The sequence below is a fragment of the Leucopleurus acutus genome (assembly GCF_964270905.1).
Source record: "Leucopleurus acutus genome assembly, chromosome: 5".
In the NCBI taxonomy this organism is placed as follows: Eukaryota; Metazoa; Chordata; class Mammalia; order Artiodactyla; family Delphinidae; genus Leucopleurus; species Leucopleurus acutus.
This window is the reverse complement of record NC_139147.1, coordinates 134,511,493-134,618,882: the sequence shown is the minus strand read 5'-3', so window position 1 is coordinate 134,618,882 and position 107,390 is coordinate 134,511,493. Positions and strand designations below refer to the sequence as shown.

The 107,390-nt window shown below is 42.3% G+C and overlaps 2 protein-coding genes across 3 annotated transcripts; one reads left to right on the top strand and one right to left on the bottom strand.

The window, feature by feature from the left end:
• Nucleotides 1-8,219: 8,219 nt before the first annotated feature.
• On the bottom strand, nt 8,220-64,007 carry OXNAD1 (oxidoreductase NAD binding domain containing 1). Of its 2 annotated transcripts, XM_082839139.1 has the most exons (9): nt 63,659-64,007; nt 53,684-53,840; nt 51,797-51,914; nt 51,422-51,485; nt 36,292-36,398; nt 24,401-24,542; nt 10,743-10,985; nt 9,888-9,996; nt 8,220-9,214 (listed from the first exon to the last, which is right to left on the bottom strand). In XM_082839139.1, the coding sequence occupies exons 3-9, from the start codon at nt 51,904-51,906 to the stop codon at nt 9,060-9,062; spliced, it is 930 nt and encodes a 309-aa protein (XP_082695265.1). In that variant the 5' UTR covers nt 51,907-51,914; nt 53,684-53,840; nt 63,659-64,007; the 3' UTR covers nt 8,220-9,059. The 2 variants fall into 2 exon arrangements, with proteins under 2 accessions (XP_082695265.1, XP_082695266.1); XM_082839140.1 differs by lacking the exon at nt 53,684-53,840.
• Nucleotides 64,008-64,343: 336 nt separating this feature from the next.
• Nucleotides 64,344-69,289, top strand: DPH3 (diphthamide biosynthesis 3). The gene is made up of 3 exons (XM_082839689.1): nt 64,344-64,482; nt 64,994-65,068; nt 66,813-69,289. Exons 1-3 carry the CDS (start codon nt 64,375-64,377, stop codon nt 66,876-66,878), a joined length of 249 nt encoding a protein of 82 aa, XP_082695815.1. The 5' UTR covers nt 64,344-64,374; the 3' UTR covers nt 66,879-69,289.
• The last annotated feature ends 38,101 nt before the right edge of the window (nt 69,290-107,390 follow it).

The window sequence follows — 107,390 nt, the reverse complement described above, 5'->3', positions numbered from 1 at the left end:
TGCTTCACAGAAATGTTGTAATTCACTGAGACAAAACAAACTACTTGTCAAATGCCAAGTACTTCTGTAGTGTTCAGTTGATACTGGAGCGCCCACCAAAATCCAGACCACCATAGAATTCAGGTTAACCCCAGAGCTTCTACTCCCCGTCACTCCCCCTTTATAACTTTACCTGTGAAACTGAAGTTATATTGCTATGGATAAAACCTATTTGTGTTTAAATAACCTGAAGATGAAAAAGATGTGGTAAAGAAATGACACAGCTTGAGTAATGAAAACAGTGTGATTTCAGAGCAGGAACAAATAAGTAGACTTAGGAAACAGTAGTGAGGGGACTCAGTATGTGATAAAGGAGGCATTTCAAATCAAGGGGAAAAGTGTGATGAATGGTGCTGAGCAACTGGAGAGCCACATGGAAAAAATCGGACCCCATCCCTCATCCAGCACAAAATTAATTCCCAGTGGATTCAAGACCTGCAAAAGTATCAGAAGAAAGTATATCCACAAAAACCAAGGGAAAAGACTGACATATTTGATTATATATAAATTTAAAATTCTGGTATACATTATAAAAAACAGAATTCAGGGACAAGTCATAGACTGGGAAAAATATCTGCAATACATGTAACAAAGGATTAACATTCATTCTATAAGGAGTTACAAATCAGATATCAAGATGGACAGAAAACGTGAACACACCATTCTCCAAAGAAGAAAGAGAGGTAGCTAAAACACTCAAGGAAAAAAAAAATGCTAGAGAGCAATCAGGAAATAAGTTTAAAAAAAAAGCAACTTTCACCCAACTGACTAGGAAAAACAGTTTAAAGACTTAGAATATCTAGTATTAGCCAGAAGGTAGGGGAATGGGTACTTTCATACTCCATTAGACTATAAATCGATTAGGAATTTTATAAAGCAGTTTGAACATACCAGTCAACTTTTGATCCAGAAATGACAATTCTAGCAATTGTACAGGATTATGTGCATAAAAACCAAATGAACAAGTTTGTTCACTGCAAATTGTAACAGCCCCAAACTGGGAACAATCTAGATGTCGTTCATAGACATATGGTAAAGTACATTCTGATATATATCCATAATTTGAAGTGTGTTAAAAGAATGAAATCCACAAGCACACATATTTCATATGTATTCCATGTTAATGCACTGTACACTGTCTAAAAGAATACCCAGCAAGATTTTTACACAGAAGTTCGTTCTAGGTGAGGGAGTGGCATGGGGAGGTGGTGGTGGGGACTTCAGCTTTTTATTTTACATGCTTTTGTATTATTTGATTTTTCACAATCATATTGATTAAAAAGAAATGGACAGAATCTTGGTACACTCGAGCACAGCAAAATGAGACACGGGGATGAGATGGAAGAGACCAGCTTAGGCTAACGGGCCCCTGCAGGGTTTGTAAGAGCTCAGATTGGATCAAGCTACTCAACATCCAGGACAGTCTGGGTTCCTAAGCACAAAGCATTTTAAAATGCACGCCTTGATTTGATGGTGGGTTAGGAGGTATCTTTAAATGTCATCTCCATGCTTGCTGCATATGTGCATATTAGGAAAGGGTAATATTAAAGACAAGACATCTCACTACTTCTCTAAGATGAGAGCAGTATACTTCCTTGAGTTTCATTTAAAATAAAATGAAATAACAGCTCTCAGGCTGAATTATCAGGATATGATCATCCACAATAAGCAGGAATGAAGGAAATTGCTGTTCTCCATTCAGAAAGTTAAAAATAATCTCAGACGGAGGCACGTGAGACTGGATGCTGTTTGACAATCAGTGCATGTGTCCACACACTGGTACCTGCACACGCACATGTACCCACTTGCAGCTCTGCATCCCGTAGTAAAAATTCTCCAGAGCACTGTCACCAGAATGGGTACAACCTTCCCCACTGCCCCCTCCCATCTCCTCATCACTCCAGTGATTCATGCAGTCAGCCACATTCCACACCTCTCTTTCAAGCAGAGTTGCAAAAAAACATTTTTCCCCGAAGCGTTTCCACTTTCAATCATAAAAAAAGTTTCCCAAAGTATTAAACTTGCTCCTCAAAAGAGACTTTGTCATATACTTTCTTATCTTGAATTTCTAGACAGTGACTGCACATAGTAGGTGCTCAGAAAATAAGTTAACTAATTTAGCATCCTCTAGAAAAAGCTACCTGGACTCCCACTAAATGATTCTTTCAGAGTTTGGTTTAGTTAATAGTACTGTACCAATTTAACTGTGCTGTTGATTCCTTAGTTTTGATAAACATACCATGTATAGGTAAGATGCTGCCACTCGGGGAAGCTGGGAAAAGGTTGTATGGGAACTCTGTACTATCTTTGTAACTCTTCTATAAATCTAAACTTATTTCAAAATAAAGTTTAAAAAACAAGCATTAAAAAATGAGTAAATGTTCTTGGATTAGAAGAATTAATATTGTTAAAATGGCCATACTACCCAAAGCAATCTACAGGTTTAATGCAATCCCTATCAAATTACCCATGACATTTTTCACAAAACTAGGACAAATAATCCTAAAACTTATATGGAACCATTAAAGACCAGAATTGACAAAGCAATCCTGAAGATAAAGAACAAATCAGGAGGCACAACCTGATTTCAGACAACACTATAAAGCTACAGTAATCAAAACGGCACGGTATTGGCACAAAAACAGACGTATGGATCAATGGAACAAAATAGAGAGCCCAGAAATAAACTCACACACCAATATACAATGGGAAAAAGACAGTCCCTTTAGCAAGTGGTGTTGGGAAAGTAGGACAGCTGCATGTAAATCAATGAAGTTAGAACACACCTTCACACCATACACAAAAACTCAAAATGGCTTAAATGTAAGACATAACACCATAAAACTCCTAGAAGGAGAACATAAGCAAAACATTCTCTGACATAAATCGTACCAATGTTTTCTTAGGTCAGTCTCCCAAGGCAATAGAAATAAAAGCAAAAATAAACAAATGGGACCTAATTAAACTTAAAAGCTTTTGCACAGCAAAGGAAACCATAAAGAAAACAAAAAGACAACCTACAGACTGGGAGAAAAGATTTGCAAACGATGCTACCAACAAGGGATTAATTTCCAAATTACACAAACAGCTCATACATTTCAATAACAAAAACACAAACAATCCAATTGAAAAATGGGCAGAAGACATAAATAGACATTTCTCCAAAGAAGACATACAGATGGCAAATAGACACATGAAAAGACACTTGTCATTGCTAATCAAAACTACAATGAGGTACCATGTCACATTGGTCAGAATGGCCATCATTAAAAAGTCTACAAACAATAAATGCTGGAGAGGGTGTGGAGAAAAGGGAACCCTATTATTCTGTTGGTGGGAATGTAGATTGGTGCAGCCACTATGAAGAACAGTATGGAGGTTCCTCAAAAAACTAAAAACAGTTACCATATGATCCAGCAATCCCACTCCTGGGAATATATCCGGAGAAAACCATAATTCAAAAAGATACATACACCCCTATATTCATAGCAGCACTATTCACAATAGCCAAGACATGGAAACAACCTAAGTGTCCATCGACAGAGGAATGGATAAAGAAGATGTGGTACATATATACAATGGAATACTACTCAGCCATAAAAAAGAATGTTGTTTGCAGCAACATGGATGGACCTAGAGATTATTATACTAAGTGAAGTTGACAGGAAAAGACAAATATCGTATGATATCATTTATATGTGGAATCTAAAATACTACACAAATGAACACATCTACGAAACAGAAACACTCACAGACATAGAGAACAGACCTGTGGTTGCCAAGGGGGGGTGTGGGGGAGGGATGGATTGAGAGTTTGGGGTTAGCAGGTGCAAACTATTATATATAGGATGGATCCACAACGAGGTCCTACTGTACAGAACAGGGAACTATATTCAATATCCTGTGATAAGCCATAATGGAAAAGAATGTGAAAAAGAATACATATATGTATAACTGAATCAATTTGCTGTACGGCAGAAATTAATACAACATTGTAAATCAAGTATACTTCAATAAATTTTTTTTAATGAGTTTTAAAAAATGGAGTTCTCTTGACCCCATTTCCCTTTCCAGTTACCATCCCATCTTTTTCCTTCCCTTTACACTAACATTCTTTGAAACAATGATTCATACTCATTACAATTTCTTTCCTCCCAGTTGTTCCCACACCCACTCCAATGTTTCACTCTTGACATCCCTCTTATCAAGATCACCGGTGACCTTCCAGTTGCTACATCAATGGCTGCTCATGAGAACTTCTCTCCTGTTGCATCAAGAATGACCCAGCTGACCAGTCCGTCCTGCTTGAAACACTTTCTTCATGTGGGTTTCTGACAGCACACTCATCTCCTTTTCCTCTTTTCTGTTTATTCAAGCACTTTTTGCAACTCTAATAGCCCCAAACCTCATCAACACCCCACGACTCAGTGGGGGCCCCTAACACGGCCGGGGCATCCCCAAACAAGCCAACCATCGAAAGTTTGAACACAATGGATGCAAACAATCAAATGTACAAAAAGCCAAAGAGTTCATAATGATACTTAAAAAAAATAATGTCACTGGTCATCTTCGATCTTTGGAGGTTGCTCAGACACCAACTCTTAATAGGCTAATTGATGAATAAAAGGAATCAAGCACTGATTCTGTCTTTCCAATTCAGACTCATTTTAGGGCAAAGTCAATGAGGGAAAGTTCTTTTTAAAAGAGTCACAGGTAATAAATGCAGAAAAAATGATAGAGATGGGCGATTAATCCTTAATGAAATAGTAGGTATAGACAATGATCAACAGCTACTAAGATAATTAGGTGAAAGGCTGATAGAGAACTTTTCATTGGGGGGATCAGGCTGACAAAAGCTGAACCCACTGATCAATCTTAAAAACACTAGAAGTGGGACAGACATTAGGTGCCTCCTTGGGATGCAACAGAAATACATAACACCAGGCTTCCCTGGTGGCACAGTGGTTGAGAATCTGCCTGCTGATGCATGGGACACGGGTTCGAGCCCTGGTCTGGGAGGATCCCACATGCTGCGGAGCAACTAGGCCCGTGAGCCACAACTACTGAGCCTGCGCGCCTGGAGCCTGTGCTCCGCAACAAGAGAGGCTGCGATAGTGAGAGGGCCGCGCACTGCGATGAAGAGTGGCACCCGCTCGCCGCAACTAGAGAAAGCCCTTGCACAGAAACGAAGACCCAACACAGCAAAAATAAATTAATTAATAAACTCCTACCCTCAACATCTTCTTAAAAGAAAAAAAAAAAAACATAACACCACTTACGATGTAGTCCTGCAAAAGAAAAACAAAATCTTGAATCTAAATGAGCTCTAGATCTCCTTACCAGTTTATGTGACATACAGAGGATACAGGGTGATGTTCAATGACACCTTGAGGATACAGTAGGCTGGGTTTACAATGTGGGAAAGTCTGTAGGACAAATGCCCCAGTTTCTTCAATGAAATGTCTATGGATATGTGTGTGGGGTGGGGAGAGGGGACCGTGGATTGAAAGAAGCTCAAAGGACGTATCAACCAAATTGCAACACGTGGACTTTGAGGCAGTGGGGGGAAAAGAACTCAGGAAGGTTGTTTTGATGACATTAAGGAATCACTGTTACTTGTGCTGAGTGTGATGATGGCATGGTGGTCACATTGAGGTGACATGGCTGTTATACACTGAAGAATTTACAGGTGACATGATATGATTTCTAGGATTTACTTCAAAATACTCCTGAAACATCAAAACACAATGACGTTGAGGGCAGACAAAAATAAACAGCAGAATGTTGGTAATCAGTGAAGCTGGGTGATGGACGTATAATTCTACTGTCTTGTCTACTTTGGTGTATCTTTGATCATTTTCGTAAGACCTTTTTTTTTTTCTTTCAGAGTAGGGGCTACTGACCAGAAACAGGGTCCCAGGGAACATCCTTATCTCGGAGCTCCACGTCCACCTAAAGACACCCTGTGGATGAGGAAGTGCCCTGTGCCTCAGAGAAAGCCCCTTTAATGGCAGACTATTTGGGAAAAGCCAAGGTATTTGATCCATCTTCTGGTGAGCATTAGCGTTCATTCTAACACAAAATTTGAGAAAGTCTCACACATCAGCTTAACCTATCTTCTGAGTAGACTCTGAAAGGGTCTCATGTCTCAAGAAGAAACATCCTTTCACAAACTCATAAGGCCAGAAGGATCCTTAAGAATGCCTTTGAAACAGCCCATCAGCTCTGGGCAGGTCCTCTCACCCATGTAAGAAGTATCTACTAAGTACTTACCATGTGCCAAAATGAGCGCTGAACAAGACAGAGCCCTACCATGTGCAGGTTATAGGCAGGTGGACTAAACCCCCGCCATCCAGCCTCTTACACCCTTCCTGAATAGGATGAGGAAAAGCAAAGTACTAACACACTCACACTCATGCACTGCTCTACCGAGCACTTCATGTTTCATCACCTTTAATCCCCATGACAGCCCTACAAGGGAGGGGGTATTATTACCTCCGTTTCACATGCAGGGGCACGTTATGTGCCCACGTGTGTGTAATCACAAACTGAGGCATCACGCAGGTCAGTGACGTGCTCCAGGTCATCTAGCCAGTACGTGGCAGAGCTGAGATCTGAACCCAAGCAGCCTGGCTCACAGGCTCTCTCCAGTTGACATTCTCAGCCACCACACTATAAATTCCAGGTCACCCTGGCTGGACTTAATTTGAGGACCAAAGAGATTCTCACTGGCCCAGCAAGCAAGGGCAAAAGGACATCCTTGACCAGTGGACCAGATATACTGTTCAGCGCTCAGCACCAGAAAGAACAGAGCTGGAAGGAGCTACAGGCTAGGCAAAGGTCATGACCTGGCCCCTCAGCGATTTACAGATGGCGACAGTGTCTGGCAGGGTGGCGGGCAGAGCTGGGATCTCCAGGACGGGTGGCCCTCGCTCTATGACATAACACCGGGCACACAGGCCCCTGTCCCATGCCACACTGAAGCTACTCCCCGGCACCCCCACTCCCAACACAGAAAGGCCTGGGGCAGACTCCCTCTCGGTAGCTGGGTGTCCCCCCCCTACCAGCTGCCCTGGCCAGTGGGCAGAAGGGCCCTGCGGTGCTCTCACGCCCTTGAACCTCAGCATGCTCCACCCTCAAGGCCAGCCCTCAGCCTGGACACTTTGGGGCCAACGGATGACTCAGGCTCCTTAGGGAGGTCAGAGCTCCTCATGTTCCCCTCACCTCTGAAATGGTGACTATCATTGCCCTGAACGGACTCTGATGTTCTTGTCGGGTCAAGGGTCCCCCTCTCCTCCTACGGAATTCAAATCTGGGATTGAAACAGTTGACAAATGATCCCTGCTTAAAACAAAATTCAAAACAGGGCAGAGGCTAGAATGGTGATGCTAGCCGTCGCCAGACCCCATAAGTCAGTGATGTGTTTAAGTCCTGGAGTCCCCGTGAGACCTGCAACCCCAGAGAGGAGAAAGGGTCTCCTGCCCTCTCATCAGCTGGAGAACAGAATCCTCTCCATGGACCCCTGCATTCCGGCTCTGGTCTGCCCTTCTTCCCGGACCCCCCTTACCTCATGGGGTTCTCCAGGAAAGTGACCATGGTCCGAGACTGCCTGTCACAGAAAGGAGGGCCTGGCCTGAGCCCGGGGACTTATTTCAGGTATTTTAAACTCTAAACAGAGATAAGAAGTCAAGTCTGCTTTCTAGCAGTTCCACCACAGCAGCCTTGGGATGATGCTCTCCACTCTGTCCATGCATCCTGGGGACCACCTCCCAACCCCAGGCTTAGCAAGGGATTAAACGGTAGTTGCTTTCTTTTAGTCACTCAACAGGTATGTGAGAAGCTGCTGTGCCAGGAACAACCCTGGCAAAAGAATGAAATAAACGGCAGAGGAACAGGGTTTGGAATTGGCTCTGTACCCCCTCATCAATCCTAAGCACATTTCTATAGCCAGCCAGCTGAGCCACTAAAGGCAGATTCAACAGGGAACACGGCAGTCATCCTTGCCTTTGTCCCAAACAAGAAGCCGCCTCCCACGTGTAGCACTGAGGCAAGTGGCCAAAGACACAGACCCCAGGAAAGGTTTCATCTGAGAAGAAACTAACAATTAGGATACATACTGAGGTTGTTTATTAACATGAAGCAAATATGCTGGATGTTCAATTCCATAAAGCAGTTTTCCTAATAATTTTCTATTTCCAAATCCAACTATTGAAGAAGCAAGGCTGCAGGCAACAATAAGGTAAACTAAAACATTAAATTTTTATTTATTTATTTTTGGCTGCGTTGGGTCTTTGTTGCTGCGCGCGGGCTTTCTCTAGTTGAAGCAAGCAGGGGCTACTCTTCGTTGCAGTGCGCAGGTTTCTCACTGCAGTGGTTTCCCTTGTTGCAGAGCATGGGCTCTAGGCGCACACGCTTCAGCAGCTGTGGCACGCAGGCTCAGGAGTTGTGGCACGTGGGCTTAGTTGCTCCATGGCATGTGGGATCTTCCCGGACCAGGGCTTGAACCCGTGTCCCCTGCATTGACAGGCGGATTCTTAACCACTGTGCCACCAAGGAAGTCCCTAAGACACTAAATATAAAGCATTTCAAATTAAATTATGTTTAAATTTATTCAACATAAGATATATAGGTTGTTATCAAATAATTTAAAGATAGCCTACATTTCACACACAAAACCATATTTTCATATGACTGAATAAAAGTCTATGTCTTTTTTTCCCTTAAGGGGAAAGAAAATCCCTATTGACCAATTCGAGGTACATCATGAGATAATCAAGCAGTTATTCATAAAAGAAAGTCAACGTAGTGAAAATCAGTTTAATCAATGAAGTTTTTGCAACAAGTTTATCATTTAAGTCTGTCAGCTGGTTTTTCTTGTTTCTCCAACCGGTCACTGAGTTCACAGCCTTAAAAACTAAGACTGGGTAGAGGTAAATTCATCCACCACGAATCACAGAGTGTACTGTCTGTCCCTGTCCTCGTGGACCTCCATCCCACCCTTCTGCACCTGCGCCTGCCCCCTACCACCACTTCTCAAAGTAGATGTGCTCTTTGGGAACGTGGCTGCTCTCCAGTTCCTTGGAGAAGAAGTCTGTCATGGGAGGTGGGCCACAAATGTAGAACAAGGTCTCTCTTGAAATATGGTATCTTATCTCCTTCTCCGTTATTCTTCCTTCTACCAAAAAACAGAATAAACACCAATTTAAGCCAGACGTGTCTGTACTGAAAAGAGGAAGGACTAACCACAACTCGGCAACAGTGTTTATTTTCAGTAACTAAGCTCAGTGGGTCGCGTCCTGAGTCATCAGCATGCTGGCTCCTGCTGGTGTCCGGGCCGGACCCAAGCAGAGAGCGCGTCTCCAGGTTTCCTGAATCCACGGCAAGCAATGAGGGCAGCTGATCCTAATGCACTCACCAGACAGGGCCAGGGAGCATACTGATCTTTGGGAGAGATTCAAAACTGCCTTCAGCAAAGTAAATAAACTGCTTTGTGAGAACTCCTCCCAGGGAGGGGAAACCACGAGAAATTTAAATTACTATTAATGGCAAATGGAATTGATTCAGTCAAAGCCGGAGTATAATTCTTTGTATGCATACTACGGCGATGACGCAAAGGTCCCCTAAAAAATGCAGAAAATAAATTTTAATATGGGCAGCAGGAGATCTGTATATAATAAGTAAATCCAACTAACCTCTCCGTATTTTTCCATGATGAACCGTCTCTCAATTCCCCAAGTAGTGACATTCCCAGCCAGCAACTCCCAGCAAGAAAGCATCTACACTCAACCAACTGGCACATCCACAAAATAACGGTGTGGATACAGTCAAAACATCTTTAGGGGACTCACCCGTGATGTACGGCTTGAGGTCTGCACTGATTTGTGTAGTCTGTTTTGTAACATGCAAACTGCATGCAATCTTCTCAGGAAATTCATTTACTAAATCAAGGATATTTTTCTGGAATGTCAAACATATTTGGTCACACTACAATTTAAAAAAATCAAAACAGATGTGCACCCCCAGGGACACTGAACCTCCAATGCCATTCCACACACGTCTGCCCCTCTGCTCTCTACTTAGAGAGATATTGTTTGCAGCCGAGCAGACCAGAGCATTCAGAGTACAGAGGGCTATTTGGCTTTAATTGAAATCTGAATATGCTAACAAGCATATTACTAACTCTCCGGGAGTTTTTTCTTTTTCCTTTTTCTCAGGCGTGGGCAATTAAGCAGCAGTTTCACTGACCACAGTTGTGTCTTTTAACTGTTTCTGTTCTTTTGTTCATCCTTGCAGCTGCAAAGCAACCCAGAGTGAAACGCTTCTCCTGTCAAATGGACTTAGTTTCCACAGATGCAACCGCTGGGAGTTTCACATACCCAGCTGGGTCTCACCTACTCCTGTGCCATCTGAGCCCACCCGTAGTCCTCGTGATTCTCTGGGGAACCCCAGCGCCATGCTGACTTTCCTGCTCGTCCACCTCCTGATTCAAGCCCCCAGCCCTGCCCTCTCCTGTCACTGCACTGGGAGCCTCCTCAGCACTAGCTTTTTAAATTGTCCTGGGCCTCATTTGAACATGATTCAGCCTTTCCAGCTTCTGAACTATTGCAGAGAAGACAGAATAGAGACAAGAAAGGTCCGTGGACACTAATACCATGATGCGAGTCTGCTCACAGCAAGCTATGGGACACACACTCCTCCCTTACCTTGAACAGGAGCTCACTGGTGTTTTTTGCGCTGTAGAACAGTCTGATTGTTCCAATCTCATACCCACGTCCCTTGTTCGCCCGTTCTCTGTGGAGGTCTGCTGCATGCCGCAGGATGGAAAGCAGAGGGTTAATTCCAACTCCTCCCGCAATCAACACAAGGTTTCTAGAGGCATCTGCAGGCTGAGGGTCAAAGAAGAACTCTCCACCCACTCTCATGGCCACTTCCGAGTCCAGTGTACACTGAGCGGGGAGAGAAACGAGCCTTTAATGCTGTGTAGCAAAGGTCTTAAATCATGTTCTTCCTTCGGAAAGCAGAGGGCATCCACCTCCTATATTCTGGTGAGTTTTTAGGGCCATTTTTACAGCTTGCTCTCAGTTCTTGCAGGGCCGTGAACTGATCCCACCTGTGCCTCATACAGGCCATGTGCCCCTCCACCTTCATGATGCAGGCTGCACAGCCACTCTGGTGTTGAGAAACGGAGGCTCGCTTCAGGAATCCTGCCGTTTGTTAACTTCTCAGGTGCTGAACTAACTGGGTTGTGCAGAGAGGCACTGGGCCCAGGGGACAGCCCTGACGTATGAGTGTCCTTTTCTGAGCTGTGTGCCTGTGCTCTGATTAAAGCCTTGGAGCTGAGAGGCAGGATGGGGCTACCCTGGGCTCATCAGGGCTGAGGAGTGTGGGTCCCCAGGCTTCCTCCTGGCCGCCAGCAGGGAACAGCCAGGCTGCTCCACAGGCTGAGGCCAGCACTGCGGTCCTGCTCAGTGCTGTCAGCTTCTCCCTGGAGCAGAACAGGCAGCCAGAGGTTCCAGCCTAGGGGTTGAGTACCAATCACACCCACCCAGGTAAAGCAGCTACAACTGGGTGAGGTCACTTACACCAGAGATACCATCAGAGCTGAATGCACTGGTTCTCCATGGGGGCGGTACTGCCCCGAGGGAGGTGTTTTGGAAATCTGTGGTGACACTTTTTTCAGGTCATGATGACTTGGGGAATCCAACTGGCATTCAGAGGGCAGGGCCAGAGACACTAGATGTCCTGTGAAGTTAGTGGTGCCCAGAAGCTGGCTCCTGCTAAGCGGATGGTTAAATCTGCAGGAATTGTGTGGGCCAGTTTCTACTGGTAGTTTGATGCCAGCAACTGTGGGAGTATTTACAGCACAGAAATCAGCAAATGAGGCAAACGAGGGCTTTTAAGTCAGAGAGCTGGTGTGGCGGCACACCAGTCTCTGTGATGCACAGGGCTGCCCTGCACAGACTTCTAAAAGATCCATGGGACGTACATGCAGGTGAAAACTGGTTTGGAACGATCTGAGACTAGACCCTAAATCATTTTACAAAAAAACTCGACCACAGGGCAGACAGCAAAGCAAGAAGAACCACAATCCTGCAGCCTGTGGAACAAAAACCATTGACAGAAAGACAGACATGATGAAAAGGCAGAGGGCTATGTACCAGATGAAGGAACAAGATAAAACCCCAGAAAAACAACTAAATGAAGTGGAGATAGGCAACATTCCAGAAAGAGAATTCAGAATAATGATAGTAAAGATGATTCAGGACCTTGGAAAAAGAATGGAGGCAAAGATAGAGAAGATGCAAGAAATGTTTAACAAAGACCTAGAAGAACTAAAGAACAAACAAACAGAGATTAACAATACAATAACTGAAATGAAAACTACACTAGAAGGAATCAATAGCAGAATAACTAAGGCAGAAGAATGGATAAGTGACCTGGAAGACACAATGGTGGAACTCACTGCTATGGAACAGAATAAAGATAAAAGAATGAAAAGAAATGAAGACAGGATAAGAGACCTCTGGGACAACGTTAAACACAACAACATTCACATTACAGGGGTCTCAGAAGGAGAAGACAGAGAGAAAGGACCCAAGAAAATATTTGAAGAGATGATAGTCGAAAACTTCCCTAACATGGGAAAGGAAATAGCCACCCAAGTCCAGGAAGTGCAGAGAGTCCCATACAGGATAAACCCAGGAGAAACATGCCAAGACACACAGTAATCAAATTGGCAAAAATTAAAGACAAAGAAAAATCAGTGAAAGCAGCAAGGGAAAAATGACAAATATCAGACAAGGGAACTCCCATAAGGTTAACAGCTGATTTCTCAGCAGAAACTCTACAAGCCAGAAGGTAGTGGCATGACATATATAAAGTGATGAAAGGGAAGAACCTACAACCAAGATTACTCTACCCGGCAAGGATCTCATTCAGATTCAATGGAGAAATCAAAAGCTTTACAGACAAGCAAAAGCTAAGAGGATTCAGCACCACTAAACCAGCTCTACAGCAAATGCTAAAGGAACTTCTCTACGGGGGAAGCACAAGAGAAGAAAAGGACCCACAAAAACAAACCCAAAACAATTAAGAAAATGGTCATAGGAACATAACGCATCGATAATTACCTTAAACGTGAATGGATTAAATGCTCCAACCAAAAGACACAGGCTCGCTGAATGGATACAAAAACAAGACCCATATATATATGCTGTCTACAAGAGACCCACTTCAGACCTAGGGACACATACAGACTGAAAGCGAGGGGATGGAAAAAGATATTCCATGCAAATGGAAATCAAAAGAAAGCTGGAGTAGCAATACTCCTATCAGGTAAAATAGACTTTAAAATAAAGAACGTTACAAGAGACAAGGAAGGACACTACATAATGATCAAGGGATCAATCCAAGAAGAAATATAACAATTATAAATATATATGCACCCAACACAGGAGCACCTCAATACATAAGGCAACTGCTAACAGCTATAAAAGAGGAAATCGACAGTAACACAATAATACTTTAACACCTCACTTACACCAACGGACAGATCATCCAAACAGAAAATTAATAAGGAAACACAAGCTTTAAATGACACAAAAGACCAGATAGATTTGATATTTATAGGACATTCAATGCAAAAACAGCAGATTACACTTTCTTCTCAAGTGCGCACGGAACATTCTCCAGGACAGGTCACATCTTGGGTCACAAATCAAGTCTTAGTAAATTTAAGAATACTGAAATCATATCAAGCATCTTTTCTGACCACAATGCTATGAGATTAGAAATTACAGGGAAAAAAATGGTAAAAACCACAAACATATGCAGGCTAAACAATGTTACTAAATAACCAAGAGATCACTGAAGAAATCAAAGAGGAAATCAAAAAAATACCTAGAGACAAATGACAATGAAAACAGAATGATCCAAAACCTATGGGATGCAGCAAAAGCATTTCTAAGAGGTTAAGTTTATAGCAATACAAGCCTACCTCAAGAAACAAGAAAAATCTCAAATAAACAATCTAACCTTACACTTAAAAGAACGAGAGAAAGAAGAACAAACAAAACCCAAAGTTAGTAGAAGGAAAGAAATCATAAAGATCAGAGCAGAAATAAATGAAATAGAAACAAAGAAACAACAGCAAAGGTCAATAAAACTAAAAGCTGGTTCTTTGAGAAGATAAACAAAATTGATAAACCATTAGCCAGACTCATCAAGAAAACGAGAGAGAGGACTCAAATCAATAAAATTAGAAATGAAAAAGGAGAAGTTAGAACAGACACTTCAAAAATACAAAGCATCCTAAGAGACTACTACAAGCAACTCTATGCCAATAAAATTTTAGGACAACTTGGAAGAAATGGACAAATTCTTAGAAAGGTATAATTTTCCAAGACTGAACCAGGAAGAAATAGAAACTATAAGCAGACCAATCACAAGTAATGAAATTGAAACTGTGATTAAAAATCTTCCAACAAACAAAAATCCAGGACCAGATGGCTTCACAGGTGAATTCTACCAAACATTTAGAGAAGAGCTAACACCCATCCTTCTCAAACTCTTCCAAAACACTGCAGAGGAAGGAACACTCCCAAACTCATTCTATAAGACCACCATCACTCTGTTACCAAAACCAAAGATACGGGCTTCCCTGGTGGCGCAGTGATTGAGAGTACGCCTGCTGATGCAGGGGACACGGGTTCGTGCCCCGGTCCAGGAGGATCCCACATGCCGCAGAGCGGCTGGGCCCGTGAGCCATGGCCGCTGAGCCTGCACATCCGGAGCCTGTGCCCTGCAACGGGAGAGGCCACAACAGTGAGAGGCCCGCGTACCGCAAAAAAACAAAACAAAACCAAAGACACTAAAAAAACAGAAAATTACACACCTATATCACTGATGAATACAGATGCAAAAATCCTCAACAAAATACTAGCAAACAGAATCCAACAACACATTAAAAGGATCATACACCATGATCAAGTGGGATTTATCCCAGGGATGCAAGGATTCTTCAGTATATGCAAATCAATCAATGTGATACACCATATTAACAAATTGAAGAATAAAAACCATATGATCATCTCAATAGATGCAGAAAATGCTTTTGACAAAATTCAACACCCATTTATGATAAAAACTCTCCAGAAAGTATGCATAGAGGGAACCTTCCTCAACATAATAAAGGCCATACACAACAAGCCCACAGCAAACATCATTCTCAATGGCGAAAAACTGAAAGCATTTCTTCTAAGATCAGGAACAAGACAAAGATATCCACTCTCACCGCTATTATTCAACATAGTTGCAGGATACAAAATTAATGCACAGAAATCTCTGGCATTCCTATACATAAATGATGAAACATCTGAAAGAGAAATTAAGGAAATACTCCCATTTACCACTGCAACACAAAGAATAAAATACCTAGGAATAAACCTACCTAGGGAGACAAAAGACCTGTATGCAGAAAACTACAAGACACTGATGAAATAAATTAAAGATGACACCAACAGATGGAGAGATATACCATGTTCTTGGATTGGAAAAATCAATATTGTGAAAATGACTATACTTCCCAAGCAACCTACAGATTCAATGCAATCCCTATCAAATTACCAATGGCATTTTTTTTTACAAAACTAGAAAAAATCTTAACATTTGTATGGAGACACAAAAGAACCCGAATAGCCAAAGAAGTCTTGAGGGAAAAAAACGGAGCAGGAGGAATCAGACTCCCTGACTTCAGACTATACTACAAAGCTACAGTAATCAAGACAATATGGTACTGGCACAAAAACAGAAACATAGATCAATGGAACAGGATAGAAAGCCCAGAGATATACCCATGCACCTATGGTCAACTAATCTATGACAAAGGAGACAAGGATATACAAGAGAAAAAACACTCTCTTCAATAAGTGGTGCTGGGAAATCTGGACAGCTCCATGTAGAAGAATGAAATTAGAACACTCCCTAACACCATACACAAAAATAAACTCAAAATGGATTAGTGACCTAAATGTAAGACCATACACTATAAAACTCTTAGAGGAAAACACAGGAAGAACATTCTATGACATAAATCATAGCAATATCTTTTTTATCCACCTCCTAGAGTAATCGAAATAAAAACAAAAATAAACAAATGGGACCTAATGAAACTTAAAAGCTTTTGCAAAGCAAAGAAACTACAAACAAGACTAAAAGACAACCCTCAGAATGGGAGAAAATATTTGCAATCAAATCAACGGACACAGGATTAATCTCCAAAATATATAAACAGCTCATGCAGCTCAATATTAAAAAAACAAACATCCCAATCCAAAAATGGGCAGAAGACCTAAATAGACATTTCTCCAAAGAAGACATACAGATGGCCAAGAAGCACATGAAAAGCTGCTCAACATCACTAATTATTAGAGAAATGCAAATCAAAACTACAATGAGGTATCACCTCACACCAGTTAGAATGGACATCATGAGAAAATCTACAAACAACAAATGCTGGAGAGGGTGTGTAGAAAAGGGAACTCTCTTGCACTGTTGATGGGAATGTAAATTAATACAGCCACTATGGAAAACAGTATGGAGGTTCCTTAAAAAACTAAAATTAGAATTACCATATGACCCAGCAATCCCACTACTGGGCATATACCCAGAGAAAACCATAATTCAAAAAGACACATGTACACCAATGTTCACTGCAGCACTATTTACAATAGCCAGGACATGGAAGCAACCTAAATGTCCATCGACAGACAAACGGATAAAGAAGATGTGGTACATATATACGATGGAACATTACTCAGCCATAAAAAGGAACAAAACTGGGTCATTTGTAGAGACATGGTAAGATCTAGAGACTGTCATACAGAGTGAAGTAAGTCAGAAAGAGAAAAACAAATATAGCATATTAACGCATATATGTGGAACCTAGAAAGATGGTACAGATGAACCAGTTTGCAGGGCAGAAATTGAGACACACATGTAGAGAACAAACGTATGGACACCAAGGGGGGAAAGCAGCGGGGCTGGGGGGTGGTGGTGTGATGAATTGGGAGATTGGGATTGACATGTATACACTGACGTGTACAAAATGGATAACTAATAAGAACCTGCTGTATAAAAAACAAAAACAGAGGGCTTCCCTGGTGGCACAGTGGTTGAGAGTCCGCCTGCCGATGCAGGGAACACAGGTTCGTGCCCCGGTCCGGGAAGATCCCACATGCCACGGAGAGGCTGGGCCCGTGAGCCATGGCCACTGAGCCTGCGCATCCGGAGCCTGTGTTCCGCAATGGGAGAGGCCACAACAGTGAGAGGCCCACATACTGCCAAAAAAAACCCCAAAAAAAACCCAGAAACAAAAACAAGTCGAAGTATTGTTTGCCTGGATCTAACGTAGTCTGAATTTTCCAGAATGTCACTGCCATGTAGATTGTATGTTGTTATGTCCAGAAATTTACCAAACATGTTCACTATTCTGGAGAACCACATCCCAGTGTACAGCACGTATGTGTGGTCATTCTGTTGCCAGGAAACACCTGCACCACCTGCATCTGTATACGTGTATTCACGGTGATCCTACACTGAGGAACAGCAACCTGCCTACCTCATTCTACCTTCTAGTTTAGACATGTCCCACCATTTATACACTGAAATACAGTCTTTGATTATGGATCACTTTCCTTTATTTCTCCTTTGTATTGTATTTAGAGAATTGTGTTATATTTTAAATGTATTTATTTAATGTATGTACCTATGTATATATTAACTTTGAATTTCATTTCAGAAATGAAAGGGGGCATTGGATCCAGCAGTGTTGAGAACCCTTAATTTGGATAAAAACACACTGATCTAGGAGTCAGAAAGCTAACTTTTAATCACAGCCCCTATGAAATCCAGCAAGTCCCTTCGCTCCTCTCAGCCTCTGCTGCCGCACCTGGAAAATGGGTTCCAGCCCCTGTCCTGCTCACCCCCCAGGGCCATGGTGGGCATTGCATGACACTGTGGGGGAACCCCTGCTGGCAGCAAGCACTACATGGAGGGTATTTTGGTCATGTGGCTGTCACAGAAGAAAAAACATAGGGGGTGCCTGCTTCCTTCTTCCCTGTCACCAAAAAACAGAACTTAGGAATAAAGAAATCATTTATACTAGGAGCATTCTTGACACAAGTCAACTGAGTAGACTCCCTCAGTTCAGGCACTTTCTGAAGACCAATCCTGAGCGCTCACCTGGTGCCTTGCCTGACAGGTGCACAGTAAGTACTTTTTGATATGAATGTAATTTGGGGCTCTACAACTTAAAGAACTAAACTTAGAGAAAATCTAAGAAAAAATGAAAATTATGTGAATTCACAGAACAGGTCCTTTTTGGTCAAGAACTGTTAAATGAATGGAAATCCTTTCTCTGAGGGGGAAAAAAAACCCCGTCTGAACTATTTCAAAGATGCAGGAGATTTTTACATGAAGGATGGTACATGGGTTTTCATTTTTGACAGAAGAAATTAGCAGCAAGGGTGCATTCTTTTAGGAATAACTAAAATCTAGGAATTGCTACACTGTCTTCCAAAGTGCTTTAAAATGCTCTTCCCTTTCAAGTCTTGAAAACAGAAATCTGTGGAGGCTCTGTCTAATGATGACAGCAGAGTTAATCTCTCTCCCCTCCTCCTTGCCTGTACATTTCTCTTTATCTCTAAGAATCTAAGAGTAAAAGAGACTAAGAAACAAGACAGAAATAATTCCCTCCAATGGTCACCTTCAGAGTGCTTAGTAATGACACCAAACAAAACCTTTAGGTTACTGTTTTTAGAAACCAGAGCATTTTCAACCCTTAAGTTGTCAAGAAAATATGTCCCAGAGAAAGATAATAATCAAGAAGCCTGTCGTCTCCTTAGTGACAAAATAATCTTCAGTAGATCTATCTCCTAATTTGCTAGCATCTGGAAAGAATCAAAAGCCATCTTTGTCTTTTGTTGATCAATAAAAACTGCCAGGGTAGCATGAACACGAGACTCAAAGTGCTGTAGAGTATAAAATGGAAGCGAGTAAAGGGACATTACCTTCAATTACATGGCAATGTATCTAATTTGGATATAGATTTTCTACTTTTGAAATAAACAACTTTTCCACTGCAACTGGCGCCCAGCACACAATAGCTGTCTACAACCCTTTACCCTACCAGGAGCTTGAGCCAAAGCAGAGAAAATAAAGGAAGACATTTATGGCACTTTATTCCATGTCCCAACACAGCAGCCTGCTGCCACCGAGACACTCACGTGCCTCTATTGTCCACTCTATTAGCTTAATAAGACGAATCCTCAGGAGGAAAACAGACACCTGAGAATGGTTCCAAGAAAAATCTGACTTCATAAAGGCTGTTTGCAACTCCCACTGGGCAGAGTGGAGCAGGCAATACAATTAGGATGTGCACTCAAGCAATGCCACTTGGAGATTTTCTACAGCCTCTTGGAATAAGTTCCTTCACTGAAATGCCAATGAGCCATGAAACCAAGCAGGGAGCTATGGACCAGGAACAGGTCCAGGTCACGTAGGCGGCCAACAACTGGAGGGGGCACGTGGCACTAGGAGCCCAGATGGCTAAGCTCCTTTTAGCACTGAGCTCGGGGCACATGGACACCTTGCTGGTCCCACCCTCAGGGCATACTTTAACAACTCAGGATGCAACCTGGAGATAGTGATGGAGGAAAATCCAAAGAGAATATAAAAAGGAATGAGATAGCGGAGGCCACACCAAAGGAAGGACTCAGAAGGTCGCAGGGTAGAAATGTAACAGGATACATTTACAATGGAAATGCTAAGGCAAGCAGCTAGAAATGTGTGTAAACAGATACAACCTGACATGTAAACCATAGGAAGAATATTTTTTTATGCTGCTGTAGATTTAGAAATCTTTTATTTTTTACATTATCTTTACGGTAACAGTTTTTTGTTGTTGTACACTTCTATGAATTTTAACACAAACATAGAGAAGTGTAGCACCAAAATTGATACTGAACAGTTCCATCACCCCCCCCAAAACTCCCCTATGCTATCCCTTTCTGCTCACACCCTTCCCCACCCTATCCCTTGTCAACCACGTTTCCATCACTGTATTTCTGCCTTCCAGATTGTGGCATAAATGAGATGTATGGGACCTTTGAGACTGGCTTTTTTCACTCAACATAACACCCCTGAGATTCACCTGAGTTGTGTTGTACATCAACAGTTGATCTGTTTTTACTGCTTAATTAACAAATACAGGTGGACCTGGGAGATACTGCAGGTTGGATTCCAGAACACAGCAATAAAGAGAGTACTACAGTTAAGTGAGTCACAGCCATTGTTTGGTTGTTGTGCATATAACAGTTACATTTATAATGCATATAAAAGTTATGTTTACATTATACTTTAGTCTATTAAGTGTACAGTAGCATTATGTCTAAAAAAACCATGTACATACCTTAATTAAAAAATACTTTATACTACAAAGCTACAGTAATCAAAACAGTATGGTACTGGCACAAGACAGATCAATGGAACAGGAGAGAAAGCCCAGAAATAAACCCACACACTTATGGTCAATTAATCTATGACAAAGGAGGCAAGAATAGACAATGGAGAAAAGACAGTCTCTTCACTAAGTGGTACGGGGAAAACTGGACAGCTACATGTAAAAGAATAAAATTAGAACATTCTCTAACATCATGTAGAAAAACAAACTCAAAGTGGATTAAAGACCTAAATGTTAAGACCAGATACTATTAAACTCCTAGAGAAAAACATAGGCAGGACACTCTTTGACATAAATTTCAGCAATATTTTTTTTGGATCCATCTCCTAGAGTAATGGAAATAAAAACAAAAATAAACAAATGGGACCTAATTAAACTTAAAAGCTTTTGCACAACAAAGGAAACCATAAACAAAACGAAAAGACAACCTATGGACTGGGAGAAAATATTTGCAAACAATGCTACCAACAAGGGATTAACGCCCAAAATATACAAACAGCTCATACAGCTTAATATCAAAAAAACCCAATTAAAAATAAAAAATGGGTAGAAGACCTAAACAGACATTTCTCCAAAGAAGACATACAGATGGCCAAAAGGCATATGAAATGATGCTCAATGTCGTTAATTTTTAGAGAAATGCAAATCAAAACGACTATGAGGTACCACCTCACTCTAGTCAGAATGGCCATCATCAAAAAATCTACAAATAAATGGTGGACAGGGTGTGGGGAAAGGCAACCTTCCAAACTGTTGGTAGAAAGGTAAATTGGTGCAGCCACTATAAAGAACAGTACGGAGGCTCCTTAAAAAACTAAAAACAGACTTAGCATATGATCCATCAATCCCACTCCTGGGCATATATCTAGAGAAAACTCTAATTTGAAAAGATACATGCACCGCAAAGTTCATAGCAGACCTATTCACAATAGCCAAGACATGGAAACAACCTTATGTCCATCAACAGATGAATGGATAAAGAAGATGTGGTATATATATATGATGGAATAATACTCAGCCATAAAAAAGAATGAAATAATGCCATCTGAAGCTACATGGATAGACTTAGAGATTATCATACTAAGTGAAGTAAACGAGACAAAGACAAATATCATATACCACTTGTATGTGGAATCTAAAAAAATAATACAAAAAAACTTATTTACAAAACAGAAATAGACTCACAGGCATAGAAAACAAAATTACGGCCACCAAAGGGGAAAGCTGGGGAAGGGATAAATTAAGAATTTGGGATTAACATACATATACTACTGCTATATATAAGACAGATAAACAACAAGGACCTACTATATACTACAGGAAACTATATTCAATATCTTGTAATAACCTATAATGGGAAAGAATCTGAAAAAGAATATATATATGTACGTATGTATATATATATATATATACACATACACACACATACATATATATGAATAGCTGAGTCACTTTGCTGTACATCTGAAACTAACATAACATTGTAAATTAACTATACTTTTTTTTTTTTTTTTTTGCGGTATGTGGGCCTCTCACTGTTGTGGCCTCTCCTGTTGCAGAGCACAGGCTCCGGACGCGCAGGCTCAGTGGCCATGGTTCACGGGCCCAGCCGCTCCGCGACATGTGGGATCTTCCCGGACTGGGGCATGAACCCGTGTCCCCTGCATCGGCAGGTGGACTCTCAACCACTGCGCCACCAGGGAAGCCCAACTATACTTTAATTTAAAAAATTTCTTCATATAAAGAAAACCTTTATTGTTAAAAAAAAATGCTAACTATCATCTGACAAGGCAGGGTTGCCACAAACATTCAATTAGTAAAAGAACACAATTATTTGCAAAGTGCAGTAAAGTAAGGCGCAGTAAAACAAGGTCTGCCTGTATACTGTATGAATGTATTGATATCACAGTTTATCCGTTCACCTGCTGAGGGATGTTTTGGTTGTTTCTAGTTTTTGACAATTATTAATAGAACCACTATAGACATTCATGTACAGGTTTTTATATGGACAATTCTTTTGTTTCTCTAGGATGAATACCCTGGAGTAGTACTGCTGGGTATTATGGTAAGTGTATATTTAGTTTCATATGGAACTGCCAAAATATTTTCCAGGATGGCTGTAGTATCTTGCTTTCCTTCTAACAATATAAGCAATATAAGAGTTCCAGTTTCTCCACATCATTGGCAGCACTTGGTATTGTCGATCTTTTAAATTTTAGTCATTCTAATAGGTCTGTAGAGGTATCCCACTATATATGGTTTTAATCTGCATTTCCCTAATGGTTAATGATGCTGACCATTGTTTCATTGCTTATTTGCTATCCTTATGTCCTTTTTAGGGAAGCATCTGTTCAATCCTTTGCCCATTTAAAAATTATGTTTGTTTTATTTTTGCTGCCTTTTGCAAGTTCTTTATATATTCTGGATATGAGTCCTTTGTTGGATATCTAATTTGCAAATACTTTCTCCTAGGCTGTGGCTTCTTTTTGAAAATTCTGTTATAGCGTATTTTGCAGAAAAAAAATTTTAATTTTGATTAAGTCCGATATATAAATCTTTCCTCTTGGGAATCTTGCTTTTGGTGTCATGTCTAAGAACTATCTGCCTACCCTGATGTTCAGAATATATCCAGTGTTTTCTTCTAAAACCTTTACTTAGACCTACAATATATTTTGAGTTAACTCTGAATATAAAGTATGAGATTTAAGTCAATGTTCCTTTTTTCTGCATATGGATAGACAACTATTCCAGCACTGTTTGTTGAAAAGGTTATCCTTTCTCCATTGAATTTCTTTAGCACCTCTGTCAAAAATCAAAAGGCCGTATGTGTACCGGTCTATTGAACTCTTTAATCTGTTCCATTGATCTATATGTCTATCCCTTCACCAATACCACATTGTTTTTATTACTGTAGCTTTATTTTAATCTTAAATTTGAGTAATGTGATGCCTCCCCTGTTAGTCTTCTTTTTCAAAACTGTTTTTGCTACCCTAGTTCCTTTGTTCTTCCATATAAATTTTAAAATCAGTTTATTTGTATCTACAATATTTGCAATACAGCACATTCCTTTTTGGTAAAGGGGATAAGCAAGTGCCTGAGATGGGATGGAGGTTGTTGGTAAATATAGAAGGCACACTCTAGAAGTGAAGGGGATGGCAGTTAAAAAAAAGATAAAGGTCAAAAACAAAGACAAATAACTGATCTGTTCTTAGCTCACTCTTTGTTATCAGAGTTCTAGTAGGTAATGAACAGCAGCATAGGGTTGTGTTGAGGTCCATGATGAACAATGAATTATTAGCAGCAAATGTGGACTCCTTCTCAAAATCACATGTGAAGAGCTCTCCAGAGACTGAAATGGAGAGGCAGTGGCACCACAGGTTTAGCAGTGCTCAACTGGGCACGAGAAGTATGTAATCAGAGATTGTTTCCTCTCCAAATAATGAGAGAATGATTAGCTTAATTCTCTTCATTTAAGATGGTCAGGACAAAATAATCTGATTTATAGATTTACCAATTACAAGACATACACAGAGCCAATTTCCAAAAACGTACATATGAAGTAAAAATGTTTTAATCCTAAAGCAGCATTCAACTGAATACTGTTTGGTGACCCAGAAGGTATTTCAAGACCCCAAAGTATCTTTGCATCATCCTTAGTGCATCAAAAAGGTTCTGCTTCTTTAACCTTGCTACAGTCTGAATTCTGGATGGAGGGGAGCTCTTTGTGAGCTTCTACCCTTTTCATGAAAGCCTAGGTTTCTTAGGTGGATTAAGTGAGCTGAACACAAATTCTGTGGGAGACAGAGATCCCAGATCTCCCAGTTTAAACACAGGTTTGCTCACCTGATTGTGAATCCAGAGAGCAGGAGGGTGGTTTGTGTATTTCACTGCCAATTCTATCATTCTCTCTTGTTCTAGCAGTCTGGGGCTGGAGCATATTGAGAACCCACCAACCACAGAGACTCCTGGGATAAAGAAGTCAACCCTAAAAGGAAAGGCAAGTAAATGACTATTGTTGAAGCAATTTTAAAAGTGGGTAGTAAGGTAAACAAAACTGACAAACTAGACTAAGAAAAAAGGAGAAACAAATAAAATTACTAAAATCAAGAATGAATGATGGGACATTATCACCAACCTCACCAAAAAAAAAAAAAAGATTATAAAGGAATTCTATGAATAAAATAAAAAATTAGCTAACTCAGATGAAATGGACACATTCCTTGAAAGACACAAATTACCTAACTGGACTCAAGAAGAAACTGAAAATCTGAACAGACCCATAATAAGTAAATGGATTGAATTAGTAATTTTAAAACTTCCCACAAGAAAAGAATAGGTCCAGATGGCAGCACTGGTGAACTCTATCAAACATTTAATGAAAAATTAATGCTAATCTTTCACAAATACTTCCAAAAAACCCAGAAAAGAACACTTCCCAACTTATTCTATGAGGTCAGTTACCCTGATACCAAAACCAGACAAAGCTATCACAAGAAAAGGAACTATAGATCAAATATAGATGTGAATATAGATGCAAAAACCCCAGGAATACAAGATTGGTTTAACATATGAAAATCAATCCAATGAAATAAACCCACTTAACAGAATAAAGGACAAACCCATGTGATCATCTCAATAGATGCAAAAATGGCATCTGACAAAATTCAATACCCTTACATAATAAAAATACTCAACAAACCAGGAATAAATGTGAACTTCCTCAACATGATAAAGGCAACTATAAAATATCTACAGCCAACATCATATTTAACCTTGAAAGGCCAAAAACTTCCCCACTAAGAACAGAAGCAAGACAAAGATGTCTGCTCTGACCACTTCTACTCAACATGGTACTAAAGGTTCTATCCAAAGCAATTAAGCAAGAAAATGAAATAAAAGGTATCCAGATTGGAGGGAAAGAAGTTGCAGATGACTTAATATTGTATATAGAAAATTACAAGGAATTTACTATAAATATATTAGACTAATAAACAAGTTCAAATAAGGCTGCAGGATTTAAAATCAGTAATAAAAACCAATTTTACTTCTACACACTAGCAATGAACAATCTAAATGTGAAATTAAGAAAAATAATTCTATTTATAATAGAATAAAATAATAACTGGGAAGAGTCTTTAAAAGAAGTTTAAGATTTGTACACTGAAAACTACAAAACATTGTTGGAAAAAATCAAAGAAGATCTAAATAAACAGAAAGGCTTCTCATGCTCATGGACTAGAAGACCTAACACTGTTAAGATGGCATTAGTGCCCAAAGTGATCTACAGATTCAATACAATACCTATCAAACCCTAGCTGGTTTCTTTGCAGAAACTGACAAGTTGATCATAAAACTGATATGAAATTCAAGGAACCCAGAATCACAGAAGAATAAATTTGGAGGATTCATACCTTCTGATTTCAAAACTTATTATAAATCTACAGTAATGAGGACACTGTGCACTGGTGTAAGGAGAGGCATATATATCAATGGCAAAGAACTGAGAATCCAGAAATAAACTCTTAGATTTATGGTCAACTGATTTTCAACAACAATACCTCAACTGATTTTCAACAACAATACCAACACAATTCAATGGCAAAAGAATAGTCTTTTCAACAAGTCGTGCTGGTTTTGTAGTAATCTATAAGGAAAAAGAACCTGAAAAAGAATATACATATATATATATATGTGTGTGTGTGTGTGCGTGTATACACACACACACATACACACACACATATATAAATAACTGAATCACTTTGCTGTACACCTGAAACTAACACAACATTGTAAATCAACTATACTTCAATTAAAACAAACAAACAACAAGTGGTGCCGGGACAACTGAATAGCCACACAAAAAGAATAAAGTTGGACCCCTACCTCACACCATATACAAACTTTAACTCAGATCACAGACTTAAATATAAAAGCTAAAATTATAAACTCTTAGAAGACTTACACAGGAGTAACTCTTCATGGCAACAGATACTTAGAAATGACACTAAAACACAAAGGTCAAAGAAAAAATGGAGAAACTAGACTGCATACAATGAAAAACTTTGTGCCACAAATGATACCGTCAAGAAAAAGATGACCCTCAGAATAGGAGAAAATATTTTCAAATCATGTATCTAATAAGGGACTTGGATACACATTATATAAAGAACTCTTAACAAGTCAGTAATAAAAAGACAACTCAAGTAAAAAATGGGCAAAGGATTTGTACAAACGTTTCTCCAAAGAAGATATACAAATGGTTAATAAGTACATGAAAAATCCTCAACATCATTAGTTATTAGGGAAAGGCAAATCAAAATCACAATGGGCTATCACTTCACACTCACTTGGATGGATGGCTAATCAAAAAGACAATATCAAGGATCAGAGAAATCAGAACCCTTTACACATCGCTGATGGGAATGTAAAATGGTCTTGCCACTTTAGAAAACAATTTGGCAGTGCCTGAAAATGTTAAACATATGTGACCAGCAATTCCACTCCTAGGTATATACCAAAGAGAAAAAAATATATATGTCCACTCAAAAGCATGTACATGAATGTTCACAGCAGCATTACTGATAATAGTCTAAAAGTTTCAAAATAATCTAAACATTCATCAACTGATGAAGGCATAAACAAAATGTGGTACATCCACACGACGGAATTAAGTACTGATCACATGCCACCACATCGATGAACAACAAAATTATGTTAAGTTAAAGAAACCAGTCACAAAAAAAGATCACATATTATATATTTCTATTGATATTAAATGTCCAGAAGAGGCAAATCTGCAAAGACAGAAAGTAGAACAGTGGTTGCCTAAGAGGGTGAGGATGGGGACTGAATGATAATTAGTGCAGAGTTTTTTTCTGGGATGATGAGAACGTTCTAAAATTTGTCTGGGCTGATTGATCACTGTACAGTTCTGTGAATATACTAGAAATCACTGAATTGTACACTTTAAATGAGTGAATTTTATGATATGTAAAGTATATCTCAATAAAAGTTTTTAAAAAGTGTGGGGAAAAAAATGGCAACAAACACTCTTTCACTGACATTTGAAAAACTAAACAGGCTGATGCGGGCTCCTAAGTTCCAAGAGTCTCATTTTCCTTCTTCTCTTCTAACCATTCTCCTGTAGTCGAGAACTCTTGTGAGTTCTTCTACTGAATTGAATTCTATGCCACAGAAACTTTTTTTGGGGGGGGGGGGCTGGGGGGGTGATTCTAGGAAATGCAACAAATCTAGTCACATACCAAGGAAAGGGAAACTCTTTAGAAACTGGGACCACAGGAAATTCTCATCTCCATGTCCAGAAAACTCAAATATTCAATATAGCTGCTTCTCAGCCATCAAAGAGCGACAGTATTAAAAAAAAGCAATAGTATCATTTCCCTCCAGTTGCTTCCCTACCAGCAGGCTTACACGAAAAGCACTTGATGTTCTCTCCTGATTTGATCTATGTATGGCCTTAAAAGATGTTCTCTTCTCATCTCTGGCCTTAGATATCTGGTCATTTTTTTATAGTCTTAGAAAGCCAGTTCTGGACTGGAAGTGCTCCAGAAAAGGTCCCCAGGCTGTTTTCGCATTTATTCACTTCCTTCTTTCCCATGAATATTATAATTCCCCTTCCATTTCAGACAAGATACAAATTTTAAAAGACTATAGCTAACATTTATTAACACAGTTGCTATATGCTTTCAGAGAAGAGGTAAATGGCATCTCCATAGCTTCTGTGTTTAAAAAAATTAATCTCTGAGCTACTTTTGCTGCTTTATCTCCTGAACTATAGCACCCTCTGCTGCTTGATGTTGATAAAGACCTTTCTCTCAGGTGTCCCTCTTCTCTAGTAACTCTGGAAACCCTTTGCCTTTAAAAGGACTCCTTCATGAAATGCTACAGAAGAACCTCATCTGAATGGATTTAAGAAAATATGTACAATACGTATTTAATAAAACATCTTTCTAAGAAAGAATTAAGTTTTAAACACACAAGCGCGTGCACATGCACCCCTTTAAAAATGCCCTCTGTAGGATCAGCAACCAGATGAGTGAGTACGTGAAGAGCGGAGAGGAAAAGACCTAATTCTGTAGTGAAGCGCACATATCCACATCCAATGTGACACACCAGGCAGCCCCATCCTGCCCCAGGGCCCAGCACAGAGCAGGCACACAAACCACAGCCGAACGACAATGCTTTAGCCGTCAGCTACCGTACTCGGCAAACGCGACAGACGGCATCTGCCCACCATGAACAGGCACTGGGGTTGGTGTTGCAGGTAAAGATGCAAGTATGTCTTGGTTCCTGCCCTCAAAAAACTCCCAAGTGGGAGGAAAATTAACAAATAAACACGATTAATGGGGCTATGAAAAACTCTGCTTGGCAGAGAGAAAACGCTCATCATTTGAGATCTGTCTGGAAGTACCTGTACTTAGTATAGGTTTCTTCTTAGCTCCAACATATGTGATCCTGATTTTCTCAGGCAAATACTAATAAAGCTGCTGCTTTACTTAAAAAAAAAAACTTGCTTGGGGGGTGGGACGTGGGGAGGGGAGGCGAGGAAGAAGTAGTCAATTCCACTAGGGGTGGAGGAATTAGGAAGGACTTCACAGAGGAGTCCTGAAAGACAGTGCTCATCAGACAAGCAGTGGAGGAGGACACCATCTGAACAAAGATGCCAAGGAACGCAGCACTTCCTCAGCGTGGCCCTGCGAGTCAGGGCTGTGAGGCCGTCTCTATATACGTCTACAGCGCAGCTGCCCTGCCAGCGGGTGGCGGCGGGGGGGGGGGGGGGGGGGGAAGAGTCCTATTTCTCTAATCTTGCTCCTCTAATCACTTTCTTCTCAGTGTCCTCCTCCTCTTAGTACAGCCCAGTCACTTGCAAGCATAAAACCTTGTGTTATCTTGTACGAAGTCAGAGACACACCTTTCTCTCTCCAAAAAACGCCTGGGCCTTGCTCGCCTGGGTGCGTTCTGTGCACAGCCCAGGTGCGGAGCACACACTGACTGTACACAAGGGACAGCATCACAGGGAGTGGAGCTGTGCACTGGCCCACTCCTCGCAGGTCTGCTGCTCTTCCAACAATAGCCTCACTGCAGGGGAACTGGCAGAGGAGCTAAGAGTTACAATCTGTCCCTTGGGCCTCACCAACACAGATGATCTAACTGACTGTGAAACACTGGCTACAACAAAAAAACAAAACAAACTCTGCCCGACATACCCCAAGACACAAAAATATTACTATTCCCTGTTTAAAAACATGGAAACGGAAGCTCAGAGCAAGAAGAAAGCCGCCCATATCACAGAGCCAGCAGGTAGAAAAGCAAGCCTTTGGGCCAGGCAGTCTGCAGAGCACAAGGTGTGTGACGCTATGATACAGCCTCCCAGGGGGACAGACCCAACACTGGTGATATTACCAAATCCATTCACTGATACGGTGCATGTAACACCCACCCTGAGTGATTTTATCTTGAGGCTCACAGGGAGACCCTATTTCTATGTATATCACCAGGGAAGGATGACATTTTTCTTATCAGATAACAGTTTGCAAACTTACAGTTTGCAAGTGCCAACACACTCACACGCACGCCATGGGAGCAGCAGTGTGACGAAGGCACAGGCTTTTTCTAATCAGGACGCTGGGGTCAGAGTCTTGGCACAACTCTGAGTTGGAGGCAGGGAGATAATTGTGTGCACAGGACACAAACACTTCCCCAGAAGGGAAATGTGGAAAGATAGATCATTACAATTAAAGTTTGCACTTTCAATGTAATAACTGCTAAACTAGTTTGGAAGGGTAAAAACGCTGCCCTCCCCCCTAAAACAGCCCAAATTCACTTAATATGTATCACTGAACATGTGCAAAGATTGCAGTAAATTGCTTCACAAACGCAAATTATTGCAATCAGCATCTTGTTTTCTAGTTCTAAATTCAAAGGCAAACTATTAACACAAGACTGCTAACTCTTGCTATTATCACATTTGCTATTATCACACATCCTCCTTCTAACAAAACCACATTTCCAGATGGACTGCCAAAATTAGTCAAGTGACTCCTAAGAAAGACAACCAAGACTGACATGCCAGAAATTCATTTAGAAATGAATGCTTTATTTAAATAAAGGAAACAGACATCCAAACACACCTTTCCTAAGGAAATACAAGTTGCTTTATTTACAATTCAACTTGAATCCCAGCGCAGTGAGGCCATTTGCGGGAACAGTGGGACAGCTGGGCTGTTACACTGTCAGCATACTGACCAGCTCTCAGAGTCCAGAGTGTGATGTGGGCTGGGCCCCATGGGGGATCCTGATAATAAATTCAGCAAAATATTTCAACTCAACCCAGACAAGTTATGAGGGATACAGGAATTCAGGCAAGAGGGTGGGCAGCTCTGTGACATACCTCGTTAGAACAACCAGTTTCAGACTGCTGTGTTTACTCTGCATTTGACATAAAGAAGACTGATTTTTAAAAATGGATCAACCCCCCAGCAACACAAAACTGAAGCACATTAGATTACTGCAGTGCAATCTATTAGCAGCCATTCCTGCAGAACGCAATCAGAGTTGTCAGGTCCTCAGACCACAGCTAGCTGCTGTTTCAATCTGGAAAACTCAAGAAGTTCTGGGAAGTACTCCTTGGCATGAGCCCTCCCAAAGTCCACCATTAGCCCCACCAAAGAGCCAGGTAGGCTCCAGTGCTGGGTCGCCTCAGGCCAAACAACCAACAGGGAGGGAACCCCACCCCACCCATCAGCAGACAATCGGATTAAAGTTTTACTGAGCTCTACCCACCAGAGCAACACCCAGCTATACCCACCACCAGTCCCTCCCATCAGGAAGCTTGCACAAGTCTCTTAGATAGCCTCATCCACCAGAAGACAGACAGCAGAAGCAAGAACTACAATTCTGCCGCCTGTGGAATGAAAACCACATTAACAGAAAGATAGACAAGATGAAAACGCAGAGATGTACCAGATGAAGCAACAAGATAAAACCCAAGAAAAACAACTAAATGAAGTGGAGATAGGCAACCTTCCAGAAAAAGAACTCAGAATAAAGATAGTGAAGATGATCCAGGACCTTGGAAAAAGAATGGAGGCAAAGATCAAGAAGACGCAAGAAACGTTTAACAAACACCTAGAAGAATTAAAGAACAAACACCTAGAAGAATTAAAGAACAAACAAATAGAGATGAACAATACAATAACTAAAATGAAAAATACACTAGAAGGAATCAATAGAATAACTGAGGCAGAAAAAAGGATAAGTGACCTGGAAGACAGAATGGTGGAATTCACTGCCACAGAGCCGAATAAAGAAAAGAGAATGAAAAGAAATGAAGAGAGCCTAAGAGACCTCTGGGACAACATTAAACATACCAACATTCGCATTATACGGGTCCCAGAAGAAGAAGAGAGAGAGAAAGGACCCGATAAAATATTTGAAGAGATTATACACAAAAACTTTCCTAACATGGGAAAGGAAATAGCCACTCAAGTCCGGGAAGCGCAGAGAGTCACAGGCAGGATAAACCAAGGACAGACATGCCAAGACACATAGTAATCAAACTGAAAAAAATTAAAGACAAAGAAAAATTATTAAAAGAAACAAGGGAGGGGCTTCCCTGCTGGTGCAGTGGTTGAGAATCCGCCTGCCAATGCAGGGGACGTGGGTTTGAGCCCTGGTCCGGAAAGATCCCACATGCTGCAGAGCAACTAAGCTCGTGTGCCACAGCTACTGAGCCTGCACTCTAGAGCCTGCGAGCCACAACTACTGAAGCCCAAGTGCCTAGAGCCCATGCTCTGCAACAAGAGAAGCCAGCGCAGTGAGAAGCCTGTGCACCGCAACGAAGAAGAACCCCAGCTCACCACAACTAGAGAAAGTCGGCATGCAGCAATGAAGACGCAGCGCAAGCCAAAATAAATAAATAAATAGATAAATAAATAAATAAATTTATTTTTAAAAAAAAGCAACAAGGGAAAAAATGTCAAATAACACACAAGGGAACTCCCATGAGGTTAACAGCTGATCTCTCAGCAGAAACTCTACAAGCCAGAAGAGTGGCACGGTATATTTAAAGTGATGAAAGGGAAGAACCTACAACCAAGATTACTCTACCTGGCAAGGATCTCATTCAGATTCAATGGAGAAGTCAAAAGCTTTACAGACAAGCAAAAGCTAAGAGAATTCAGCACCACCAAACCAGCTCTACAACAAATGCTAAAGGAACTTCTCTAAGTGGGAAACACAAAAGAAAAGGATCTACAAAAACAAACCCAAAACAATTAAGAAAATAGTAATAGGAACATACATATTGATAATCACCTCAAATGTGAATGGATTAAATGCTCCAACCAAAAGACACAGGCTTGCTGAATGGATACAAAAAAAAACCTCCATATGTATGCTGTCTACAAGAGAGCCACTTCAGACCTAGGGACACATACAGACTGAAAGTGAGGGGATGGAAAAAGATATTACATGCAAATGGAAATCAAAAGAAAACTGGAGTAGCAATACTCATATCAGATAAAACAGACTTTAAAGAATGTTACAAGAGACAAGAAAGGACACTACATAATGATCAAGGGATCAATCCAAGAAGAAGCTATAATGATTATAAATATATATGCACCCAACATAGGAGCACCTCAATACATAAGGCAAATGCTAACAGCTGTAAAAGAGGAAATCAACAGTAACACAATAATAGTGGGGGACGACTTTAACACCTCACTTACACCAATGGACAGATCATCCAAACAGAAAATTAATAAGGAAACACAAGCTTTAAGTGACACAACAGACCAGATAGATTTGATATTTATAGGACATTCCAACCGAAAACAGCAGATTACACTTTCTTCTCAAGTGCACACAGAACATTCTCCAGGATAGATCACATCTTGGGTCACAAACCAAGCCTCAGTAAATTTAAGAAAACTGAAATCGTATCAAGCATCCTTTCTGACCACAATGCTATGAGATTAGAAGTCAATTACAGGGGCAAAAAACGTAAAAAACACAAACACATGGAGGCTAAACAATACATTACTAAATAACCAAGAGATCACTGAATATGATCATCTCCATAGATGCAGAAAAAGCTTTTGACAAAATCCAACACCCATTTATGATAAAAAACTCTCCAGAAAGTGGGCACAGAGGGAACCTTCCTCAACATGATAAAGGCCATATATGACAAACCCACAGCAAACATCATTCTCAATGGTGAAAAACTGAAAGCATTTCTTCTAAGATCAGGAACAAGACAAGGATGTCCACTCTCACCACTATTATTCAACACAGTTTTGGAAGTCCTAGCCACGGCAATCAGAGAAGAAAAAGAAATAAAAGGAACACAAATTGGAAAAGAAGAAGCAAAACTGTCACTGTTTGCAGATGACATGATACTATACATAGTTAACCCTAAAGATGCCACCAGCAAACTACTAGAGCTAATCAATGAATTTGGTAAAGTTGCAGAATATAAAATTAATGCACAGAAATTTCTGGGATTCCTATACACTAACAATGAAAGATCCGAAAGAAAAATTAAGGAAACAATCCCATTCACCATTGCAACAAAAAGAACAAAATACCTAGGAATAAACCTACCTAAGGAGGTAAAAGACCTGTACTCAGAAAACTATAAAACACTGATGAAAGAAATCAAAGATGACACAAACAGATGGAGAGATATACCATGTTCTTGGATTGGAAGAATCAATACTGTGAAAATGACTCCACTACCCAAAGCAATCTACAGATTTGATGCAATCCTTATCAAATTACCAATGGCATTTTTTACAGAACTACAAAAAAAAATCTTAAAATTTGTACAGAAACACAAAAGACCCCAAATAGCCAAAGGAATCTTGAGGGAAAAAAATGGAGCTGGAGGAATCAGGCTCCCTTACTTCAGACTCTACTACAAAACTACAGTAATCAAGATAACATACTACTGGCACAAAAACAGAAAATACAGACCAATGGAACAGGACAGAAAGCCCAGAGATAAACCCACATATCTACGGTCAACTAATCTATGACAAAGGAGGCAAGGATATACAATGGAGAAAAAACACTCTCTTCAATAAGTGGTGCTGGGAAAACTGGACAGCTACATGTAAAAGAATGAAATTAGAACACTCCCTAACACCATACACAAAAATAAACTCAAAATGGATTAAAGATCTAAATGTAAGACGAGACATTATAAAACTCTCAGAGGAAAATATAGGAAGAACACTCTTTGACATAAATCACAGCAAGATCTTTTTTGACCCACATCCTAGAGTAATGGAAATAAAAACAAAAATAAACAAATGGGACCTAATGAAACTTAAAAGCTTTTGCACAGCAAAGGAACCTATAAACAAGACAAAAAGACGACCCTCAGAATGGGAGAAAATATTTGCAAATGAATCAATGGAGGAAGAATTAATCTCCAAAACATATAAACAGCTCATGCAGCTCAATATTAAAAAAGCAAACAACCCAATGCAAAAATGGGGAGAAGACCTAAATAGACATTTCTCCAAAGAAGACATACAGATGGCCAAGAGGCACATGAAAAGCTGCTCAACATCACTAATCATTAGAGAAAGGCAAATCAAAACCACAGTGAGGTATCACCTCACACCGGTTAGAATGGGCATCATCAGAAAATCTACAAAGAACAAATGCTGGAGAGGGTGTGGAGAAAAGGGAACCCTCTTGCACTGTTGGTGGGAATGTAAATTGATACAACCACTATGGAGAACAGTATAGAGGTTCCTTAAAAAACTAAAAATAGAATTACCATATGACCCAGCAATCCCACTACCAGGCATATACCCAGAGAAAACCATAATTCAAAAAGACACATGCACTCCAATGTTCCTTGCAGCACTATTTACAATAGCCAAGACATGGAAGCAACCTAAATGCGTATCAACAGACGAATGGATAAAGAAGATGTGGTACAGTTATACAATGGAATATTACTCAGCCATAAAAAAGGAATGAAATTGGATCATTTGTAGAAATGTGGATGGATGTAGAGACTGTCATACAGAGTGAAGTCAGAAAGAGAAAAACAAATATTGTATATTAACGCATATATGTGGAATCTAGAAAAAATGGTACAGATGGTACAGAAAAATGGTACATAACTATTTTGCAAGGCAGAAATAGAGACATAGATGTAGAGAACAAACGATGTAGACAACAAGGGAGGGAGGAGGGGATGAACTGGGAGACTGGGATTGACATATATATACCAATATGAATAAAATAGATAACTAATAAAAACCTGTTATATAAAAAATAAAATAAAAATTTTAAAAAAAGTGTATCAACCCCCAGCAACACATAACTGAAGCAGATTAGATTATTGCAGTGCATTCTATTAGCAGCCATTCCTGCAGAATGTAATTATCAGAGTTGTCAGGTCCTCGGACCACAACTAGCTGCTTTGTTTCAATCTGGAAAACTCAAGGCAGCAATTTTCATCTATGACTGAGAGGGTCATGTGCTCAAAACCAAGGTGAGCTGAGGATAGGAAATGAATCAGATTCTCCATGCCAAAAAGAGGCTCAGGCCGAATGGAGACGCTCTAGAATTCCTACTCCCTGGCAGAAACAGTAGCCATAGAAGTCCTTTCCAGAAGGAAAAACAAGCTCTTGTATCTGATGGCACCTTGAACACACACACACTTAGGAAACAGAAAAGCCACTTACCACTGGCCGGCTTTAAAAGAAAAGTCTTTATCAGCTACAAGCAGGCGGAGCCTCTTCACAGATGGGGACTCATCAGCTGCTCCACACACCTTAGCTGCTGACACGACCTGGAGCCAAAAGACCACAGTGGCTGAGGTTAGGTGCACACAACTCAGGAACAAACTGTGGCTTTCTGGTAGGTAGGTTTTTGGTTTTTTTTTTAAATCTACAAAGATGTGGGTTTTGAAAACTGCAAAACAAAGTAAAGCACACTTTGCTTTAGAATTCTGCCTACCACCAGGTGAACAAATTTTAATTATTTTGGGAGAATTTTATTCTGCATACAAAACTCACCTCTGAGAGGGACCGTTTAACAAGCGTGTATTTGTGGAGCGTGCAGTGTGTGCCACGCACGAGGCTGGGCGCTCTGGGGAAGAGCCGGGGCACCGGAGCCCCATGCAGCCCTGCCTGGAGCCTGACTGCTCTGTCAGCGCTATGCACGTAAATGAGACCCACCGTCAGCCACAAGCCTGTGTTTGTTCTGAGCCCTCCAGAAGCCCACGCCAAGCTGACTTCAGAAATTAAAAGCCAAGCACTTAGAAACTTTTTTTTATTTTAAGCAATTTTCACAGAGTAAGTTGTGTGCCTGTTTAATCTAATGACAGACAACAAATTGGGTTTGTACTCCTTGTGCCTTTGTTTTCTTCATTTATTTTTTCTAATTCATTGTTTATTATATTTTACAAGATATAAACAGTTCACAACCTTCAAACAACAAAAACAGCCCTTTGCTACAGATCGTTGGACAAACACTATTTTAAACGATGTAACTGATTTCCAGAAAATCCTAAAAAGGTCTGAGTCAGGTACTCTTCAGTTCAGTGACATCCATGCCTCCAACACCCCTCAAATTCCAAATGCCTCTACTTCCTACATTCCTTGTTTCTTCCGCCTGTGGGTTTCTCTTCCTCCCAAACCTGGGATTTCTTCACAACAGGGCTGAAAAGACAATATGACTCTTTCCTCCACCTACTGCCCTTCAGCTCCACTTCTGGCAGCAAATCAAATCAGTAGCAGGTGACCAAACACAGTTCTTCTCCTTGACTGTGTTACCTTCACAGCTCCATTAGGGGGCGCCTTGGGAATCTGTCGAGGTCAGTGAGCCTCCCACCCTAATGCTGCTAGCTCCCCTAGCCCCTTTTTTCCAATAGGACCAAGTCCAGTCAAACTGTCAGTGGGAGACAATTCTTAAAAATCCACGGGAAAATTCTCCAGATGATGATGGTCTCCCTCGCTACCTCAACAAACCTCTTAAAATGTTCTCCCTTTCTCTTGCTCCTGTAAAATCCCCTGCCTCTCTTTCTCTGTATTTTTGCCAGTCCTCTCTCTCCTCCTCTCCCTGAGAGCAAGTGGGGTGAATATCCCCTCTGGAGCCTCTGAGCCTGGCCCCACCCCCGCCCTGCATGAAACGCTGCTTCACCATCTCCCACCAGCCTCTCCTCCACGTTCAACCTGCTCCTCTAGACCCCCTGACTCATCAGACATGATGTCTAATGCTAACTGCTCATCCTCAACAATTCAGCAGCAAAGAGGAAGCAGCAGAGTACGGCTTTTAACAGCACAGGCTCTACAGCTAGACTGCTTGGTATTGAAGCCTGGTGCCACCACTTACCAGCTGTGTGACCCTGGCCACACGTGTGACCCTAGGCCGCCTCAGCTGGGAGATGAGAATAACAGCACCCGTACCTCACAGAGTTGGTGGGAAGATTAAAGGAGACAACATATGCAAAGCACACATAACGCTGCTGGCCCACAGTAAGTGCTCCTTAAGTGTCTGTTTTTATGTATCTTATTGCATTAACTATAATGAATTTATCAGTATTTATTCATTATTACAAGAAATCTCACACTTTATCCATTTACGATCGCACATGCCACCTCACCAGTGCCGCCATGCAGGGCCTCGCAGACCAAGCACCGCACACCCCGGGGAGCTGTTCTCATGGACAACAGTACACACTATAAAGCATGGTGGTCTTGGTACCACAGCCTATTCATTGTTTTGCTAGAACAAACTTAAAAGCCATACTGTCTTTAAAAGCTATTCTGGAAATCTTGCCTTTAACACTGGCCTCTACTTATACTTCTTCATCCAACAGAAGCTTCCCTGCTCCCTTGATGCTCTCTGCACCCATGGGAAACCTGGCTTCTGCTCTCCTGTGACTTCTCCCAAGCTTGGTGGATGTCTTGCCGAACAACCAAACTCAACATCCAGTCCCAGTGCTCAGCCTCCCTTCTGAGCGTCCCTGGTCTCTCTGAATTTGATGCTTCCTACTTCCTTTCCATCCTGAAGCACCCTCCTTGCCTGGGACGGCTGACACTGAACTCTCCCGACCCCCTCCTGCCTCTCTGACCTGGTCCTCCTGCCCCTTCTCCGCCCCTCCTCCCACTTCCTTACCAGGCGCTTCCTCTGAGCTGCCTCACTCCTGCGCCCTCTTCACCTCCGGGCTGAGGCCCTCAAGCACTCCCAAAGCTGCAACCCTCCACCCCAATTCACTGTTACTTCTCTGCCAATCACAGGCTCACATCTACATGCCCCTGTAAAAACAGCCAACGTCTGAGGAGCATTTATCTCAGGTGTACGCCAGGTGCTGAGCTAAATGTTTTATGTGCATTAATTCATTCAGCTAATATGAATAACCATATTCTATCCCGAGAGACAGTACTGTTACCCTCCATTCTGCAGATGAGGAAGTGGAAAGGTTCAGTAACTTGCTCCAGATCACTCAGGAATGGCCGTGTCGGGATTCACACCCAGGTCTGCTTGGCCCTTGACCACCTGAAAGTCCTGATCCAATGGCAAACTCACTGATGTGTGCAACTAAACCCAGCATATTCATTCCTTCCACAAACCTTTCTTGAACTTGGTGCCTGGCGCTGGAGGCGCAGAGGTGGAGAAGGCTGCTCCTGCCCTCAGAGGGCCCCGCAAAAGCAGCCGCCTTTCACGACCAAGGTTTCAGACCAAGGTTTCAATTCTGGATCGACCTTGGAGTCAGTAAGTCAAATCCGTGATCTACTGGTACCTGCACACACAGTCTTGGTTCATCGCAAACACAGGCCAGTTCCACGAATTCAGCTCGCGCCTCTTCCTCCCCTTGCTCACCCACCACCATCCTAAGCCAAGAACTCTGCTCTTCTCGCTTGAGTTTCTGCCTCAGCCTCCTTCTTATCTCTCTCAAAACAGACAACAGGCGAATATTCCTCATGTTCTGACCTCACCGAGTTACTCACCAGCTCAAAACCCTCCAAGGTCTCCCTAACTCTCAACTACAAACAAAATGCTCAGAGGCCTTGGTAACTCATGCCAGCCTGAGCTCCTCCTGGACGACTTGCCAGTCCTTAAAGGCAACTGACACCTGCCTCCCTCTCAAAGCCCTGCTGAGGTCTCTGGGCAGGCACCAGCCCTCAGTCCTCTCACCCTCCCACCCAGGCCCCCGGGTCCTGCTCAAACACCACCCCTCACCCAGGTCCTCCCTCTCCTCTCCATCCTCTCAACTCTGCCAATAAAATTTTTCCGCCTGTCTTATCATACTTAGCACATTTAATGTAAATATAAATACTCATGAACAGATCTTTTCCACACACAGACCACAAGCCTCCTGAGGTCACGTACTGGATAAAATTTCCATCTAGGTCACTTCCCTGCCTCAAGCATGGGGCCAAACACATAGTTAAGATTCAGTAAATATCTGCAGAATGAATGAAAACTCTAACTTAAAGTGACTTAAAATTGGTTTCCAAAACAAAGGTTAGTAGAAATTCAGGAGTTATTTGTTGTTCAAAAAAACAAAAAAATGAAAAGAAAAGAAAAGAAAAGAAAAAAAAAGCAAGTGGGGGACCACTAAAGAAAATCTAAATTCATGTTCAAAACTGTGGAAAAGTCAGGGAAGGCAGGGATTTCTTCAGTAGAATAGGAATCTTCCTTTGTTTGCCACACACTCTATTTTAAGTATCTTATTACAAAGTAATAATCAGCAGAGGACTCTCCAAGACATTATTACTCTCATTTTTGTAGGTTTACAAAAAAGAAACATTTGTTTTTGTAAAGTCATTATTTTCTTTCAATACAATAATCTGCAAAAACACAGCCAAGAGCTAGATTATTTCATTTGTAACACTTTAATGGGCATCTGTCAGATTCATTAAAAACTAGATATGTATAAGCTTTAAACACATCCCAAAGAGTCACCTGGTCACAGGGAAATGACATTCATAATCACAGGGGAGGTGGGGAAAGGCACAGAGAATTTCAGCTGAAACATGAGCATGCTTGACCAACAAATGCTAGACTACATAAAATGAATTCAACAATCATCTGCCAATGTCCAAATAAATTCAATGAAGAAGGGAAAGAAGTTATACTTCCCATTGAAAAAGTCCTGTTTTCATCTGGATAGCCCCCATGACCAAAAATGATCCCAGATGCTTTATGCCTACTGGTATTGATACAAAAGGCAACATACCTGTTGCTATTAGTCCAAATAATCTGGGCAAAACTGCTATAACTGGTCACACAAAATACCTTTGCACAATTCATGATTTTTAAAGACATGCCTCCCTCTTAACACCTTATTTTCTTAATATAAATACTGTTCACTATACAAAGATTTCTAGCAATGGGGATTAAAAACATTAGCAAAATCTTTTTGAAGGCCGTGTCTTTTATTTTATTCTGAAGCTATTTCATATAATTAAGCCATGATTATGGCTCTGGTTATATGCCATTCTTTCTCTACTTTTAGTGAATAAGCAAAACATGATGGAGAAACTGTATGTTTTAACATTTGTACTTGTTCTCAATGGATCAAAAGATTTCGCAACTGAAACCTCAACTAGCCACGTCCTAAGTTAAAACACATGGCAGGAAATGAAGTTTTCCATAAAATAACATCTAGACTCTTCTACTGTTCAGTAAAATAACAATACATTTGCCAACTTTTACTAGCACACTTTTTTAATGCTTTGTCAGAGTCAGCATCTAAAAGGAAATGCCATCATACTGACTGAAAGGGTTTTATGGACGATATTTTGATGTTACTGCTGCTACAAAAGTCTCTGTTCAGGAAATGGGCCTTTCTCTGGGAAACCTGGCCGCCTTCCCCTGTTCACTCCCATTCATTCATTTGCTGGCTTAAAAATTTAGACAAAGTCAGTAGTAGAGACGACCTGAAACAAAAACACAGGTGGGGCACAGAGCATTTCAGAGGTGAAGGAAAATGTAGTCATCATCCAGAATAGTGTGTCATCTTACACATAAGGACACCAAGGCCCAGAGACATCATTTTAACTGTGGCTGAACACCAATCTGATGAGTAGGAATCTGATTAAAAGAAAATGGTTTTACTGAAGTAAATTACTGCCAAGGAAAGACCACACAATTCTGTCAACTGTATAACCTCTTCAACGGTGTGTGCCGTCAACACCACGGCCTGCTGTGACAATGCGCTCTCCCTGCTCCTCCCAAACACTCACCCATCCACCTGGGCTGAGTCTGCTCTCTGCCCCCTCAAGCCTTCACTCTCTCATGCATCACTCCCCGCTCCCCTGTCTCCATGACAACACACTCGCGTTTGGGTCTGCCGCCTCACATAAGGACACCGGCAGCAAACGCCTACACACAGCGCTCACCACCGGCTAGCCACTCCACGTACAGCATTCATTCCATCATCACAACTACCCGAAGAGGTAGGTATTGCTATCATCCCCATTTTATATGTGAGAAACTGAGGTCCCAGAGCTAGTAAGTGGCAAAGCCGAGATTTGAATCCAGGCACTTGACCACTGTGCTTTGCTGCTTCTCAAAACGTAACAATTAAAACAAGCCTCTCCCTTAATCCAGCTGTTACCCCATTTCTCTGCTACCATCCACATAAAAAATTTCAGAGGGATACATGGTCCTGGCTCCACTTCCCTATTTCCCACCCTCTCCCCAACACATCCGTCAGGCGTTCACGCTCAGCGATGCACTGACACTGAAGCCAGCCACTCCGGTGGCCCACTATCCACTCTGCTACATCCAGTGACGGCCTCTCAGCAAACTTCCACGTGGTTGGCTGCTCCCTCCCGGAAACACTTTTCCTCCTGGCTTCACCAACACCTGCTGATCGCCCGCCTGCCTGGTCAGCCCCTGCTTCCCCATCTCCTCCGCTGGCCCTTCCTCTCCTGCTTGACCTCTAGATGTTGACATGCCCCAGGCTGAGTGCCGGGCCCTCTCCCTCTCCTCTCTATGTGGCTTAAACTTTTCATCTCCAGCAGTGAACTCCAATGTCGTATACCCAACTGCTGACTTCAATTTCCATTTCAAACAAAACATCCAACATAGAACTCTTTTATCTCTCAAAGTTTCTTCCTTTTTATTATGGAAAACATCAAACATACACAAAACTAGTAAAAATAACATAATGAATCTCCATGTAGCCATGACCCACATTGAACAGCTGATGTGAGGTGACAAAGCTCATGGCTGATCTTGTCTCATCTGTAACTCCATCTACCTCCCACCCCAGATTATCCCCAAACTGAGCTCTTTATCCCCCTCCTCCAAACTTGTTCTTCTCTATTTTAGTAAATATGTGCCACCACCATCATCTACCCCGATGATTCAAATCCCAAACTAGAAGTCTCTTGGTCTCCTGTCCTCTCACTAGCTGTACGCCCGCCGCCCCACCTGTGAATCCCATCAGCCCCACCCACAACCCCACCACGCTACCCTAAGCCACCGTCATCTCTCCGCGGACTATGTCAGTAGCCTCCAACTTGGTGTCAAAGCACCGCAGAAGCCCAGAGCTCTACCGAGCCAATAGATGACCCACTTACAATGTAAACCACACGTCATTTCCCTGCTTTAAACCTTCTGTCACCCTGAGAATAAAACCCCAACTCCTTGTCCAAGGCCACAGCAGTTTCCATGACCTGGGCCCTCCTACCTCTCATCTATCACCTTCTCTGAACACGCTGTGCTCGTTCCTGCCTCAAAGTCTCCGCACTCTGCAGACCCTCTGCCAGGAATGCTGTGCACTAGGCTGGCTGGCTTTCCTCCTTATTCGAGTCTCAGCCCAAACGTTACAAACCAATAGGAAATAACGCTCCCAACACCCATGACCCCATTACCCTGTTTTATTTCCTTCATAGTGTTTATCACATCTGACATTTCTGGTTTACCAGCCCCACATACCTCAGGGGCTTTACCTGCCTCATGCACTGCTGTATTCCCCACACCTGGAATGGGGCTAGGTTACAGCAGGCACTCAATGCATGTCTGTTTCATTTGATTGGATCCCCTAAGGGAAAAATGGAAAAGAGCCACCTCTTAGATTACTTAATTTGTTGAAAAAAAGGGTGTCCGTGAAAAGCAATGACACTATATATTTTAGACACTAACAAGTTAAGTTCTGGGTCTAGTTAAGAAGTACCAGGTGAGGCAAGTTCTCATTTTCACAGGCCTTATCTGCATATCATCACTGTCCCTACTTTACAAAGGGACTCTCCAAGGGAGTACAGGTAATCAGCCACAGAAGAGGTGTCGAGTGAAAAAAATACACAACCTAAAAGTTGAGAATTATACTTTATTCTGTGGACTTACTGCAGACTTAAGTCTAGGATACAGCCTCTCAGATAGCTCTGAGATACTGGTCCAAAGAGGTAAGGGAGGAGCCAGGATATATAGGAGTTTCTGCAAAAACCCAGGTAATCGACCATCAAAAGATTACTGCTAGGGCTTCCCTGGTGGCGCAGTGGTTGAGAGTCTGCCTGCCGATGCAGGGCACACGGGTTCGTGCCCCGGTCCGGGAGGATCCCACATGCCGCGGAGTGGCTGGTCCCGTGAGCCATGGCCGCTGGGCGTGCGCGTCCGGAGCCCACGCTCCACGACGGGAGAGGCCACAACAGTGGGAGGCCCGCATACCGCAAAAAAAAAAAAAAAAAGATTACTGCTAATTAAAGAAAAAACAGACATCTCGAGTTAATGAATTTAGTGCTTCTCTATGTATGGGAAGATGCAAGAGTCTGAGCTTATTGAAATCATTCCTTTGATATGCACCTTGGCTATATAGGGCCAGTATCCTGCTTTTCTCCATCCTGAATCCCCTCAGTGTGCACCATGAGGGATGGTGGCTACAGTGGCTGATGGCTTGATGGCCCCAATATCCTTTGTTTACTGAAATGGGCAGGAGACATTCTTTGTCCACAGTGGGAGTAACACTTGTTTATTCTACTCAATGAAACAGGTACTGAGTGCCTATGTCATGTCAGCACTATACCAGGTTCTGTGGCTACAGTGGCTTCCCTCTTCGTAGGCCTCCACTCACAGCAGGGTGCTGGGTACCTGAGGAGCTGGAGGCCAGCTGCCAGGGCCATCAGACTGCACCCCCCTGGGAGATCCTCCAAGAGACTGGGGCCCACCCCCCCACAACCCCCCAGCTGCCTCTAGGTGCCTGAGGTCTCCCCACTACTCTCTGCTCTGTCAGAGCTGACAGTGCCGTAAATACCAAGTACTGTTCATCTCAATCTGGATAATCTCTAAAAGGTTCTCTGACCATCAGTCAAAGCAAATTAGCTTTCCAACTGCTGGGAAACAGTCCATATTAAAAAAATGCCCCCCCCCACCTCCCAACTTGAAGAAGGCCGCTCCAGCACACAACCTTCCCCAAATGTACAGGTGATGACTAGCAGAGAAGTGTTAAGAGTTAAACTCAGAACACGATCCAGCTCTCCAACTAAGCAGCCTATTCCACTCAAATCCAAGCCTCAGCAAAACCCAAAGTCAAGCAGATTCTCAGCACTCAATAACCAGCAATGGGACTCATAGGATCCCCAAATGTCTCTGACTCAGAAGCCCAGTCATTTGGTTTTATTGTGTCAGTAGTAACTCCCACGTTTGTTATGCCCGGTAATACTAAGTGAAGTTTTGATCTGGAACAGAGAAATGGCTGTGTGAAATTTACCTCCCATTTTGTTGCTCAATTGAACTTTGTCTAAATCAAGTGTCACGATCCTCTGCTATATTAGAAAGAAAGACCAATTTGATAACAAAGATCTGAGTTCAAGGGCTGAGTTCTCCATTTACTTGAACAAGTCCTTTAAACTTAGGCCAACAATGTAATTTATCACCCAAAACAGGGCCCTTGTGAAGGTGAAAAGGGGGTGCTACTGACAATTATGCCAGAGGAAGAGTTATAAGCCAGGACTACCCCAGGCAAACAGAAAGCAGGGTCATCCTATCTAAATCTCTGAAACCTTACTTTCCTCACCTGTGCAATGGGGATAAGCACCAGGGTGGCTGTGAGAATCAAATAACAACTTATTGTCTAATCGAGGGCTTTGTAAACAACAGGCAACAATACACATAAGGCATTTGTAGGATAAGGCACAGGCTTCTAAAAGAAGTACACTAGTACAATTAAAAAGTATTAATCCCAAGGAGGAACATACCTAGACACACAGTAATCAAACTGACAAAAATTAAAGACAAAGAGAAAATATTAAAAGCAATAAGGGAAAAGCAACAAATAAGATACAAGGGAATCCCCATAAGACTATCAGCTGATTTTTCAGCAGAAATGCCGCAGGCCAGAAGGGAGTGACGTAATATATTTAAAGTGATGAAAGGGAAAAACCTACAATCAAGAATACGCTACCCAGCAAGGCTTTCATCAGATCTGATGGAGAAATCAAAAGTTTACAAACAAGCAAAGCTAAAAGAATTCAGCACCACCAAACCAGCTTTATAACAAATACTGCAGGAATTTCTCTAAGTGGAAAAGAAAAGGCCACAACTAGAAACAAGAAAATTATGAAAGAGGAAAGCTCACTGGTAAAGGCAAACATATAGTAAGAGTAGGAAATCATCCACACACAAATATGGTATCAAAACCAGTAATCATGAGGAGGAGAGTACAAGGGCAGGATATATGAAATGCATTTGAAATTAAGAGACCAGCAATTTAAAACAATCATGTATATATACAGACTGCTATATCAAAACCTTATGGTAACAACAAATGAAAAATCTGTAATAGATATATACATGAAAAAGAAAAAGGAATCCAAAACAACACGAAAGATAATCAATCATATGAGAACAAAAGAGGAAAGGAAGAAAAAAGGCCTAATAAAACAAATCCAAAATTAATAAAATGGCAATAAGAACATACATATGGATAATTACCTTAAAAGTAAACAGATTAAATGCTCCAATCAAAAGACATAGACTGGCTGAATGGATACAGAAACAAGGCCCATATATATGCTGTCCACAAGAGACCCACTTCAGATCTAGACACACATACAGACTGAAAGTGAGGGGATGGAGAAAGGTATTCCATGCGAATGGAAATCAAAAGAAAGCTGGAGTAGCAATACTCATATCAGACAAAATAGACTTTTAAATAAAGACTGTTACAAGAGACAAAGAAATATACTACATAATGATCAAGGGATCAATCCAAGAAGAAGATATAACAATTGTAAATATATATGCACCCAACACATGAGCACCTCAATATATAAGGCAAATGTTAACAGAAATAAAAGAAACTGACAGTCACATAATAATAGTGGGAGACTTTAACACCCCACTTACATCAATGGACAGATCAACCAGACAGAAAATCAATAAGGGAACACAGGCCTTAAATGACACATTAGACCAGACGGACTTAATTGATATCTACAGAGCATTCCATCTGAAAGCAGCAGAATACACATTGTTTTCAAGCGCATATGGAACATTCTCCAGGACAGATCACATGCTGGGCCACAAAGCAAGCCTCAGTAAATTTAAGAAAACTGAAATCATGTCAAGTATCTTTTCCAACCACAATGCTATGAGATTAGAAATCAACAAGAAAAAACTGCAAAAAACATAAACATGTGGAGGCTAAACAATATGCTACTAAACAACCAACAGATCACTGAATAAATCAAAGAGGAAATAAAAAAATACCTAAACACAAATGAAAACAAAAACATGATGATCCAAAACCTGTGGGACACAGCAAAAGCCATTCTGAAAGGGAAGTTTATAGCAATACAAGCTTCCCTCAGGAAACAAGAAAAGTCTCAAACAACCTAACCTTACACCTAAAGCAACTAGAGAAAGAACAAAACACCAAGAAGGAAAGAAATCATAAAGAGCAGAGCAGAAATAAATGAAATAGAGACTAAGAAAACAGAAAAGATCAATGAAATTAAAAGCTGCTTCTTTGAAAAGATAAACAAAATTGATAAACCTTTAGCAAGACACATCAAGAAAAAAAGGGAGAGGGCCCAAATCAAAATCTGAAACAAAAAAGGAGAATTTACAACAGACACCACAGAAATACAAAGGATCACATGAGACTACTACAAGCAACTACATGCCAATAAAATGGACAACCTAGAAGAAATGGACAAATTCTTAAAAAGGTACAATCTCCCAAGACTGAACCAGAAAGAAACAGAAAATATGAACAGATCAATTACAAGTACTGAAATTGAATCTATGATTTAAAAACTCCAGAACACAAAAGTCCAGGACCAGATGGCTTCACAGGCGAATTCTATCAGATATCTAGAGAAGAGGTCCAAGAGGGAGGGGATATATGTATACATATATCTGATTCACTTCACTGTACAGCAGAAACTAACACAACATTGTAAAGCAATTATACGCCAATAAAAAAATTAAATTAAATTAAAATAGGGAAGAGTTAACACCTATCCTTCTGAAACTATTCCAAACAAACTGCAGAGGAAGAAACACTTCCAAACTCATTCTATGAAGCCACCATCACTCTGCTATTAAAACCAGACAAAGATACCACAAAAAAAGAAAATTACAGGTCAATATCACTGATGAATAGAGATGCAGAAATCCTCAACAAAATATTAGCAAACCAAATCCAACAATATATTAAAAGGATCATAAACCATGACCAAGTGGGATTTATCCCAGGGATGCAAGGATTCTTCAATATAGGCACATTAATCAGTGTGATACACCATATTAACAAACTGAAGAATAAAAACAATATGATCATCTCATTAGATGCAGAAAAAGCTTTTGATAAAATTCAACATCTATTTATGATAAAAAACTCTCCAGAAAGTGGGCATAGAGGGAATCTACCTCAACACAATAAAGGCCATATACGACAAACCCACAGCAAACATACTCAACAGTGAAAAACTAAAAGCATTTCCTCCAAGATCAAGAACAAGACAAGGATGTCCACTCTTGCCACTTTTTTTTTTGCGGTACGTGGGCCTCTCACTGCTGCGGCCTCTCCCGTTGCAGAGCACAGGCTCCGGACGCGCAGGCTCAGCGGCCATGGCTCACGGGCCCAGCCGCTCCGCGGCATGTGGGATCTTCCCGGACCGGGGCACGAACTCGTGTCCCCTGCATCGGCAAGCAGACTCTCAACCACTGCGCCACCAGAGAAGCCCCACTCTTGCCACTTTCATTCAACACAGTTTTGTAAGTCCTAGCCACAGCATCACAGTCAAATGTCATTCAGTTCAGAGCTCAGTTTCCCTCATCAGCAGGACTCCAGACAGCTTACAGTTACAGCCCCAAGTAAGAGATATTAACATCATAATATGGTCATTCAGTAAATTCTCCAGAGGGAACCCCAGGCCTAGTAAAGAAAGGACACTTCCGGGCGGGTGACAGCTCCATTCTGGACCCACTCCAGGAAGCAGCAGGGTCCTTTGGCCTAGGAATCAGAGACCTGGAGCTTCCCTCTGGCCCCAGGCTCTGCTGCCTCTGCTGTAACATGGAGATGCCAAGCTATCCTTAGGCTGCCTCACAGGCTGGAACTGAAGGGCAAATGACGCATGGGGAGTTTTGTGCAGTATGCTAGCCGTACAAAGGGAAGGCAGGGTCTGCAGACAAGAGAGGAGAAAGTGGTCTGGCCTGACCAGAGGTGCTGGTCATTTCCAGAAGTCCAAGCTGAGCGCCTGTTCCATGGCTAGGACCTGCACTCTGGAGGGATGCAGGTAAGCCCCTGATGACCTTACACCACTAAGGACGTGGTTCCAGGCACCACCTGGCTTATCCAGCTCCAGCACCCCCCTCTCATTCTGTGTGGTAGAGGAGCAGAAATGAGAAACAGAGAAGGAGGGGAGGTGCAACTGGAAAATCTCCCACCTAGCTGATACCATGGCTGGAATTACCCTGTAATTCTCTGACTTCCAGGCATTACAACTCTCAACTGCTCAATCACACTACTGGAGTTTCCATTAACTTTCTGTGCAGTTTTCTTAAACTTGGCTCAAAATAACCCCTCAGAAGTCTCAGAAATTCTGTCCTGTAAAATTTGAATTCAGGGATTGGCAAATTACAATCAACCCACAGGCCAAATCTGAGTGTTCTGGTGAATGCCGTCTTATTGGAACACAGCCACAACAATCTGTTTACATGTTGCCTAGGGCTATCTTCACACTACAAAGGCAGAGTTTTGTAGCTGTAACTGAGACAGGGTGGCCCTGGAAGCCTAACATACTATCTGGCTCCTTATGAAAAGTTTGCCAAACCCAACTCGTAATTCTACCTGCCTCAAAATACAACAGAAGAGAGTACAGTCCAAACCTGTTAAATAAACTGCTTTTTCTTCAAAGCTGGCAAGGTTTCACTTTAAAAAAAAAATTCTAACAAATCTCACTTTTACAGAGTCAGCATTTTTGCGTGTTGAACAAAAAAAAGCGTTTTCAGATTTATCATCAGCGGGAAAAGCATATTTTCCCACACAGCCATAAATCTATTATGCTGAACTACTTTACATAAACTCCTCAAAAACACATTGGCTTAAAGCTGAATCCACAAACACACCACTCTTGGCCCTAAAGCAATTTTCTGCAAGTAGAATAAGCTTGAGGGTGGGGCCTAAATAATACTCTTTTACATTAAAGTATATTCTATTATTAACACTAAAAATTAAACTACTGCGACAATGCAATTTCTGACCATGTTTATAGAAGTGTATAATCTTCCTTATATGAAATAGTTTTCTAATTGTTAGTTTAAATACACTTACAAAACTAAGCTAAGTATTTCCAAATACGTGAAGAATCATTCAAAAGCAAAATCAAATATCCAACTGACACTTTTAAAAGAAAATGGGGTTACTCACAGAGATAAAGGGTGAGGATCCTTTATTTCCCAGCCCTCGACACCCCTTTGGGTTGGTGGATTAGCCCTTCTATGGTCTGAATATGGAGGAAAATATCTGCACATGCGAAGGGGTAACAAGAGCTCGTCCACCTTCCTTTCTCAGATGTTAGTGCTTTCTCCCTTTTGATGAAATAGGAAGTTATTCTAAAGTAGGGATAAGAACAAGGACTTTGAGACATGGTGCCAAAAAAAAAAAAGAAAGAAAGAAAGAAAAAGCAAGCTACTCGTAAAATGTAGGCTCTAAAAGAAGTTCTATCCCTAAAATATAACCTTAAACCTTAAACCTTATGCCTGTGAGGATAGTTCCCTCCATTGCTGCTACACTTCCTTCATCAAAAACAAATCCATCAGGACTTCACTGGTGGTGCAGTGGTTAAGAATCTGCCTGCCAATTCAGGGACATGGGTTCGATCCCTGGTCCAGGAAGATCCCACATGCCACGGAGCAACTAAGCCTGTGTGCCACAACTACTGAGCCTGCGCTCTAGAGCCCACAAGCCACAACTACTGAGTCCACGTGCCACAACTACTGAAGCCCACGTGCCTAGAGCCTGTGCTCCACAACAAGAGAAGCCACTGCAATGAGAAGCCCACGCACTGCAACAAAGTGTAGCCCCCACTCCCCACAACTAGAGAAAGCCCGCGTGCTGCAACAAAGACCCAACACAGCCAAAAATGAATGAATAAATAAATAAATTTATTTATTTAAAAAGAAAAAATCCATCCATTCCAAGTTTAAAGGGAACAATTTGAGTATTTTGCTGTCATCTTTTCAAATCAGTTGTCATATGCCCTGTTCAGAAAAGTTCTGAAGAGAAAAATAACAAACTTGCCCTGACTGTCTTCACAGGGATCAAGCTCATGTAATGCCCTCTCAGTAAGCCAGTCCTAACTGCGTGCCACCTGCTAGCGAGGAGAACCTGCCCTGGCCCAAGATACAAACCTCCCGGCGAACGACATCTGCAGTTCTCTCCAAGTGATCAGTTTTCCTTTTGGATTTCATTACGCTTTAATAGAAAGTAAAATTAGGTTATTAAGTATTATCCTCCTGAAAACTAATTACACTAATAATTATCGTGACTATCCAATACCTGTCATACCTATAGCTGGAAAGCAACAGCATGACTATCCACAATACAATATAACATCATGGATCCCAGAAAGTGGCCCATGAAAATCTGCACATCTAACTAAAGCTTAACGATCCACTGACAGCATGCACGTGTAAGCAAGATGTTACAATATGCCTCCCATGATCATCAGCAGGTCAGGTCTTTTTGAAAATCAACCTCAAATGACACTGAAGGTGACAACTCACCTGCTTAGAGTAAGGTGGCGCAAAGCGCTGGGTGTCAGTCTACTCGAAGCAGCCTGAGCGCAGATGGCCCCCACAAAGCCTCGCAGCAACGCAGGAATCACGACAGCCATGGTGCTTCCTGGGAAACAACAAACTGAAAGTTAAAATATTTTAAGGAAAAGTAGGGAAATATCAGACTATCTTAGGGGCCAGTGAAGAAGAGTTTGGATTTTTGTTGCTGACATTATGAGCTGATCTAACAGCAAAACAATTAACTTCACCCTGACAAAATTTCTGCTACTACATACAACTGATTCAACTGATCTCCACAGCACATACGTATGTAATTATGGTGTTCAAATATCTCTGTTCTCTATTAGTTTCCAAAATCTCTGACCAAACTCATGGGACTAATCTTCTGCTATTACAGAAGAGGACAGTAGATTTTATAACTGCCTAATAATTATATTCTGCCCAGAGCACCGCATAAGTCTTTAATATTTCTTGTTAGATAAAGTGAAAGGGACAAATTTTCTGAGGTTCACAGCAATAAGAATAAACAAACTCCAACTACATGCAGTAACATAGGTATCACAAATATCACAGTAAATGAAAAGAATGAAAGAAGCCAGACTCAAAGAAGTCAGTCACACAGAGTACAAAAACAGAAAAAACGAATCTACACAGTTAGATTGGCACCTGGTGAGGTGCCAATGACAATGTCTTTTCTTAATATGAACGCTGATGGGTATTTTCATTTTGAAAAAAGTTCATCAAATCACAGAGAAGTTTGGGGGCAGTAAAAATACTCTGCATGGTACCACAATGACAAAAGTCATTAAACATATGTCCAAATCCACAGAACATACAACACCAAGAGTGAGCCGTGGTGTTAGACTTGGGGTGATTATGATGTATCAGTGCAGGTTCATCACTTATAACAACTGTCCCACTCTGGTGGGGGATGTGGATGCTGGGGGAGACGATGCATGTGTGCAAGCAGGGGGTGTATGGGGAATCCCTCTACTAGCCCTCAGTTTTGCTGTGAACCTAAAACTGCTCTAAAAAAAAAATCAAGTCTTAGAAGTTCAATGACGCAGTCCTCTTAGGGTTTATGTACGTCTGTTTATATGTTACACTTCAATAACAAGTTAAAAAAAAAAGCCAGAAAGATTCTCCAACGTTTCAAATTCTAAAAACTACAGGCTTATCAGGGAAAGCACTGATTGGAAGTCAAATGATACATTTTTTTTGCTTCCTATCACTCTGTTTTCCTCTGCCAATTTTTAACTATTTCTTTGCCTAACATGGCCACTTTTAACACGTTATATTGCCATATATATCTGTCCTTTCCTATCTCAGTTGGCTTGAGAATAAATGAAAATGTATGTGAACACTCTATTTCCTGAGCTCTTTGGAAGGTACTACATAAATTAATTGTAACAAATACAGTGTTAGAAAAATATTCAAGTGAGGTGTGCTGCATTCCTACTCCACATTCATTAATTTAGCCCTTCATTTGACAAATATTTATTAAAGCCCATCACATGGCAGGTCCTGGGGATACAAATATGAACAAAACAAAGATCTTAGGGAGCCTACATTTAAAAGACAGAGACAAGAAATAAATAAAAGTAAGTAAATTGAGCAGTGATATCAGTCATATGTAATTTATTCAGTTATAATCAAATCATATCAAAAATCCACTGTTTCATAACTAGTCTTTAGACAAGATAAAAGATCTATTTCTTGCCATGCAGCATCACTGTGGAGAAACATGCTACTCGGTATTTTTCTCTCTAGTAAATAAGTATAAGTCCTCTTTCTATTACATGTAGTTTTTCTCCTTTGAATGTAGTAAACCAAAAATGGTACATAAATCATTGAAAGAAAGAAGGCAAAACTTACTTTAGAAGTCCATGAGAGTTCAGGAGTCATTAAGAGTACAGCTGGCTGACTGACTGACATGCAATATTCTGGTCCTGCATTTACACTGAGACCTTTGGAATATACACCAGTTGGAACACAGACAGTGTTTCCATATACTGAAATTCTCACAAAGTTCCTGCAATGGCAGAAACAACATATAAGAACGATGTTGGGGAAAATTAAAAAGCACTGTCTCTTAGTGGCAAAAGGAAAGGCTCATTGTAATCAGCAAGAATCACCGCAGAGCAAGCCGACTCTCAAAGACCCCCTTTCCATTCATTCCTCCTCCTGTTTCCACTTTTCTTGTCTGACTGTCTTGCTGCTTCTCTCTTTCATCTTCCTTGACCGTCAGTCTGTAACTTCTGCTGCTCAGGGTATCCACCCCATGAACAACCAGCTCAATGGCTGGAATGATACAGTTACATGTCACTTGGGGTCAACTTCCCTGATAAAATTTAACCGATATGTAGGTACATACGGACACCCTGTTCTGCTCAATGTTTTGGACAACTACTGCTACAATAAGTTGTCCTCATCTAAGACACATATTTTAGTGATTATGCTGTCTGAATGGTCTACTGCTCAACTGAACTGGAAAACAAAGAAATGTTAATTTTTAAAAGCTGTTCTCTTTAAAATTCTAAAATCTTGTTTTGTAACAATAGTAACCATGACCAAGAGTGCCACCTACTGGTAAAAAGAAGGGTATTTCATCAAATTGTGTTCAAAGTGCCTTCCAAAGCAATAGGTATTTAAAGAAAAAAAAAACTACCCATATTTTGAAATATGTCCAGTGGTTTTATATATGCAATGTAAGTATTAATTAACTATGGAAAATTAACATATATTAAGTAATTTTCAAAAACATACAAAAAAGAATATTCCATCAATGTCTGTATTCTCATAGGCCTTACCTCACCAAAGTTATTTCTAAAACAGAGAAAAGTATCATAAATGCTAAATAAAACATATATCCATTTAAACAGTGAACTACAAGCAACAGATAATTATGACACTATACATATAAAATCCTGAAGATGCTACCAAAAAACTACTAGAGCTCATCAATGAATTTGGTAAAGTTGCAGGATACAAAATTATACCCAGAAATTTGTTGCATTTCTATACACTAGCAACAAAAGATCAGAAAGAGAAATTAAGGAAACAATCCCATTTACCATCACATCAAAAAAAAAAAATACCTAGCAATAAACCTACCTAAGGAGATAAAAGACCTGTACTCCAAAAACTGTAAGATGCTGATGAAAGAAATCAAAGATGACACAGATGGAAAGATACACCATGCTCTTGGATTGGAAAAATCAATACTGTCAAAATGACTATATTACCCAAGGCTATCTACAGATTCAATGCAATCCTTATCAAATTACCAATGACATTTTTCACAGAACTAGAACAAAAAATTTTTAAATCTGTATGGAAATACAAAAGGCCCTGAGTAGCCAAAGCAATCCTGAGAAAGAAAAACAGAGCTGGAGGAATCAGGCTCCCTGACTTCAGACTATACTACAAAGCTATGGTCATCAAAACAGTATGGTACTGGCACAAAAACAGACATGTAGATCAATGGAACAGGATAGAAAGCCCAGAAATAAACACACACACCTATGCTCAATTAACCTCTGACAAAGGAGGCAGGAATATACAATGGAGAAAAGAGAGTCTCTTCAATAAGCAGTGCTGGGAAAACTGGACAGCTATACGTAAAAGAACGAAATTAGAACGTTCTCTAACACCATGCACAAAAATAAATTCAAAATGGATTAAAGACCTAACTGTAAGACCAGGTATCACAAAATTCCTAAAGGAAAACATAAGCAGGACACTCTTTGACATAAATTGCAGCTATATCTTTTTGGATCTGTCTCCTAGAGCACGGGTCCCCAACCCCCCCCAACCCCCCCCCCCGTCGCACAGCAGGGGGGAACCAGGTCGCAAGCAGGAGGTGAGCAGTGGGGAAGTGAGCGAAGCTTCATCCGTATTTACAGCCGCTCCCCTTCGCTCACATTACCGCCTGAGCTCCGCCTCCTGTCAGATCAGCAGCCGCATTAGCACAAACCCTACTGTGAACTGTGCATGCAAGGGATCTAAGCTGCATGCTCCTTATGAGAATCTAATGCCTGATGATCTGAGGTGGAGCTGAGGCAGTGATGCTAGCACTGGCGAGTGGCTGCAAATACAGATTATCATTAGCAGAGAGGTCTGACTGCACAGAGACCATAATAAATCAATTGCTTGCAGACTCATATCAAAACCCTATTAGTGAGTGACAAGTGACAATTAAGCTGCATCTGGTGGCAGGCTTTATAGTGGCAAGTGAGTTGCTGTACTTCAATTGTACAGCTGCATCTAGTGGCAGGCTTTGAGTCAGAATCCAACACTTATTTAGTCCACGCGTGGCCCACCCATTATTTCATTTACCACTTCCATTGTGCCTCCTTCCCACACTGCGCATTTGTCTCAGTCAGAGTTTTGGTAAGCCCACAAGCTAACCCTAGCCAAAATGCATAAAAAACAAACGTCTCTGGAGAGCTTCTTTGAAAATGGGGAAAGACCCAATGATGAGACAGCAGAAGACTCCAAGACTGCCAACAGAAAGAAAGCTGGATTTAAAAGAAAATACCAAGAGTCCTACATAATTACGGGTTCATTGCAACAGGTTATTCACATTCTCCAAGCCTGCTTTTGTATAACATGTGGCAACTGGCTATCCAACAAAGCCATGAAACCTTCAACTGCTTCACCACATGGAGACCAAGCACCCTGCATTAAAAGACAAGCCTTTGGAGTTTTTCAAAAGAAAAGAACATGGACACAAAGAACAGAAGCAATTATTGAAGGCCACCACTTCATCAAATGTGTCTGCACTGAGAGCATCTTTCTTAGTGCCCAACCACATTGCTAAAGCTAAGAAGCCCTTTACTATTGGTGAAGAGCTGATCCTGCCTGCTGCTAAGGACATTTGTCGGGAACTTTTAGGAGAGACTGCAGTTCAAAAGGTGGCATGTATTCCTCTTGCAGCTAGCACCATAACTAGATGAACTGATGAAATAGCAGCAGAGGATACTGAGACACAATTGTTAGAGAGGATTAATGAGTCAGCGTGGTATGCAATCCATGTTGACGAGTCTACTGATGTTGACAACAAGGCAACAACGCTTGTTTTTTGTGCAATATATTTTTCAGAAGGATGTGCATGAGGATAAGTTATGTGCACTTTTGTTGCCAACCAACACCACAGCTGCAGAACTATTCAACTCTTTGGACTTATCGGGACATATCAGGAAAACTGAATTGGTCATTTTTTTAAATTAATTAATTTACTTTTGGCTGCATTGGGTCTTCACTGCTGTGCGCAGGCTTTCTCTAGTTGTGGCAAGTGGGGGTTACTCTTCATTGCGGTGCATGGGCTTCTCCTTGTGATGGCTTCTCTTGCTGTGGAGAACGGGCTCTAGGCGCACAGGCTTCAGTAGTTGTGGCACACGGGCTAAGTAGTTGTGGCTCGCAGGCTCTAGATCACAGGCTCAGTAGTTGTGGCACATAGGCATGTGGGATATTCCTGGACCAGGGCTTGAACCCGTGTCCCCTGCATTGGCAGGTGGATTCTTAACCACTGCGCCACCAGGGAAGCCCTGAATTGGTCATTTTGTGTCAGTATATGTGCCGACAGAGCACCTGCCACAGTGACTGGACAGCTTTCTGGCTTCACCACTTGGGTCAAAGAGGTCGCTTATGAATGTGAGTCTATGCACTGTGTCATCCGTAGAGAAAGGCTGCTTAGCCGAAAAATGTCACCTGAACTTAACGTTTTGCAGGATGTGATTAACATTATCAACCACATTAAAGTACATGCCCTTAACTCCCATCTGTTTGCGCAGTTCTGTGAGGAGATGGACACAGAGCACACACGTCTTCTCTTATACACAGAAGTGAGATGGCTTTCTAAAGGTAGATCACTGGCCAGAGTTTTTGAGTTACGAGAGCCGCTCCTGAGATTTCTTTTAGAAAAACAGTCACCACTGGCACTACATTTCAGTGACACAGAATGGGTCGCAAAACTTGCTTACTTGTGTGACATATTCAACCTGCTCAGCGAACTCAATCTGTCACTTCACAGGAGAATGACAACTGTGTTCAAGTTGGCAGATAAAGTGGCTGTATTCAAAGCCAAACTGGAATTATGGAGGTGACAAGTGAACGTTGGGATTTTTGACATGTTTCAAACATTAGCAGAGATTTTGAAAGAGACTGAGCCAGGGCCTTCTTTCTCCCACTAGTGCATGATCACCTATCTCAGCTTTCAAAAGAGTCTGAGCATTACTTCCCAATCACAAAAGACTCCCGAACCAGGAAGGTATGGATCCGTGACCCATTTGTGAATAAGCCAGGTGAATCGACTTCGTCCGTGCTAGAAGAGAATCAACTGCTTGAGACAGCAAATGACGGTGGCCTTAAAAGTATGTTTGAGTCAACTTCAAATCTCCATACAGTCTGGATTAAATTCAAGGTGGAATATCCTGAGATTGCCACAAAAGCACTGAAAAGCCTGCTTCCATTTCCAACATCCTATCCTTGTGAAGCAGGGTTTTCTACAGGGACAGCAACCAAAACGAGATCACGGAGTAGAGTGGACATAAGCAACACACTTCGGGTGTCCCTGTCTCCCATCACCCCCAGATGGGACCATCTAGTTGCATGAAAACAAGCTCAGGGCTCCCACTGATTCTGCATTAGGGTGAGTTGTATAATTATTTCATTATATATTACGATGTAACAATAATAGAAATAAAGTGCACAATAAATGTAATGCGCTTGAATCATCCTGAACCCATCCCCCCACCCCACCCCACCCCACCCCGGTCTGTGGAACAACTGTTGTCCACGAAACCAGTCCCTGGTGCCAAAAAGGTTGGGGCCGCTGTCCTAGAGTAACGGAAATAAAAACAAACAAATGGGACCTAATTAAACTTAAAAGCTTTTGCACAGCAGAGGAAACCATGAACAAAACAAAAAGACAACCGACAGAATGGGATAAAAAATTTGCAAACAATGCAACCAACAAGGGGCTCATCTCCAAAATATACAAACGGCTCATACAGTGCAATATCAAAAACTCAAACAACCCAATCAAAGAATGGACAGAAGATCTAAATAGACATTTCTCCAAAGACATACAGATGCCAAAGACACATGAAAAGATGCTCAGCATTGCTAATTATTCGAGAAATGCAAATCAAAACAACAATGATGTATCACCTACACTAGTCAGAATGGCTATTATCAAAAAGTCTACAAATAATAAATGCTGGAAAGGGTGTGGAGAAAAAGGAACCCTCCTACCCTGTTGGTGGGAATGTAAACTGGTACAGCCTCTATGTAGAATAGTATGGAGGTTCCTTAAAAAACTAAAAATAAAGCTACCATATGATCCTACAATCCCACTCCTGGACATATATCCAGAGAAAACCATAATTCAAAAAGATACATGCACCCCAATGTTCACTGCAGCACTATTTACAATAGCCAAGACATGGAAGCAACTTAAATGGCCACTGACAGATGACTGGATAAAGATGTCGTGTATATATATATATATATATATATATATATATATACACACACACACACACACACACACACACAATGGAATATTACTCAGCCATTAAAAAGAATGAAATAATGCCATTTGCAGCAACATAGATGGACCTAGAGATTTTCACACTAAGTGAAGTCAGACAAGGAAAGACAAATAACCACATGATATCACTTATATGTGGAATCCAAAATATGATACAAATGAACTTATCTATGAAACAGAAACAGACACACATAGAAAACGAACTTATGGTTACCAAAGGGGAAAGAAGGGGAGGAATACATGTTTGGGATTAACATATACACACTACTATATATAAAATAGATAACCAACAATGACCTACTGTATAGCACAGGGAACTATACTCAATATTTTGTAATAACCTATCAGGGAGGAAAATCTGAAGAACATATATACTTATATATGTATAACTGAATCACTGTGCTATACACCTGAAACTAACCAACAATGCAAATCAACTATACTTCAATAAATATTTTTAAAAAAAACAAAGCCACATTCAAGAAATACAAAAAATACAAAAAAAGAAAAAAACTACACATATTTTGAAATTTATGTCCAATGGTTTTATATATTCAATGTATTAACTATATAAAATTAACATATTAAGTAATTTTCAAAACCATACAAGAAAGAATATTCCATCAATATTTGTATCCTCATGGGCCTTATCTCACCAAAAAGTTATTTTAGTTTTAAAAGAGAGAAAAGTATCATAAATGCTAAATAAAACAGATATCCATTTAAGCAATGAACTGCAAGCAACAGATTAAGATTTAAAATGAATGATACTAGTTTCTGTTCAATAGCTACATTCAAATTCTTTAACAATTACTGAGGCACCAGGCACTATTTTAGGTTGTGGAGACACAATAAACAACCAGACACAAGGCCTTTGCCATCATGAGGCTTTTATCACAATGTCTACAACAGATAATAATAAACAGATAATTAACAAGACACGGATTACAATGAGTGTGATAAAGGAAATACGAGTGATGGGGTAGGTGGGGGAATATCAGGAAAGGTCTCTCTCAAGAGGCATCAGAGCTGAGACCCGAATGAGGGGAAAGAGGCAGCCAAGCAGGCGTTAAGTGCAGAGCACTGGAGCGAGGCCCCATCACAGAAACAAGCCTGGTGTGGTAGAGGAAGCACAGCCAGTGTGACTGGAGAGCAGTGAGCCAAGGACAGTGACAGGACATGAGGTCAAGCAGGGAGACACGTGCCAGGTCACAGCAGGCCACAGGAAGGGTGTGGACTTTCTTCTAAAGGTGATGGGCAACAACTGAAGGGTTTAAATAAACCAGGGGAGGGACGTGATCTAATTCACATTAAAGGATCACTCAGGCTGCCCTGTAAAGAACAGATCGCAGAGGGGCAAGAGTTGAAGCAGGAAGTTCAGTTAGAAGGCACCAGGCTAAGCGTAGATAGGATAAAACTCAGACAGAAGCAGATGAACATGGAACAGATTTTGGAATTAGAGCCCTATCACTTGCTGATAGACTGGATGAGGTGTGAGCAAGCAGAGAGAGAAAGAAAAACCAAGAATGCCTCCAAGAGCACGGATGCAGAGATAAACTCACAGAGCTAGCATGGCACCTGCTGATCTACAATCCTAGGTGCCAGTGAGGAAGCACAAGGGATCCCGGCATTTGGTAAGGGGACCCGAGTGGAATACAAGCTATACCAGAGTGCTCGGCTCAGAATCAGCAGAACTGGGCTCAGATCTGACTCCTTTCTGCTTTCTGACCTTACGCCAGTCACCTCTTCCCATTTATAAATGGGAATGACAACACTACCTCACTACATTGCTGAAAGGAATAAACGTCCGGGGAAATACCTAGCAAGCAGGAGTGTCACTAAAAATCAACCCAAATACGTTATCCCTGCCAAACAACGTAGAGAGGCAGTGGGTTGATATTGCCAATAAACAACTCCTTAGCCTGATCTACAACAGCACTCATAAAAAACAGCTGCTATGACAGTAAGTAAGTATGATCTAGTTCTAAATTCAATCTCACGCTAAGAATTTTGGTCACTGTTATTTTCCAAAATCAGCAGTGTTACAATTAAAAAAAATTATTTTTAAACCATAAATTTGTGATCTCAAATGACTATATAGCAACTAGTAAACTTGCTTTTGTCATGCTCTCAGAGTCCAAAGGTGTTTCATTATATTATAAAATGTCTATTCCCTTTTAGGAATAAATGTAAAGTTTAGTAGTCATCGTGATGTTTTATTAAAAAATGCTGGGTGGCGTAAAATAATGCCTCACAGGATTGACTACAGTTTTACTTTCCTCAGCACAGGATGAACTCAAACTGGCAGAATGATATGGGAAACCACCTCTGGCCAGACAAGGGATATGGCAACAGATGGCAGGCTGAAAGTGGTATGGAAGGCCAAGAAGACCCCCAAATCTAGGCCTCAAGGGAACCTGCACTGCTCTAGCAGAAAATCTCAGCAGTCTACAGAGTGCCAGGGCTGTTTGTTTAATCCAGCTTTGCTTCAAGCACCATCATATCAGATGGCACTGAAGGTAATTAAGAGCCTAGTTTCAGGGGTCAGACAGGTCTGAGTGATCACCATAGCTTCATGTCACTTAACCAGCTTTGCCCCTTTTGGTAAGCTCCTAAACCTAAGCCCCTAAAGCTCAGGTTTCCCAATGTTGAAGATGGGATTAATGATACCTATACCTCACTGGGCTGTTTCAATGACATGATGCATGTAAACCATTTGGTACAGGGCCTGGCACACAGTGTCAATTACTATTAATAAGTGGTTCACTCATTTTTCTTTTTCCATTTGAGGTAATACATACTCAAAGAAAAGTTGGAAAATTACAAGTAAATTATAAAGAAAAATTATCCAATGACTCCTGAAACTTTTAGGATTACAAACCTCAGATTTTAAGATTCCCCAGCAAATTGTTTTTGATAGATCTAAACTGTTTTCTAAAAGGTCTACCAATTTATAGTTCCATGAACCAAATATGACTGCACCCATTTCTGTACATTCAAAAATGGCTCACCTTTATTTTGTAGGTACTTATGCTCAGAAGAACTGAAGAACTAAAGAAAGTTCCCAACCTCAAAATGATCACTGGGACTACAGAATAAATACTGGAGACTCTGTGTCCTCCTCTCTCCAAGAGGCTACCTGGGAAGTATCCGTGTCTGCAAAGATTCAGGGAGCAGCCTCTGAGCTATGTGGGCTCTGAGCTATGTGGGCTTTCTCCTTTGCTCAGAGCAGAACCATCCCAGTTAACCCTCAACAAGTTTAACAAATGTTTCCTAACTCCTGGGTAGATCTCCAATTAGGCAAAATAGAATGCTGATGAAACCTCTGAAATAATCTTCTACTAATCCCTTTAACATAACTTCTAAATTTTCTCCCAAAGATTCCTCTGCCTTTAGGTTTTCAAGCTTTAAAAGGGCTAAACCAGGTGGAACTTCAGCATGCACAAAATTGGTAACTTCATGCAAACGTCGGAGTACGTGTACATGAATAAGCATAAGGATGTGTACGTGTGTATATTATGCATATGTATTACATAAATATAAACTGAATATCGTATATGTGATTGCTGAACCAAGTAAAACTCGTAATTTCCACGCAAAAGTAGAATGTTGGATCTGAAAGGAATCTTGTAAATCATCTCTAATCCAACCCTCTTTCAGTCAGAAGAGGAAATAAGGCCCAAAGAATGTAAATGTCCAGCCCCCAGAGTTAGTTCCCAACGGTCATCTTCTGAGCCCAGATCTGCTTCTAAATAGTGGTTTTCTCACAGCATTCCTTCTCTACCAAGATTTGAATAAATACCTAGTAATGGAGCAATACTCCCATGAAACCCCATTTTACCAAGACAGGCACTAGTACTGCTTTCGAGACAAATCACTTTTTATTTGCATTTCCCATTAAGGTATACAAAGGCCTCATGGTAGTAACTCTGCATGCTGATGCCATTTCTTTTACAAAGAAGAAACTGTGGTTCACGCAAGTTAAGTAATTTGTTCATAGGCTTGGGGACAGACAGGTTCTTCATTTCCTAGGTGTGTGATTTTGGTCAAGATACGTGACTCTCTATATCTCAGTTTAAAGATTAATAATATGGAATAACATCTAAAGTCCCAGGGTTGATGGAAGAATTATACTTAGCGAAACACCTGATTGTAGTTATATAATATTATCAATACATGCTTGGCAAACACAGGACTAGAACTCAACCTGCGTAACAGATCTTGCTTGGTCCTTTCGACAACACAATTTAGGGCATTTGAAGACAATCTAGGGTGAGGAAGAGGCGGGGATGTACCTGAATAGCCGAGTGCAGCCAGAACTACAAGCTACGCGTCGCCCAGAGCTCACGGTCACTCGGTGAAATCACTATTCCAGGGGAGCTTTTCGTCAGTCACCGGGGAGGCAGGGAGGGACGTTCCGGAGTCTGAGCAGTTCCCGCCGCCACCTCTGACTCACAAAGCGCGCCCGCTTTTCCGCAGCGTCGCCGAGGGGCAGGGCCGACGCTACCTAGGCCGGCCGCCGCCCGCTGCGGGGTCTGGTTAAGGCCTCTCTAAGGCCCGCGGACGTGAGGCAGGTAACCAACCCCTCAGTAAGGAACCTCCAGGCCACCGCCGCCTCTGGGACTCAGCTCGCAGAGTAGGGACAAGCTCCGCCCCCGGCGCCGGAGAGCTTCCGGTGTTCCCCCACGTGACGCAGCAGCCGCGCGAGCGAACCTCACATATTATTGGTCGCTGCCGTCCGATGGGCGGGGCGGGGCGCGACCTCAAGGAGCAGCCACCGCCGTCCGCTCGTGTCTCCGCCCCCTAGCTCCGCCATCTCCATGGTGACCGCTACCCGGTCACCCGTTTGACCTCAAACCCTGAGTTGCGTCATTGTCTCTGAGCCGGAAGCGGTCATTCCTGCGCAGGTGCACTGCGACAACGCCCAGCTGGGCCAACGTCTTAGAAGTTGGACCGGTCCCGGCCTGGGTCGGACGGCGGAGGTGACAGACCTCTGCTCGCCCCAGTAACGATGGCGGTGTTTCACGACGAGGTGGAGATTGAGGACTTCCAATATGACGAGGACTCGGAGACGTACTTCTACCCTTGTCCGTGTGGAGATAACTTCTGCATCACCAAGGTAACTCGGGGACCCGCCCGGCGACTCCAAGGAGCAGGCGCGCTTTCGCTCTGCCGAGTTCCTGCCGCCGATCCACGCGGCTCATAGTTATCCACGCCCTTTTTTATCTGTTTCTGAATTCCCCCAAATTTGATACTCCGCGCTGTCGGCGGCACTTGGTTCTGGCCTTTAGTCGGGCCGGAGCGGGGAGGGGAGGGTGTGGATGGCGCCATCCTTCCCAACTTAAGCTTCCACTTCCTGGGATACTCTTTTGGAGGAAGGTATGTGTTTTTGTCTTCCCGGGGGTTTTGAGGCGACTGAACCTTGACTCACTCTCCTGGGTGTTTATCCCAAGTGACGCTTCCAGGGAAGAGTGGGGCTGGCATTTCTCTTGGAAGATGCTTTTGGTCCTCACATGCCTTGTGGGGAGGCCAGCCTCAAAGGAACTTGCCCACAGAGATGGGAGGGTTTGGGAGAAGGAGATCGCCAAGAGAAGACTATGCTGACCGTGCGGTGTTCGATTTTGTTATAGGAAGATTTGGAGAATGGGGAAGACGTGGCAACGTGCCCTAGCTGCTCTCTCATTATAAAAGTGATTTATGACAAAGTAAGGAGTCAAATTTTAAAAGGTGGGGGGAGGGTTGCAGGCACCTAGAGTAGTCTGCCTGTGATAGGTAGGTGCAGAATGTTTTCTAATCTTGTGTTAGGTAAATGCTGTGTTTTTTAAAACAAATTTTTAAAACCATTAATAAGCAGGTGTATGGTAAATTAAAATTTTAAAAGCTCAAATTGATTAACTCTTTTAGCTTTGGAGAAGGCAGTAAAGAAAACTGTTCTGTATCTAGTGAATATTATGATTACTTATTAAATAGAGGGAAATAATTATAAAGATTATTTAATTGACAGTGTTTATTCCTCCCTTATTTAATAAGCAATTAAAATTGTTTAGAGCTCTTGGACTTATTTTGAGGGAACATTTGTATAGTGTCTCTTACCTGGCTTATACGTCGAACTCTGCATTATCTTGTTTGAGATGTAAGTCATAGTTGCAATTTTACAATTTTCATTTTAGTCTTTAGTTGTCCTGCTGTTTTCACCCAAGGATATTGACAATAGAAAACAAAATAAATGCCCATCTCCACCCCAACTTTTGGTCATTACTTTGAATGGAGTCTTAACATCATAAGAAGCTTAACATTCTTTTCTCTGGGTTTTGTTTTTTGTTTTTGTTGTTGTTGTTTTTGAGATATAATTGTCATATAACAAAGCTTAACATTCTTAAGGATGAACTCTAAAATGAGTATAGGCAAGGTGGGGGAACAAGGCACTTAGCCTCATGACATAAGCAGGCTATAATTTAGACTACACTTAAGAGGTTTACTGATTTATTCTTGCATTTAAGTGTGTTCTGGAACAAAAAGAAAACCGGGTAAAGGTGAGCAGGAGTGCTGGTATGAGAAGAGATAGCAATTTTAAATCGGGTGATCACGTACTGTAGCTTGTTTAGTAGCATCCCTGACCTCTACCCATTAGATGCCAGTAGCACCCCACAGTATGTCAACCCAGAATGTCTCCACACATTGCCAAATATCCCCAGAGACAAAAGCAACGCCTCCTCCCCACTACCCCTTGAGAACCTTGTGTTAGAGCAGGAAGGCACAGGGCCATTTTAAAGAATGTGGAGCATTGTGTTGTTGGTGGACCATAAACTCGAAAAAACACAGTGGGAGGGTTCCAGGTGCTGGGCAGGAGTCAGAGATCGATAGGGACAGAATACAGGCAGATCCTTACGGGGATCAGACTGCAGGAGATGAGGGGTAACCTGGGAGGCAGAGGTTTCCTGGACTGGCTGGTGTAAGCCAGGCTAAATCATCAGAGATTGAACTTCATTTACAAAATAGCTAATTTGCAGATTATCTATGTTGGGAAACATAAAGAGCTATTCCTTTAGTTGAAAAAAGTAATTACTTTGAAGAGGGTAGGTATTTGAGTGACCAAATATTGAAGTGGAGAAGTAGTAGTGCAAATAGTAATTAATACAGAAACTTAAAAGGTGTGACGTCTGTTTTATAAATGTGATTTCTAAGAAATGGGTGCTCTGTAGTGACGAGGGACATGTTTGTTTATAAGGTAAGGTGCATTAAATATGAATTCAGAACTAAAAACTGATACATTTGTAAGATTATGATTCTGATGCTGGCATTGACTCATTGAACAAGAATGAAGTGATAGAGCAAAGGAAAAACTTAGATTAGCAGAGCTGGATTGATTCTGTAACAAAATGAGTATACCATTGATGCATCTGTGACACAGACACTCCGTGATTAATATAATTTCTTGTTCTGTCTTAGGATCAGTTTATGTGTGGAGAGACAGTCCCGACCCCTTCCACCAACAAAGAGCTAGTTAAGTGCTGAAGCAGACTTTAGGATTCCAAAGCCTGAATTTTGGGGAATGAGCCAAATTGGAAAAATCAAATGCAGAGTCACTGGCTTCTTCATGGGGACAGTCATTTTGTAGTTTGGTGTTCCATAGAGTGTGGATTCTTTCCATCGGCTGCCAAGTTCATCTCCAGTTGAAGAAGCAAGTCCACCACGTGACATACCCGGATTTTGTGCCAAAACTTTGAATTGGATGGGCTCTTAATTTTCCATCTGAACTTAAAAGAAGATAATTTCAAATCAGTGCTTTCTTTTGCTCAATTTTGTTATTTTTATATCTTACACCTAATTACTTCATTATCTGACAACAGCTTCATCTACCTCAAAGTTATTAGGATTCGTTAATTTAAAAAAAGATTTTATTTTTTAGTTGGTTATTAAGATTATTAAAATCAGCCCTTTCTTTGTAGTTTGACATCAGCTGCTGTTCTAAACTGAAGGAAATCAGTTGCCTTTAGTCAGTCGGGACTGTACCTTCAGTTGGCCAGGCCAGTTTTCAAGAGCTGGCCATGAGTCAGATGTCTGTGTTCTGTTAAGCATGTCATTTCCATTATACTTCATACACTGGGTTCTGGTCATGGTGTTAAAGAGAAAATATACTGAGCTCACAATTTTTCCAGAGTTAAAAGGTAGTGAGTTAGGAAGAAAAGTCAAAAAGTGAAATGGTCAAAGAATGTGGAATTTCCTTATCAATATTCCGCATGTTCCTTGAAAATCAGGACAAGATAAAAACAAAAACAGCCAAAGAAAGTGAAATTGGTAACAGACAAGAGGAGAAAAATATGCCTACTTTTAGTAAATTAACTGCTTGAGTGGTTTTGTGAGAACAGAGCTAGTAACATTTCTGTATCTGTGTTCTTGTGTGTGTATTTGTTTTTAGATAAGGCTAAGGAAATTTCACTCTAGGTAGGGGTTAATGTCAAGTGTTCATGGCTAGCGGCCCTGCTTTCAGCATTACCACTAAATCGAGTTACTAGTCCTAAAAGGTAAAGCTTCGACAGCAACTCTTGTATTTGCTGAGGAGGAACTTAAAAATGAGATGCCTGTTCCAATTAAATATGCCCCTGAGGGCACATCTAATAAACCTCTATAAGCTGCAACCACATCAGACATTCACTCTTGCCCTGGAGAAAAAGAAACATACAAAGATAGGGTATCGTCTTCCTTTGCTACAGCCCTGAGAATAGCAAGAAATAGAACCACTTGCACACAAATTCCAAAATTCCCTTTATATACACACCTCTGCTGTGTGTACATAAAGTTAAAGTCACCTATGTTTGGTGGGTTGCTCTGTAAATGGCTTCTGCCGTTAGAAAAATAGCTTGCCAGCATGTGAGCATTTTATTACTAACTGATAAATGTGCAGCATACTCATTGGGGGTTTAAATTAAAACAGGCCAGTGGCCTTTTTTCCCCTGCCAACAGCATGGCTATGTGAAGCCATTAGGCTGAGACATAAATCACCAAAAACTGTATGCCAGAAGTGCTTGGTACATTATGTGAAGCATACGGCATGTTGATGTGTTGAGAAATCTCATTGCTATTTGGGACACTGACACCCCAGAAGTAATCCACAGTTGCCTTGGAACGAGTGACGGCTCAGGTGAACAGAGCAGGGTGTGTGCTGACTGGTGGGGATGAGCTACAGAGAGAAATGAACTGTCCCATACTCAGATCTGATGGTTTCGTAGATACTGGTAACTGATGATGAATTTCAAACAAGAACAGACATCCCTGATGTCACTTACACTGTGAGCGTAGAAGAGCAGGAAGAAAAGTTGCCCAAGTCCAAACGTCCCAGGAGAAAAGCCAACGCTACTGGCGATTGGTGATAATCTGTGATAACGGGAATGATTTCATTCCAAAGCAGCTGAGTTGCTAAATCTGTTAACCGCAAAAGAACACATCAGGATTTAATCCTGTGTTAAGCAGAAAGTAAAACCAGGGTCTTACAGATACGACTCAAGTTCAGTGTGGTGTATATGCCTTGTTTAGCTTCACAGACATTTCAGAGACCCTCTGAGGACTGAGTTGTAATCCAGGCTCTGTCTCTTGCTACCTTGGTAATCTTTGGCAAGACCAGTGGATTCCTCATCCGTACGATTCGGAGACTGGATCAGGGTATTTCTAAACTCAGTACTATAATTTCAGGCTTCATAGTTTGCAGGAGCTGGAATGGTAATTGAAACCTTTTAAAACTAAACACGAGCTGAAGATGAATTACAGAGAAAGACACTCCATTCTTCAGTAACTCCATGCCAAAGGATTCTGCATATACTTTAGTGTACACAGTCAGAAACCTTTTTATTGGAAAGCACCCAACATTTTTGACAACTGTACGTATTAATTTATTACCAGAATAAATTGTATTGCCATGCTAAATAAAGCCAGATTATTTACATCCATTTGTTTTCATGTAGTTTTTCTTCCCCTAAATACGAACATTATGTATTAAAAGGTTATAATGTGATTTTTATATGAGGTAGAAATCTTTAACCCGCTTTAGAACTTTGTAAGGTTTCTGTTATGGACAGTACAGTTTTTAAGTAGGAAAGAAATTGCCACTGTTTCTACTGTTTGGCCACGTGGGTTTCAGTTCTGGATTTTTATTGTTATTTGGAAAAAACTAGCTTTGAAGTAAGCGGCAGAAAGGCAGATATAGTTGACTGTAAGTAATTCAGTTTATTGCTGGGAAGGAAGGCTGGTATTTAAGACTGATGATCAGTTCTTACAGTGCTTTGAGAGCCCAGCTCTAGTTAGGGCACAGTTTGAATCTCAGTTCCTCCACTGTGATCTTGGACAGGTCTCTTTTTGTATCTCTATGTCCTGGTCTGTGAAATGTAGACCATAATAGTACCTTTTCCCCAGCGTTGCCCTGTGGATTCCTTCATTCAGCAAGGGTCTGTGGAGTGCTTGCCACATCGTGGACACTAAGTGAGGAAGACAGGTAGGTTTCTGCCATCGTGGAGCTTCCTTGCAACTAGAAGAGAGGAAATAAGAGAACAGACTATGTTTAGGGCCCAGGAGGAAACAAACCACGTGATGCCTTTCTAAAGAATAGATGAAAGGCTTCTCAGGTCTGGCACCTTTTCTGAGACGTGAAGGATGAGAATGAAGCAGCCTTGTGAAAATGATTACATTAGCTAATGACTAAAACATTTAGCACAATTCCTGTCATACGTGCAAAAACAAAAAGTTATCTACTCTAATACCAAAAGGAATTCATTGTTTTGAGCACTGACAATATTATTAGAATAAATACGAAAAGTGCAAAGTACTGGACACCCTTTGCCCACACGTACTGAATCTCTCTGGGCTTGGGTTTTGACAAGCCTTCCAGGTGGTTCTGATGCAGCTAACTTTGAGAAGCACCGGTTGAGCACTGGCGTTTGAACTTGGCAATGCACTAGCACCACCTGAGGAGCTTTTAAATCCGTGCTGCCCAAGAGAAGCTGATTTATTTGCTCTAGGTGCAGCTTGAACGTCAGGAATAGTACAGTCTCCCTTGTGATTCTAATGTGCAGACCAAGCTGAGAACCACTAGACTCAGCTGGAAAAGAAAATTCATAATCACAAAGTAAGAAGGATCCAGTTTTTTCAATGGTCACACCTTGTTTGCACGTGAAACAGGAGTGGGTTCAGTCGGCCACTTGCTTTGTGTCCAGGCATACAATCAGCCTTAACAAGTGACCGCAGAGCCCAAGCTGGGCTAATGACCCCAGTGGGAGAGCCCCAATCTGGGTAGCCCCCTAGCTGCGCCCCCTGCTTAAACAATCACATTTTCCCAGAACACACTCTGGCTGCTAATTACACACCTTACAGAAGTGACAGCTTCTGCATGTGTAAGTAATTAGGATTGCTTTAACTCCATTCCCTACTTCCTACAAAGCAAATTGCTCATGATTACATACTACATTGGGAAACCATTTTACAAATTATTCCTTCTTAAGAGTTTAAAACAAAGGACACATGAAAGGGACTTCCCTGGTGGCGCAGTGGTTAAGAATACACCTGCCAATGCTGGGGACACGGGTTCAACCCCTGATCCAGGAATATCCCACATGCCGCGGATCAGCTAAGCCCGTGCACCACAACTACTGAGCCTGCACTCTAGAGCCTGGGAACCACAACTACTGAGCCCACATGCTGCAGCTACTGAAACCCGTGTGCCTAGAGCCTGTTCTCAGCAACAAGAGAAGCCACCGCAATGAGAAGCCTGCACACCACAACCAAGAGTAGCCCCTGCTCACCACAACTAGAGAAAGCTCACACGTAGCAACAAAGACCCAACGTGGCCAAAAATAAATAAATAAATAAAATAATTTATATATTTTAAAAAAGGACACATAAAAAAGAAATCACAGTTAAAAATACTAGCTCACAAAATTCTTAAAATGGAGGAGGGATATCCAAGGAAGGCAGCCACCTTGGTTCTGGCAAACGAGGGGTATTTGATGGGGCAAGGGGTTCCATCTGAAGTGACTCCCAAATAGAGGTTAATGTCTAGTAAGGGGTGGGGCATCTCAGTATGTGGCACAGAGCCCAGGCACTGCTTCAGGGGGTCAACACTTGGCACTGAGACAGGCAAGCAGGACCCAGTCACTAGGCAAAGATTTGGGGCTAGACTTCATTTTTAGAGGGGAATTGAGCTCTTTCCTGTACGTTTAGGCAAAGATTAACGCCAAGACTGAGGGTGCAGAAGAGGGGAAACAGACTCTTAATGGGCACCACCTGTGTTCTAGGCTCTTTCCATGAGGGCAGGACAGGGCACCCAGGGACACCCCAGAGGGCATTGGGTCCCAGTCTACTATCCCAAATGGCAGAACCTGGACTATTACTGTAGCCAGCAGGTATCTCTGAACTACCAACTGGTGATGATGAAAGAGTGAACTGGCGAGGATGGGGGCTTCGGACCATTTAATGAGATTAAGTGAAATAATACATGTAAAGCAGTGAGCACAGTGTTTGCACATAGTAAGAGCTCAATAAAAAATAGTTTAATCGTGCTTATTTTTTGCTCTATCAGAAATGACCCAAGACTTATGGTCTGAGGAACTTGCCTGAATTTAAAGGTTCAGACGGCACAGAACTCAGCCATGATGTGTCAGGGGTCAACCCAGAAAAGCAAAAGAGCCATGAGCAGTAGAGGACGAGGGATGTGTCTGAGGGTTAGACTCTATGTGGTTGTGCGAGTGAGAAGGAGGCATCAAGGCTGTTATCTCTGCGTCTGGTCTTGAGACTAAAGTAGCTACACGTCAGCCAACTTGGTGTGAACAAAAGAAAATACAAACTGGAGCTACATCTGTCTCTCCCCACTGCCAGCCTTGACTCAGTGGGTGATGTCTGTAGGAGGCTGGCACCCTTCCCCAGGGAACTGCATAAGTAGTTGGCGCTGAACAAGGCAGAGATGGCAACAGTGTGTGTGAGCACCCACTGACCTGCTGCCCTGCTCCAACCTTCCGAACATAAAAATATGTCTGCTGCTTTCCTTCTCATTTCCAATTTTTTTTTTGGCCGTGCAGCTGGCGGGATCTTAGTTCCCCGACCAGGGATTGAACCCGAGCCCTGGCAGTGAGAGCACCAAGTCCTAACCACTGGACCACCCTCATTTCCAAATCTTGCACAAAATTTCTCTGGTGGTCGATGCTCACCCAGGACCATACAGAGAAAGGAATTCTGCAAAATGTAGTCCTATAGTCCCAGTTTAGCCGATTGCCACCATACACAATGTTGGGGAAGCCGAGGCAGGGGTGGGACACCATTTTTGTTTTTAAACAGGTAAAGTGATAATAGCATGACGTCATTTAGATCACACTGTGGTGTTGATTTCATTATCCCCATGTTAACTGAAACATTAGATCAATTCAGCCTCTCTTGCTGGCCAGACATCAGACAACAGTTCCGTGAGATTAATTTTTGCCACACTTGCGTTGTGAGATGAACAAGGTTTTGGCTGTGTTTTCTGCATTCAAATTTAGAGCAATGTCATTCTAGTAATAATAGGTTAATATTTCCAAAGTCTGCTCTATATATCCACATGAAGGGATTTATTAGCTCTAATTCTAGAGAGAAATGGGACATATGTTCATACAATGTCATTCAAAGTGAGATGTAATACCCCTGGGAACCTAGACTACCCACCCCCCCACCTCCCCTTACTGATGGGTCTGGTTTCCTGGTTGCCGGAATTTGGGGATGATTCGTTTTGAGTGTTTTTATTGCAACAAATTCCCTGATACATTTCAGTGGTGTCCAACAGTTTGTTATCCAGACCGTTTCAAATCAGGTAAGAAGCTCACACGTTAAGTCTGACATGATCTGCATGGCCAGGCCTGAAAACTTGAACTTTGGACCTTGAACAGAATCTGCCAGATATAGTTTTTATATTCCTGGCAAAATATGGCCTACTCAGGACTTGTCCATCTAGCTTGGCTAAGCACTCGTCACATGATGCTGAGGTCAAGGGGAAAAAAATCCGTGAAGTTAGACATAAAAAAGGACTCTCTGCTTGTAGAAGTGTTAAGGTTATTAGTAGTTACCCACCAAAATGGATAAGCAGTGTCATTCAACCAATAAAGATGCTGCAAGCATTTTCTGTTTATGAGTTAGGCCTAATCTTAACTTTAAGAACAGGATGGAAATGCTTTTCACCAATAAGTGACACAGATGTAGGTATTGGTAGCTAAATGAGTGGAAACTTTGTTCTCTTTGCCGAACACACCCCTTACTCATCAGGAATTGTAAGCAGTTAAGTACCATCTGGACATCATGAGGCAGAAGGGGGCCTGACCTCGGCCAGATGGCTCCTGTTTTCCTCGCTTGCACACGTGTTCTTCCCCATCTGTGGACTCAGTGGGGCAGGGCCCTGGGCAAAGTGGCCAAGGACAGTACTGGTCACCTGGGCAGGCCTTGGTCTCTCCACTGTAATACAGGGAGAGGGGAGGAGTTGAAGGAATGATTTCAGACATCTTAGCTCTGTTCTGATGTGACATTGAGTGGGTGAATGACTATTGCCAGTCTCTGATGAACTTGTCCTCTCGAGCCTGCAGGGGCCACCTTGAGGTGACAGCCGTGCTTTGGGCTGGGAAGCGGGGTCAGGAAGAGAGGAGTGGAGGAGAGCAGCCCTCGCAGGAATGACTGTGAATGACAGCGGCCAGGGCCTGTCGGGAGAGCCAGAGCCCCACTGGACACGAGTGTGGATAGCCCAAGCCCCGCCAGCTTGCAGAAGGACATGTGTGGCCAAAACCTCCCTGTCCCACTTGTCCTTTTTCCCAGGGGGTAGCCTACTTAATGCAAATGCCACCTGCGGGACCTTCAGCCCAGGTCTGGGGCAAACTCACCCGCTGGTTACTGGCCTCAGCATCTCAAGACACACTTAGCCAGGCTTTGAGTTCCAGGGCTGCCCTGTTCAACATGGTAGCTAAAGTTCATATTTCAATTAAGAGGAAATAAAATTAAGAAGTCAATTCCTCAGCCATACTACCATATTTCAAGTACTCATGTACACATGCTGCTGTGGCCTGTGGCTACCATATTGGACGGTCCAAGTAAAGAACATTTCCATCATCACAGGAAGTTCTACTGGAGAGCTCTGTTCCAGAATTCGCCAGAGTGCTCGTATATTGAAGAAACATAAAACACCTCTCTGGACTTCCTCTTCTTTTATTACGTTTCTTTCTTTGCTTGCATTGGAATATCTTGGCCATAGATTCTTTTTTTTTTAATTAATTAATTTATTTATCTTTGGCTGCATTTGGGTCTTCGTTGCTGCACGTGGGCTTTCTCTAGTTGCGGCGAGTGGGGGCTACTCTTTGTTACGGTGCGCGGGCTTCTCATTGCAGTGGCTTCTCTTGTGGCGGAGCACAGGCTCTAGAGCGCAGGCTCAGTAGTTGTGGCACACAGGCTTAGTTGCTCCGCGGCATGTGGGATCTTCCCGGACCAGGGCTCGAACCCGTGTCCCCCGCATTGACAGGTGGATTCTTAACCACTGCACCACCAGGGAAGTCCCCATAGATTCTTAGAGACATTTGATATCGAAGACCAGTGTTCAAGCCTCAGCTTCCCCACATCAAGTTTACGAGAGTTACTTAGTCTGTTTCTGTGTCAATAAAACGAGGATAATTAACCACCTCCCTGGGTTGGGAAAATCAGATGGGATAATAAACAGGAAGTTGCTGATAAGCCCTACGCACTGTACATATTCTCACCAAGCGATGCACAAAGAGAAAAGGGAGGGGTGATAGCCATTAAAATTCTGTCAAAAAAAGAGGTGGTTTTTGGAATAATATTGGTGGTTTTTCAGAAGGGACTGTAAAGGTAAAATAATGATACTTCCTCTGAGAAGAGAGGCCACTCCTTCCCACTCCCCTCTCCTTAGTGGGTCTTTTTGAAAACATTAATAGGCCTGATAAGAAGCCCAACCTTTTGATTTTATAATGCAAGGTCAAGGGCCTTCGGACCCTTAAAACCATAGACACACATTGTGCAAATGAACTCAGAGCCTCTGGAGGTGGACAGGAGACAATCACATGGTCCACCCATCTGTCTATCAAAGGGATGAGAGACGTTTTCATCGTTCCTTCTTCTACTTTACTGCATAAACTCATGGGAAATTCTGTCCAGACTCTGAAGTCACTTTCATGTTACCTTAATGCACGTGAGTCTGGTAGTTCTTACCAATAATGAGTCATGTTCGCTCTCTTCTGTATTAGTACAGAGGGGTCTTTGTGTTGGCAGGATTGTTTTATTTCTCCAACAGGACCAAAGGAGACTTGAGTTTCCTATGCGGAGTGGAGGTGGCGAGGGGAAAGCCCCCTTCTGGAGGTGATGGGCTCAGATTGGAGGGAAAGGCTGGGTTTCTGGCTGATTTCCCCTCCTGGGACGCCAGCATTTGAGACCCAACCAGAAGAGAGAAGGTGCTCTGGTTGTCAGGAGCCCAGTAGGGATGTAGCCCAGGAAAGGAGAGGAGTAGCCTGCTAAGTGGGTGGCAGACTCACTGATAACCCCAATCCTGTGATTTCTCCTATGAAAGTCCGTGACGTGAAATTTCTATTTTAAGTACTATGGGGCTTTGTCTTGCATGAGATTTCAAATCACTCTAACTTCAATGGCAACTAAGAAAAAGTCCTTTCAGTTTTCTAGAAGAAGCTGGGAAGGAGCCCCAAGTCCTACTGTGAATTAGTTGGGGAAGCAGGTGGCAGATTCTGGGAGGCTGTGTGCCTTTTGCAAAAGGGTAGTTGGCGATCAAGTGGGCTGCAAAGGACGGAGCAGGGGGGCGAGGGGCCCGGGGGCTGTAAGAACAAAGGAGCCCAGGGGCAGACAAGGGAGGGACCAGCCCTGCCCACAAACCTGGGGTTCACATTTGGGGCCGAAAAGCAAGTCAGCGACAATTTCAAGGAAGAATTTGGTCAAAACAAATATCTACAATACATATATTCCAATCAATAGTCCTTCAAGGATTAGTAATTTTGCTACATCACAGGACATTCGACAACTGCTTTGCACATGTATACACTTTTGGACAACTTTCAGAATTTTCCATTATTTTCTGTTTATTTCTTATTCATATTTTGCCAATATTCTCGGTTCCACATTGTTTATAATTACAGGGGAGAGGCTCCAGGGCCGGGTACTGAGGGCAGGAAGGACAGAAATGTTGAAAAATAGGGGCTCCACTGGTACAAATTAAATGTTCAACAATAGTTTTATTGTTTATTTTATTGTTTTGTCTCATTCTATAAGTAATGCAGCCCCATTATAGGAAAAACAAAAGAAAATAAAGAACAAGAGCTCCTATAATTCCAACTTCCCTTGCCTCATTCCATTTCTGTTCCTCCCAGGGGGATTCTTTTTTTTCTCCTAGGAGTTGAAGGCACAACAGCCCTCAGACTGGCAGCCCCTCATTTCCCCCACCCCAGACCAAGTTCAGGAGGCCTCCTGCCCTCAGTGCCTGGCCCCAGAGCCTCTCCCCGGACACCTGCAGCTTGTCTGCACTTTGCTACACTCACTTTGTATTATACTTCAAAATCCTTAAATGTAATTTTTTTTTAGTTTATTTATTTATTTTTGGCTGAGTTGGGTCTTTGTTGCTGCACACGGGCTTTCTCTAGTTGTGGCGAGTGGGGGCTACTCTTTGTTGCAGTGCGGTGGCTTCTCTTGTTGCAGAGCATGGGCTCTAGGTGCATGGGCTTCAGTAGTTGTGGCACATGGGCTCAGTAGTTGTGGCACATGGGCTTCGTTGCTCCGTGGCATGAGGGATCTTCCCGGATCAGGGCTCGAACCCATGTCCCCTGCATTGGCAGGTGAAGTCTTAACCACAGTGCCACTAGGGAAGTCCTCTTAAATGTAATTTTATATATGATCTTCTATCAGATGTGTGTGTGTGTGTATGAAAGAAAGATACAGATACAGCAAGTGAGGGAGGGAAGGAAAGAGAGAGAGAGAAAGGAACAGAGACAGAGAGACAGGGACAGAGACAGAGAGAGACACAAGGTAGATCTTTGGTGTTAAAAGATCTACAGATTGGGGTCAAGGGAAGCCCTGGAAATTTGGAAGGGGCAAGGGGATGGTTAGGGCCTTCTATGTTCCCAGGGTAGAGAAAAAAGTGTATTTCAATGGGAAACTATGTTTCATCTAGAGGTTAGATCACCTCCAATTTATCTGCTTCTAGACTCTGACTGTCTCTGAGCTGTTTTAACTCTGTAGTTGAGGGCAGCTGACAGCAACGCGAGGTCGCTCTTGTCTCTAAGTGTGCATGTCCTCTATTGCCCAGGAAAGGCTCAGTTGTTTGCCCTCCCACCATGTGACAAGACCCGTTTTGCCTCCATTTATGTACATATTCTTGTCAATATTCCTTCTGTATAAGGTGTCTCTTTTGAACTGGTTATAGTCTCTACTGGTCCCACATGAAATCAATAAAATCTTTAACATGTGTTCATTTTTATATCTGTATGAGAGTCATGATTTTACCATTTTTTCGAGAATTATCTTTGAATAGTTTTCCGAGGATTGAGGAGGGGTCAGCTGGAAAGTGAAGGGGGGAAGGGGTGAGCGACACATACACCTCTGGGCATGAAAGGAAGTGGGTGGTGGGGTCAAGGCACCCAGGTCATCTAAATCGCTATAGAAATGCACCTCTGTTTGGCTTACTATGTATTACTGATTTGGGCTCAGACTCTAAGAAGTCAGATATTAATGTGTAGAAGAGTAGTAAGTTCCAAGTGATTTTAGCCTGCTACAGATGCAGATGATTTCTATCCACCAAAAAATATAACTCCCAAAGGATTTATTGTCCTCTAAGAAGACATTATCTAATTTTGCAATCTATTTCAACATCTTTTATTCTTCTTCTTCTTCTCCCTCCCCCACCCCTCCTTCTTCTTCTTGGCTTTATTTTGCTTTGTTTACTTACTTTTTTGTTTTTCTTTGTTGGAAGGCAACATTCTTTTTTTCACTAACATTATATCAATCTTTCCTATTCTTTGAACTAGCTTTACCAATCTGCTGATTCTCTCATTAATGAGTTAAATAAATCTTTGCCACATGCTTATTCTACTATGAAAGAGGGTCATAGTTTTTAACTTTTTGAAATGTATATGGCAACAGTCTAGTTACCAGCTCGTGTTCTGCATGATCCTGTCCCAAGGTCGTCCCACAGAACAGAACAGTGGACTCTGCATTCTCTTATCATTCACGGAGAACCTGTCCTGTGCCTGGCACTGTGGCAGGTGCTGAAGTTAGGGGAAATGGAGGCAGACAGGCTCAAGGAATTCACATTTGTGGCCAGAGAAAAGTTGTTGGTTTGTTTCTTAAATCAACAATTAAAATGAAATGTGATAGGGCTTCCCTGGTGGTGCAGTAGTTGAGAGTCTGCCTGCCAATACAGGGGACATGGGTTCGTGCCCCGGTCCAGGAAGATCCCATATGCCACGGAGCGGCTGGGCCCGTGAGCCATGGCCGCTGAGCCTGCGCATCTGGAGCCTGTGCTCCACAACGGGAGAGGTCACAACAGTGAGAGGCCCGCGTACCGCAAAAAATTTAAAAAAAAAAAGAAATGTGATAACTGCTGGCTTAGAGGTGGCAGTGCTCTAGAGCAAGCGTGGACGAAAGGAAAGCTCAGATCCCCATTATGCGGGCCTTTCCCTTGCTCCTCTTTTCCCTTTTTCACAGGGAATCGTTAAGTTCTAGCTCAGTAGTCAGCATTGTCTTCTTCCTGGCTAGGAGCATCCTCACACCTCACATGACTCCAGTGTCCAGGCATTAGATGCTTCTGTGTTAAATGAGAAAAACTAATTTGAACAGCGTATCCTAAAGAAAGTCTGTTGTGAAATCCATCCAAAAATCTAATAAGTAGGAGTGATATCTGTTGGTGAATGAATTGGGTTATCTGAGGTGAAGCTGAGTTACTAAAGCAATAAGCAAATCAAGAAGAGAGCAGTCTGGAAGGTTGTGAATGTGCCTTCTGGTTCCTAAAAAGCAGGATTAGCACTGAACAGAAAAATCCAATGAAGCTTGGCCCATTTGCATTTTAGCACTCATTGTGGGTACGGGTGGGATGGTGGAGAGGACCTTGGTCATGGAAATGGAAGTTCTTTGCTCTAGTCTCAGTTTGGAAATCTTATCCCAGATTTTCTCTCTGAGCTTTAAAGAGTTGGTGTGAGGTTAAATCATAGAATTAATGTTAAAGCACTCGTGATTTTGCCTCTACAAGACATTTGATAATGTCTGGAGACATTTTTAGTTTTCATAATTGGGTGGTGAGCGGTGCTCCTGGCATCTGTGTAGTAGGTACAGGCCAGGGATGCTCCGAAAAGTTCTGCAATGCACATGGCAGCCCTCGAGCAAAGACTTATCTGGCCTCAAATGTTAATAGTGCTGAAGTTGATAAATCCTATCTAGGTCCATCTTCTTGGTTCTGTTTGACCCAGGGAATCTGATAAATGAGAGCTTTATGAAGACTGAGTTTCCTGAGTAGGTAGCTGATCTGGGGAGGTGTGGATAGAGGATGTTGGGGAGTGCAGATTCAGGTGATAATCTGGGTCCCTTGTGGTTACAGATGGATTTGGTTGTCAGTTTTCACTGGTCTCAGTTCCCCAGTTGGTAGATGAATAGAGTGGGAGGGCATTGCTGTGGAATTTACAGAGATAGTTGGTACCTATGTTAGAAGGCCCCTCTGAGTGGCTGGGCTATAACCATAAGCTTTAGATGGGGTGACATATTGGTGTCTTATCAGTTTGTTAGATTTACAAAGACTCTTTCAGCTCATTTAAGTAAAGAAGAGTCACTTATTAAAAGTTTTGTTGGTTATCCATTTTAAATATACCAGTGTGTACATGTCAGTCCCAACAAGCACCTACTGTATGGCACTGGGAACTCTACTTAATATTATGTAGCAATCTAAATGGGAAAAGAATTTGAAAAAGAATAGATATATATATAACTGAACCACTTTGCTGTAGACCTGAAACTATCACAATATTGATAATCGACTATATGCCAATATAAAATAAAAGTTTAAAAAAGTTATGTTTAAATTAAAAAAAGAAAAAAATGAAATGTGATAAGTCCCATAGTAGAGGTTTCAGAGTTAAAAACTAGATGCTTACAACAGCCCCTGCCTGACACCTCATCTTCCACATGATGGGTATTTAAAATCGTAGCTGGAATCTTCAGGGGGTGACTTGAGCTATCCAAGCCTGGTGATGCTTACAAGGAAATAAAATGGGAGTTTCCTCTCTGAATCACTTCACCTCATCAGGGCAGGACCAGCAGCCCAGTGGTTGTTAATTGTCCTGAAACATACTGGCGCTATTTGCTCTTCTTTTGACAGTCCCAGTATCTTTCGTTGCCTTTTTTGGATAGTGGGTTTGGGAGTGAGGGTTTGCTTCTCCTTGTTTCCACAAGCCGTTTTGTGAAGAGGAGGCGTGCTTAGTTCCGGCGCGTTGGCCTGTGTCTGATCCAGTCCGGCCACCAGATGGCGCAGTTTCGCCTCTCAGCGCCGCAGTGCCGCGTAGGATTGAGCTCTGACGCTACTGGATTTGAGTCCTTTGTTGCATTGTGACCTTGGGAAAGCCAGTTTCCCCTTCTGCAAATGAGGAATGGTGAAAATCACCTTGCTGGGCAGCTGTGAGGATTAAATAAGATGACAAAGGCTAAGCGCCTTGAACAGTTCAGACACACAGTGGGTGCTCTGTAATCCTGGCCCTTCTCTTTCCTCTTTCATTCATTCAGTGCACATTTATCGACCGGTGTTTCTATGCAATGGCTCATAAAGGCGCAGTGTCTTACACACACCACACACACAAACACACACACACACACACACACTATTGTAGTTACTGGCATACAAGACATACCCTCTACCCTCCAGTACCTAAGTCATCCAAAATTTCCTCTCGTTCAAATGCATTTAGATACAAAAAGCTACATTCTGAAGAGCTAAAATAATGGTAAAAGACATAGCAACCCTAGAAGAGTGTTACTATGTGTTCAGAGCCTACTATTCCCCACTGGGTTCCACTGTAGAGTATTATACAAACAAGATAATATGTTGCCCCATACAACCAACTTAAAATCCCTTTCAAAACATGTATGATATTTTCCCCAGAGGAGGGACAGTGACGCTGGCTCAGGACAGCCCTAGGCTTGTGGGCCAATGTGCCCTGAGTGCAGCGTTGTGAAGGGAGGTTGTTAGAGCTGCGTTGGGGGGATTGCATGTAACACTAAGCACATCCATTTTTGTCACATGCAGTGCGGAGCCACAGCTGCCTTCTGAGTTGAGGAATGACAGGGCAACATTACCAGCCCCAAACCCTAGAAAAAGCAGTGTCTGTCTAAAGCTGGGGGGTAGATAATTTCATCCTTAATCCCACCCGAACGTCTTCTCCCACCCCTCCTCCTCTCTTTCCTGTCCTCTCCTCCTTCTATTTACTCATTCATTCATTCATTCAGCAAAGATCTATTAACCATATATACCATATTGCAGATATGTTTTAGGCACTAGGGTTAATCAGTGAACAACAGCAACAAAGCTTCTTCCTGGAACTTACAGAAACCCATTCATGTTACAATATTTACATATGCACCTGTCTTCTATGGGCCACCCGAGCAGTTGGGGGCCACCTGCCTCCCCGTGTGAAAAAGCCAGCATCATAGCTTGTCCTCTGAGGCCCTGCCGTGACCCTGCCCTTCCCATGGTTTGGTTGTGCAGCCTTCCCTTCAATTACATGAGATGCTTTGTTATTCTCCTACAAATCTCCCCAGCCTCTGCAGGACTAAGCTTGTGTAATTTGCATTTCTATCACCCGCCACCCAAAGGTGCCTGCTAGAAAGGCAGAGCCACTTAAGAAAACTGATAAGACTTTCTTGATTGTGTTGGGATTCAGGGCCAGCCCTGTAGGCAGGATTAGCCTGAAGACCTACTTGGCATCAGCTGTGTTAGCCAGGACCAGCCACATCATAAAGGAAGGCTGTGTTCATGTGTGGTTTTGTTTGGCTTCCCCTGTAAGCAGAGCCTGAGGCAAGGATTGGGTGCAGGTGGTTGATGTGGGAGGTGAGCCTGGGAAGCAGGGGAGTGTGAGCAAGGAACTGAGATGGGGAAGAAGGAAAGGTGAATATAAGGGCACATTCTCCCAGCTGCTGCTTGATTCTGCTTGATTCTGAGAGGCGAACAGAATGCCTCCATTCAGAATTACCGCCTGAAAGGTGGAGGCTGGAGCGATCTTCCACTGGGTCCTATCCCCTCAATGACTGAGAGTTGCCTGGGGTGCTAACTCTCAGGGATGCTCGCTCCTGGTCTCTGCCTTCAGAGAAGACCCTGGGGCAGAAGACCCTTGGCATGGGGCGAAAGGAATCAGAGCCACATGGAGCCGACCAGGAACTGGGGCTGAAGCAGAGCCAGCCTGAGGGCATGTGATGCAGGCACAGGAGGTGTCACCAACAGCCTTACTGAACTTTGCTGCATATTGTAAGTTACCTAACTCAGTGGTCCCCAACCTTTTTGGCACCAAGGACCAGTTTCGTGGGAGACAGTTTTTTCACAGACCAGGGGCGGTGGATGGTTTCGGGATGATTCAAGTGCATTACATTTATTGTGCACTTTATTTCTATTATTATTACATTGTAATATATAGTGAAATAATTATACAACAGTTATACCATAATGCAGAATGAGTGGGAGCCCTGAGCTTGTTTTCACTTGCTACTCACAGATAGGGTTTTGATATGAGTCTGCAAGCAATTGATTTATTATGGTCTCTGTGCAGTCAGACCTCTCTGCTAATGATAATCTGTATTTGCAGCCACTCCCCAGCGCTAGCATCACTGCATCAGCTCCACCTCAGATCATCAGGCATTAGATTCTCATAAGGAGCGTACAGCTTAGATCCCTCGCATGTGTAGTTCACAGTAGGGTTTGCGCTCCTATGAGAATCTAATGCTGCCGCTGATCTGACAGGAGGTGGAGCTCAGGCCGTAATGTGAGCGAAGGGGAGCGGCTGTAAATACAGATGAAGCTTCACTCACTCCCCCGCTGCTCGCCTCCTGCTGTGCGGCCTGGTTCCTAACAAGCCATGGACCGGTACTTAACAGGACCGGTTAGGTTGGGGACCCCTGACCTAACCCCAGGTTGTGGGAGGTGTTGCTGCCCCAGATGAGATAGTCTCTGGCTTATCTCTAGAATGTAGCCTCTTTGCAGAACTCCAATCTAAGCATGGGCCTGGCAGGAAAGAATTGAGCTTCCAGAAATTCCGACAAGACCTTTATTTGATTTTGCACATTTTAAGTGCCATTGCTGAGGCTAATTTGGGGATCAAGAGTCTGCACCTCGTCCGGAACATGTAGCATTCTCTATGGTGTACCCCAATTAGGACGACTTCCTTAAGCCTTTGATTTGCCCAATGGTGTTAGGATGCCTGACTGTACTGCCCTGACTGGGCCACCTTGGCATTGGTCAACATAGTGGCCGTGCACAAACTCTGCTTCCAGAATTGCTCTGCAGGCTCCAAATCACATTCAAGTTCTCCTGTGATGGTTGCAGCCAGCTGCAGAGACTGCAACATGTGGAGTGCCTGTCACTCTCCTCCCTGACAGCCTGGCTCCATTTACTTTAAGGATTTTGTGGCCCAGAATATTAACTGAGCTGTCACCGTCATGCTCTGTTACCCTGAAACGGATGGCAGGAAATGGGTCGGCGAGCCCTGTCAGTTTCCTTGCTGCTGGCATCATTCCTGGGTTCAACCGTGAGCATCCCGGCTGTGAGTCACTGCGGAGGTGGAGAGAATCCACTCAAATGTCTGCAGCCACACTTAGAAAGAGCTCTTCGAGAGACAGAAGAGCCCTCTTCATCCGTGTCTATTCTCTGCCCTTGTTCTCCATGAGCTGATTGTTGCCTAGACTCACACAGCTGGGCTAATGGGGCACCTGCCACTCCTAAGAGGGCACAGAGCCTGTGTCATATGAGACCTGAGAAAGGAAACCCACCCCCAGGCTGTGGAGCCCCCTTCTTCCTCAGCACACAATTTCCCCGACACCAACATCAGACAAGGCTGCTCTGTGCCTGTTGTGATGGAGCGAGACCAAAACAGAGCCACACTATCATCGGTGTGAGCTAAGACAAAGCAAGAACGCTGGGCACATTACAAAAATGACCAGAGAGGCCCTCTCCTGGAGAGCAGGAGTGGTTGTCCGTCCACCAGTGATAGCGTTAGCCCCGCTCTGTTCCTCCCATCACCTTCTATATAAAAGTGAGAGGCCCACGGGCTTCCCTGGTGGCGCAGTGGTTAAGAATCCGCCTGCCAATGCAGGGGACACGGGTTCGAGCCCTGGTCCGGGAAGATCCCACATGCCGTGGAGCAACTAAGCCCGTGCGCCACAACTACTAAGCCTGCACTCTAGAGCCTGCGAGTCACAACTACTGAGCCCACGTGCCTAGAGCCCGTGCTCCGCAACAAGAGAAGCCACCGCAATGAGAAGCCCGTGCACTGCAACGAAGAGTAGCCCCCCTTCACCGCAACTAGAGAAAGCCCGCGCAGCAACAAAGACCCAATGCAGCCAAAAATAAAATAAATAAATATATAAAATATTTTAAAAAGTGAGATGCCCAATCATAAAATTGCCCCATTTCCTGATCACATCCAGTCTAGAGCAAGACCATGCTTCCTAGCACCCTTTCCAAAGTCCCCTTGCCCAAGCTCTGATCTCCAAGCCCCTCTGCACCCTCCTGCTGAGATCCCCAAGGTTCCATACGGTGTGTGGTCTCCCTGGGCAATAACCCCAAGTTCCGCGGCCACGGGTGTATTCCTGATGGTGTTGGCTGGCTGGAGAAGGCCAGTGCTGACCTGCTGCCCAGCAGGTGCTCCTGTGTCCCCTCATCAACTGCAGAAGTGCTCCTGGCAGCCACTGGGGGAGGCGACTGGGGCTCTGGCCCCGCGGGGGGCACTTAATTGTCTCCTGTGGCAGATATTTTGGTGCCCAGTGTCTTGTCCCTGCCCCCCTCCAGATTTCGGCTCTAGGGCGCCTTTCCATGTGGGCTCGGAGTGACGGTCAAGCCCAGGCCTCTCCGCTTTCCTGCCTGGGGGCCTTCTCTGAAGCCTGGGAGCCGCTCTGCCCTTGCAGCCTCCAAGTTGCCCGGGAGAGAGCTGATGTCCCCAGAGGTCATGTCAACCAGGAAGGGAGAAAAATTGGTGGAAAAACGTCCCGGCCTCTGCCCTTCCGGTGGATGGCTCTGGAACATGTTCTGCAGGCATCTCAGAGTAGGAAGAACCAAGCTCATGACCCCCTTACATTGGCTTTTCCTCCCTCTCTGCCATGCTCTCCTGACTCCCTGACTCCTGCCCCCTGGGGTCACCTCTCAAATAAAGCACCCACATCCAAGGCCTTGTGCCGTCTGCTCTTAAGTTACCCCAAAGTAACACGCCTCCCTAGGACGCACCCACCCCCAGCTCCTGCCTGCAGAATTTCCTAGCCGTAATGTTGGCTGGGGTTGTTTCCCACACCCCAGCTCCAATCAAAATTCCCAAGCCCCTGGTCACAGAGTTTGGTTCAGGGGCATGCGCATTCCCCAAGCCAGTTTAACCAGAGTGACCCTTAGAGCTCTTGCTGGGGATTCTGGGACATGAACCCGGTCTCTGCCGCTCAGCCTGTGGGGATGGTTCTTTACCGATGGCTGCATTTTTTCACTCCTCCCTTTGTTAGGTGGGGTCTGTTTGCCCTCCTCTTGAATGTGGGCTGATCTCGGTTGCATTGAGCAAGGAGAACAGTGGAAGGGGTGCTATACAAGTTCCAAGTCGGTCTTTAAGAGGACCAGAAGCTTCTGTGTTGGTCTGGGTGTGCTGAGCCGTTGGGTAAGAGAGCTGACAGCCCTGCTGCAGGGACCATGAGAGAGGCCGAGACTCCTAGAGCCAGGCTATGTTTAGTTTCCTGAGGAACCTCCCTGCTGTTCTCCATAGTGGCTGCACCAGCTTACATTCCCACAAACAATGTAGGAGGGCTCCCTAGAAAAGGGCATTCTCGGCAGAGGGAACAACGTGGCAAATCCAGGGACAAAAGAAAGAGTGATGCATTAGGGGACAGTGGGATGAGTGGCAGGAGGTGAGTCCAGAGGCTGAAGGCTAGACAAGGAAGGAGCTTGTAGGCAGGCCGTGTCGGGAACCTAGAGCATTATTCTGAAAATAATGGGGAGCCATGGAGGGGATTCCATCAGGGGAGCATTCTGGCGAGATCACGCGAGCTTTATGGAAGACTGACGGTGCTTGAATGAGTGAATCCTTCAAAGGAGGGGTTAAGGCTGGAGAAACACCTGGGAATTATCCGGACATAGGTGGATTATTACATCACACATAGGTATTTAAAGGGTCACTTGATGCTGGGCCTGTTGCCATGGCAATTTTTGACAAATAATTATTTACAAATGTAAGTCTATTTTGTGTCCCACTTGGCAAATGTATTAAAAAAAAAAAAAAGCATATTCATTTACTTTCCTGGAATTGTTTTTGAAATAAATAGCTCTGCCTTCCCAGAAACCTGAGGGTACATATCCAACTCCGTCTGAGTCTGTGGTGACATAATATGCATTAAAGATGATGTTTTGCAATTTTCTGATTCATGGGTGACTCATCAAGGTCATCCAAGCTTAGCATTCCCAACGAAACACGTGGGACAAGGACCTTGCCATGTCCCTGGTACTTAATAGAGATTCAAGAAATATTTGTAGTTTTTGAATTTGGAAAGTGACCCTAAGTGTCTAGAATTCACTCTGGAAAGAGCAATATAGTCTTGGTTGCTATTAGTAAACGTATCATCCAGAAGCTTAACTTTGTGTTTTGCGGGCCTCCGAAAGCCCAGCCATCGAAATTTGTCAGAGCACAGAAAGGTTTTCACCAGAGGCCATACCTCTGTGTTTAATGACTGGACAAGGAAGGCAAGGATTAGGACCAAAGTGTTGAAGGATTTTGTCTTAAGCACTCGCATTATGAGAAAGCCTTGAGGAAATCCAGAGGCCCCTTGGCACTGCCGTGTAATGACTTCTCCCGCTCATGGGAAGCAGATGGAGTTAACAGGCTGAAACTGTTGTTTTATATAAAATCCCCAAACAACTTCCTATATCATATACTCCCATATGATACACAAAACAGGAAGAAATTCATTATAAATCCCAAGGGAAGTTCCCTTCTCACTTTCAGAAGCCGTACTTACTTGCTGTTCATGGTTTTTTTTAGAAAGCAAATAGAAACCTGCCTCTCAGAGATGGGAATAAAGAAAGATTTTTTTGTTTTGTTTTTGTTTTTGCGGTAAGAGGCCCTCTCACTGTTGTGGCCTCTCGCATCGTGGGGCACAGACTCTGGACGCGCAGGTTCAACGGCCATCGCTCACGGGCCCAGCCGCTCCGTGGCATGTGGGATCTTCCTGGACGGGGGCACGAACCCGTGTCCCCTGCATTGGCAGGTGGACTCTCAACCACTGCGCCACCAGGGAAGCCCCAGAAAGTGTTTTATGGGATGGTGCTTTGGGCCACAATGCTTTCCAGAAGGTGTGTAAGAAAAGAGATCAAAACACCTTTGCCTCTCAGCATGTCTGAACAGCCCTGCTGGTGGACGGTGGGATCTGGATGGCAGGCACACAATGCCTTCCTCACAACCCCAAACTGAGAAAACCGAGCTGGTTTGGGGGGTTCTGGAAGATCCCTACCTTGGGGTGGGACAGGAGCTGATTGGAGAACACCCTGGAGTTGTGAGCACAGAACTGTATAGGTCTTAGACTCAGGGTCTGGCAATTTTCATTTCATAATGATAAAGAACAGAAGCAGAGCCCAGTCTTGCCTGAGAGAGGAGTCATCTGCAACTGCAGACACTGGCCCTGCACCAGTCAACCTCCCATCTTCCTGGCCCACAGAACCCCAGTGAGGTCTGGGTGGCAGGGTGCCCAGCCCTTTCCTCCCTGTGGGTTACTTTCCGTGATCACGTGACATGGTTCTGGCCACTGGGGCAGAGGGAAGTCCACTGATGGGAAGTGGGAGGGCATCTCTGGGAAAGACCTCTCTTTCTCAACAGAGACAAAGATGTTAGAGGAAAGCTTCCTTGTGTGGCATCTCTTCCTTACTATTTGGGATGCTAGGACAGGGATGTCATGTTTGGGGTTGTGATGGACATCCTGTAACCATGAAGCAATAGATATCAGAATCAAAAGCCAACAGGAATGGTGAACAGAAGGTTAAAAAGAGCCTGTTGATGAATGCTTTCTGTGAGCTATTGCAGCCAATGGGGAACCTACCTTCGAATCAGGAGCGTGAAATAACGAAGATCTTTATTTCTTCAGCCTCTGGGGGTTGGTTATTCTTATACTTGCACCTGAACTCATTGAACTGATGCATCTAATATTTGCAGATGCTAAAACAACTTGACCTTTGTTTTCACCCATTCCCATTTGGAAGGTCATTGCCACAAACACTGGGAGGCAATAAAATGTAGAGGTTAAAAGTAAAGGCCTTGAGACAGAAGAAGCAAGAAAACTACAATCCTGCAGCCTGTAGAACAAAAACCCATTCACAGAAATATAGACAAGATGAAAAGGCAGAGGGCTATGTACCAGATGAAGTAACAAGATAAAAGCGGAGAAAAACAACTAAATGAAGTAGAGATAGGCAACCTTCTAGGAAAACAATTCAGAATAATGATAGTGAAGATGATCAGGACCTCAGAAAAAGAATGGAGGCAAAGATCGAGAAGATGCAAGAAGTGTTTAACAAAGACCTAGAAGAATTAAAGAACAAACAAACAGAGATGAACAATACAATAACTGAAATGAAAAATACACTAGAAGGAATCAATAGCAGAATAACTGAGGCAGAAGAATGGATAAGTGACCTGGAAGACAGAATGGTGGAATTCACTGCTCGGAACAGAATAAAGAAAAAAGAAAGAAAAGAAATGAGGATCATACACCACGATCAAGTGGGATTTATCCCAGGAATGCAAGGATTCTTCAATATACCCAAATCAATCAATGTGATACACCACATTAACAAATTGAAGAAGACAAACCATATGATCATCTCAATAGATGCAGAAAAAACTTTTGACAAAATTCAACACCCATTTATGATAAAAACTCTCCAGAAAGTAGGCATAGAGAGAACTTAGCTCAACATAATAAAGGCCATATATGACAAACCACAGCCAACATTGTTCTTAATGGTGGAAAACTGAAACCATTTCCTCTAAGGTCAGGAACAAGACAAGGTTGCCCACTCTCACCACTATTATTCAACACAGTTTTGGAAGTTTTAGCCACAGCAATCAGAGAAGAAAAAGAAATAAAAGGAATCCAAATCAGAAAAGAGGAAGTAAAGCTGTCACTGTTTGCAGATGACATGATATTATACATAGAGAATCATAAAGATGCTACCAGAAAACTACTAGAGCTAATCAATGAATTTGGTAAAGTAGCAGGATACAAAATGAATGCACAGAAATCTCTTGCATTCCTATACACTAATGATGAAAAATCTGAAAGAGAAATTAAGGAAACCTTACCATTTACCATTGCAACAAAAAGAATAAGATACCTAAGAATAAACCTACCTAGGGAGACAAAAGACCTGTATGCAGAAAACTATAAGACACTGATGAAAGAAGTTAAAGATGATACCAACAGATAGAGAGATATACCATGCTCTTGGATTGGAAGAATCAATATTGTGAAAATGACTATACTACCCAAAACAATCTACAGATTCAATGCAATCCCTATCAAATTACCAATGGCATTTTTTACAGAACTAGAACAAAAAAAAACTTAAAATTTGTATGGAGACACAAAAGACCCCAAATAGCCGAAGTGGTCTTGATGGAAAAAATTGGAGCTGGAGGAATCAGGCTCCCTGACTTCAGACTATACTACAAAGCTACAGTAATCAAGACAATATGGTACTGGCACAAAAAAAGAGATATAGATCAGTGGAACAGGATAGAAAGCCCAGAGATAAACCCACACACGTATGGTCAACTAATCTATGACAAAGGAAGGCAAGGATATACCATGGAGAAAAGACAGTCTCTTCAATAAGTGGTGCTGGGAGAACTGGACAACTACATGTAAAGGAATGAAATTCGGACACTCCTTAGCACCATACACAAAAATAAACTCAAAATGGGTTAGAGACCTAAATGTAAGACCGGATACTATAGAACGCTTAGAGGAAAACATAGGAAGAACACTCTTTGACATAAATCACAGCAAGATCTTTTTTGATCCACCTCCTAGAGTAGTGGAAATAAAAACAAAAATAAACAAATGGGATTTAATGAAACTTAAAAGTTTTTGCACAGCAAAGGAAACTACAAACAAGACGAAAAGACAACTCTCGGAATGGGAGAAAATATTTACAAACGAATCAATGGACAAAGGATTAATCTCCAAAATATATAAACAGCTCATGCAGCTCAATATTAAAAAAAACAAACAACCCAATCCAAAAATGGGCAGAAGACCTAAATAGACATTTCTCCAAAGAAGACATACAGATGGCCAAGAAGCACATGAAAAGCTGCTCAACATCACTAATTATAAGAGAAATGCAAATCAAAACTACAATGAGATATCGCCTCACACCAGTTCGAATGGGCATCATGAGAAAATCTACAAAGAACAAATGCTGGAGAGGGTGTGGAGAAAAGGGAACCCTCTTGCACTGTTGGTGGGAATGTAAATTGATACAGCCACTATGGAGAACAGTTTGGAGGTTCCTTAAAAAACTAAAAATAGAATTATCATATGACCCAGCAATCCCACTACTGTGCATATACTCAGAGAAAACCATAATTCAAAAAGACACATGCACCCCAATGTTCATTGCAGCTCTATTTACAACAGCCAGGTCATGGAAGCAACCTAAATGCCCATCGGATGAACGGGTAAAGAAGATGTGGTACATATATACAATGGACTATTACTCAGCCATAAAAAGGAACAAAATTGGGTCATTTGTAGAGACGTGGATGTATCCAGAGACTGTCATACAGAGTGAAGTAAGCCAGAAAGAGAAAAACAAATATTGTATATTAACGTATATATGTGGAACCTAGAAAAATGTTACAGATGAACCGGTTTGCAGGGCAGAAGTTGAGACACAGATGCAGAGAACAAATGTATGGACACAAAGGGGGGAAAGTGGCAGGGGGTGTGGTATGATGAATTGGGAGATTTGGATTGACATATATACACCAATATGTATAAAATGGATAACTAATAAGAACCTGCTGTATAAAAAATAATAATAATAAATAAGTAAAAAGTAAAGGCCTTGGAACCAGATGAACCTGGTTCCTGCATCCCATTCTTGTTGTGTGGCCTTGGGAAAATTGCTTCATCCATGTAAGCCTCACTTTCTTCAACTATAGAATGGGATAATATAAAATGAGGATTATAATGGTACCTACTTTGTTGGCCTATTGTAAATACAACAAGAGATGGTGTGAGTGAAGGGCTAGGCACAGGCTTAACACCTGGGGCAGTTATTACTATTATTTCTGATGATGGGTACCTATGTTTGTTCACAGAGGTCGTATTGTCTCTTGTCCAGTTAGTGGCCAAAGTTTTTTCTACTTGATTTTCCTCCCAGTTCTTGAAACGTCATTCATCTGTACTCCAGCTCCTGGTTTTCTCTCCTCCGTGATAGAATCCATGGAGTCGAGCATCCAGCCCTTTGGTAAGTGGTGAGGGGGAACAAGGAAGTATAGACCGTGACTCTTTGCTTAAAAAAGCCTATTGCTTAGTCTGGGATAGAATTCCACTATGAGCTACACAGTAAGTCCCCTACAGATGAACGAGTTCCATTCTGAAAGTGCTTACGTAAGTCCAATTTATTCGTAAGTCCAACAAAGTTAGCCTAGGTACCCAACTAACACAATTGGCTATGTAGTACTGTACTATAATAAGTTTATAACACTTTTCACACAAATAATACATAAAAAACAAACAAACACAAAAAATAAAACATTTTTAATCTTACAGTATAGTACCTTGAAAAGTACAGTAGTACAGTACAACTGGCATACAGGGGCACATTTGCATCTTTGAAATTTCGCAACTTGAATGTTCGTATGTAGGAGACTTACTGTATTGAATAGAAATGTCAATCAAGGGCCATCTTAAGGCAACATATATCATGTTTCCATCTGGATCCCACCTGCTGGCCTAAGGCCAGATGGGTAGGGAGGCAATGCAAGGATGTAGCCAGCGGGTTGGAGGAGGGCACTGGAGACCTGACCAGCTGGGAGGGCCATTGCTCAAACCAATCTGTGAGGAGATGTCATTGTCAGGAGCTGAAGCCTCAGGGAGACGGTAGGAGCTCCACCACCAAGCAAACCAACCACCACCTAGAGCCATGTGCAAAGGCCTCCCATGGAGAGCAGTCGAGGATATTCTCAAAGAGTTGACTGGAGAAGAAAATAGCATTCCCAACAAAGAGTAAGAATAGGGGATTCTCATCCTTCTGTTATATGAGGCATCTGACCAACATGGAGGAACAAACCAAGATCTCACCACAGCAGAAGACAAGAGGCCTCAGCTGTGCCTCCCAACTGCGTGGCCAGAGTGATGGAGCTGCGTGGTCCTTGTGCTTGGTGAAGGCTCGCTGGACAATGACAAGTGGGGTCAGCAGTGTGGAGAGTAGAGATGGGGCCGGACAGCTTTGGACTGTCTGTGCATGTGGGGTGGAGGTGGTCCTCAGGCTGTTCGTTTTATCAGGAGCCAGACTTGGATGTGCCGGCACTGACGCTCCAAGGGCATGATGGGCTGGCAGCCCCGAACGTAGGTTGTAACAGGCAGGAGGCACCCCTGGGTCTGGCCTTTAAACATGTTCCATGGGCCCATGTTGGCTTAGGAGCACAGGGAGGAAGGTTTGCCGGCCTCGTACAGCCTGGCCTCAAGCCCTGCTATTGGGAGTCCCTCTACTTGGCTTGACTCCTCCTGTTGGTGTTTTGAAGTCTGGCTGAATTGGATGCCAAGGATTGGAGTTTATATAAATACGTAGAGGCTATGGCTCTTGCTCCACACAAGAGCTTACATCTGATTGTCCTCACATCCCAACTGCAAGGGGATTGTGTTGGGGGAAGGCAGGGAGTGTGTGCATTGTGTTTTGTGAGTCTCTTCACCACTGTAACATAAAACCTCGAGTGTCAGATTTTATCTGTTTCTACAATTGAATCCTGTTGGCTTGGTTGAAATGCTGAGAGTTGCTTTGCTTCTTAGCAGCCCTCCCTTTCCTGTGGATGTTCTTACTGCAGCCTGTGGTCACATAAGGAAAGATGGTCCTGCCCAAGCTCTGTCAACAGTGAGGGCCCGCGGCATCTGGGTGTCCAAAAGAAAGGCGGCTGAGGGCTACAGTGTCAATGTTGTATATTTTGATTTACAAAAATGATTCATTTGTTTATTTCTATTTTTTTCTGAAAAGGATTGGAGTCTGCTTACAATAAGATCTAATATTTCCCCTCTTCTGTTTTCTTTGCTTTTTTGGTTATTTATACTGTAAAAACACCCTATTTTTATGTTTTTCAAGCTGATGTACAATTTCTTTGGGAATATTTCTGTTTTTAAAGCATCTGTCATTTGTCTCCTTCTGCAGCTGGAATGAGACAAAAAACTCTAGTGCAGGTGGTGGTAAATGATGCCTGTGAGCCACAGCTGCCCCACCACCTGTTTTTTTTTTAATTAATTAATTAATTTATTATTTATTTTTGGCTGCGTTGGGTCTTCGTTGCTACGTGTGGGCTTTCTCTAGTTGCCTGCCACCTGTTTTGTTTTGTTTTTTTTAAACAGTGCCGACTTTCTTTTCTTTTTTTAATTAATTAACTGATTGATTGATTTTTGGCTGCATTGGGTCTTGGTTGCTGCGTGCAGGCTTTCTCTAGTTGTGGTGAGTGGGGGCTACTCTTCATTGTGGTGCGTGGGCTTCTCATTGCGGTGGCTTCTCTTGTTGTGGAGCACAGGCTCTAGGTGCACGGGCTTCAGTAGCTGTGGCATGCAGGCTCAGTAGTTGTGGTGCACGGGCTTAGTTGCTCCACAGCCTGTGGGATCTTTCTGGACTAGGGCTTGAACCCGTGTCCCCTGCATTGGCAGGCAGATTCTTAACCACTGCGCCCCCAGGGAAGCCCCTGCCACCTGTTTTTGTAAATAAAGTTTTATTGGAACACAGGCATGGGTATCTGTTTATTATTGACCCTGATTACTTTTGTGCTACAATGGCAGAGCTGTATAGCTGTGACAGAGACTGTGGGGCTGCAAAGCCAAAAATATTTACTATGTAGCCCTTTATAGAAAAAGTTTGCTGACCGCTGCTTTAGTTCACAGTCAAATATAATTTTAAAATACTATCTGACCTAAGTGAATTTATCTTGATCGGCACTGTGTGGTGGCGTGTGGCTAGGATGGGTGTCCATTCTTTTCTATACCAATGTTGCTCTGCTTCCTGAGAGCCCAGTCTTACTGGATCTATCTGACTGCCAAGGCTGCTTTTTGCCGGCTCTGTCCTGGACAGTGAGCTCAACCCAATTCCTTGATTCCCGTTCTCCAAAACAGGACACGGTCAGTGTGGAGGGCTTGGCTGAAAGTGTGGAGTGATGGAAATAAAGCACACAACTTTAGACTGAGGACTAGACACCTCACTCTGAAAATCCCTCTGGCAACCCTTCCTGCCCCCACTAGGAATACCTTTCTGACCATCTTGCTCTTTAGATATTCACCATGTTGTTTTGCCCTTCTCCTCCCCAATACCCACCGCATATCTAAATCCCCCTCACTTTATCCTGGAGAGCTATCATGCTCTCCACTACTGACTTACACAGTATACCTGTACATCCTCTAATACTGGTATGTACCAGTTACTGGAAAATAACTGGAATATGAGAGGGAAATGTTGTGTGATGCAGAAGGGAACCTTGCTTCCCTAGGCGTCAGGTTTCCACAAGGAGGGACATCAGCTAGTGGAACATGAGTGGCCTCACTCATTCTTACCCAGAGGAAGGACTTCTAATATTATTGATAAGCTTGGGATAAGCACTGACCATGTGCCCCTTCCTCAGTCTCTTTCTCTCGGGACACAGCTTCCCGGAAGCCCATACTCTGGTCTTGCTCTTTGGTGGGATAATTTCAGTTCAGGGGAATAGGGGTATTTGGTGCATGGGGTGGGACTATTGATAAATAAATGAAGAATGGAATTTGATGAACAAACTAACTCTTGTAGATGGAAGCTTCTGGTGGGCCAGGCCATGTATTCTAGGGTGGGTTTTCCTATTAGGAGATAAGGATTTGAGGGTGAGTGGTCTATCTGGAAGGTGAGCCTAGGAAGTACCAGTTGGGGTGTGTGGACGGGAATGCAGCCAATTACAGATGCGCCATCAAGCCATTTACCACTTGGGTGATCAGAGCTTAATCCCACAGTAAACGCTGGAAAATGGTGTAGAACATGCACCTCAGAGTTGTCCTGCTGGAGAGGTGAGGGAGCTGAGGTGTTTATACTCCAACTCCTGTCAGTCAGTGATTGAGGGTTGCTCCTGGGGGGTGACTTCCAAGGCATGGCTGGGCTTCCCCACATCATAAAGAAGCCTTCCTTATCTTTGAGGAAAACCTTCAGGCAAAGAAATGCAGATGCTCACTGTTATCATTTCTTCAGGAGCTCACTGAAGCTGTAAGACCAGAGGGAGGTGGGCAGGGCCAGAACACTCTATGTCACTATTACAGACTCTGGTGTTGAAGGGTGAATTTGGCGTCTCTTTCTTAGTTAATGGTGCTTTAACTTTACTGTGGGATTCAGGATTGAGAGAATCAAATTTTGGGTTTCGGCATGATTTGTTTTCTGATCATATAATCTCATGTTTGTCTGTTCGATGTGGCTGTTTTCAGAGGCCACAGGTCCTGGATCATCTCCAGAGGGTTCCTATAGAGCCTCTACTTAAATGGGGCTACCTGCTTTCCAGGGCCCCAGCTGCCTCCTCGAGACAAGGACCATATCCCCACCACTATCGGCAGGACCTCTAGTAGCCTCTCATCCTATGTCCACAGTAAATGGTATTTCTGTGCCTTCATACTGTGGGCTCTTCCAGGAGAGGAGCTGAGGCTGGGAACAGCTGAAAATTTGAGCAATTAATTGATCTGTTTAGTGCTCATAAATTCTTACATTATCGCTTACATTCTGCTAGAGAGACTAATTTCTTAGCCTCAGTAACAGAATTATTGGTGAATGTGCTGGTTGACCCAATTAGGGCAAGTGTCCTCCCTGGAACCAATCAGAGGGTGGAATCCTGTGGCGATAACAGGCAGGTCCCACTGGAGCCACATGGCTAGAGCTGGAGAATTGTGCTGATTAGAGAATCCATTTGTTGCTCTCCTCCCACACAACAGATATTCTCCACCCTCTGAACAGGGTTAGCATTGGTGTATCTGGACAGGTCATGACTTTAAAAACAGCTTCTCATGCTCTCCTGGGTCTTATTTAAATAAAACATTAAGCAATGCCACCCTTGGCCAATTCCTAAAGGAGAGGGGTCAGCAGTGCCTTCATGAAGGTTGCCCAGTGAAGTAAAGTTGCCCTATCCTCTGGTCACATTTTACTGTAAAGTTTAAAGGCTTTCATAAGCCCAAGTTGCAGCAGAATTGGCCCTGCCATCTTCATTTAGCATTTGTCAAGTGTTCTGGAATATCAGTTAACTGTGTGTTAGCTGTACAGTTTAGGAATTATTGGGAAACTTTAATTTTCAAACATGAATCTAATCTGTTTGGGCTGAGCTTGTGAACTATCACCCTAGGAGTGAAGTAACCAGGCCGACTCTGTTTTTGAGCCAAATAAAATCAGGTGAGCTGCTTTTATGTCATTATAGCATAGTGTATTGATATCATGTAGAGACTTCAGTGATGAGAGAACATCAACGTTCCAGTCCTGTGGAAAGAATTACCACACCAGCAAAGATCCTCACAATATGAAAACAATACTAAGGACACTTCCATATTTAAAGAGCACATTTCATGGAGGAAGAGGTTGAAACTGCAAAGAGTTTGGAGATTGGAGGGACCGTTATTAATAAAGAAATAGGAGAGGATTCTAGAATCCTGAAAATATCACCTCCTTGGCTATTTGCACTTAACATAATCACCGGAAATATGCCCAAATCAAGGTGCTTGAAGAATCAGGGCCGGACTTGTAGGTGCTTTGGGCTTTGGCCAAACAAGTTGCATTCTGAACAGAGCTTTTAAAGAACAAGCATAAACAGTGTACACAGTATGTAGAGTTGTGCCCATCAAGGCAGCCTGTGTCAATGTCCAGATTTGGTGACTGGTCACAGATCACTTGGTGTCCAACTGGTTTTTCTTGGCCTTTCAGGGGAAAATGGAAGGCTTCTCCTGAGGTGGGCACAATAACACGATCTCTAATGATGTCAAATTCTGGTGCAGTGACTGCACCATCTCGTGGACCTGGGGGACTTTTTGATGTTTGTGGGAGTTGGGATTCTAAGTTGGTCAGTGAGATTGATGGCATTGAGACCAAAGAGGAACTAGATCAGGGCCCCTCCAGGGATGACATCTGCTTTCATTGTGTAATAACACAAAGAGTGTTGACTCTAGATTGTTGGCTGAATACTTCTCTCTGTCCCCTCAGTGGGATACTTACTAATGATGGCGAGCTTGTTGGGGGTGATGATGAATTCAGTCTTACAACCCAAACAATAAAGTCAATCATAAAATTCAGGTAGACAAATGAAACTCTTGGGAATCAAATCTTCCGACTGCCAAGTTTCTCTACTTTTAAATTGATCATTGTGGATAAAATCAGAGATGAGCCCATAGAGAAGAGAATTTGAACACTCTGTTCCTCTATGAGGAGAAGAAGGTTGAATTTTTTTAGAACTAAATGGAGGCATCTGTTTTGTTTAAATTAAGGGTCTTGAAGTACCAGCCAGGGACTGAGCTGACCACCGTTTCTGTAATAAGGTAATAAATCATGCGGATGGTTAAAGAAGCAAGAAACACCACATTCTTGCTTTGTTCAACCAATTAAGCAATAAGCCTTCTGGGTCCTTTTGTTAATTACTGTCAGACACAACTTATACAATTGAATCCAGCCTTTTATTTAATTATATTAATCTATTCCAGCAACTTCAAATACCAACAATGCCAATAACAAAGTTCATTCTAAAAATAGAGGTCTTGTTTAATTTTTATTTTTCAACCATAATACCCTTTACAAGGTTGCCATCTGAGAATTTTTAGCTCTGTCTCAGCCTCAGGATGTTAGGGGAATTTGTGTTGAATATAGACAAGTCTGAAGCAAGGAGATGGTGGCTGAATCTCTTCTCTCAACGGGGTGATAAATCTGTCTAGGTCTATGCTATCCAATAGACCTGTTTGCACTGACGAATGTTCTATTCTCCGTGCTTTGCAACACAGTGGCTATTCAGCACTAGAAATGTGGCCAGTACAACTGAGAAACTGAGTTTAAATTTTCTTTAATTTTAATGAATTTACGTTTAGATAACCACATGTGGCCACTGGCTCCTCGCCCAGGTCTAGAGTGTATTCTGAGGAAGGAAAAATGCAGTGTTCCATTGACTTCAACAGGTGAAGAAATGCATAGTTATGATGTGTACTGTTTAGAAACCCTTACCTCCTGCTTAGAGTTTGTTATTTGAAACACACTGTATCCTGAGACAGCCCAAAGGAGATCAGCATCTTTGAGGGGAGGTTTTAAGCTGACCATGTGAAGAGGGAAATCCACCTGGAAGAGAGATGGGTACCAGGTCTTTTTTTTTTTTTTAATAGATCTTTATTGGAGTATAATTGCTTCACAATACTGTGTTAGTTTCTGTTGTACAGCAAGGTGAATCAGGCATATGCCGACATATATCCCCATATCCCCTCTCTCTTAAGCCTCTCTCCCACCCTCCCTACCCCACCCCTCTAGGTCATCGCAAAGCACCGAGCTGATCTCCCTGTGCTATGCTGCTGCTTCCCACTAGCTATCTATCTTACATTCAGTAGTGTATGTACTCATACACGTCGCCCCAGCTTCCCCCTCCCCACCTCCTGTGTCCTCAAGTTCATTCTCTATGGTTACGTCTTTATTTCTGCCCTGCCACTTGGTTCATCAGTACCTGTTTTTTTTTTTTTAGATTCCATATATGTGCGTAGGCATACAGTATTTGTTTTTCTCTTTCTGACTTACTTCACTCTGTATAACAGACACTAGGCCCATCCACTTCACTACAAATAACTCAATTTTGTTTCTTTTTATGGCTGAGTAATATTCTTTATCCATTCATCTGTCAATAGACACTTAGGTTGCTTCCATGTCCTGGCTATTGTAAATAGTGCTGCAATGAACACTGTAGTACATGTCTTTTTTTTTTTTAACATCTTTATTGGGGTATAATTGCTTTACAATGGTGTGTTAGTTTCTGCTTTATAACAAAGTGAATTAGTTATACATATACATATGTTCCCATATCTCTTCCCTCTTGCATCTCCCTCCCTCCCACCCTCCCTATCCCACCCCTCCAGGTGGTCACAAAGCACCGAGCTGATCTCCCTGTGCTATGCGGCTGCTTCCTACTAGCTATCTACCTTACGTTTGGTAGTGTATATATGTCCATGCCTCTCTTTCACTTTGTTGCAGCTCACCCTTCCCCCTCCCCATATCCTCAAGTCCATTCTCTAGTAGATCTGTGTCTTTATTCCTGTCTTACCCCTAGGTTCTTCATGACATTTTTTTTTCTTAAATTCCATATATACGTGTTAGCATACGGTATTTGTCTTTCTCTTTCTGACTTACTTCACTCTATATGACAGACTCTATGTCTATCCACCTCATTACAAATAGCTCAATTTCGTTTCTTTTTATGGCTGAGTAATATTCCATTGTATATATGTGCCACATCTTCTTTATCCATTCATCCGATGATGGGCACTTAGGTTGTTTCCATCTCCAGGCTATTGTAAATAGAGCTGCAATGAACATTTTGGTACATGACTCTTTGAATTATAGTCTTCTCAGGGTATATGCCCAGTAGTGGGATTGCTGGGTCGTATGGTAGTTCTATTTGTAGTTTTTTAAGGACCCTCCATACTGTTCTCCATAGTGGCTGTATCAATTTAGATTCCCACCAACAGTGCAGGAGGGGTCCCTTTTCACCACACCCTCTCTAGCATTTACTGTTTGTAGATTTTTTGATGATGGCCATTCTGACCAGTGTGAGGTGATACCCCATTGTAGTTTTGATTTGTATTTCTCCAATAATTAGTGATGTTGAGCATCTTTTCTTTTTTTTTCTCTTTACTACTTTTTTTTGAATTTTTGAATTTTACTTATCTGTTTATACAGCAAGTTCTTATTAGTCATCAATTTTTTACACATCGGTGTATACATGTCAATCCCAATCTCCCAATTCATCACACCACCACTCCCACCCCCACTCCCCCACTTTCCCCCTTTGGTGTCCATACGTTTGTTCTCTACATCTGTGTCTCTGTTTCTGCCCTGCAAACTGGTTTGTCTGTACCATTTTCTAGGTTCCACATATATGCATTAATATACAATATTTGTTTTTCTCTTTCTGACTTACTTCACTCTGTATGATAGTCTCTATATCCATCCACATCTCTATAAATGACCAATTTCGTTCCTTTTTATGGCTGAGTAATATTCCATTGTATACATGTACCACATCTTCTTTATCAATTCATCGGTCGATGGGCATTGAGGTTGCTTCCATGACCTGGTTATTGTAAATAGAGCTGCAATGAACATTGGGGTGCATGTGTCTTTTTGAATTATGGTTTTCTCTGGGTATATGCACAGTAGTGGGATTGCTGGGTCATATGATAATTCTATTTTTAGTATTTTAAGGAACCTCCATACTGTTCTCCATAGTGGTTGTATCATTCCCATGAACAGTGCAAGAGGGTTCCCTTTTCTCCACACCCTCTCCAGCATTTGTTCTTTGTAGATTTTCTCATGATGCCCATTCGAACTGGTGTCAGGTGATACCTCACTGTGGTTTTGATGTGCATTTCTCTTATAATTAGTGATGTTGAGCAGCTTTTCATGTGCTTCTTGGCCATCTGTATGTCTTCTTTGGAGAAATGTCTATTTAGGTCTTCTGCCCATTTTTGGATTGGGTTGTTTGTTTATTTGATATTGAGCTGCATGAGCTGTTTATATATTTTGGAGATTAATCCTTTGTCCATTGATTCGTTTGCAAATATTTTCTCCCATTCTGAGGGTTGTCTTTTCATCTTGTTTGTAGTTTCCTTTGCTTTGCACAAGCTTTTAAGTTTCATTAGGTCCCATTTGTTTATTTTTGTTTTTATTTCCACTACTCTAGGAGGTGGATCAAAAAAGATCTTGCTGTGATTTATGTCAAAGAGTGTTCTTCCTATGTTTTCCTCTAAGCGTTCTATAGTATCCAGTCTTACAGTTAGGTCTCTAATCCATTTTGAGTTTATTTTTGTGTATGGTGTTAGGGAGTGTTCAAATTTCATTCTTTTACATGTAGCTGTCCAGTTCTCCCAGCACCACTTATTGAAGAGACTGTCTTTTCTCCATGGTATATCCTTGCCTTCCTTTGTCATAGATCAGTTGACCATAGGTGCCTCGGTTTATCTCTTGCCTTTCTATCGTGTTCCATTGATCTATATTTCTGTTTTTGTCAGTACCATACTGTCTTGATTACTGTAGCTTTGTAGTATAGTTTGAAGTCAGAGAGACTGATTCCTCCATTCCGTTTTTCTTTCTCAAGATTGCTTTGGCTTTTTGGGGTCTTTTGTGTTTCCATATGAAGTGTAAATTTTTTTGTTCTAATTCTGTGAAGAATGCCATTGATAGTTTGATAGGCTTTGCACTGAATCTGTAGATTGCTTTGGGTAGTATAGTCATTTTCACAACATTGATTCTTCCAATCCAAGAACATGGTGTATTTCTCCATCTGTTTATATCATCTTTGATTCCTTTCACCAGTATTTTATAGTTTTCTGAGTACTAATCTTTCATCTCCTTAGGTAGGTTTATTCCTAGGTATTTTATTCTTTTTGTTGCAATGGTAAATGGGATTGTTTCCTTAATTTCTCTTTCTGATTTTTCATTGTTAGTGTATAGGAATGCAAGAGCTTTCTGTGTATTAATTTTGTATCCTGCAACCTTACCAAATTCATTAATTAGTTCTAATAGTTTTCTGGTGGCATCTTTAGGATTTTCTATATATAATATCATGTCATCTGCAAACAGTGACAGTTTTACTTCTTCTTTTCCAATTTGTGTTCCTTTTTTTGCCTTTTCTTCTCTGATTGCCGTGGCTAGGACTTCCAAAACCATGTTGAATAAGAGTGGTGAGTGGACACCCTTGTCTTGTTCCTGATCTTAGTAGAAATGCTTTCAGTTTTTCACCATTGAGAATGATGTTTGCTGTGGGTTTGTCATATATGGCCTTCATTATGTTGAGGTAGGTTCCCTCTATTCCCATTTTCTGGATAGTTTTTATCATAAATGGGTGTTGAATTTTGTTGAAAGCTTTTTCCGCATCTATTGAGATGATCATATGGTTTTTCTTCTTCAATTTTTTAATATGGTGTATCACATTGATTGATTTGTGTATACTGAAGAATCCTTGAATCCCTGGGATAAATCCCACTTGATCATGGTGTATGATCCTTTTAATATGTTGTTGGATTCTGTTTGCTAGTATTTGTTCAGGATTTTTGCATCTATGTTCATCAGTGATATTGGTCTATAATTTTCTTTTTTTGTGATATCTTTTTCTGGTTTGGGTATCAGGGTGATGGTGGCTTTGTAGAATGAATTTGGGAGTGTTCGTCCCTCTGCAATTTTTTGGATGAGTTTGAGAAGGAATGGTGTTAGCTCTTCTCTAAATATTTAATAGAATTCTTCTGTGAAGCCCTCTGGTCCTGGACCTTGGTTTGTTGGAAGATTTTTAATTACAGTTTCAATTTCATTACTAGTGATAGGTCCGTTTATATTTTCTAATTATTCCTGGTTCAGCCTTGGGAAATTGCACCTTTCTAAGAATTTGTCCATTTCTTCGTGGTTGTCCATTTTATTAGCATATAGTTGTTTGTAGTAGTCTTTTGTAATCCTTTGTATTTCTGTGGTGTCAGTTGTGATTTCTCTTTTTTCATTTCCAATTTTATTGATTTGTGTCCTCTCCATTTTTTTCTTGATGAGGCTGGCTAAGGGTTTATCAATTTTGTTTATCTTCTCAAAGAACCAGCTTTTAGATTTATTGATCTTTGCTATTGTTTTCTTCATATTCTATTTCATTTATTTCTGCTCTGATATTTATGATTTCTTTCCTTCTACTGACTTTGGGTTTTCTTTACTCTTCTTTCTCTAGTTGCTTTAGGTGTACAGTTAGATTGTTTATTTAAGATTTTTCTTGTTTCTTGAGGTGAGGTTGAATTGCTATAAACTTCTCTCTTAGAACTGCTTTTGCTGCATCCCATAGATTTTGGGTTGTTGTGTTTTCATTGTCATTAGTTTCTATGTTTTTAAAAATTTCTTCTTTGCTTTCTTCAGTGATCTCTTGGTTATTTAGTAATGCACTGTTAGCCTCCATGTACTTGTGGTTTTACAGTTTTTTTTCCTGTAATTGATTTCCAATCTCATAGCATTGTGATCAGAAAAGCTGCTTGATATGATATGATTTCAATTTTCTTAAATTTTCTGAGGCTTGATTTGTGACCCAAGATGTGATCTATCCTGAAGAAATTTCCATGTGCACTTGAAAAGAAAGAAGTGTATTCTGCCACTTTGGGATGGAATGTTGCATAAATATCAATTAAATGTAACTGGTCTATTGTGATTTAAAGCTTGTGTTTCCTTATTTATTTTCTCTTTGGATGATCTGTCCATTGGTGTAAGTGGGATGTTAAAGTCCCCTACTATTATTGTGTTACTGTCAATTTCCCCTTTCATGGTTGTTAGCATGCCTCATATACTGAAGTGCTCCTATATTGGGTCCATAAACATTTATAATTGTTATATCTTCTTGGCTTGATCCTTTGATCATTATGTAGTGTCCTTCTTTATCTCTTGTCCTTGTTTATCTCTTGTAGCAGTCTTTATTTTAAAGTCTATTTTATCTGACACGAGTATTGCTACTCCAGCTTTCTTTTGATTTCCATTTGCATGGAATATCTTTTTCTATCCCTTCACTTTCAGTCATATGTGTCCCTAGGTCTGAAGTGGCTCTCTTATAGACAGCATATATATGGCTCTTGTTTTTGTATCCATTCAGCGAGTCTGTGTCTTTTGGTTGGGGCATTTAATCCATTTACATTCAAGGCTATTATCGATATGTATGTTCTTATTACCATTTTCTTAATTGTCTGGGGTATGTTTTTGTGGGTCTTTTTCTCCTCTTGTGTTTCCCACCTAGAGAAATTTCTTTAACATTTGTTGTAAAGCTGGTTTTGTGGTGCTGAATTCTCTTAGCTTTTGCTGGTGTGAAAAGCTTTTGATTTCTCCATTGAATCTGAATGAGATCCCTGCTGGGTAGAGTAATGTTGGTTGTAGATTTTTCTCTTTCATCACTTTAAGTATATCCTGCCACTCCTTTCTGGCCTGCAGATTTTCTGCTGAAAAGTCAGGTGATAACCTTATGGGGATTCCTTTGTATGTTATTTTTTGTTTTTCCCTTGCTGCTTTTAATATTATTTCTTTGAATTTAATTTTTGTTAGTTTGATTAATATGTGTCTTTGTGTATTTCTCCTAGGTTTTATACTGTATGGGACTCTCTGCGCTTCCTGGACTTGGGTGACTATTTCCTTTCCCATGTTAGGGAAGTTTTTGGCTATAATCTCTTCAAATATTTTCTCAGACCCTTCGTTTTTCTCTTCTTCCTCTGGGACCCCTATTATTCGAATGTTGGTGCATTTAGTGTTGTCCCAATGGTCTCTGAGATTGTCTTCAATTCTTTTCAGTCTTTTTTCTTTATTCTGCTCCTCAGCAGTTATTTCCACCATTTTGTCTTCCAGCTCACTTATTCATTCTTCTGCCTCAGTTATTCTGTTATTGATTCCTTCTAGTGTATTTTTCATTTCAGTTATTGTGCTGTTCATCTCTGTTTGTTCTTTAGTTCTTCTAGATCTTTGTTAAATATTTCTTCTATTTTCTCAATCTGTGCCTTCATTCTATTTCTGAGATTCTGGATCATCTTTTCCATCAGTACTCTGAATTCTTTTTCAGGTAGATTGACTATTTCCTCTTCATTTTTTTGGTCTTGTAGATTTTTACTTTGTTCCTTCATCTGTGACATATTTTTTTCCCATCTCATTTTTTTTTCTTTTCTTATGAGTGGGGTTGTGCTCCTATCTTTCTGGTTGTTTGGCCTGAGGCTTCCAGCACTGGAGTTTGTAGGCTGTTGGGTAGAGTTGGGTCTTGGTGCTGAGATGAGGACCTCACTCCAATGAATATTCCCTGGATTCTGAGGTTCTCTGTTAGTCCAGTGGTTTGGACTTGGAGCTCCCACCGCAGGAGCTTTGGCCTGACCCCCGGCTCATGAACCAAGATCCTGCAAGCTGCGTGGGGTGGTTAAAAAAAAAAAAAAAAGGAGAACCATAACAAAGTAAAAAATAAAATTAGACTAGGAAACTAACAGCTGTGTTAGTTTCCTAGACTAAAAATAAAAATATAGATGAAACAACAACTGGAAAGTAAAACAGAACCACAATAGTAAAAACAGGAAGAGTAAAAAGAAAAGGTGGAAAAGGCCTTGGCTGTGGAGGGCAGGGCCTGAGCAGGGGTGAGGTTTGAGCAGTGAGTGGGGCCTATGCTTAGGATCCATGGGGCTGGAAAAGGCGGGGGGGGGGGTGTGTGGTGGGTGGGACTTAGGCTCAACAGAACAGAAGGGCCCAGGTGTGACCCTGCCTCTGGTCTCAGAGGGTGGGGGACCTCACCTGGGAACCCAGCAGGTTTCCTGGGCTTGAGTGGGTGGGGCAAATGCCCTCCGCTCCTCTACCACTCCTCCGGTCCCAGAGGGCTCCTCCTGCCTGCCTCTCCTGATCTCCCCAGCCTCCCTCCTATGCCCCCAGGACCCATGCACCCAGAGGGGACTCTGGAGATTGGGAGACTGGCCTGGGATCTCAGCAGGCTCCCTGTGCCTGAGTGGGTGGGGCAAACCCTCTCTGCTCCTTTCCTACTCCTCTGGTCCTGAAGGGTCCCTCCCGTCTGCCTCTCCTGTTCTCTCCCGGCCTTGCTCCTATGTCCCCAGGACCAACTCAGCCCAGAGGGGACCTCTGAGGGCATAGGACCCAGCAGATTTCCCCGGCCGATTGGGCAGGAGTGGGAACTCCCCTCCAGGAGTGGGAACCCCTCCCCCCTCTCAGCCACCCTTCAAGGGTGCTGGTCCTGTCTAGCGTCCACTTCTCCTTCCCCCTCAGTCCCCCCACATCCTACTGGTTCGCTTGGGGGTTCTTCCCATCTCCTTGGGTGTCGGGGTCCCCCACCCAGCACCATGTCTTCTCAATCACAGAACCACCCCCACTCAGCAACTCTTACAGCCCAACTGGGTGGGCCAAGTCACAACAAGAAGGCCATTCAGCTTTTGCTAGCATGGGCTCTGCCCTGATGGAGATGTGTTCTTCTATGACTGAATGTTCAGGTGTGGGCATATTTGAAGGTCCCAGACATTTCCTACCGGCTCAGAGTCAGCCCTTTCATGGACATTAACACCCACCTCTAGTTCCTCTCATAAGAATTTTGGCTCAGACGCTGGCATTTCCCTCCCAGGGAGGTTTACCTTTTTGCAAATGTTGCTCATTCTGATCCAATCAGCGCAAACCCTGTAACAGGGCATCAGGAGAGTTTCTGAACTGTACACACTTCTGTTAGTGGGAGTGTTCAATCTAAGCTGACCCAACACCAATGATTAAAGAAAAGAATATTGCATGAGAATCCGATTGTGGTTAATCTAGATAGAGAACAGCAAGGGCAG

What these genes read in the sequence shown, in the direction of transcription:
- OXNAD1 (XM_082839139.1), bottom strand. Translation starts at nt 51,906, where the DNA reads ATGGCTGTCGTGATTCCTGCGTTGCTGCGAGGCTTTGTGGGGGCCATC. An exon ending in CAGATGTCGTTCGCCGGGAG is followed by an intron (nt 36,399 to 51,421) that starts GTTTGTATCTTG and finishes TTTTGGCTCCAG; the next exon opens with GTCGTGTCAGCAGCTAAGGT. An exon ending in TCTTTTAAAGCCGGCCAGTG is followed by an intron (nt 24,543 to 36,291) that starts GTAAGTGGCTTT and finishes CTTTCCTTTTAG; the next exon opens with GGTTGACTTCTTTATCCCAG.
- DPH3 (XM_082839689.1), top strand. Translation starts at nt 64,375, where the DNA reads ATGGCGGTGTTTCACGACGAGGTGGAGATTGAGGACTTCCAATATGAC. An exon ending in ATAACTTCTGCATCACCAAG is followed by an intron (nt 64,483 to 64,993) that starts GTAACTCGGGGA and finishes ATTTTGTTATAG; the next exon opens with GAAGATTTGGAGAATGGGGA. An exon ending in TAAAAGTGATTTATGACAAA is followed by an intron (nt 65,069 to 66,812) that starts GTAAGGAGTCAA and finishes GTTCTGTCTTAG; the next exon opens with GATCAGTTTATGTGTGGAGA.